Consider the following 144,179-nt stretch of genomic DNA (forward strand, 5'->3'; position numbering starts at 1 on the left):
GTCGTTCTGTGCCGCGTTTTTCATTGAACAAATTCGCCGCTATCAGCAATGGCACCGACTCTGCCTTTGTGGTACTCGCGATTGGCTTTGAAGCTCGGAAAGCTCGGTGCGTTGCATAATGCTATTTTCCGAAAGTCAGCTTCGCCTCAATAAAGAAATGTTACGCTGTGAAGCATACGCAAAAGTATTGCGGTGAAGCATAAGCGTGGGAAGGGACGATTGTCGCGCGACACAGTACGTATTCCTTAATTATACACGCGTGCACCCACCATCTCCTGTAACAGTAAGAGCACCGACATGCCTAATAAGTGTACTGGCAGTCCTTCGGAGCTCTTTCGTATGTGCCTGTGGGGACTTGAGCCCCTAAGGGCAATAAAATACATGCATTCATTTTTTTCGAACTGCCCGATTTTTCGGATGTTTTCGCGGCCCCTAGGGAGTCCAAAAAATGGGACGTTGACTGTACAAATGACCAAGAGGATGCTTCAAATTGTCCGTGGGGCAAACGCGCGGCGCAAGGAGGACGAGAACGGAAAGTACCTACGCATTGAGGAATGAGTAGGAAAGGAAGCATGCCACCGCTTCTTTGAAGGAGCTTGATTTACAAAAACAAAATGTTGATTGAAGCCGAGATCCAGGTGTCCCTCTATCAACACCAAAATAAATTCTTTAAAGCAGTGAAACGTAACACCGAGGCGTTGTTATTTGTTTGTTATGTTGTTGGGCTAAGGGTATATTAGGGCACATCATTCTCTTGGTGACCTTGCTACCTTGCTTCAGCATATGTCAGGACAGTTGAGGTTGACTTACCAGCTGTTGAGAGAGGATCTCACTTGTGACAAATTTTGCGCCTTATGCCAATGAGCTTGCTATTAGTTGTTAGAAATAGCCTATGTTCGAAAATATTTGCTTCTGTATGCATATCCATTTTATTCGTATTTGAGAATGTTCGACTTGATTTGCAATGGGTTTTACCATTTTTTTCCAATATATTTTATTATCTGTGTATTTTACTAACCCTTTCATTTCTTTTTGAATAAAATAAACGCTACTCCTTAATATCCAAACTGGATTAAGTCGCTTTTTTATTTTTTAACATGCTCACTAGAGAGTAAAAGCTTTGGGCGACATGGTGTCAGCCCGCCTTGACATAAAACAAAGTTCTACGTCACTGAGTGACCGACTGATATCTCCAGTGGACTTTCTCTTCTTTTCATCTTTCCGTCCCCCTTTCCCTTTCCCCAGTGTAGGGTACCCAACCGGGCTCAGTCCTGGTTAACCTCCCTGCCTTTCTTTTATCATTTTCTCTCTCTCTCTCTACGTCACTCAGGGAATTTTACAAAGGCACTCAGGGAAAACCTCGAAAACTCGGGGAATTGAGAAATGTCAGCTAGGTAGACACCCTGATATATCACTGACGTTAATGTAAATATTTGGTAGTGACATCTTACGACACTTTGTCCAACTACACCGCATTAGAAATGTTTTCGTTACATCCGTCTTCGCAGTCACGCAATCATTGCAGTCATTGTAATCACATTACAATCACGGACCATCGAACGTGTGTTGTATTCATCGGCTCCGTGTTGCAGGTACGGTATTCGACGATATTAAGTCAAGAACCTTGGTGAAGTGATACGAAACACATCATATTGACACTTGTAGTCCAGTATGACGGTGTGCAGCGCACCATAGTGCACAAACCGCACGTAAGGTGGCAAAGCCTTTTACGCGGGGTCGTGCGGAGGAACAGACGTGCGCCGGTGACTGGTATGGGTACTGCGTGTGGGCCTAGACCCAGCCGGCTCCAAAAGGGACCACGATATGCGAGGTGCGTTCACCTTGTTTACAGAGGTGAGTTTGCCTTTTTCATACTAAAGCAACATTTATCTCGAGTAACACCCCTATCGCTGAGATGCGTACGTACGCCTGGCATGAAGGGTTGTTCACTTGTACGATTTTTGGCGTACACGTGCAGCGCGACACAGACACGGGGCAAGTAATGAACTATACGTTTGTGTCGCGCTGCACATATACGCCAAGAATGTTAACTTACCAACTCGCCCGATTCGCTGTGTTGCTTGTACGATTGTTCTGACTATGCGACTCTAGAACAATGTGTTCAAAACAGAGTAAATACTAGCAGATACAATTTGTCCGCTGCACCCTGGTTTTCTTGCTCCTATGTTTTTTATTTTATTTTTTGTCGGCGTTCTGATTTTTCATGTAACATTGATTGATGTGTGAGCAATGACAATGAGTGTTCATTGTTTTGCAGTAAGCGAAAACTTCGCGTGTTTTCGCTTATGAGAGAGAGAGAGAGCTGTGATCGCTTCAGCATTTACCGCCCGCAACATGTTACTTGTTCGATCGGCCTTAATCGACGTGAGCAATGTAAAATTCTCCCTGTATGTTTAATAAGCGCTGTGTTATAGTAAACTGACCTGAGTAGTATGAAGAGATCAAGAAAAATGTCATATTACAGCCTGCAATGTGTGAATACTTACTTTGCAAGCTTGTCGTTTTGATGTGATTAGTGCAATAAAAATAACATGTTCTTATTCTTAATTGCTTGTTGCCTTCCCAGTTGCTTTGAATTCCGCCCCCCCCCCCAAGTCTCCACGAACCAGCACTCTTGCCCTGCTGCCAGCAGCCATCGGTCATCCATTCCCTTGTACGAAATAAATTTGATCTAGAAGCTCCTTCATCTTGAATCTTTGTATCAGCGCTGTGCCAGCTGGCCCTGCGGATTTCCAAGCTCTAGCTTCCACCCGGCAAAACGACCCCTAGCTGCGCCAATTGCGGGAACAAGGCTCGTCCAAAACCATATGCAGATCTGCTGCTACGAAGCGGCTGTTTAGTCCGTGGTATGAATGAATCGTAAAAATAAGTTTTGCATAAAATGTGCGCTTGTAAACTTTTGAAATGTCTTAAATCCACGTGTCCGCACTGCAGATATCGAGATCGTGCAGCTGTTGTGAGCGACGGTTAGTAATGAATGACGCTCTGTTAACTATCACATACACGATAGCTCTCTTGGCGACAATCATTAATCGGCTGGTTTTGACACCCACAATGCGCTCACACAATTGTACACCTTACGTGCGTGAAGTTTTCCTTAAACGCCTTTTAAAACATTTCTTGGCTTCTAGCCTCGGCGAGAAAACTTCATATGCATGCTGCACCGCTTTTTGTTGCAAAGTATAGCGCGTTCGCACTCGAACTTTTGAACTGTTCGAGCCGTGAGGGTAATCAGGATTTTATTTCGTGGAACCGAGGTGCTGTATGTACGTTCGTGCGTGTGTTTCCATGTGTACGTGCATACATGTACATACACACTAAAAAATTTGAGGAGTTGGAACCCTACCCCCCCTCCGGCTACGCTAATGGTTCGAGCGTAGCCTGCATTAAAAAATGTCATCTGGCTCAGCGCTTGCGAACAATTGCCGTAGGTAGGTCGCGACCAGCAGACAAAAAAAAAAAAATATAGAACACCGCGCGGCGTTTGCCTCCTGCGCACGCGACAAGTGGCTTCACTGCATAATTGGAACATAATGACGAACATGGATGGATGGATGCATGGATGGATGGATGGATGGATGCTTGGATGGATGTTATGAACGTCCATTTTGGAACGGGGCGCTGGGTTGCACCACCAAGCTCTTGCTATTATACTGCTTAATGTCCTAACTGTTTTTTTTTAGGAAAAAAAACCCTATGAACTCCCACAACGAAATTTTCTGACCCCCTATTGCGAACTTTGCTTTTGTACGTCTCCGTTTTTTTTTTTCGTTTCCCTACTTTTCTTCCACCAATCTTCCAATCGCCTCTTACTTATCTCTATTGCGGAGGTTTTCTTTTCCCCTGCTCTCACTGAACCCAAGGGTTTCAAAGAGGCCATCCACACTCCGAGATGCCAGTGCCACCTATTGGTGAAGTCGTGAGATAGGCGCGACGATGGTATATCGCCTCCGTGATTGCAAGATTTCGGAGGCTACGATAGACAGCTTGTACTACTGTTTCGCCGCAGATAGGCCGCACATGGAAAGTACTAAGTAGAGTTACTGTATATACCTGTGGTAGCGAATACAGTAACTCTAGTACTAAGACAACGTGCTCTGAGGGGCTTTACGCGCCTCTGGCCTCCATTGCCCTGCCTCTCGCGCTTTCCAGACGCACACACAGAGAGACTTGCTTAGGTGCGATATGTATGCGAAATTCAAAGCGTAATGGAATAGCGTCCCGCACGTCTTGTCTCCGGTGGGGTGGTTAAATTTGCTTAGAAACTCATCAATAATTTTAAATAACCAATAAACGAGGCACCAAATCTGAAACGGGTAGCTGCTTTGTGTGACCTCAGGATGGGTCGATTGCGTCACATCCCACACTACCGTAATGTAAACATGCATAACGCGTGCTGAAGACGCAGTACACGTGGCGCTAAAGCCAAAAACGTGAAGCTGATGATGTCTCCTGACGACACGGGGAGATTTTCCAGCTCTTTCGAACTAGACAGCGCGGCGATATCAGCGACAATTTCAGCGAAAGTTATATTTATTTATTTATTGTATTTTATTGTACCCTAAAGACCGAAGTATTACAGAGGGGAGTGGGTAAAAAAACATACACAAGTAAATAACAAAGCAGCAAAGAATGGTTGGTTATTACAGCAAAATTGATTAGTTGCATCCGGGGGTGATGATGTCTGATAAGGCCGAACGAAACTTTCAGTTGTCCTTGACTGCGACAACTGCGCCGGGAAGGTGGTTCCATTCCTGAGCTAGGAATAAATGATTCGTTACAGGTTATGTACTGTACATCTGAGCGCTGAAGGATCACCGCTTTTGAGCAGCTGGCGAGCCTAAGCTCAACGCATTATGCTGCGTCAAGACGAAGAGAAGCACCGGTTATCACGTCTGTCAAAACGATGATTGTCAACCGTCGTCTTGTAGAAAAAGGAGCCAGCTTCGTCGTCTCTGGGCGAAGTGGTGGCCAACGTTTTTAGATTAGGTCCTAATCTAAAAAACGTTGGTGGCGGTGTAGTCTCTGACGTCACAAACACAGGGTGGCCAGTAAATAGTCATACATTCGTGGGCCTGAGTCCGGAACGCGCAACCAATCTCTAAAATTAATTTTCAGGAAAACTAAACGACTTGCAGCCATATAATTTGGCGCTGATAATGAGAGTGCAAAAGAGAACGTATGTTCAGACGTTTATTAAGGTCAGTGGACATCGAAAAATCGCCGGAGTTGCCTGCAGTAACCCGGTATTTCGCAATGAAGCTTTATAGCGACAGCTGAATTCGAAACACAGCTAAACATGCAAATTACCCGCCTATGATCCGCCTTCTCTATCCCTTTGGCCATTTTGCTTTCCAAAGACTGCCATAGACGCTTCATTGTGGCTTCGGCTTTTTGTGCTTAAGGTTCGATGGATACGTGATGATAAATCTCACGTTTCGGCATATTTCACGTACCAAACCACGATCTGATTATGAGGCACGCCGTAGTGGTTGAATCCGGATTAATTCGACCGCCTGGCCGGGATTCTTTAACATGCACCCAACGCACGGTACACGGGCGTTCTTGCACTTCGCCCCGTCGAAGTGCGGCCGCCGCGGCAAGGATTTTATCCTGCGACTTCGTGTTTAGCAGCGCAACGCGAAAACCATTGATGGCCGTTTCGCTATTGCAAGAGCACAATTTACTAATACAGCGCAATGTATTATCTCTTTGGCCTTTACTGAAGTCACTGAAGAGCAACACAGTATCTGTTTTGACTGGTAAACTATTAAGACTCATTTTCCATGCGTTTCGCGACAATGGGCCGACTACTCGCAGAAAAAATTTAAAAAAGAACAAGTTTCGTTCTTTTTTTTTAATTTCGCGTTCTAAAGGCAATGCCGGCGTATCGTTGTGACATTACAGGTCTCAGAGTAATTTTGCATGTTTCAGCCACTTTGGTGCACAAATAGTTATCAGAAATCGCTATTAGGCTGAGCCTTGATTTTTTTTAGAAAAGTATCTACTCCTTGTTTGTTGATAAGCAATTAATTCCAAAGCGCTCGACATAGAATAATGGTCATGCGATCTGCTGTCTGATACTAAATCGGCCACCCGCATTATCACAACAGATACCCCGACTGAGCGCATGGACAGCAGACTCGCCCACCTTATTGAGGCGAAATCATTCATCCTCTCAAGATGAAGGGACAACGGCTCAATGGAAGACTAAGACGGAAAGTCGCACTTCTCAACAAGGAAATTGAAGCACACTGCCGCGTTCTAAGTCACCAGCAATGGACAGAGCTCTGTCACTCTCTAGACGGGCAACTCCACCACCCCCGCTCGTGGAAAATCCTCAAGCATTTGATTGATAGCACCACCATCCGCTCATATCAACAAGATCGCCTCACCAAACTTTTATTCACAGAAAGCAATACCCGTGGCCAGGACCACGTTAAGAATATCTTATGTCAAAAGTACGTCCCATCTGGGCCCACTCAACCTCACGGGACATACACAGAGACCTCCAACCCTGCCCTTGATGAACATTTCAGCTTGGCAGAGATTAATGCTGCCCTGCACAAGCTGAACAGCCGTTCGACGCCAGGCCCAGATGGTGTTACGAATAAAACACTAAGAAATCTACATGACCCCTCGGTGCAACAACTCACCGAATACATCAACAACTGCTGGCGCCAAGGATCCATTCCTCCGACATGGAAAAACGGCCAAAGTAATTGTCATCCCCAAACCCAGTAAGCCATCTAGCCTCGCCTATCTGCGGCCCATCTCGCTAACTTCATGTGTAGGCAAGCTCATGGAGCACGCACTCCTAACGCATGTAAACACTCCCCTCGAAGACACATCTGCTTACCCCCACTCGACAGTTGGCTTCAGACAGCATCTTTCCACCCAAGACGCTATGCTCCAACTTCAGCATCAAATCCTAGATGGCAAATCCCGTCACACGAAGGCGATCTTGGGCCTCGACCTCGAGCGCGCCTTCGATAACATCAGGCACTCCACCATCCTCGAATGCATCTCCTTGCTTAAACCTTGGAAAACGCACTTATAGCTACGTAAGAGACTTTCTATCCAATCGGAAGGCCTTCCTGTCGGTCGGAGACATTCGATCGGAGGAACTCTCCCTCGGCAGCACGGGCACACCGCAAGGCTCTGTCATTTCCCCAATACTGTTTAATCTGGTTATACTCGGATTAGCACAAGAACTATAAAAACTCGACGGCATTGAACACACCATATACGCCGACGACATTACAATCTGGGCTGCAAAGGGCAATGACGGCCAAATCGAAACTGCCCTACAAGACGTCATTGACGTCGTAGAAAATTATCTTGAAGGCACGGAACTCCGCTGTTTCCCTGAAAAGTCGGAGCTTCTGCTATACCGCCCCACACTCCGTGGACGCCCCCCACGGGGCTCCACGAATAAATGCCAATACGAGGAAATCGAACTCCACTTGAGGGATGGCAGACCCATACCCGTGGTCCCAAGCATACGCGTTCTTGGTATGACCATAGAAGCCAACGGAGCTAACTCTACGGCTATCTCTAAGATCCTTCGACAGACCGCTAATACATCCAGACTGCTGAAACGAGTGACCAACCGACGAGGGGATATGAAGGAAGAAAGCCTCATCCGCCTTGTCCAATCTTTTATCATCTGTCATATTACCTACGTTGCGCCCATTCTCCACTGGTACAAAGCTGAAAAGACTAAACTGGACATCATCATCAGAGGAGCCTATAAGCCGGCCTTAGGACTACCCAACCACACCAGCACGAAACTTCTACTACGAGTAGGTATCCACAACACGCTATACGAGTTAATCGAGGCGCAACTTCGATCCCAACTAGAGCGGCTTACCCTCACGGAAACGGGCCGCAGAATTCTAACCAAGCTTGATATCACTATACCCCCGCCAACATGGAGGCAAACACACAATACCACGCGACATTCAGCAATGGATACACGCCGACCCTATTCCCAAAAACATGCAACCAGACCACAACAAAGAACGCAGGAAGGCACGAGCTGCCTCCCTCATCAAAGCTTATGCCAACACCGCGGGCGTCACCTTCGTCGACGCAGCTGAGTACCAAGATGGACGGCGCTTTGCGGCGGTAACCACGGCAGGCGGCTTACTCCGACATGCTGCCAGCATCGTTACCCAAAATGCCGAGCCGGCCGAGAAAGTGGCCATCGCCCTGGCCACTCTTGACCCAGCCTGTCACACCATGCTGAGCGATTTTCGCGCAGCAATCAACAACTACATCAAGGGTCGTATTTCTCAGCAATCACTCCGTATCTCACAACAAGCCCCGCATTCGTCTGAAAATCAAATCACCCTCGTCTGGATCCCAGCACACGCTGGCGTTGTCCATCCGCACCTCACCAACCTCAACGAGGTTACACACTCCGTAGCACGAGGACTAGCCAACCGTGCCGGAGACGGTGCAGGTGCACCCGCAGGACGCGACCGCCTTACAAGATACAACGACCTTGTAAAGTCATTTTACCTCGCAAGAAAAACCTTCCCCATCCCTCACCGCAAGTTAAACAGAGAACAGACAACCACCCTTAGCCTGTTACAGACCAATACATACCCCTCCCTCACACGCTATCACACCATATACCCCGACATCTACCATAGCCAGACGTGCAAGGTATGTAAAACTCAATCAGCAGCACTCCCGCACATGCTATGGGAGGGCAAACATGAATACCCAGACCTTAATCCCGTGACCCTCTCGTCGAGATGGCACGCCGCCCTGCGCAGCTCCCATCTCGACGACCAACTCTGGGCGACCCAGCAGGCCTACAAAGCAGCGAAGAGGCAAGACCTCGACGTCCCAACGTGGGAGGCCAAGGCCCAGCTGAATAAACTGCTGGTGCTCATTAAAGTTCACTCTCTTTCTCTCTCTCGCCAACAAGTTTCATGGCGTCATGGGGAGCTAATCTCAATGTTGGCAGAAAGCAGCCAGCACACAACCAGTGGTACAAGTTGTCTCCATTACTATGTGCGAAGTCGTAAGACGATATCTTTCCCACGTCTTGTTGTCGCTCGAATGTAGGTGACCTCGAGACACGGTGTGCGCTGATGTCCAGGTGCCCCGGATGTTCTCCTCACGTACCACCTGGCTCTAGCGCGGGAAGCGTGCGGATGCGAAGCTTCGTAGTCGTCGGCCTTGAGATGACGGCTGGCAGTAGGGCTGAGCCGGAGAATGCACAAGCGATCCCTAGGTGCGCTGTTGCCCCTAAGGTCGAAACAAAGGGGCCTTGGATGCCCCGTATGTTCTCCTCGGGTGCCACCTGGCTCGAGCGCAGTGAGCATGCGGAAGTAACATTTTCTTCCTCAGTCTGCCGGTGCCGGCTCAAGATAACTATATCCTGCGAGGACGACGAATGCAAAACTCCAGGGAAGAGGCAAATAAAGATTTCCTTTAAGTAGACGCCGCAATTACCCCTCATTGAAGTGACGGATGACTCGGACCGCGGGGCTTCTTGGCATGACCTCCGATATTACGCACTGCCCGCGGCGCGTTGAAAAATCTTGAAGGCGGCGTACTGGGACTTTTGTCATATGGGAGACAATGGGAGTCTTCGGCTCAAGGTCAAATCGAAGATAAGTGTCCTAGTGACTAATTATATGCTTTCACGTGTGGTGCCTACATGTCATATTGTTTTAAAAAATAAATTATGGGGTTTTACGTGCCAAAATCACGTTCTGGTTACACGGCACGCCGTAGTGGGAGGCTCCGGAAATTTGGACCACCTGGGGTTCTTTAACGTGCACCTAAATCTAAGTACACGGGTGTTTTCGCATTTTGCCCCCATCGAAATGTGGCCTCCGTGGCCGGGATTCGATCTCGCGACCTCGTACTAAGCTGCCATATTGTTTCTAATAGTATAGAAGCCTGTAACAGTGAATACACAAAGACGGGTACGTATCGGTTTAGGGAGCACCACATGACAAAAGTGCGATAGCTTTTGAATGCGCTTAATTTCTAAATTTACTAAAGCTCTCAATAATTTCTACAGCTATCGGTTGCTGCCACTTTTCCTTTTCAAAGTGTGTAAGAGTTGGGGTCGGGCATGAAATAAACGGTAGCTGGCCTATGCCGTCGTCCGACTCATCCACGCTGAGGACGTTGTTGAAGGGAGGGACTTGTTCTCATCGAGAACGAGGAATATGGGATTTATTTACAATATCTACATGAAAGGTGGCGAACGTTACATTTCGTCAGTCTAGCACGACTGAAAGAAAAAGCACACCAAGCAGCCTGTTTATCGGAAAGCTGCGCGAAAGCAGCGATTCGCGCATATGCAGTCAAACACATCACAAGGTCAGTTATACAGGTCCAAAAGCGCTAACGATAAAAACCTTGATATCAGATGTGTCTAAAGACCATAAATTCGACAGTTCAGAAAACCTACCGTATTTACTCGCATAATGAACGCACTTCTTTCCCCGAAATATATACGCAAAGTTGGGGGTGCGTTCATTATGTGAAGTAAAATTTTGAGCGATTTTGTTTCCGCGGCCACCTCAAAAAAGGTCCGTTTCGCCCGATATGCTAGCCATCGATTGCGATAGCAAATGTGTAAACAGTTACAAGAACTAAGGATAGTAATCTTATCGACCGTATACCCTTGCAAACATTCGCTTCAACGCAAACTGAGCGGCGAGAACGCAGCACGCACAAATGTATGAGCCGCCATCGATTCAGCCCCCGACGCAGATCGCTTTGAAGATAGGGCGCGCCGAGGCCGCGCAATGCGCATTTGCTTCCGGAGTAAAACGCCGCGCTACCCCGAAACCCGAACCCCTGCCTCCCCTCCCCCCGGCGCCATGCGTGCGACGGAAGACGGCGTGTTTCCTTCCCGCTTTCCTCCCTTGTATGCGGGAGATTGAGCCGCGATCGTCGGCGCCCCTCGAGCACTGTTGTGCAATACGCTGTCGCTGCCAAAGTACAACGCCGCCGTTCCTCCCGCTCCCCCCCCCCCCTCCCCCGAGGGGGAAGGTCCTTTCGCGCGACGAAAGACGGCGCGCGAGATTGAGCTGCGATAAGCTGTGATCGTCGGCTTCCCTCGCGAGCTTTCACATAAGGTTATATTTAACAAGATCAGTTACATTCACAGCTGCTTTGCGCTAATGCTACAAGGTGAAAATGTTATTAGGCGAATAGCTCGATTCTGAATGACTTGCGACAAAGTTAGGTGACTGTTATAGTGTTTCCCCATGATTCAATGTTATAATTAATATGAGAATGAACAAAAAAATAATAAAGTGACTTAAGAGTAGAAAATGAGAAATATGGTCGTGCTTTGATAAAAACGAGTATTCCATATGCCATTTTCTTTTTTACATTAGCTATGTGAAGGTGAAATTTAAGGTGGTAATCAAATTCCACATCTAAATAGATGCAATGATCAATGCAGTGATTAGGTGATTGTTTATTGAAATAGACTGAAGGAGCTCAGGCAATCGCTGATGCAAGGCAAAGACGACAAAATTGGTCTTATTATGGTTAACCTGCAGTTTATTAAGTTCACACCATGTGGAAATTTTCACGATTTTCGTTTAGCTTACTTGTTAGCATTGGTACACAATTGTTAGAAATATATATAGTAGTGTCATCAGTGTACAGAATGCACTTTGATGAGGAGAGGTAATAGGCAGATCATTAATACAAATTAGAAAAAATAGGAGACCTAATATGGACCCCTGTGGTAAACCAATGTTAGTGGTAGTTTCTTTAGTGTAGTACCCAGAAACGTTGACTTGTTTTAAATTCTATCTTGTAAGTAACTGCGGATTAGAAATAGAGGCGGACCAGTTATTCGAATAGCTTAGCAATAGTTATTCCAAAGTTTAGCACAAATAATTGTGTGATTAGATCTGTTGAAGGCCTTGGATAGGTCTATGAATATTGAGACTGCAAATTTACCTTCATCAATCGCTTTTTTGAGATAATCAGTGAGAGATATAAGTGCTAGAGTAGTCGAAAAGTCAGAACAAAAGCCAAACTGATGAGGGTAAAGAATACTAAATTTATCTAAATATTTTGTTAGACAGTTTTTGATAAGTTTTTCAGTATCTTTATTAAAATATGGAAGAATGCAAATGGGTCTATAATTCTGTGTAGGCGTATGATCACCTTTTTTGAAAACAGGAATGACTCGACCGTGTTTGAGTTCACATGGGAAAACATCGGTTTTAAAAGTAAGGTTAATTATAGCTGGGAGGACATTAGCAATATGTTGTGCAATCATTTTAATATGATAAGCGTTAATATTATCTAGGCCAGCACTAGTGGCTTTAAGGGTTCTAATTATTAGAATTACTTCATCAGGCGTTGTTGGAAAAGGAAAAAATGAGTGAGGTAAGCGGTTAAAGGACATGTTACAGCATGAAGTGGAATCAGAAGTGTTTTTGAAGAAAGCACCACAAAAGGAATTTGCAATATCAAGCAGATTAATGTATACCGTGTCATTGTGAATGATTCTCGAAATGAAGTTCTGAGACTTACGGTTTAAAAAGGTGTTAACTATTTCCCACTTTTTCCTAGTGTTATTACCACATTCTATAATTTTTTGTTTGTTATAATTCCTCTTTGCACTCCTCAGCTGTGCAGAAAGTGAGTTAGAACATTTTTTGTAACAGGCAAGTAGTTTAGTATTGAAAGGTTGCTTCTTAGTATTGTTATACTAATTTTCACGAGACCGCATCGCTTCTCGAAGGCTCTCTGTAAGCCATGGATTTAGTTCTTATTAATTAATCAACCTCTCAAATATTATATTCAGAGCAAGAGCGTCAATCAAAATTCTAGGCCATCCTGAAAAATTTCTACTTCAGTTTTGTGTAGCTCAATATGTCCTATTAAAGGTTCTTTTCCAAGCCTGAAAGAAAGCCTGCAAAATACGAAAGAATGATGGGGCACTTTATTCCAAGTCGGTATCCACGTTGGCCACTAAACCCAACCGCGTGCCATTATCTTGCTTTCGTTAACGTCGGGGTGTCCTTTGTGCATTAGTGCCAGGACGGTTGGCCTTGATGCCTGTGGTATTACAACTCTGATCTTCCATAGCAAACACCCCTGATCAATACAGAGCACATGCTGATGTGAGAAGTATGCACAGTACTTTTGGTTTGTTTCCTTCAGTTAGTCTCGCCGCCTCAGGTCAATTACTGCTTTAAGTAGTTCATCTTTTTATGTTTCTTGTATAATATCTTTTGCAGTGAAAGGCGCTTTTATCAACAGCGAGAAAAAAATTGATTTGTTGCACTAATGGAAGGCATGATAAGACATCCGCATGCTTGACACTTCGCCCTTTCTTCTATTAGGGTGTGTACCGATAAGAAGCAAACAAGTTTTTTCATCATTCCACTTGTGCTGCTGCCATTTGGAGAATGCCTTCTCGGATTGAACTGAGTCAATGGTTGATGGTCAGCATTTTATTATCTCTAACTCTTGCTGACCAATTATAATTCTAAATTGGAAGAAAAAGTCACAAAGAACAGTATGTGGTGCAAACTGGTGGTGAAACCTTGGTTCTAGAGATGGATGCAATCAGATTACCATTTGTAAGTCGGTTGTTATGGGGCACAGCATACCTATTGCTTAAAATCGTTGTCCTTATAATATTACATAGGTGAATGTGTATTACAAGGTAATAAAGTTGAGCACAAATCATCGACGATGATTCTCAATAAGACCTGTTGCATGGCAAGTTGGTTCGTACTGTGACAAAGAATAAAGCTAGTTGAAAGGTAGTGTTTGTTCATGTACCTTACTATATTCTTGTGTTGAAATTCGTGCAGTAAATTTATTTCCTCGCAGTATTCCTCAATGTAAATGAATAGCCCAAATGAACACTTAAGCAAACAAAAGAGCAAGAGAAAGCAAAAGGATGTTTTCCTTACCAAGTCCGACCGCCGTCCACCGATGTACCTACAACTGACCTACCATAAATATTACTGAAAGAGCCCGAAAAAGCTATTTACTTTAAGAAGTCCATGCTAACAACTGGTGCAGCCTTCACCGCAATGCGTGCAATGGCAGAGCTGTGGCATCTTTCATTGCACGATTGTGCATCATGAGCGCTTTTGTATGCACATAAGTTTGCGAGTGAGTGTTCTGCACTCTCCCTGTGAGATGCAAAACGCCACTGACTTATTGTGCCATAAATAGGTATCATCACTATACATGAATGGCACTAGTGGCATATCCTACCTCTTCCCACCAATGTCAGTGTAGATTCATGATCACGCTCATCTATCACTGTTTCCAAAATGTTTCAATTGTACGACCTAATGATCCCTATCACCACTGCTGATTGAAAAATCCTGATAAAGAATGTTTCATGGCATTTTCCACATTACCACTGCTGGATTGGACTGTGACCAGTTGCACTAAAGAATAGGCTACCACAAGAATTGATTGTCCCCTTTAACTAACCTGAGGAAAACTTTCAGCTTGGTTACCAAGGTGGATGCCAGAGCTTGGGCTATGGCCTCAACTCTTTCTTTTGCCGGACAAATGCCTGCTTCATCATTATGGCGGCCAAGATAGTGCACCCTACTTTGTAGAAACTGACATTTCTTGGTGTTAATGTGCAAGCCGTGCTTGTGTAACCTTTCCAGAACCTGTTCCGTTCATTGCTGGCATTTCTGTTCTGTTCTACCTGAAATTAGAACATCGCGTAGACAACAAACTGTGCTTTCTATTCTATTTAAGGCTCTCCATTACAGACTGAAATATTTCTAGAGCACTAGGAATTCCAGAAGGCAAACTGGTAAATTGAACAGCCTAAGATTAGTATTTATAGTAAGCACCTTTTATGACTTCCCATCCCCTTTTAGCTGCATGTATGCATTCGACAAATCCAAGACTGCGAACTTCTTTCGGCCAGCCAAGGACGCAAAGACATCCTCTTGCAAAGGTGTCAGGTAATGCACCACAGTGAGACAGGGGTTCAAAGCTACATGACAATCTCCGCAAAACCTGACAGTTGCACCATCACTCTTGGGAACAATTACAAGAGGTGTCACTTATTCACTTTCTCCTGCACTAGGTATAACACTACTTTGGCTTCAAAGTCATCCAAGCTGTTCGCTCTCCGTCAGCCAGTGCCACAATCAACGATAGCCTAAAATAAGCACCATCACACCATAGAATAACTGTCATGCTGCCTTTCCCTGTGACATTTGTGCCTTTGTAAGTATGCAACCAGAAATTAACTGGCTCTAGCTGCATCCTAGCAAAATGCCTGATCAGTTCATTTTCTGGAATAATACATATGGTCGACCCAAAGTCTATTTCCATTGAAATCCACTTTCTGTTCACATTCAAATGAACCCTGTATGAGAGAGAGAGAAAATGAAGAGGGGAAAGGCAGGGATGTTAACCGGACGTATGTTACTACCTTACACCGGAGAACGGGGATATAGGAACACAAAGAGAGAGAAGTGAGAGAGAAAGAGCACTAGTTGCACGCACACTTTGAAGGTGCTGTATGCGGACAATTTCGCTTATGGGCCAAATATGTACAATCGAACACTCGACACTTCGTCTTATTCAACAAAACTGTTCCATTTAGTTTTGCACATGCTAGCCAAGTGCCTTATCTTAGAGCAATTAAAGTGTCTCGATGACAGCATTGGGGTCCATGCCCTCACCAACATCTGAAGCACAGTGGTCCAGTGTGTAGTCCAGCTGTCCCTTTTCGAGACAACGTAGTTTTCTCACGAAGTTTGTTTCCCTGTTGCCAGTTGGTGTCCAGAAGAGAGTGGGTCGAGGCAGGCCCTGCCTCAGCGTGTTTTTCAAATGCAATGCGACATACACATTGCTATGAGCGGTCCATCATAACCAGTTGTTGTTGAAACTGCCCCGATAGCATCAATTTTGCATGTTCTTCGGCAGCTTCCATAGATGTGACATGGTGCGACCCTTTGGCCATGTTAAGTTATTGCTGTCTTCAGTAGCCAGCAGCTTGCATCGGATGTCCTCGCTGTGCACTCTGACAACCAGTTCGTCCCACAGTGCTTCATTCCAAAAATATGCCTACCTCACAGTTCATTGCCAGCTTCTTCAGTTGTACAATAATGTTGTCTGCCAACTATTGTGTGCATTGATGGAAGCAAAACTGCTCTTCTGCAACAAAAAACAAACCTCTTTGGTGGGTAATACTTTAGAAGCAACTGCTTCAGCTGCTCATATGTTTTCTTTCCAGGGGTCTCAGGAAACGCCAAATTGTGTAGGGTAGCGTAGGCACTTTTCTTCATCACTGTGATAAACATATCAGAGTGAAGCTGTTAACACTAGCAAATGCTTTGAAGCATTCAATGTAGGCTTTCAGGTTACCTGTTGCTGGACAGAACTTCAGCAGGTGTTTCATGAGCACCTAGCTGGCTTCTGTACTTTCTTTTGTGTCTGGCAAGATGCCTGAATTTTCTGCACATCCAAGACTGCCGTGGGTTATTTAGCCATCCTTATAATCACTGTTAGAGGCCAGACATACACCAGGCAGAACACACATTTATTCGGCAGTGGCTTGCCACACCAACATGAATACAATAAGACACACAGCCCAATCCAGCTGTGGTTTATAATACATAAATAGCTGTCACTGCTTATGCACTGATACTGATGACCCCCTGCTAGCTAGATACACAACACACACAAGAATAAGTTATGTGCACATATAGCAAGAAAAATGTAAACAAAAAGGCTTAAATGGGAACACTTAAGTATTAGAATGAGAGTATTCAAGAAACATTCTCATGTGACAATTTATGCTGCAGAAAGCAGAACATCCTTCATATGCAAAAGCAACTTTAGCACTAAGCAAGCTGCTGAACTTAATCATCATAAAAGCAAGCCTCTACTCTTACCTCTATTAAGTAGAATTTATTGATGACATTGGATCTGAAACCCTTATTAACTTGAATTACCTATGAGTCATGTGCTGTTGAATGCAAAGGTAATTCATCTCTCCTGAGTCTGCTGTCACTTGGGTGGTGCACCTTCTTAAGTAATACAAAGAAGATGATTGACATTGAACAAAATACAGTGAGAACAATGTACCACATGAAAGACAAGAGCAGATACATTGCACTTGCACAAGTCTAACATACCACACTGTGTATGTTATGCAAAAGTAATGCTCATGTTCACTAACGTTTTGAGATGTAACATATACAGATGTGTTACTCACTTACATTCAGTCATGTCGGCCATGACAACTTGTACAGAAGTATCAGAAGACAGCAACTTACACCTGAAACGTGGCGAAGCACCTCACACGCACGTTTCTGCAGGTTACACACAAAACACCACATCAATTTACTATGTTATCCATCAGCCAACTGAAATGGCTATTCATTATTTGTCCGCCGACGTTTGTCACAAGGTACACGGTCAAACATCCAGTCATCATCATTCAGGCCAAGTTCATCATCATTGACAATTCCTAAAGTGTGTGTTGCAGTCACTTCCTGCGTTGATGGTTTACTTTTGTTAAGAAATGACAGTGTGTTGTAGACACAACTGCTTGCACTTTCAGATGGACTTGTGGTGTTTGTTGAAGAGCTACTTGTTAATACAGCCCCATTTGCCACAGCTTTCAAAGTGGTGCTATGTGGCGATGTCTGACATGTCTTCACCAGTGCAAACCTTTTTAACTTCTCTTGTGCACTACTGAACGAAGCAGTTGGTCTCTGCTTTGATGCTTTCTCTGATGAGGCACAATCTTTTACTTGCTCCTTCAAAGCACTGACATCGCCTGAGGTCTCTTGTAGTGCGCAGTCAGTGATACTTTGCTGGGAAGACTGAATGCGATTTTCATGGCTGGGTGTCAATTTATCACCTTCACTTGAGTCCCCTGATGACGTCGCAGGATGCTCTGCCACTTGCTCTGAGGAATGTACCACTCTGTGCGAGTTATCTTCAGCATGAGAGTTCGCCCCCAAGAAAGGCCTCCTCTCATGTGCTGAGGCCTGATTTTTCGGCTTCCGAACAAAAGTTTTAAGTAGCTTTGCAATGTCAACACTTTGATGAACATCAGATTTGGGGTAGACATTACTTGTCTTTCTTGCAAATGGCGCACACTCCTCTGATGCTTCCTCAGCCTGATGTGCCTCCGAAGTACGCCTCTTCGTTTTCAGTGCAATACAATGTTCATGAAGTGAATTGTGGCAACTAGTGCTACATTCACTGTTAAGACCTTCCAACAGATCTTCATCTGCACTAACTACACTGTGCCGTGTTTTCTTTGAACCGCTTTGATGCTTTTCTTTCGCACTTTTTGATCCTTTTCGACTATTGTGGGATTCTGCACATGCAGCCAGTCTAGATGTGCCAAGATTCCGAGCCCTCTTAGTTGCTTCATCATGGTGCGACTTCAGCTGCCCTGTGTTACTCTTCTGTGATGTGTCACTGATACAACCACCCGTATTACCACACTGATCTTGAAAATCATCATTAGAAGACAAGTCCAGTTTTGGGGCAGCACGTATGTGCTCATCACAGCTCCTGTCTTGTGGTAATAATTGGGAGTGATCACCTCTCTTGTGGAATGGGTAACTCTTCCTACTGCAGTGGCTTAGTTCCTGGTCAAGGATGTCAAGAAGGCCAAGACGGGTCAGAATAACTTTTGCTGGAAGAACAAGAAAGATGCAGCAATGCAAGCACAATGTAACTTTGCAGAGAGCTTTGCAATATCATCAGACCTGTAAATATGTACGCAAGATGTCCCAGCTAACTTTAGCCAGAGCTTAAAAATATATTAATGCCATGTAGCTGGACCGAACCAAGGTAATGTTGTTTGCCATCACTTGGAGATACTCAAACTATTTTCTTCATTTTGCCTAATTAGATAATTAGTCTTAATTATGTAACTTCTCAAATATTATGATTAGATGAAAGGTGTCAATGAAAAATTGTAGAGCGACATCAAAAACTCCCAATACAGCTTTCTGTTGCTCAATACAGGCTATATAAAAGTGTTTTTCCAAGCTTGAAAAAAGCCTACAAAAGCACACAAAATTGTCGCGCGACTGGCCACTCGAGGCACTTTGCGTGTATTCGCGGGCTTCTTTCACGTTTGGAAAAACACTTTTATGAAGCCCGTATTGGGCAACAGAAAGCTGTATCTGGAGTTTTTCATGTTACTCTACAATTTTCGGACCAATCCTTTTAATCTAATTAAAATATTTGAGAAAATGATTAATTAATTAGGACTAATTATGTTTTTAGGTAGAATGAAAAAAAAAATTATAGCCCCTCCCCTACCAGGAACAGGGGTGCATGCGAAGCAACCCTAGGGGAGCAGTCGGTTAGTTTTTTTGAGCGTTTGAGACACATTGTGCCACTACTGTGAAGAGTGGTGCAAGTGAAGCTCGGGATCTGCGGCTCTTCATTGTCATAACACCTCAGCTTCATGCTCCCTCACGGCGAGGTCGGCACATCGATGATGAGCCCTTTTTCAAGCGAGTTCTTGGCGGCGTTCATCCAACGCTGCATGTTCTTCAGCCAAATGCACGACGCACGGCCCGCTCCCATTCTTTCAACACAGCCTGCTCTTCGGCAGAACAAACCAAATGCGGCGGCCTCCCCATCTGACTGCCGGGCCTGAACTGGCGGGAAACTGCAGGTGTGAGATGAGCGAACACGCTATCACATCCTTTCCCTCTTCCGGAGAGAGGGGACGGGATGCCTGTGATTGGCTCGCACCTTGCGCTGTGTATACTTCTTCAGGCATAAAAAACCCCACTTTAAAGTCCACGTATGATGAACTGACAGTGGCTCAATCGGTTAGCGTGGTGGTTTTGCAACCCGGAGGTTGGTGGTTGGTTCAAATCTGCAGCCCGACAAGCAATTTTTATTTTTGCGCAGCTTGAGTTTTTTCGTACAGCATTACTGATGCCAACTCGAGGGAGGCAATACAAGCTTTTCTTGAAAAATAATTTGAGTATCTACAAGTGAAGACAAACATTACCTTGTTTCTGTCCAGCTACGTGGCATTCACATATTCTTAAACTCTGGCTGAAGTTAGTTGGGACACGCTGTATATATTAATAGATATAGGATGTCCAAACTATCATGCACCATGATACAAAAATATGCAAATGCCATGTAGCTGGACAGAACCAATGTAATGCTGTTTGCCATCACTTGGAAATATACTCAGATTATTTTTTTGCATTCCATCTGATTCATAATTATTCCTAATAATTTAACCAACTTCTCAAATATTATAGTTAGATGAAAAGTGTCAATGAGAAAATTGTATAACAACATGAAAAGCGCCCACTACAGCTTTCTCTTGCTCAATACGAGCTACATAAAAGTCTTTTCCCGAGCGTGAAAGAAGGCCACAAAAATTTAGAGGATGCTTAAGCTTCACCTTTAAGAGTGGAACGCGATAGATTTCGAAGATCCCCGACTGCTTGTCACGGTTCCCGGCAACCGCAGCTCTCATGCGGAGGTGAGCGTGATGGTGTTATTACAAGGAACCGAGAGGGCTATGCCGCTTGGAAAAGGGGTTTGTGTTGGAACTTTCGTGTAACAGAATTATATTTTCTGCAATATTAAAATTAAACTCCAACGCTATCATGTCTCTAGATTGTGTTTAGGTTGTACTTTATGATTTCTTGATGTATTTTACTTTGAGAAATTCAATTATTTCAGTAACGCCTCTGCACCACATGGAGGGCCTGCATTGTTGTGGTTCAGAATTTTTCACCAAGCAGTGTCCAATGCCGATATTGGATCTTTTTGCGATATGGGGGCCCTTGATGCTATCGCATTAATACATGCAAAATTACTGTGCGTCTGGTCACTCAAAGCACTTTGAGTGTTTTCGCTGGCTTTTTTCATGCTCAAAAAAACCCTTTTATGTAACACGTATTGGGCAACAGAAAGCTGTATCGCAAGTTTTTCATGTTGCTCTACAATATTCTGATTGACACTTTGAATCTAATTATAATACTTGAGAAGTTGATTAATTATTTAAGACTAATTATGTAATTAGGTAGAATGCAAGAAATGATCTGAGTACCTCCGAGCAACGGCAAACAACATTACCTTGGCTCTGTCTAGCTAGTGGCATTTGCATATTTCTAAATCTTGTTACATGATAGCTGGGACATCCTGTATACCTGTATGTATATGGTGAGCAAAACGAGACGAAGGTAAAAGCTGGAGCCAACGTTTCGACAAGTGGATTTGTTGAAATGTTGGCTCCTGCATTTACTATGTTCTCATTTCGCTTATCATCTAGAATTTCCATCTCCCGCCTTCCCTCTGTTTTCTCTATATGTACATGTGTATCACACATAATATTAGCATTAGGAGTTTGCTACAGGACATAGAATCTACGAGAGGGCTACAATTCGCCTAACTGTGGGCTCGCAGCTAGATACAGATTAATGTTTTCACCCTAGAGTGAAATATGTGGTTCACATATTGGTGTCCCCTTGGACAGTCTAAAGGAAGAAACTACAGGAAAATTTAGTCTTCACATGGAACTTGCACCTCATAAACTTTTAATGCCAACTGTACATAAGTAAAATATCAAATGATGCTAGTGAGAAAGTTTCTTTCAGAAGCCACATGCCACTTTGCAAAGCCAGCCCAAATGCCAAGTATATCTGCCTTTGAAAGAGGCCAATGTTCAAATGTACATTAGACAGAGCACTAGAGTGTTTCTCATTATTCCCAATGCTGCTGTTGAGGTGCAATAAAGGCAGAGAAACTGCATATCTGAACACTGCCTTGGAGCATTTCACAGGCACATGGGATTTCGAATGAGTGCGTTTCTAAAACTAAAAGTGGCTGCAGTAAAAAGCAAAGATATTGCACTACAATACAGTTTACCTTGATTTCGATACTCCTTCTCTGGGTCTGTTGCAAATCCAGTGTGCAATGCGTCAACATTTTCCACAAGGGCTGAACTTTGCATGGACACTTCCATAAGTGCCACGGCGACCACTGCATCTTGGACACCAACTTCCTCTCGAAACATGAGCCTTGCATGGCCTGTTGACAGATTATAATGTGTAATTAAATGGGAAAGGCTTGAATGCAGACATTCAGATTCAACTCAATGTTCCACTACAGGCAAAGGCATGTTTTTTATTACAGCATCTGCATTGGCTGCCTTACATTGCCCTTATTCCGCATGCTATGGGTGACATGGATGATGTTTGATCGTACGTGAGTTCACTCTCATCGCTACCGTGACAGTTATTTCACAACCTCAAACCAGAGATTAATGTTACCAAAATGTGACGGGGGAATAAAATATATGTATTTACAATATACACAGTTATGAAGTTGTAGGTCAGTAGTCAGGGTACCGCTGTCTACCGATCGTCGAGACACTTCAACCTCCTCTTCACCTCACAACGTCCTTTCGTCCACAGCAGCACAAACTCGTTAGTGACAATACAGTGAACTCTCACTTGAGTGAACTTCAAGGGACCGAAGGAAATAGTTCACTTAACTGAAAGTTCACTAAACTGAATATTCACTAGACCAACATAAGACATGGCATACAGAGTCAGAAGTTTGAAGTGCAATTCATGGAACAAAAGACATGACAGCAATAGTGTTAGAAATGTGTGAAATGGAATTTGTATATATCAATGAAAAACACGCCATGTGCGCCACCGACGAGACTGGAAAGAAAGAGACGACGACCATGCCGCGACTAGCTGGACGAAAAAAAACACACGCCACGTGGTTTGTGGTGTGACAGATCGCCGCTTTACTCTGGCGGCGTTGCAAGCACCAGCGATCTTACTTTGTTCATGGCCTCCGAAATTACATGCGTGCTCGTTTCGTGCGGGTGATCTCGGAGGCCATGCCTCGTTGCCATTCGTTTTCTGCGCCGCAGCTTTGCCCCAAGGGCGCTATAGCACCAGTGACTTTACATTGCCACTGGAGTGGCGGTTTGATGAGGGCGGGCATCGGTTGCGCCTGCAGTGCAGTGCAGTGCAAGCTTTGGTACTCTGAGCGAGTTCTTTAAACTTAAATATTGACTGTTCCAAAATTCGTTTAGGTGAAACAGTTTTGCATAGAATCTATAAGAAAACTGCCGGGGATTTTTAAAAAGTTTGCTATTCTGAAATATTCGATAAACCGACGTTCGCACAACTGAGAGTATACTGTATATTACATCATCCATAAGCTTTCATATTAAGTCAGGCCAACATTGTCTGCCGCCCTGGCGTACAATGTTGGCCTGTGAGGCTGACGATGGTTATAAGCAAAATACATTGCAGCTCACCCTTTAACTTAGAGTGAGGTTTTACTGTATATATCCAAGTTAGCCTGCAATACTCAGAAGCAGCAGACAGGGCAAGCTGTTTTTTTTTGTTGTTGTTATTTTAATTTTAGTAGTTTTCTATGAGCCCACACGTATGTGTATTATGAAGTATATGCAAGTTGGCCTTAAATTTCTTTCTGCTGAGAAAGCTGCAGCTGCACTTTAACTAAACATTTAAATACATTTGAGCAGGCAAAGCTTACACAACAGTAACAGACTTCCTTGGTGACACCACAATCAGCCATTCAAGAGTAACACATCAATCCAAAAACAAAATAAACATATCTCGCCACTTTTCCACCTGTTACTTTTGCAGTCATTGGCCATTACAAAAGTGGACCTTAGCTGCACCTCTAAGCACTAGCTTGAGGAGTTTATTGATTACTGACACTAAAGACGCCCGGTGACCATACTGTATCTGCATGACATAAGCCTAAAACTTGTACTAGGCACAAACACTTTATGTGACACAAAGTATAAGTTATAATACTTAAGTAATGGTCCACAAATATTACTTCAAATGACGCAGGGGTAGCAAGTACACTAGCTAAAAATATTTTTTTAGTTTGTTGCAATTGGAGCATGGGACAAAAATGCACTCTAGGATTTCACAGCCATTATTTGTGCATATCATGCTTTCAATATCTAATTTGTAAACATTTCATTGGAAGACTAGAAACAGTGCACAAAGGACAGCAAAAACACAACCCGGGTGCAGACTCGCAACTGAATATTTATTGGGAAAGCATCTAGCATTGCGAGTCGCCGGCTGTGTTCTGTTTTCACTGTGCTTAGTCCTTTGTGTGCTGTTTCTAGTCTTCCAGAATGTACCGACTTGCCCAGCTCTCGATTCTTCCACATGGATTGAATTGTTTCAAGATAAGCAAGTTCACTTTTAAAAGGGTCATTATTTTAAAGTGGTAAGCTTTCTCTGGTTTTTTCGTTTGTTTTCGTGGTTGGTGGCTGGCAGTCAGAGGTTGACACTGTTGAAGCTTGGGCAAGTTGGTGTGACATTCTTTTTCAACAGCGCAAAGGACAAGGTCACTCGTGTTGTCCTTTTGCACTCATCTTGTCCTTGCACTTTACGCGTTTGAAAAAGAAAGTCAAAGGTTGTTGGACAAAGGTTAATGGCAGCAGGTTGGAAAAAAAACACCTACGCAAAGGGCACGCACTCCTCATGTTGCAGGGTGCATTGATTGCCGAACGCCAACAGTAATAGCTCTCTGAAGTCCGCATGCTGTCCACCTATTCTACTGCTAGGGATATGCTGGTTAACAGCTCTGTACTCTGTAGAATCATGCAATGAAGCAACAAACATTACCTAAGTGTTCTCACTGCAACAAATATATGTCATCAAGTACACCATTCTTTTAATAAAACGAACAGTAGCTTTCTTTAAGCACTCATCTACTTCGCTTACATTGGCAATCATCGTCGATGGTTTTTGCTAAAATTTTAATTGTGGCACCATATTTATATTTATGCTCACTTAATATTTCTTACACAATAAGGGACATGCAAAATACTGAAACATGGCTTTTCTGCACTATATTACGTTGCCCTACACGATATGGCCGACCTCACTCTCATAGCACTACTGAACTAGGGGTAGGCTTGTAAACAGCAAGGATGTAGTGAGGAAAAGATGGCTGCTAGGGTAGCGGCACCAGCTCGTGTACTCCCGCTTTACTCCCACTTATAGGGTGATGTATGCCGTCTTGTGAAGGGTCAAGCAAGATGTGTGAGGAAATGTACTAGCAGAATTTCACATATTCAATAAATTTTGCACATTTCCAAACATTTCATATGTAGATGGTACAAAGAAATAATCTGAGGGCTTCATACCCTGTGACAGTCGAACTAGACTCTCCAAAAGTCGCAGTGTTGTCCTGGCAGCATCACGCTGAGCTACACTCCTCTGACATCTGTAGTACTCCTGCAGAACTCTATAACAGCAGCCAATACACCATGAATTAGCATTGGTAACAGACATATAACACTTGAGATGGGCATGTTGCGATCATTTTCTGAAGCAAATAACTATATTCTTGCTGAATAACTGACACCACAAGAAGCTAGCTGTGCTCAGGTAAAGTAACAGCTGTTGCAGCAGTTCCCGAGCCATCGCACTTACAGCCAACTGACAAAAGCAGCTAGACTAACTACACTACACAAGGCACACAGCACTGAATCTTTTTTTAGTTAACGGGGTCCTTGCAGTTACACATAGTACTTGGCTCTTATACCTGGAACATTAACAAAAGCTAGTACTAATTCAAGGTAGACTGTCAGGATTGCATTATTTCTGCATTTGTTCAGAGCAAAAAGGTGGTTTTTAAGGAATGAAACAAAGGATAAAATAAGAAGCTTGTAAAGAAGCAGCAGTTGTGAACCAGTAAAGTATGGGTGAGTGACAATAGCTCACATAGCATGCACATTTACTGCAAATGTTGAAGTGCTATTTGCTGCGGGTTGAGGAAATCAAAGCTATTGAATTCTTCATTTTTTCCATAAACTTATCAACTATTGGAATTATGTCGCTTCAGTTTGACATTAATTACATTTCAATTTGAATTTCATCTGGGCAAAACAACTGACAGGCACCCAAGCCTACAAGCTACAGTGATGTGACAAGCCTTCACATGTTTGATAGTTTGCTGATAGTTTGCTTTCAGCAAATCAAGGCCATCACAGATGGAAATGAAAATAACTGCTCCAAAAATAAGTATAAGAATATTGTAACGACAATTTTTAGTGCAGCAACCAAGAACCTGAGAAGGAAAGTACTGTATTTAGTACTGAGCTCTTGCTCCTAGCCACCAAGTAAGTTCAATGAAAATCTGAACTCCTCACTACCAAAAATAGAAACAAACTGCTACCTTTGAGCATCTTCAGTCAACCTGGGAGTGAGAGTTTTGATTGTCAAAAAGTAGGAGCGCATTCGGCTTATGGACCAAAATCCAGTGTCCTCTCGTTCTTCTGGAAAATGCAAAGCATATGACAGTTTTGATGATCCATCTGGTAATTTTTAACATGTGAAGCACCAAAGAGTATTGCAGCATGTTTGAAAGATAGTTCTGGACAACTTCAAGAAGTGCAGAGAAATCAAAATCAAGAGAAGGAGAAATCAATGCCATTAGATGACCTTATGGCATTGATTTTACCGGAACCTTGCATAACATGCCAGTGTTTCCTAAATTCCCCTACCCTGCAACCAAATAACAAGTCCAATCAAACCTCATTATAATGAAGTTGTATTTGGACACGAAAGTAGCTTCACTATATCTGGTATTCATTATAAGCATACATGCAGATATCAGCAGTAAAAAAAATTGTGATCACATCTGTGTAAAGGAAACGCAAGCAAGGTGCCTCCAATAGGCCAGAAAAATGTCATCTTTAGATTTTGATGGCTTGTTGACACCTTGCCACGGTGACGCAACGCAGAGGAATGACAATAAATTACATACATGCACTCTGCACTGCTGCGGATATGCAAGCATGCAAAAGGTGTTGTTACACGGGTAGGCGCATTGGCTTGCTGACTGCAGTCCAACCAAGCCATGCCATTGCTGACGTCATCAGACTTCTCTGACATGGAGGGTACCACACGTGGATACTCTGCTACTACATCGATCAGTCATGCCCATGCACATGATCTCACACTCTATTGCTAAGGTCTGAGAGTGCAAATGCATTAACGGCGAGCTTCCCACGATGGCTTGTCGCCAGCTACTCTGCCAGCAGCGCTGCTTAAGGTTCTAACTCAAACCTGGTTATAACCAGAGCTGTTTCCGTCAATAGTCAACCGGTAAACTTCCAATTTAGTGCCTGGTAGACATGGCAGCAAATGGCCACTACGTTTGCAACATTGTGTGTGTGTGGTACATGTTCAAAACATTGTGTGGTGTCCGAAATGTCGGCTATTGCCATCATACATTGGTGCTAGGGGTGGGCAGCGATGCCGCAGAAGTTGTGCTGGTCCGAAAATTTAGGCATCCACAAATTGGTTGGAGACAGTAATTGACATTTTTGCCACCAGAAGGTATATGATTGGCCATGTGCAAATAAAGAATTGCTTCACTATAAATGATACTCTGTGTGGTCCTGCATTTTCAGCTTCGCTATGACAGAAAACCCTATTAAAATAAAGTACGGTCAACCAAATTTTGGATGTACTTTTTCATATCCAATAACTTGTTATATCTGTGGTCATTATATCAAAGTTTTACTATTTTATCCTTCTCCTTGTGTCGAAAGAGTGTCATCACAGCTTGAACGACACAAAAAAGTCTAGAAAAGTTTTCAAGTGCCATGAGCGTGTGCCACTGCCAGTGGCTGTGGGACAAGGAGGGTTGAATGATGCATCTGAGTAACGCTATTCTATGGGCGAATTCATCCACACTGTGGCATCAAAATTTCTATCTCACTCCCGCAAGTTTTATATACATTATGCCTAGCAGCATACTGATTACATGTGATTGCAAGAGCGCAAGTTGTCATGATGCTTAGCACATGCAGCTAAAAGCCATCTCTCTACTTGCAACGGGGATGGAATGCAAGAAAACATGTGCACACTTAGTAGCATGCCAAATGAGTTTGAGGTGTCACTGTAGGACAAGATGAAGGTACACCAACTTGCCCAACTGTCGGCTCCTGTTACACATTTCAGCGCGTGACTCCGGTCAGAAAAAAATTTGTTTTAGGACCCCTTTAACTGCTTTCACTGTAACTAATATTATCAGGCTTAATGTTCAAGTATGATGAGCACTTCGTTACTACGGATAAAGTAGCAGTGCTAACTCAAAAAGGTAGAGGTGCCACCACTAACCATTCTCGAAACGTTTAAAACCACTTCAGCAAATCTAGCACAATGATCTCACCCCTTTTCCGATATTGAGGAGCACATGCTCCATATGGAAATCATAAAACATACTCTACGAAGAAAAAATAAGCTGACATAGTAAAAAAGAGGTGAGGTATCAATAACAGACTACAAACTACAACACTGCCGCATACCTTCACAATTGTTAACAATTATAAGGGCTAAAAGCAACCTACCAGTAAGAGGCATATTAAGTACAGAAGTTTCCGTCATGTGTTTAGTTATTTTTATAATAAACCATCCTTTCTATAAAATTTCGTGTCAATTTATTTCACATATTTCAATCTTTCCATCAGTCTGAACAAATCTCAGTGGTCTCAAAGAGTATGAATATGATTGCGACTGGAATGTACATATATTTGATGCAGATATTGGCTTTACATAATTTTTTTTTACTCACCAAGTGGGTTTTGTCCTCGAAGAATAAATTTGGAGACCAGTCGATCCCAGTCTTGATTATGAGAATCCTTCAAGACAAGAACTAAGTCAAATCGACTAAGCAAAGGACTGGCAATGCCAGTGTTCACGTCCAGGTCCTGCAAAAGTATATGTTGTTAGTGTAGTGAGTTTTATCCAGTTTTGCTTTCAGTATCCAAATTATGTAGCGCCTCTATCAGCCAACCACTTTACGCCCTGTGACATCTTGTCACATCATTGTATGTAACCAACCATCCCCTGATCATAAACTCATTTTTTCTCCATTCTCTGATTGTGTCTGCTTGCCTCCATGTCGCCCAGCTGGCGGCGTTCTTTGTTCAGCCATTTATGCCTCCCCGCTGGCTGCCTCAGCAATTGCCACATTGGGTGCCTCCATTTTATTTTATCCATTTACACATGTCCCTACATTTATTTTTGTATCCTTTCTATGCTATATCCAATAGGCTTCTATTATCCAGAGGAAGCTCTTACTGGTGGGTGCAATGTGGACATTGCCTATATGAAGGGGTGCATGGTGTAGGAGATTGATTAATCTTCTATCTGACGTTTTATTAGCCCTTTTGCTACCGAGTATTCTCTGCAAGAACAATCCAAATATACCAAATGCATTTATTTGTTCAAAGAAACATATACACAATGAAACAGCCAGAAATACATACTATTGAATATCTTTGTTTCAGAACAGGGTTTTAAGAGATACATTTTGAAAAAACTAAACTGAGAGTTTGTTTAACTTTAGTACTAACAATTTTGCTGCAGGGATTTGAAACTAGAAGGTTAGCTGGGAAAAGTGTACTCTTTGCATTAAAATAAAGTGGTACTATCACTTTGATGAACACCTATATAACTTATGTGCAAACTTACACAATGTGGTGAAGTCAAACCTGTGCGTGTAGGTTTTCGTATAGATGAGCTCAACTTGTTGTCAGGGGGAATGGTACAAATTTTGACAACTAGCCTGGCTCGTCCTTGGTATGAATGCCCTTCTGTCACATGCAAGCTAGTGTATTCAGCTTTCTTACCCCATCTGCTGAGCACGAGCCCTTTGGATTTGTGGCTGCCAGCACAGAACATCTCGTACTCAGCTTGGTCACCAAGCCTGCCTGGAACATAAACGGTTGAGGCAGGATGAGATGCGACCACGAAAGAAAGAAAGACAGAAGAACATGTGAGCAAGAAAAAAAAATGAATGACCACTTAAAGGATGAGTGCTGGATCTTCAAGGGTAACTGAAGCTGGACATCCATGCACATTTTGGCCAATGGATTGGCTTGGCTGACCTGCAGCTGGCAAGCCAACATGCTGGTCCCCTATGGTCATGTATATTGCACAGCTGCATATTGATGATGGTTCGAAGCACATTTGTACCTTAGCACTGTTCATGTGCCATGTATCAACATGATGAGCAAAACGAGAACAAGGTGAAAGCAGGAGCCAACGTTTCGACAAGTGGACTTGTCGTCTTCAAGGCAACATATGCTTTCCTCGCCACAGTATATATAGGTGGGGTTCTTCTAAAGAGGAGAAGTCGTAAGGCGGGTGCTTGCGGCAACGAGTGAAGGTGTGTTAGCGGTGAGGGTAATGAACTGAGAATAAAGGAGTGCTGTGCACAAGGCCAGGGACAGGGCCGTCTGTCAATCACGTGTCAACGCTCGTGTGTCAGCCGGCATGTAAATGGCATGCACAGCAGCCCTCTATTATGGTCGTGGGCTATAGTGTCTCTGAAAGAGATAATAGAAGGAGCGGCAGAAACCAGTGCCTGTGAAAAAAAAAAAAAAGAAAAGAAAAATACTAAAATGATATAAATAAATAAAAGGAAAAACATGGAAAGGGGAAGAAAAAAAAAGGAGAAAACAAATGCTAAGAAACCAAACTAAGCTAGATTTGACTTCATGTGCATAACTATTTGCAGTGCTTTTAATTTTAATGTCACTTTGAAGGTGCCTGTAGGTTTTGCACCTGGAGCAACAACATGCTTTAATTATGGGGGAATGCAAGACGCCATGGCAAGCCACTAAAAATCCATCAAAATCAACAGGAAACTCTCTGCTGGCCTATCAGAGGCATTACATTTGCACTTCTCTCACAGAGACCGAATAGCAAAACTTTTTCTCACTAATACCAGCATGTACGCTTACAGTAAAGTTTAACTGTCCAAGTACAGGAATGAGGAACTGCTTAACTTGCAGGTCTAGCCACTGAAAAACTGGCTATGTTCACCTAAAACCATGCACCTGACCTTTAGCTGCTCAGTCTGTGGCCTGAGACCACAGACTGAGCACTACTAAGGGCCACAGATGCTGGTTTGAATAACCTTAAAATTAGATTACTGGAAAATTAATATACTGATTAAACATATACACAGGTATGTACACACACAGAGCATACGCTTCCTTCAAAAGCACCCAATAAAATCACATTACACACATATAGTGCTAGAGAAAATATTGTCACCTGAGTCACTATGTGTTTCAGAATATTTCTGTATAGGTGACTGTTGTGTCAGCCCGTGATTTTGGAAGAGAATTTTGCATAGGAGCCATATCACGATTATCTACTGCTCTATGAGCATGTGCTGTCACTATGTGACTCATTTTTCGCTAAGAGGAGTCACCTAATTTTAAAGGTATTTGCTTGGGGAAAAAAGTTTGAATCAACTAAAACCTGCTTGAATTAAATTACTTTATTTAAATACCCCGGAGACACACATGGCCAACCAAAAGTTTTTAATGTTTGCTTAATTAATCAAAATTAAGAACTATTTCAGAATAAATGATCATGACTTGGCAGATTTGGTGATTTCCAAAATGACTATTAAATTGCTGTCATCTGACTTTCTTTAGATTACTTACAAAAGATATCTGTAGTCTGGTCGGAAATGTTTGTTGTTCATTTAGAAAATGTGCATCCTTTAGGCATATCTTTTACTCGCTAAGTCACTGTGCTGTTTTGCAAGTTCAAGTGGACAGCGTTCAGCAAGAACAAACCGAAGTAGCACACCTTCGCCACACTGATTGTCTGCTGCTCCATGGCCTCATGAATGCTACCACGGTCATGCTCTCGAATGCTGTTGAACTCATCGATGCAACAGACACCTCCATCTGCCAGGACCAAAGCTCCAGCCTCCAGCTGCCATTCCCCACCATCCTGCATGGTTGACGCACAAGCTGTGTCATCATGACTCTTCAACACAAGCATGCTAAAGTGAAACGCAGTGGCTCATACTAGCAAACAAGATACACTTGCCATGTGAACTGATTCTGCTGCTGATAGGAGATATAAATAAATAAGACTTTGTCAAAATTTGAATCCATTTAAGGAAAATAACATGTACCCTTGGTTCCCATTTATGAACTTTATTTATGAACAAATAGTACTTTGTTGATGGATGAAACTGGTATTTGCAAACTGTATGTAGTTATCTTGATCAACTCAGAATATTATCTTGCAGTCCATCTGTTCCCCCAATATTCTAGAAGATTGAAAAATGCATTCAGAAGTACCTAATGCAGTTGTTCTTATAAGGTTACCTATTACATTATCCCTTTTTCTAGATTCTTAAGAGCGAGTAATGAGAGCCAAATGAAGCTCTTTTGTCCAGTCCCTTTTAAATCAACATATGGGCTTTATTGTTTCTAAATATTGAGTAAAAGCCTTTTAGGTTTGCTTCAAGCTATGTGAAACACCCAGAATAGCCATCTAGGAAGTACATGTGCTACTTCTTTCATTACACATTGTTTTTCTTTAGTACCATTGTAGAACTATCACAAACAAGGTGGCATAGCTGGCACCTGGGGATACTCGTTGTGGACTGTTGATCCCCAAGACCCAACTGTCAATAAAAGCTGCTGCAGCTGTTGGAATCAGCTCTGTCGCAAGTTATGCAACAAGTGGTGCATACAAAAACCAAAGATATGATACTGGCTGCAGCTTATGGTGCAATATGCTACATCAGAAAGAAATTAAACATTTCATCAAGATGGATAAGCAGGGTAGAGTTGTGACTTTGGGGTGGAGGACGAAAGACGGACTCTTTCTGCAGACGAGGAAGATACGAAAAATTTTATACAATATTTACAGATAGTGGATGATAGCGTACATGTAGCTGTAAGAGCACATCAGACCGACTGGGCGGCTGGAGGCAACTCTCTCTTCACAATGGGCCTGGTCTCCCTTAAATCCCTTTGGCGACTCCTCGTTGGCAGGAACCAGGTAGGGGGGATGATATCACCCACGTCGAATTCTTGATTCGTCACGGAGATGGCTGGGTGCTTCTTGGAGTCCCCTCCCGTGTCAAATTCTTGATTCATCGTGGAGAAGTGGCAGCTCTCGTCGCCTCGATGATAGGCACGTAGTATGGCAGCTCCCGTCACTTCGATGATAGGCATGTGGTATGGCACTACAGTAGTTGGCTGACATTCATCATGAGTATTTTTCTAGTATGAACCCCATGGGAGCAATCTTGTGCACAACAGCAACAAGCGACGTGATGGAGATGGGAGGGCAGGTGAGCACGAGGTAACGGGATCAAGTGCGCACTGGGGGCTCGTTCCTGCTCCTTCTAAACCAGATAAAAAAGTAGGGTGCGCGCAGCTATGCTTGCTCCGATTCAGGCTTGGCTCCCCGCACATCTTTCCTCGTCACTTTGATGGCATGTGACATAATGGTAGCTAGCAACACATTGAGTATTCGCTTCGGGTTTGGGTTTGTACGAAAGGTGGTTCATGGGAGTGAGAAATCTTGTTCGAAATAACCGTTCCATGGTTCTGGAGTTCGAATTCACAGGAGTTTTTCTCTATTCAAGTACATAAGACTTAGCCGGGTCCAACAAAGACGTTCAAATTATCAATTAATTTGAATTAAGACATTTTAAATTATCAGTATTTCACTGTAATTACTTTTGAAGACTATTTGCATTTCATTAAAGTGGACATAGGACCCTTAGGATGGGAACACTCACTGCAAATAGCACCCGCACCTGCAATGCCACGCGAGTTGCAATGTGCTAGGTGATTTTTGGGATACCAGATGGTCCCTTAGGCATACAATGATGCAATAGCCAGATTAGCCCACATAAACCTTGCCACAGCTTGAAGAAATTATATACTATACAAAGCCTAAAATATATTTCACAAACTTTTTGCTATGTTTAATCGGACATTGGAAGCCTTTCTTCGAAGATGGGAGCAAATACATTGAAGTTTATTCTTAGCTGAAAACAGGACGTCAGCTGTATATCTGTCACCAACGTGTTCCAATTTATGACCTGTCCTGTATAGATAAGAAGTCACTTCTAATCTGTATTTATGATCCTCTCTATTACTTCACACATTTCACATTTTTCTGATGCTTAACTTCATTCAAGAATGGAAATGTGTCAAGCGAAACCTGATATTTGGTGACATAATCTAATATTTTGGCTGATTCTGTCTATCAACTGTATTTCTACATCTATAAAATAATACTCACATTGTTGTTGCTACAAGTTTCCTTTGATTGTCAGAAATAGTAACAGCCAGAAGCACTCTCTTCAAATGACAACTACAAACAACTGTGCCCTTCAGCAAGTGCTTGTACTGCTTTCATAAGTGCACAAACAGATGCATACAAATAATGCAACAAGCAGTTACATTGCATTTTGAAGAAACAGAACATTACTGGCTGTTGGATTTATAATAGCAGACACATGATAACCAGTGCCAGTATTCAGTTGTAATGGCAGACAATTTAACACTTGCCTCCAGTCACACACAATACAAGTAACAAGAATCGGGTAACAACTAGAAAATATTTGTATGTACAAGAATAGTAAACCAGGCAAGTTGGTCTTGTTGCATCATAGGGAACGAGTGCACAGACAACACAGACAGTTGCGAGTCCAGTGAAATGTTGTGTCTTCTTTCTCAGTCTGCATTGCGTATGAATTGGTTCCATACAATGGAACAAATTGCTGCCAACTCACCTTGATTGCAGCTGCAGTAAGGCCAGCACTAGTGCTGCCAATTCCTGTTGTCAAGACTGAACGAGCACTCATCTTTGCTGCATATTTCAGGAACTGAGACTTGGCTGTACCTGTTCACGTAAATAAATATGCTTCCATAAGAGCAGGCAAAAAGCAAAGCTATACGTAATTAAACTCAGAGAGAAATTGTGCAGATGTCTTTAACACTGGGCCAAGGTGCACAGATTTGTCACGTCTGGACGTAGCTAAGTTAAGAAAACATGGTAGCTGACCCACCACATTCCCAACTCATTCCACTGTTGTACTCAAGCATGAGCAAAACCTATCACACTGAAGCACACATAGAACTTTCTGTTAATAAGGAATGACCAACATTCAAAACTTCAACATTTTTTCACAGTGACTGCACAGAATTTATAGGTGCGAAAGGCACTGGAGCATGCAAATGTACAGTGTCGTTGGATACATAAACCTTAGCAACGATAGACAGCATTGTCCAGTCAGAGGGACTTGGCAGAACACAAAATAAGCAATTGTCACTCAAGGTCAGAAATATAAGATTAGATCCCTTTTATGCACTTTTTGATGTGACGGATGCTTACCATTTGCATTCAGCAAGGTGACAAAGTAGTACTGATGGTAAGGAGTGATTGGTCATAATGTCTAAAGAAGCTTTATCAATATATATCATGCTTCATGCATTATTATAGTAAGCACAAATGGTGACAGAGACTTCGAATAGTTGCAGGAAATGGTAGGTAATTTTGCAAGCTAAAATTGTGGGCTCTCTGCAGGTTTATGAGAACCCTGTTTAACGACGGGGAAGGTTTATTTACTGGTATGTCAGAAGCCACATGCCGACTGAACAACAGATAAAATAACATGTTTATTTATCATTTTAGTTTTTTATACCTTTCTCCTCTGAAGCCACTGATAATGACACGCATGAAAGTCGGGGATGCAACACAGCATTCACCACATTAAAAAAATTGCAGCAGAACCCATCTCACAATGACTGTCAAAAGTAATGCATTAGTATTGAATCAATATAGCAACGTATTGTATTGCCACCGTCAAAACGAGTTATGTAAGAGGCACGTACTGCAGTAGGACTCCTCTTTCATGCTTCCCTACATATACTCAGCGCCATCTAGTGCTGCCACCACAAAACCTGCATGTGGCCTCCAAAATGCAGGGCACACCGATGTGTACGAATTATGAAAAATGTGCCATGTGGCAACCGCGCTCCTCTGTTACGCTTCCTTTTGGACACACTGCACCATTTAGCGGCCTCTGACATGAGAAGCATGGTGCGCCAGTGCCTGCAGACACTGAGAATTGCACTCTCACTTGTCACACACTCAGTGGCACATCCTCAGTGACCCAACTTAGCGAGAGGTTCACAGAAGAGCGGCACATTCATGGTGCATTCATGGTGCATTCATGGCACAGCTCACTAAAGCGTTGTCATGAAGGGCATTCATTGAAAAGTGGCACATACAACCAGTGCATTTTGTGGCGCAGCCTGCTTATGTTTCAGGTTGCTGTTCCTGAGGAACCCTTGTGACGTGGGTTCAATTCCGCTCAGCATCGAAGAAATACAAGGGATCTTTTTCAAGATTGCAGAGCGGCACATTCCCAGTGGCACAAACCCAGTCACCCAAGTTCCAATCAAAGAGGTCCACTGGAGACCGGCACTGACCTAGTGAAGCATACCCAGAGCTGCAAGTTGGCATCAAAGAGTTTCTTCAAACAGCAGTACCTACCCAGTCCTGCGTCTACAGTATTACAAGTTGGTGTCAAAGAGTTTCTTCGAACATGGTACCGACCCACTCCCACATCTGCAGTGACCCATGTTGGCATGAAAGAGGTTAGTTGAAGAGTGGAACATATGTACGCATTGCTACATATTCACTGACCCAAGCTGCTTCAATGGTTGGCTTCGAACCCCAATACTTCAGCACAGCAACTCAATGTGCTACCCATTCAACGACAAACTACCCAGTGACTCAAGTAGGTGGGAAAATGATTAGATACAAATAAACATACCTAGACACAAAGATAGAAACATACATACATAGCCCGCGAAAAGTGCCTGAGGTATTTGAACCTAATGCATTAAAAAGCAATGCAGGGTCCTTTTCAGGTGCACAACAAAAATGGTAACCTAGGGCTTGGTAGTTGTACATATTAGTTGCAAAACTCACCTGGATCTCCGACAAGGAGCAAATGGGATTCACCACGAATTCGAGTGCCACTTGTATCGCAATGCTGGAAGTTAAAATAGTTTCCAAGCTTTAAAGGTACAACATAGAAATAACATGAGCAATTGGCAAGAATTTTTCACCACTTAAAGATTTAGGAAGAATAAATGCCAATAAATATTTTGGTAGAACTGCGATTCAAACACGGAATCCTTCCTGTTTTCTAATTACATCTGATTTTGAATAGCATCTGGCTTGGGATTACAGGATACCAAGCCATGTAGTATAACCATTCGGCTATCATCACACACTAGCACCAGCATGAATTCACATTGATCACTGCTGTTTGTGAAAGGGCATGTGTTTGTTGTCAGATGAAAGAAGAGGCATGTATAAGTCTTGAAGGAAAAGTTAAAGAAAAGTGTTGATATTATTTACAAAAAAGAAGAGGTTGCAATTCCAGTAGCTGTGTGATTGTAATTAGTTTCTTGTTGTGAAAAATTTGCGATGTCCACTGTGCAAGCTTCTACTGGTCCGGTTGAAGAAAAATATGTGCGCAAGTGTTTTGTCTGTGGACAGCTAGGAATTACGGCATTCCACAAGTACAACGTCAAATGGCAATTTTTCCTAACACGAGGCCAGATTCCTCCATGCCCACTTTGAGTGTAGCTATTACTGCAACAATTAGTAAGAGGCACTGTTTTCACACATACCTTGTGAAGATTCATGATCACATTCACAGTCACTTTCACATGAGTCTTTCACACATTTCAACTCTGCCTGTGTGTGTGACTTTTCACTATAACTGTGCAGGAATAATCTTTAGGGCCCAACAGACTTTCTGAGGTGATATGCCCAATAACCACTGGTGTCCTGTGTTGCTCGCCAGTTCCTTATATCTGATAGCCATGCCCTGTGCTGAGCAGATGTTGTCCTTATATGTCAAACATCTATTTTTATCTAGCAAGTCATTCATCACATATTTGAGGCTTTAGGCCCAGACATTAAGGGGCTCTGAAACACACTTTAAGCATTTTAGATAAACATCTTAGTCACTGGACAATGAAGTCATTATCATCTAGGCCTAATAGTACTTCTGTACTCATAGCCTACCTGCAGTAGCAACAACTTGATTTACACGAGTTCATTCATTTTGAATATATATATACAAGCAGCGTGATTGGAGGAGGATGAAAACATACACAGCAGCACTAATCCTGTTGTGTATGTTTTTGTCCTCGTCCCCTCATGCTGCGTTATATCTTCAACCACCTTCTCTTTCATTTCACCTCCTACAATCCCCTGCCACTTTTTGTGTTCATTCAGATACACCTTTATGATAGGCATCAGCTGGCTTTCTATACATGTCACAACTAAGCAGTGCCTCTGGCAGAAGCAAAAGAGGAGAAGTATCATAACTGATGGAGCAGTCGTGCTATCTGGTGGTGAAGTATACTGCTGTGCCAGTGCTATGGCCTTCAGGATCTATGCTTCTGCTAGAAGCACTGCTTTAGTGTGACTTTTACCTCCAGTGGCCATTGCGTTTGTGAGTATGCAAAAATATATCAATGAAACTTGGTGGGCAATTCAGGAAGCTAAAACAAAGAGCAGATGGTCTTTTGAACAAAGCTTTAAGCTCCTTGCTGCAAGCTGATGAATAAGGTTAGTCTCAAATGCTCATGACAGAATTATGTAGCGACTAACCTAGTTTATTTACTGTGTATTGTATTGTATTTGTTTTGTAGCTTTGTATGTAAGTTTGAAATAGGAGAATAGGAGAAAAACTTGGGCAGGTTGTATGTCAGGGACGCAGTCACAGTGGGGTACCTGAAACATTTCGAGGGTGTGTAGACACTAGGGTACAGAAATGACATAACCAAATAAATTTTACGTTTATTGAAGCATTAGAAAGCTTACATGCTTAACTTATGTTATAGCTAGCGGGGGTCTTATGGTCAAATTTTTCAGTCGTGCTCACTCCCTATTTATAGTGGGCTCATTTGTTTTTCAGAGGTTGTTTGGGCACTAGGGTATATAAATGACCCCCTTACTGATGGCACACGCAACTTCCCTGTAGATGGTTGGGGCTCCTCCATTTGCCTTAATCTCCTGCACCCGCACTCTCTAAAGAGATGGACAAGTTCCATCGTAGACAAAGGGGGTTGGATATCCACCTGCCTTGCTGCCCGAGTCCCTTCACGCCACTTCTGGACTCTACACATCGGATGCAGGGGGGCCCTACCTGAGCAATCATTAAATTTCTGCAAACAAATTGCACACTTGTAGGCCTTGTAACGCCTGATAAGCACCAGTTCGAAATTGATAGATTATACCTACTAACGCACAGTGAGCTCTCTCAAACGCGACCATTCCTGCTTGGATGGACAAATGTACTGTCAAGATTTGCCTCTCTGATTGCCGTATGCAAGGCTAAATATAGGTCCAACTGTGTCATGGGTGGCACGACAACGGTGATATCTGCGCACACGACCCATGCATGACTTAGTAATGGCTTCTTTCCTTTGGTAAATGATACCAAAGCAAGGCGTGTGTGTAATACTGTTGCAAAGGTATAAGTGATAACAATAACACGTTTTTGTTACATGCGGTTTTAGCAAGCGACCACCCCTGATCGATTTAACAGATGTTTCACATCAAAATCTTACAGCATGATTTGGAATGAAATGCAAGATGCCTTCTCTGGCTGGTAACTACATAATAATAATAATAATAATAATAATAATAATAATAATAATAATAATAATAATAATAATAATAATAATAATAACAACAACAACAACAACAACAACAACAACAACAACAACAACAATAATAATAATAATAATAATAATAATAATAATAATAATCAGCCTAGTTACGCCCACTGCAGGGCAAAGGCCTCTCCCATAGTTCTCCAACTACCCCGGTCATGTACTAAATGTGGCCATGTTGTCCCTGTAAACTTTTTATTACGTGTCCTCCTCATTACATGTCCTGTCCATGCCCATTTCTTTTTCTTGATTTCAACTAAGATGTCATTAACTCGCGTTTGTTCCCTCACCCAATCTGCTCTTTTCTTATCCCTTAACGTTACACCTATCATTCTTCTTTCCATAGCTCATTGCGCCGTCCTCAATTTGAGTAGAACCCTTTTCGTAAGCCTCCAGGTTTCTGCCCCGTAGGTGAGTACTGGTAAGACACAGCTATTATATACTTTTCTCTTGAGGGATAATGGCAACCTGCTGTTCATGATCTGAGAATGCCTGCCAAATGCTCCCCAGCCCATTCTTATTCTTCTGATTATTTCCTTCTCATGATCCGGATCCACCGTCACTACCTGCCCTAAGTAGATGTATTCCCTTACGACTTCCAGTGCCTCGCTGCCTATTGTAAATTGCTGTTCTCTACCGAGACTGTTAAGCATTACTTTAGTTTTCTGCAGATTAATTTTTAGACCTACTCTTCTGCTTTGCCTCTCCAGGTCAGTGAGCATGCATTGCAATTGGTCCCCTGAGTTACTAAGCAAGGCAATATCATCGGCGAATCGCAAGTTACTAAGGTATTCTCCATTAACTTTTATCCCCAATTCTTCCCAATCCAGGTCTCTGAATACCTCCTGTAAGCACGCTGTAAATAGCATTGGAGATATCGTATCTCCCTGCCTGACGCCTTTCTTCATTGGGATTTTGTTGCTTGCTTTATGGAGGACTACGGTGGCTGTGGAGCCGCTATAGATATCTTTCAGTATTTTTACATACGGCTCGTCTACACCCTAATTCCGTAATGCCTCCATGACTGCTGAGGTTTCGACAGAATCGAACGCTTTCTCGTAATCAATGAAAGCTATATATAAGGGTTGGTTATATTCTGCACATTTCTCTATCACCTGATTGATAGTGTGAATATGATCTATTGTTGAGTAGCCTTTACGGAATCCTGCCTGGTCCTTTGCTTGACAGAAGTCTAAGGTGCTCCTGATTCTATTTGCGATTACCTTAGTAAATAGTTTGTAGGCAACGGACAGTAAGCTGATCGGTCTATAATTTTTCAAGTCTTTGGCGTCTTGAAAAATTATAGACCGATCCAGTTAAATAAATTGTTAAATAACTTGTCCAGTTAAATAAATTAAATTCTGGGCTCTTACGTGACAAAACCACAACATGGTTATGACGCACGCTGTACTGGGGGACTCCAGATTAATTTTGACCACCTGACCACGTGCACCTAATGCATGGTGCACAGGTGTTTTTACATATCGCCCCCATCAAAATGTGGCCTCCAGGGCCGGAATTTGATCCCATGCCTTTGGACTTAGCAGTGCAACACCAAAGCCACTATGCCACCATGGTGGGTATCTTATCCAGTTCCCCATAGTGAGTGAGCACAATTATTTGAGGAAGAAGCAGGCAAACAAAAATAAGATGGTAGTGTTTATAGTGGGAGAATGCTGCTGTCGCAGCAAATGAGCTCAGAGTTAAAGTAATCCCTGCAGTTCGCTTCTTTTTAGTGACCAATTAGGAAGGGCAGCTAATTATATGAATGCAGTCACTATGCGAATAGACATGGTATGCGCATACACAGTATGTATTTCTTGAAGCACCACTTCAAGCATGCAGAGCAACCAAGAGCTGAAAACAATGTTTCGTCTAGATTACAGTTCTATTTAAGAGTGATGTATCCTGGCAACACCAACTGGTCAACATAGGGATCATGAAGCTTAGGCTAGAAATAGAGTTTTTTTTTTTCTTTGCTCTTTCCAAAACTGGCTTTTCCTTAATGTATTTTTTACAGATTTGTTTATATGGGGCATAAAATGAGAAAATGCTAGAGTTCTGTACATTTTCTGATGTGCTTAGTTCTAGCATAGTAGCTGCAAACATTTTTATTTGAGACATTTCTATAGGAACACCTAAATCAAATTGAATTAAGCTTGAACAGACCTCAGGAAAGCATTTACTCCAGTGAGAGTTAAAAAGAAAACGTTTGTTAAGGTATCAAGCAGATGATAACTACAAGTATGCAAAACAGTGGGCGTAAAATTTGAATACTGACCAAACTTCAAAAATTGAAAAGTGCATTGGAAATGAAAATCCGTGTAAAAAACAAAAGCCCCTTTCATCTCCTGATACATGCCTCATCTATGAGGCCTTAGTTCTTCACGAAAGTGAATTGAAATATGTATTAGGTGATGACTACAACAAGAAAAGGCAGGCACTTCGCCAAGCACAGTATTGACACGTGTACTTATCTTTATCAGGCGACCACGTTTGGCCGCCTAACAAATGTTATCGTGCAGCGCAGGACGCGCCTGCATGTAAAAGAAGTTTCTGGAAAGTTATCGATGCTTCTACACGGCTGTCTGTTGTCGCCGAACCTTGTGTTATCTGATTTCATCGCGTAACGCGAATGGTGTAGAACTTTGTAGAAGGCACGCGGGTCCGAACGATTAGTCTGGAACATTCGACGACTGCTCTATAAAAGCCGACGCGTTTGACCCGCTGATCAGATTTTCGACGATCGCCGAGCGTGTTCGCCGCTATCGTTGTGCTATAAGTGTAGCCTGTTTTGTGGGTACAGGTTCGCCCAATAAAAGTTAGTTTTCTTGTTCACAGTATTGCTACTGTGTTATTCAACGTCACCACCACGTGACAGTATGTTGAGCCACGGGGACTTCATTACCAGTACTTCTTTACAAGATTCAAGTTAATAATTTATGTCGAAATTTTTACACTGATGATAACCTGGCATAATCCTGAAAACCAAAACTCTGAAATTAAACCTTTTTCATAAGAATGCAACATTTCTTACTAATATTTCTTCCCAACAGTTCTTTGTTTATGTACCTGCATGGTCACAATAATGTAATAAATTTGCAATTTTTTTTGCTTCCGACAAACAAGACTGGCAGATTGGGTTAGCCAGTATTCCATTATGTTCAGGATTTCTAGCTCGAAGCAGTGGCAACAGTACAACATTGGGCAGGCCCGAGCCCACAAAGCCAAAGCGGTTGAAGAAATAATAAGTGACATCACATGCTGAAACAAAAAAGTGTTTGCAAAATGTGTTCCAAAATCGAGACATAAAATGTTACCCACACGAACGCCTCCAGCCAGAACCAGTGCCACAGCCAGCTTGACAAGGTACAGGCCATACACTTGAGGACACACACTGGCTAGGATGAGGTCTCTTCCAATGAGCGGACAATCCCTGTGCTCGTCCCAGAATTCTTTGAACTCTTTCTTCTGCACAAAACAGAACAGCATGCTACGTAGCATAGCCCTCTTATAACAAGCCTGGCTTTAGGTGGAACCTGTTCACCAAATCAAAGTTTCTACAAAAGAATTATCAGTTGATTCATGAGAATTCATGGAGAGACTTTACCAGAAGAAGAGACTGAAGCATCACATCAGCTCACCCCTTTGTGTGAGCTCTGTCGAGTGGCACTTACCACTTCTGCAGTGACGTCCTGTGAAGCGTACTGTTCTTCGGCAACTTCCACATTGTGCGCATGAAAGACAAAGTTGACATCAGGGCGCTGCCCACGGATGAACTTGTGCTGGCGTGCAGAGAGAATGCCACTGCGCAAATGAGATTCACTGAAGTTGTGACACCTTCAGGTTCAGAATAGTTTATCTGTAGAAAATTCAGCATATGCATGTTTTTTGTATCTTAAACATCCTTAAGTATGAACGTACAGCAGCATACCTGACTAACAATTACAGTTTTTGAGCATGCTTCGTCACGTGCAGAGATGTGGGCTCCAGATTTCAACTCTCAGAAATGCATAAAACGCATTTGACTATTTTGATTGTGATGTACTTGGAAAATACCTTGCCACTTAAGGAATTGGCCTAATATTGTGAATTGTCTCCACAAAGCAAAATAAAAAGAACTTTGCAAGTCATCAGGCTTGTGAGAGGCAGATTCACCTAAATGCGTTTTCAATTGCCATGTTAGACATGAAAACAGACACTTGTTTGTCATTATTCCTGGCTGGATCCTTTTCTCAACAGATGCAGATCGTTACTCTTAAAAAAAATAAACAGACAGACAGAACTCTCTATATGACCAGGCACTGGTATAGTGAATTAACAGACATTCATGTAACAACTATTCTCTCTAGCATACTCTACACATACTATAATCGATTATGCAGATTCAGTCAGAAGTGTGTTAAGACATATGCGCAACACATTATAACTCTTTCCTCCCTGGGCCAAGAAATATTGATAATTTTGATTGACAGATTTTCGACACACTGTCAAATGTTGCCGTCGAAATGCCCCCACGAGCAACTCCATGTACCATGTGAAATGAAGGCTGCACTTCTGAACTTATGGCTACATTTGGCCATTTTCAGTACATTGGGAAGTTTTGAAAAATAAAACTTCAACAGGAGGTATTGTTGAAGCTGGCCTCCACTACAGTCGACTCTCGTTACAATGGACCCTGATAATCTAACAAAAAAGTCTGTTTTATCCAAAGTCCGTAATATCCGAAATGCCTCACTTCTAAAACTTTCGTCGCAATGTCTAACAGCTTTATTGCAAAGAGTGAGTTACGAAGATCCAAAGTAAAAAAAAAAATTGCAATGTTGCACAAAAGGCAAAGCATCGATTGCGATTAAAGGGACCCTGAAACGATTTTGATGATTTTGTACAAACGTACTGAATCATTAGAGTAGGTCCTTTTGATCATTAATTGACGTGTCTAAGCACTCTGCATCGGAGCGGAGTGACTGCAGCGCATCGGACTGTCGCTATCCGATCGGCACCAGGATCTGCATGTTTGCGGCCGTCATTTTACACCACAAGAATACTACCACAACAGCGTTTTGCAAGTCCAGTATTCGGGTAAAGACAAGCGCAAGGGGACCAGGCCTTACCATTTGACCGTGCCATCTCATGGGGTGAGCAGAAACACAAACGTGAATGGTCTGCACGGTGCAGCCACCTGCTGGCACAGAGCTCAACTAAACATAGTAGCAGTAACGAAGTGTATTCTTTGCTGTTGGTGTAAATTTTTCACAGGAGTGTAATCGTTAGCACATTGTTTTTGTAAATGTTTAAAATGTATTACACTTGTTTAGAGCAATATTAGCTCTTTGATAGGGGGGTTAAGTTCTGTGCCAACAGGTGGCTGGACCGTGCACACCGATCAGGCCGCTCACGTACGTCTATGCTAAATTTCATCAGCTTGGGTTTATGCCTCCACCGATCCATCGAAACGCCCAGCTCGCTTGTGGTTGCCAGAATACCATACACGTTCGGCACTGTGACAGAATGCTCGCAACACACACTGCTTTGATAGATCTCGCTTGTGGCCAACTGCCAAGCAGCTGGCGGAGAGGTTGCAAAGGATTTTTGCACGCATGCTCCTCGAGAAGCGGAAGTAGATGACACGACGTGCTATCATGATGCAGAGCCAGTGAAGGTGGAGCTTAGCCCCAATCATTCGGTGAACGAGTTGAGAACAAAATGCATGGCTATGGAGGAGGGTAACTCGTAATCGTCAATAGCTCTCTTAATATAAGACACTTGACACAAATTGTGGTGTGAATGATTTGACTGTAGCTGTACGCTACTTTTCTACAAAATTTGTCCAAACCGTTTCAGGATCCCTTTAAGCAAGATAAGCGTGGCAGCAGCAGCAAGCAACTTGACCTTTGTGCTATCTCTCGCTCCAACGTGAACTAAACATCGAAAGCACAGCACATACGAAGCTATGAGCACTGGGTGTGCTTTGTCCACATCACAGATCGCTTTCAAGATACGACACCCACGTGGGCATGCACTCAGTCCACATTGCAGATTGCTTTCAAGATACAGCACCTGCGTGGCCATGCTGTTAACCGCAGCCACCCGAGTAGAACCCCCTCCCCCCTCATTCCCTCATTTCCTCACCTGCCCTTCGTGCCTCGCATGCAAAAGACTGTGTGCTTCTGCCCCGCTTTCCTGCCTCCCTTGTGTGCAAGATATTGAGCTGCGATCATCGCCTGACCCTAGCAAGTCACTTGCCAACCCATACCAACACGCAAAAGTTCGTTTTATGCGCCCAATTTTGACAAAAATTGCCGTTAATTTTGTCCGCTGTAGCTGATAGTCCGTTGTAATGTGGTTTATTAAAAGCGAACTTAGTTGCATTAACAAAATAGGTAGGACAAACTACTGGGCCAAAATAGGGTTCGTTACATCCGAAAATCTGTTGTATTTGGGTCTGTTGTAATGAACGTAGACTGTAATAATATGTCCAACGACAACTTTCTGTGGCAGCGCAGTCAAAGCTACGCACATGCACTCTCACATGCGGAGCTTCTGCTCTTATGTTACTACCCCAAGTGGTGCCGAAGTTTTGCTGGCAGTTTATAGGATAAGGAAAACCAGATGTGGACACCAGAAAGCCAGAAAACAAGGAACAGCAAGAAACGGAAATCCTTTCCTTAAGAAATATTTTTATTTGCCATGAAATAAATCCTGAACAAGAAAATAAACATAATTAGTGCTATAGTTTCTTTAACGGAACATAGCTGACGGTTGTTTATATTCGCTTACTGCATGCAGATGTGCAGTAAAACAATGTCTGCTTCAGCTCCGTAGCTTTCGCTGCGCTGTCACAGAAAGTTGTTGCCGGGTGTAGCACTTCCGCAATCAAACAATGCAAAATTTGCAAACAATGCACTTTGGCCGACTCAGGTGCATATCTTTTAAACGACAGTAGCAGTGAAAATGTGGGAGCTTCTTTTAAGATGTCTGATTTCTCGCTCTGATGTTCATGCTGCTTTAAAAATGCTTCAAATATCAGCACGTGTTCAGAACAGCATGTTGTTTTGCTTTATTGTGCTTGAATAATATTATGCGCAACTTTATTTTTTCTTGCAATAAGTCGTTTTTATCCATTAGCTTTTGGACAGCATATGTAACACATATTATGAGAAATCCTCCCTGCTGTGTACAGTCGACTTCGGACCAGCCTTTCACAGAATCTTGAATAGCAGTCTGATCCTTTCTTTTTGGAACATATCCTGTGCAAACACCTTTATTTATTAATGTGCAATACTGTGCAACACTGCAAATTACTGTGCAACAAATTATAAATTCAGTCGGACGACTTTATAAATAAGTGCTTAGGGCCTCCGAAATAACTAGTTATACAGGTCGCTTTGTTGTAAAGGTTATTTCTTTGTAGAGGCATTCATTGTAGAGACACTCAACTGTACTGCACAAAGCATGAGAAGTCTTCAGCTACAGTACAAGGTGCACAACAGCCGGCTTTCTTACAGAGAGAAACTAACCGAGCGATAATCGAGTACAAGGAGACTTGTGGATCTCCCCAACATGACAATCATGGCTTCAAGAACCTAAAGAATGCTGAAAAATAAAGATACTACATGCTTGCTGCAAGGAGCCAAAACAAGCATTTCCTCTACAATAGGTGCATACATATTGAAATTTGTAAATCCATGGCTTCCTTGCATAGCAGGGACATCACTATGGCATATATTCATGCCAGCAAATATGCACAATATTTCTTTCACCTTGTCCAACTTGGAGAAGTTAGAAACCAGAAGTACGGCAAATATTTTGTATACTCAAGACTTTATTTGCACCCAGTGCTATTAGTGACACTTGAAAATTATACTTTTTATTTATGGTTTGTTGCATCACTCTTTGAAATTTCACATAAGAATTCTCAAAAACTCCCTGAGCAATTATTTCTGCCTTTTATTTCTCCATTTGCAATTTTCTCTGATACTAAGCCCTTTATTGGACTGAAACAAGCACCACGAGGTTTCTGGAATGATATTTTGATAGTCCATGCTGACATAATATTGTGGGCATTTAGAGCCCCTTAATGCCCACAGCTAAGAGCAAACTAATTAATTTGGGTTTATTTGTGGATTCTTGCAAATCCTACTTACATTGTGTCTTTTTTTTTCCAGGACTACATGAACAATAACATCCATGCGTGTGCGTACAATAACATTTTTATTGCAGAGTGGAAATTCACTGCTACTATTTTAAAAAAAAACAATTAATTGTATTGTATTGTATTGGGTTTTATGGCGCATAAGCAACTCAGGCTATCATGCGACAAACACATGGTATAATTTATTTCAAAAATTGGGTATTCTCAGCGAAAGTCCATGTCCGGACAAGGACTCTGAGGAGCCCAACAAATAAAATGGAGACCTCAGCCTTCTTCTCAGGACTGAGAAAATGGGTGAGGTGCATCATAAGATGCGTGAAAAAACTGGGTAAGAATTTTTAGAATGAGTAGTTCAGTGATATATTATATTGGGCTGGTTGGTATACATTCCTTGTTTTATTTTGAGAGGATCTGAGATCTAAGGGGATCAGAGAAGACGCAATCTGAGAGGATCTGTTGATTTTATTCCCCACTTTGCCAACAGACGCATAGCATAGTTGTGTTCATTTAAATATATGACCTGGTCTGACAATAAACCAGTTGGCAGTTTGCACTTTTTCGCGTCAGTTTGTCTTCGTTCCTACTCAGTGTTCCTCTTGTCTCCATTAATGTGTGCCATACACAAAGCAAGAACAATGAAATTCCACTGTGTTACTTAATGCAGGCGCATATGAGCCACTCCTTCTGGTTAGCTTACTTTTTTGTCTTGTTGACATTTACATTTTCCTAGACGTAATATGTTTATGTGCTTGTGATATACATGTGCGTGTTATATGGGCAATGGAGTATCCTCAGTTTTTAAACTGTGCCCTGGGGTAGCAGCTGGCTCTAACATAATATTACCGCCTGTCCGCAGTTATTAGACGACAAACAAATAAGAGTTAAAGTTGCATTACAGCTCTTTAGTTACAATTATAACCATCCCATTTTTTCTATTGGTAAAAAAATTACTATCCCTCACATCATATTTGTGCAAATACAGTACTTCTAATGTGATGTCCAGAGATATGGTCCAGTCCATGGCATAACTGCTTGTGATGGCAGGACTAACCTGACCACCACTTCCTGTCCAGGCTTGCAGCATCCAACCAAGTCATCTTCAAGGACAACCCACATGCTTCCAGGAACATTGCGAAGAACAAGGTTGTTGGCTTTCTCCTGAATCAGTACTTCCTGGTAGTCACCGCACTTGGACAAGTCTGTTTCTGTGTGAGAGAAGCAGAAAGAACATGAAAAAGAGAAGTCAACCACACAAAAACCGTGTTTCTAACATGAAAGGCTAAAGGAGTTGTTGGGCTCATTGGTATTTGCTCACCGACATAATGTAGCACGAAGGCACAATTACAAAGAAGAGACACAGAACATGTCACAGGCGCCTGTGATATGTTCTGTGTCTCTTCTCTGTAATTGTGCCTTTACGCTACATTATGGTGCTGCATTATGAATAAACATTGGAAGCAGCTGTCCTGGCTCTTTTATGCAAGTCTGATGTAATAGTTCTGCAGAAACCCACAAGGTGTAGAGAAGTAATTAATAAGGGGAAAATGAGACATCCACCCAAATGTAGCTAAGTGCTACAAAGGAAACCCATACAGGTTCCCCGAAAGAAAAGCTTCGCAGTTGAAAACTTCGTCCTGGTCTGGGTCTCAAACTCAGGACCACCACCTTTCCTAGGCAGCTGCTCTACCATCTGAGCTAACCAGGTGGCTAGCAGATGGCAGGCGAAGTCGAATTTATCAACAACTCAGAAGCAAAGGCAAGAGTTTTTGTAGCACTTAGCTACATTTGGGTGGATGTCTCATTTTCCTTTTATTTATGCAAGTCTTCTGATTAAAACAACATTTTTTGCAACAGTGCTGCAACATTGTTCCAGAGGTGTTGCTGTCGTGCTTAATGGATGGAAGTAAAGTTAACAACAATAGACTGCTCTGCTCCTGCAAGCACTTGCAACCCGACTTGTACAGAACGCTAGAAAAATGTAGTAAAATTAACTTACTTTGTTCCAAACAATTTAGGAAAGTAAATAGAGTATAAATTACCAAACTCTGGAAAGTATTTGAGTAATATACTGAATAACACACACATAATTCATTATCTGACATATACATACTTCCAAGATGCAAATAACCTTATAAGGTTACAAAAACATTGCCAAGTTCCAACAACAAAACCCAAAAATTGCAAGGAAATACTTAGCAATATGTGTGACTCTGTAGGAATCACACATCACATACTGTGTCAGCAAATGATAGTTACGGCATGAACACCCAATTAGAGTGTTGCTTATTTTGTTGAAAATGTTTTGCTGCATTCTGTGCCTATCACGGGCAAAGCTTCTGCATCAGCTCTACAATTTTCGCTTTTCACCACCATGGTTGCCTGCCTCCTTTCAGCCTCCTTTCAGCCTCCTCGTTGCTACAACCTCCAATGACATCATGCATTCTACCACCATGTTGCACCATTGCCTCAAACACCTGCAAGCTTTTCTATTCTGAACTGCTGTTGTCACTTTCATGCACAGCTCTCACCACAGCGTCTTACAGAGCATATCTTGCTAAGACTTCTACTTTTACGTAATTATGTTTAATTGCATGAGGCGCTCATCAAGACTATGCATGAAAATGAATGAAAGGAGTCCACTGTGTCTATGCTAACTTGCAGCTCATTAACCCAGTTCCTTAGTCTGCAGCAATTGTTTACAAATTGCATACACTTGTGCCTTGTAGATAAGCTTGCTAGGAAATTATGTGTTTCAGTAATTATACCTATGTTTGTCACAATCACCCAGCTCAATTCTGAAAGCTCTAAGTCTGTTAATATCCTACACTATATCTGAGCCAAGTTTCAGCTTGCTACTCAGCTCCTTTGCTTGAAGCAACTGTTTGAAACCTCATAGCAAGTTTTGGACACTATGTACAGGCCAGACGCATGCTGACACGAAAAATATGATGTGAAATTTACTGTAACTGCCAATCAGAAAATCACTTATTGGTTCACACGACTGGCTGTTTCTCAAAATATGTATCTGACCTTCAGACAGTTTCGTATTTCAAAATATGCTGTGACTATATTGAAAAATGGGTACAAGACACCAGGGAAAGTACATTTAAGTTAAAGTAATTTATACTAACCTTTCATATCATTACCCTACTACACTGTTTTATTTTTTGCTGGAGTTTGTTTCTATTAGATTAACACTGTCATCAAATTGTCACCCAGCAAAACGTGCACCTACAGTACCCAAAGTTTCCTCAACGTTGTCGCCAATTCTATAGCAAATGTGTCTGGTCAGATTGTATGTACATCACAAATGGTGTTATACATTCTCGAATTATATGCAAGTGCCAGTGATTATTCTGCAATCGACAGAGAGACATGTATAAATAGCTGTTGAACTCAACCTGTGGGATTAGCTTCAAACCTGTGGATTAAATTAGTAAACAAATAATTATTTGCTTTAAAATTGTAGGCATGCATATTTCCTGTCAGCACTCTTCTCAGTTAGTATTACTGTAGAGTACACTGACAAATGCACAACAGATGCTATGTGACAAGGAGTGCCCTTTGTTACAGTGAGGTACCACAGTGGACATTAGTACCAATCACAAAAAAGTAAGGATTACTGATTGTTATTGCAGCTACTGAGAACATAACATGGCCAAGGAAACAATGAATTAGTGTATTGGAGATGGGCAAGGTACAATAAAAGAGGCAACTACTGCTAGAGTCACTACTATTGGTGGGTTTTCTCAAGTATGCCTCATCACCTACTTATTTCTCAGTCTCTTAGCTTAAAAACCATATTGTGCAGTGCCTTGCCCCTACTTCATTTTTCATCCATCTTATTTTGTCTTTTAACCAACATCAATGTAGCCTCACAGCTTATAAAGTCAAACTTCGCTATACAAAGTTGCATCCAACCCAAAATTACCCTCATTATATGATAGTATTTCCCATAAGCATATATTCAACACACACTGATGTCATGGGAGACATACTTTATATTTACTTCGTTATATTTAATAATTTGTTATATCTATTTTCCTTGTATGAATGTTCAACTGCATATAAAATGAGACTGCTAGAAATTCCCTATTCAGGTAAGCACCCAAACATTTATATTTTTAACATCCTTCATCTTTTCAACTGCAGTACTCAAATTTATAACAGCAAGAATTAGTGAAGGCAGGAGAAGCAGTCTAGCTTGTCTGACCCAAGCAATTAGTGCTGTTTAGTCTTTCTTCACCTTCCCCAGGTAAGTGCAAGAAGCCCAGCTTTCAAATCACATAACAAATAGATTGGACACCTTGAACCAGCTTCCTTGCACTGTAAATAATCCTTCTACAGCCACCGGGACAGAGAAAATTAGGTGCAACACTTGGAATTATTTTGGCCATGCGGCACATGCACATATATAATCATCACGTGTACTTCTCCACCTCAAGGTTATGTTGGCAAGCTAGTTTGTTTTCCTTGTACTCTCCTATAGGAGAGTAAGGAAAACAAACTAGCAGACTCTTGTGCTCTGCATTGGTGAAGGATTTTGGCTGTGCAAAGAAGCTACCTTAGAGGTTCAGCAAAAGTTACATGGTTTAGTACACACAATTACCCCATGCTAGTACTCAGGTGCAAAGCTTCCGTGATGAGCCAGAAAGCTGTTCTAGTTGGTTGGTTGCCTTGTGCGTTTTATCTACGCATTAAAGATGAAGTAACATGATATACAAGGACCAGTGAGACAGTTGAGCACTCGCCCTGCAAATATTGTCACACAAGTTCTCACGATACAGTACAAGTTCTGAAGGAATCTTCCGTGTGGCATTTACAATGCTAAAATGCAAGCAACCAAAGTTGGTGAGTCCAATTAGCTAGCAAATCAAGATGGTTCATACCTTTTGAGGAAGGCATAAACTTGGAGCCACGACAACCAATTGGATTTGGACATGTGGTAGGCTTGGTCAGCATGCAGAACATGACCAAGTCAGCCCTGATGGTGAAAGAGTAGCCACACGTAGCACACAGGTAGTCCCTCGAACGTTCCAATACCTTCATTCCTTTTATTCTCAAAACTGTTCCTGTGAGAAAGCAAATGAGGAATAATATATAGCATAAACAATGGCTGCTGTTAATGCTTCTTATTACTGAACTCTCTAGGAGCAAATGCCTATAACACTCTTATATACCTCAGAGAATAAAAGGAAGGTCATTGTGCACAAAAAGGGAGTAACAGGTTAACTGTTGCAAAGAAGAAAGACTGGTGGACAAACGACTATAACGGGGGGAGTTATACATACACAAAAGCCACTATATCTCAAGTGACAATGAACATATATCTGCCAAGTGTGTCATGTTATGATATCAAAAACAGGCACCATAGCATGTTGCTGCCCCAAGCCATCTTAAATATCACACTACAAATTGCATGCAATGTCTGTCTCCTATAACAAAAACAAAATTCCACATACTATACTAGCTCAGCTTTTCAGTTAAAAGTAAATATAAACACTCAGGCATATCAAATTTTCTGACAGTCCAGTCCATGATTAACTTAAAACAAGCTATGCACAGCCCTAACATGTGAGCACAGGAGCATATGCGTGCATGACATTACCAGTTATGGCCTGAAATCTTGAGACTTGCTTGCATTTTGGCAGGGTGGCTGTTTGAATGAACTGAGGGAGGTTTACAAGTCGAAGATGGACTTTCTCTTTCAAATTCTGAAAAAGCAGCAAAATATAGCCTATGAGGCAATGAGAGAGAGCGAGATTGGCTCTTTATTAGAAAAACAGAATATATGTGCTTAAATTGTTGCAGCTGCTGAGCAAATTCCTGCAAGACTAGAAAGAAAAAAAAGAGTTTTATCAAGCCATATCTCAAAGGGAGAATTAACGTTACAGAATAATGTAAAACAACTCTACTGCTGGTTTGATAGTCAACTGCACAGCTTGAAGCAGGCAAGCAAGCTGCTTCCTCACCGTTATAATATACAGCTTCACAGTTTATACAGCAGCTACATGCAATTAGGGCAAGCCGCTTCAACATGATGTATGGATGAAATACTGATGGCACATCGGAAATAATGAGAATTAGTTACACTCACTGTAGTTCCATGAACAAAAAATTTCAGCAAAACCCATCTCACAACATTAATGTGATTAGCTTTAAAGAGTCCTGAAAGAGTCCCTTGGGCTTGATGAAATAACATAGTCCACGGTTAGCATACGCTGCTGTGAACATCTCAGCCAAGTTTTGCTGTTGTATATGGTGAGAGGAGCTTGGAAGTGGATCGCAAAGTAATCTTTCTCTTAAGCGCTCTCTTTCCAACAGAAGGCCCTGTCTTCACTCTCTTCCAGATGCTCTATTTCACCATTGGATAATTTATTTCCTCATTCCCATTAGACAGCTGCTATTGGCCGATAGCTGACATCAAGCTGCAGTCGGCTACATGGCGTAGACACACCGCGGCTGCCGCAGGGTGCTGCCACGAGTCCACTGGTGAAGCACACTGTGGCTGGCTGAAGACAACCGTGTTAAGCTCATGTTTAGCGCGTCGTGGGCAGCAAAGGCAGAAATCTATGTTAACATCCAAAATGAAATTTGAACTGCACGCCATGGTGAAACATAGAAGGTGGAGCATTGTGCGCATGCCCCACTGCGCCATAGCCTTCACAGTGCAAGGCATTGAAGAAGGAACAGGATTACAGCGGAAGCCGTGTTTGCCAATAACTCTGGTTCTGCTGAACGAATTGAGGTACTTTTTGTGGCAAAGTATTTCTGAAATAGCCTATTTTCACTTCAACTGCCTTTCTACACTTCAATCAAAAGTGGTTCAGGGCCCCTTTAAAGCAATTAGTGACGCACTGTATTGCCGCCGCAAGTACGCATGATCTATGAGGTGTGTACGCAACCAGGTTCCTCTACCGTGCTTCCCAATGAACACGCTGTGCCATCTCATGGCGCTGTGCAACGTTTGCGTGTGGCACATACGTATATATATTCAGACAAGATTGCCAGAGAATAAATGACGTGGGTTCAATTCTACTCAGCAGCAGAAAAATATTTAATGATTTTTTTGTAATTGGAGAGCAGCTCATACCCAGTGACCCAAGCTCGACGGTTGGCTTTGAACCCTGTTTTTTCAGAACAGCAACTCAATGCTGTACCCGTTAAACCACAGACTACCCAGTGACTCAAGTTGGCAGGAAAACAGATAGAAAGATAGTTCCCTGAAAATGTGTGAAGTTCCCAAGAATGCTAATTCAATCAATAATTTGTTACATGTACATGAATGTGTCACATGTACATGAATGTGCCACTCTGTCGTGTTAATTCTGCCGCCTTCATTTATTAATTTGTTATTTCAAGAAGATGTTCACTAATATTTAATGAATATGATGTTTACCTATGCACTGTAGTCTTTTTTTATTACTATTGTTCTGTCCATGTTCTGTTGCTGCCGGTTTTTATGTACGGGGGTGCGCCCCTCTGTCAAGCCAGTCATAGGCGTTTTGGGTGCACCCCTAACATCCCTGATGTTGAAATAAAGGTATTTGTATTTGTATTTTTAATGCAATTAGCATCCTTTGGTAACTTGACCCACTTTTCAGTTTGGATGTAACCCCTTTCACCCAGTGACCAAAGTTGCCTTCTAGCTCGGGCCACTAGGTGTGTGCTGGCTGCTGTCTTGCCGAGGTACCTGGGTATGTGGCCGAATAGAGAACTCACTGCTGGCTAGCCTAGTAGACAACTTGGGTCAATCGGTATGCACCACTAGGTACATGCCCAAAGAGACAACTTCAGCACTGTGTGTGTGACATTGGTATGTGCCCATTCTTGACCAATCTCCTAGAATGGATGTGCCAAGGTGACGCAAGGGGTGTGCAGCCTTAAATACATTAAAGCGATAAAGCCCCATCCACAATAGACAGAACACAGCCGCTGAATGATCATGATGATGACCTTAATGGAGAGTCATTGTAATGAAGTTGCAGCGAGGATACTAGCGATACTATAGAGCTCCATCTATTGTGCAGTGCATGATTAAAACAAGATATACTGTGTCATGGTATCATTTAGCATTGTTGTTGGCAGCTGCAACAAATTTGTGTCTCTGCTGTGGCAATACGGTTTGTCGCTACGTTGCTTTAATGCTAATCGCACATTCATCTTCAGATGGGCTCTGCCGGAATTCTTTTTAGAATGCATATTTACTGTATAAGGAACATAAGGAGGCCAAAGGAAAAAGGCTGCATAAGCAGCCAAGCCAATCAGCTTCTTTTTACATTAAGGTAGTGGAAATAATGTATGCAGTAGGGGCAAAGTCACAGCATAATGGCCATAAAATGGAAATGAGGATACTGAGGAGTTTTGCATGACAGTATGGAAAAATTAAGCACATTCTTACAATGACAAAAATTGACTAAGCCACATGGCAATGCACCACTCTGCCAAGCCATATTGTATTCATTTATGTTTCAGGTGCATGTTTGGTTGGCCACTCTCAAGCAACTCATCCATGCTGCCTTGGGTCATTTGTCCTTAAAATAGTATTCCCGATGAAGTCGTTTCCACATATCTGAGCCTTCAGGTAACTAACCTTTTATGAAGTGTTGCCACATAATAACGTCTGTATCATTTTTTGTTATCTATGCCAGCTGGTTGTACATTTTCTTTTTTTCTTTTTTTTTGCTGTATCCTGCATATTTCATATAATTTTTATTTTATTTTACAAATACCTCACAGGCTCCATGTAGGAGTATTATGTGAGGTGTACTAGACAATAATTTTTAACAAGAAGACGAAAACAAACAAAAGAAATTCAAGAACCAGGTATTATACAATGGTAAAATGTAGTAGATATTGTGTAACGTTGTAATAATAGAATACTTAGTAAGTCTTATACAAAACTGAGTGGGCCTACACGATATCCCTATAATATCTATAAACATGATTTCAAGTGATCATGTGGTTAGCAAAAACAGTCATAGATGGTTAGCATTTTATTTCTAAATGCCATATGGTCATGAATACAGACTACATCATCAGGGAGGTCATTCCATTGACCAATTACACATGGAAGCGTAGATGTGTTAAAGGCTTGGGTACGGTCGAAAATACGAGTAAAACTATGTTGATTATGAAGCCTGCGAGATATGTGATGTGGTTTTGATAGTGGTAAGGTATTTTTGTGCGCGCTGTAGACTATTTTATGCAATAAACAGAGAGTGGCTATTTTCCTACATGATTCCAAGAATGATAGTAATAATGAAGTTTTCATGTTAGGCACGCTGGAGTGTCGCTTATAGTCTCGAGCGATGAAACATGCAGCGCGGTTTTGCACAGATTCCAGTAAGTTGATTAGATAGACTTGGTCAAGTGACCAGACAGATTATGCATATTTGAGTTGTGTATGAACAACTCTCTGGTATGCTACTAGTTCCGTGCTATGGAAGGTGCCACATGAAGATTACAATCCAAGTATCCTAGTGCACGCGATGTCATGGGAATAATTTTTTCTACGTGTGTTGACCAAGAAAGATTAGACGTGAAGTTAATACCAAGGTACCTGTAGTTGGGCGTTACCAATATAGAATTATTGTTAAGAGTGTATGTGTAAGTAGAGTTTGATTGCTTTTGGCTGAACGTCATTAGTTTGCATTTGTCAGCTTTAACTGTAATTTGCCACTGCGAGCACCAAAGAGTGATTTTGTCAAGATCCTGTTGTAGTACCAGATGATCTGCGTGAGTTATAATTTTACAGTATATTATGCAATCGTCAGCAAACAAACGGATGCTAGATGTTATATGAGATGGAAGATCATTAATGTAGATAAGAAATAATGAAGGACCCAGGACGCTGCCTTGAGGAACACCATAAGTAACGTCAGATAACATAAATGAGGTGTTATTAACCCAAGTAAACCGCTTGCGTAGGCATCAAAAGTTATGGAGCCATGATATAGTTAAAGAACCAAGGTTAAGGGACGACAGTTTAGTAATTAAACGGCAATGTGCTACACGATCGAAAGCTTTTGAAAAATCGACATAAATGCAGTCTGTCTGTGTGTTACTTTCCGTATTAGAAAATAGGTCATGGGCGAATTCTATTAGCTGGGTTTCACATGACAAGCCTTTTATGAAACCATGTTGTTGGTGAAAAAAGAAATGGTTGCTTTCTAGATGTTACGCAATGTTAGATGCAATTATGCGTTCAAATATTTTGGAAGAGATGCTAGTCAGGGATATGGGGCGACAGTTATTTACATTACTTTTGTTTTCACATTTGAATATGCATATCACCTTGCCAATTTTCTAATCGTGTGGAAGCGTACCATGGAGTGGATAATGACTGAGTGAAGATATGGTAAAGGATTAAACTGCAAGGGATTATTGTTAGCTCGAGGATTTTAGTGTTGATTTCATGAATACCAGAGCTTGTGGATACTTGAAGTTTCGTTATTACGGCAGCGATCCTTTTTACGGTTAACTCTATGCAATTCATATACCTATAATGATGTCAGCAATACTAGGAATATTTGAGCAGTTTTTCTTCGTAAATACGGATGTAAAGTGCTTGTTTAAAACATCGGCACATTTTTCTTCTTGAATCGAATTACTGGTTTCATCCTGTAGTGTTAAGTTAGTCGGAGAGGAAGCTGGGGAAATGGTACACCAGAATTTTTTGGGATTGTTAGCCATTAGGAACTGTAGGTCATGCAAAAAAAAGAACTTATGCTTAGCTTTACGAACAGCATGACAATATGCGGTTTCGCATTATGTTTGGTTTAACCAAGATGCAGGAGTGTTTAGTCGTTTATCTATTTTGAACAAGCGTTTCTTTTTATTTTGTAGAGTTCGCAGAGATCTATGATACCACAGTTTTTATATGTTAAGTCAGAATGAAATTAAAGGTGTATGTGTATGCATTAGTGTTAATAACTTGTGTTTGAAAATCGTCCAGTTTTTGTCGACAGTATGGGATATGCTTTCTTTAATCTGCTTTTTGCTTTTCTTGTCTTCTTGCAAGCAATGTTTCTCTTTGTTTATGCTCTATTTTCTTTACATTATTTAACCCCACCGCTACCCCTTACTGTATGGTCCTTCTAGAGCTTGTAAAGTTTGCGTAAGTAAGTAAATAAACAAACAAAAGAATGGCACCCAAGTGAAAGTTTTTATTCGGTCCGATCGAGTGGACTATACTTGCTCGAACACCAGCTAAAACCATCAGACACTAAAAGGAAACCGGCTGAAGAGCTGAGAATTGGATAATAAGCCACTTCGAATGGTCAGTAATTATACCTAGTAAAGGCAAAAGACAACACGCGAACAGACGTGTAGGCAATAAGCACATGTGCAATAAATGTGAAGAAATTTAAATAGCAACCCAAACCATGATTATAGAGTGTGATTGCGTATGTAATTAAAGAGAAAGGGAGAGCGATATCAAAGCCAGCCTCACGTATTTGTCTCCAACTGTGCAATCATCCAGAGCATCTCTCAATGCCAAAGCCACGGATGTGTTCATGGAATCAAGGGTTTTCAGAGGGTAGTAGAGGAGAGATTCCCCGAACTCCACGCTGGCATCAAAGAGTGTAGTACCGCTAAAAGAAAATAAGCATCATTGTACACATAGAACATGGTGCCATATCCGAACACAATGCTAAATATAATGTCACACGCCAACGCGCAGGACCCGGTTCATTCTTGCACCGGCCAACAGCAGTACAGCAATTAATGCAGGTAGTACTGATATGGAAGAACAGGAACGATGGTGGAAGAACTAATATACCAATATTGTCTTACTTGACTCGTAGGCAATAATGTCGCCTGTCATCGTCAGATGCCAGAATAGCCTCAAGATCATGCTTATGATTTTCCAGCAGAAACGTCTTCAAGAAACCTGCATAAAAGATTGGCGATTATTCGTTCAACTCAGGGATGACAACAACATCCCACCTTCGATGCGGTTCATGTACGACGACGTTTAGGTCGGCGATTGAAATTAAACACTCGGCGAACTGAATGTGTGCCGTCTGCTAGACTAGTACAGACAACGCACGCGCGCGCATTTGTTGGGAAGTGTAGCTCGAGTCGTAGCTGCTACGAGCCGTTCTAGCAGTTTCGGTTCCGGTTCTGCTGAACTATTAGTTTCGGTTTTGTTGGTGAAGCGAACCTTTCTACTACTAGAGACTGAGGAAAAGAACCGCGACTTAAGACCGCGTAAGACGAAGGAGTGGACAGGACGAGTGGTAACTAGCAACTGAGGTTTATTACGTGTTATTACCATAAAACTCATAGCAGCAAAAGGTCGCGTCTGCGCGCAGCGTACGTGCCTCGACATACTAGAACATAGAACATACATAGAACAAGATGAAACACACGTGGCAGAAAGCATCCTAAATAACTATGGCAAGTGCCAAGGTTAATCAAAAAGCGAATTTCTTTATCTAGGAGAGCCACTGAACGCTAACTTACACACGTATTTAAGCAAAGTCTGCGCATGTGTGCCGCTTCCGTAATTTCTCGCTCAAGTCTAGAGTCTCCCATCCTACAATGATGACTTTATTGAATTTGGGGTAGCAACCTTTGCATTCCCTGTGGTGTCTGGGGAGATTGGCGCCGCTATATCACCCTTCAAGGAGAGGAAATGCTGCCGCAGTCTATCATTAATACATTGGCCAGTTTGGCCAACGTAAACACTGCCGTATCACAGCGGAAACTGGTACACCACGTTGGTGGCACAGTGCACGTGTATACTGGTACTTAGTAGTACAGGCGACCTTGCGCGGACCATCCGCCACGCGCCTACATAGTTGGGATAGCTTGCAGGGGGTTGAGAACACGAGTCTAATGTTCTGTCTAACCGCCACGTTCGTCAGGCTGTGTGCCATGTTGCGCACAAAGGGCCTGACTTCGAGGAGACCTCTGTTGAGGGGGGTCGCCTAGCTGCTCCTGCTCACGCGCCTTGTGCCGCGGCTTCTACAACAGCGATTCACCCATCGCCTGAAGAAGGGCTGAAGGAAAGCCTGCATATTTCAACTTATCTACTTGGGTCTGAAAACTTTCAGCTGTCTTGTGCTGACATGACTTCAAAAGGGCTGACCTCCAACAGGTGATAGCTACGCCTCTCTTAATTAGTTTCTCGAGTGTGAAGAGGAGAACGGTAAAATGGTCTCCTTGGAACGCGGCATATAGGCCCACACATGATCAAGCATCTCGAAGGAAATTTGTAAGTCTAAGAACTAGCTGAATACTATGACTGGCTGGCGCAGTAACGTACGCAACCCCGCAACCCGCGAGAGTCTATCGTTGTCGGCATAGAGTTTCTCAATGTTGTCGATGCGGTGGGTGGGCAAGTGTACTCACCATGGTTGTACCAGAATTATTAAATGATTCAGGCTTTGTCCAAAGGCCATAGGAATAAAAAAGGAGTGAAGAATAAAAACCTACAGGAAAATATGGTTCTTATCACTCACAAAATGTTAATTATTGCACTGATATGTGTGTTCTGCCGTTCTGTGTAAACTTTAGAAACATGCTTTTTCAAACTTTCAAAGCTATAATACAAGAATGTAATTCATATGAGAAACCTTCCCACTTTTTTTCTGTGAGATAGGTAAACTCGCAGAAACGTTAAAACAATGGCCGGCGTTTGGTTTTAACTATACGCACGTCAGTGCTCGAGAGAGTGTGTGCATAATTGCTCAGAGGCACCGAAATCACGTACCACGGGCGCTCGATTAAATGCACCTTGTGCGTTTTGATCAAGCTGCTGTCCCCTGTACGCCTGTACTGCCAGCACCGGTACCACTGTAGTAGTTCAAGCCTCAGCCAGTGCTTCCTCCCAGCAGTCGACCACCGTGATCAGCGTTGTCATCGCTCCATCTGGCAACATGGTCAGACAACCGCCAACCAATCAGAACCAACAACCAGAACCTGACGTATGTACGCCAGCGCGCCAGCCAGCCCTTTCTAAAATGGCGCAACAATCACTGTTTTGACAGTATCTCGAACAAGTTTTTTGCGCGCAAGTATAATAGCGTGTCGGTTCTGCTGTGCTGTCCATGTGTTTAGTGCCAACGTTGCTGGCATAGTGTGCTCGCATCAAGTGGCAAGTGTACTAAGCTCTATCCTTTTATCTGAGCCTGCTGCGCGGCGTTTGTATTCCTTGCTCGAATGTTTTTTAAAAGAAAAAGAAAAAAAAGCATTCGGAGGTTTTACTTGCCAAGTCCAGGATATAATTATGTGGCACGCCGTAGTGGGGGATCGGGATAAATTTTGACCATCTGAGGTTAATCTAACGTGCACCCAATGCACGGTGCACGGGCGTTTTTGTATTTCGCCATCATATAAATGCGGCCGCCACGGTCGAGATCCGATCACGCGCCACTCAAATGTTCAATCTCATTTCTCTGTTCATAGTTTTTACCACGCATTGCAACATTTTAACTGAGGAGAGTGCTGTTTTTGTGATTGATAGCAATAGCCATAATGTTATCTCCGCCCGCGCGGTATTTCATTTTATAGTAGTTGTTCTCGTTTGCCAATGTCGTTCTGGACGTTCCTGGTACATGATTATGCTGGCCGTGGTAAGTGTTTTAGCACGAGTCATGGTCACGTGACAACCATTATTGGTGTGATTGTGCTAGCAATAATCGGCTTCTTTTGTTGCTGTTCTTACTATGGAAAACATTGCGGGGAAACAACACCATTTATTTACGCACATATTCAAGAGGGCAAAGACAAATTGACAAAATAAAAAGGATTAAATTAGTTCAATTATCCCTCTTATTGAGTTTAAAGCTTTTGAAAGTTCAATCAGATTATTAAGGTATTGTTAAGCTTATATTGCTGCGTGCACAAGTGACTGCATTTGATGAGCTTGTCGTGGAAGAAATGCTGATTTGGGTTACTGGATAGACATTGCAAACATGGAGAAACAGCGCAAGGGTTGTATGAATGAAATTGACATTCGAGATAAGGAGGAGAGCCCTAAAGCTGACTTGAGATTTGTGCAGCTGCTTGCACTGAGCTTGCAGGAATGCAGTTGAATGTTGCAGACGAACCTGGTGGTCAAAATTAATGCAGTTACCGCTATTATGGCGTGCCTCACAATTGCATCGTTGTTTTGGCAATTTTAATTTGACGCTGGGGTCAGGAGGGAATTAATGGCTGCGAGTAAACATGGTAACCAGTTGCTGGTACATGTTGGATAGGTGTCTAAGCTGACAAAACACCTTAAAGTGTATTGAGCCTGACGTGCAGGAGGAGGTGAACATTATGAGGGTGTGTGAAGGTAACATCACATTAAGCCGGTTTGTACTGATTGCTTTGTGAATTGTTTCACGATTTCTCAACCCAACAGCTAGTGGAACAGTATGAAACTTACTCAAATCCGAATCACTGAGAAGAAAGGGAACCGACAAGCCCAATTTTTATTAATCATATCACAAGAAGCCAACAAACAAAGACACCAAGGACAACATAGGGGAAATTACTTGTACTTACTGCTTGAATTTAAAAAGAAATAAATTAATGGAAGTGAAAGTGGATGAAAAAACAACTGGCTGCTGGTGGGATACGAACACATCTTCGCATTATGCGTGCAATGCTTTTACCAGTTGAGCTACCACAGTGCCGTTTTCCCATCCACTTTCTGGGTTAATTTAGAGCATTAAGTAGTAAAGAACAGGTTACAGAGGCTCCTTCAGCGTTTGTCCTGTGTGCATTCTTTCTGTGTCCTGTCCTAAATATGCGCTGTTATAACCATATTCCGTCAAGTCAGCAACCAACTATCCCATTTAAGTCTGTTAATCGCTGTCCTTCTATAACTAGTGATCAAGTTAGAAATGCCTTACAAGACATGAAACGAGGAAAAGCGGCAGGAGAAGTTGGAATAACAGTCAGTTTAATTGAATATGGAGGAGACATCATGCTTAAAAAGCTTGTGGCCCTTTGTACGAAATGGCTCATAACTTCAAGAGTCCCAGAGAACTGGAAGAATGCTAACATTAATCTAATCCGCAAAAGGCAGATGTTAAAGAATTGAAAAATTATAGGCCCATTAGCACACTTCCAGTATTGTATAAAATATTCACCAAGATAATTTCATATAGAATAAGGGCAACACTTCAGTCAACCAAAAGAGCAGGCTGGCTTCAGGAAGGGATACTGTACAATTGAGCTCATCCATGTAATCAGTCAGGTAATCGAGAACTATGCCGAGTACAATTAAACTCTCTATGTAGTTTTCATAGATTATGAAAAGGCATTTGATTCAGTAGAGATATCAGCAGTCATAGAGGCATTGCGTAATCCAGGAGTACAGGAGACATACGTGACTATCTTGGAAAATATCTCCAAATATTCCACAGCTGCTGTGATTCTCCACAAGAAAAATAGAACGTTACCTCTGAAGAAAGGGTTCAGGCAAGGAGACAATCTCTCCCATGTTATTCACTGCATGTTTGGAAGAAGTATTCAAGCTATTAAACTAGGAAGGCTTAGGAGTGAGGGCCAACCGTAAATATCTCGGCAACCTTCGGTTAATTTGCAGATGACATTGTTTTGTTCAGCAACACTGGGGATGAGTTACAGCAAATGATTGAGGACCTAAACAGAGAGAGTGTAAGAGTGGGGTTGAAGATTAATATGCAGAAAACAAAGGTAATGGTCAGTAGCCTGGCAAAGGAATAAAAGTTTAGGATTGCCAGTCAGCCTTTAGAGTCTGTGTAGAAATATGTTTACCTAGGTCATTTACTCACAGGGAATCTTTATCATGAGAAGGAAATTTACAGAAAAATAAATATGGGATGGAGCGCATACGGCAGACATTGTCAGATGCTGACTGGAAGCTTACGATTATCATTAAAAGGAAGGTGTACAATCAGTGCATTTTACCGGTGCTAACATAAGGTGCAGAAACTTGGAGACTGACAAAGAAGCTCCAGAACAACTTAAAGACTGCGCAAGGAGCGATGGAATGAAGAATGTTAGGCATAACGTTAAGAGACAGGAAGAGAGCAGTGTGGATCAGAGAGCAAACTAGGATAGCTGATATTCTAATTGACATCAAGAGAAAGAAATGGAGCTGGGCAGGTTATCTAATGTGTAGGTTAGGTAAACGGGGCATAATTAGTGTTACAGAATGGGTGCCAAGAGAACGGAAGCGCAGTCGAGGACGACAGAAGACTAGGTGGGCTGATGAAATTAAGGAATTCGCAGGTGCTAGTTGGAATCAGTTGGTGCAGGACAGGGGTAATTGGAGTTCCCATGGAGAGGCCTTCGTCCTGCAGTGGACATAAAGTAGGCCAGTGATGATGATATGTTTTACTACTAGAACTAACCCTTAGAGTGTTAGCCAGTGCCACCGCTCGCAAACCTTGGTGGCGCATGTGGAACATCCTTTCTTCAACAGGAGTCATGAGTACATATCTTTTTGGGTGCCAGTTACTGGTCAATAAACCCAGACATGCCACCTGACGGCATTAATGTTGCAGGATTCGAGACCCTCCTAATATAATGAACAAGAAGAAAGGGAACCAAGGGGCCCGATATTTATTAATCGTATCATAAGAAGCCAACAAACAATGAGACTAAGGACAACATAGGAGAAATTACTTGTGCTTAATAACTGAATTAAACAAATGATAAATTAATGCTAATGAAAGTGGATGAAAGAACGACTGGCCACAGGTGGGATACGAACCCACGTCATCGCATTATGCGTGCAGTGCTCTGTGCGTTGTTTTTCCATCCACTTTCATTTGCAGTAATTTATCATTTCTTTAATTTAGTTATTAAGTACAAGTGATTTCCCCTATGTTGTCCTTAGTCTCATTGTTTGTCAGCTTCTTATGATACGATTAATATAAATGGGGACCCTCAGTTCCTTTTCTTTTCGTTCATATATTTATACAGGTACACACACACACAGGGCGATCATTTTAAAGTTTTTTGAGGAATTTTTAGAAATCACCTGTGGCAGATAGCATAATTCTAGTCCTTGAGGTGTGTTATTCGAAAAGGGGGATATTATTAATACAAGAAATTGAAACATTGAAACACATGTTCAGATAATTAACTAAAATGCACTAATTAACTTCCTAATTAGGCACAATATGGCATATATTGCAGTTTTCACATTGTAGCCAGTAAGTTTGCAAGACGCATCCACTTAAATTTAATCTACAGGGGGGGTATTCTGTAGGAGTCCACCTAGGAGACTGACCATTTTAGCCGCTGCTGATTGGATGCAGCTGTATGAGTGAGGAGGAACCGAGAGGCCCCAGCCAATCAGCAGTGGCTGAAATGGACAGTCCACTAGGTGGACTCCTAGAGAATACCTCCCCAGGATGACACCAGTTTCGAAATCATCATCATCCTTAGCCTTTATGTATGTCCACTGCAGCCCGAAGGCTTCTTCCAGCAAACTCCAATTACCCCTGCCTGGGGCTTGCTGATTCCAACTTGCAGCTGCAAATTTACTCATTTCATCACCCCACCTAATTTTCTGCCATCCTCGGCTGCACTTCCCTTCCCTTGGCACCTATCCTTTAATACTAGTGGTCCACCGGCTATCTACCCCACAGGTGCCGACTACGGGGGGCTCTGGGGCACAAGCCCCCTCGGGAGTTTTCTGGTTGGGGTAGAGCCCCCCCGCTACCTAAAGTGTCATTACCATAGTTTTGTCACCCACCACATCTGAGGTTTCTTTTGAGTTACCTCAACCTTTTCACTTAAAATTTTATTGTAGCTGATAGCTTACTGCTTCATTGTTGGCATGGCATGCACAGCTTTTAATTCATACTTTCGCATTATTTCTGCAAATCCTGACAATAGGAGGACAGGCGCATTAGAAGCATCAGCATCAGTGGCGGCTGCCTCATCTATATCTTTTTCCACTGTAAACACCATACTCATATACAATATGTTTAATTATATGCACTGGATAAAGCTTATTATATTTTTGAAAGAGAAGGAGGTAGCCAATTAACAATTATATCTAAAGGTATGGATAGCCTATCTCTAGAGAATGAATATGTTGCTGTATGTTCACCTCACTTCAAATTGCTTTGCATGCTTTTTTGACCCTGAAAAAAGCCTGTAGGCTTCAGTGACCCCTTCAGCAGAGTCTTTTGTCAACAGCGTGTGAAATGCATGTGAATGATATGTGTCTTAGTATTGCTTTTCTTTTCAGTAAGCAATGCTAATGACTCATGAAAAAAAAAAAAACTTTTAGTAATTTGCAACATTTATTAGGGATGGAAATGTCACTTGCTGCAGAGGTCATAAATATATACAGGGTGTCCCAATTAACTATCATGCACCAAGATTAAAAAAAAAAGAGCAGTGCATTACTCGAAGAAAGCGTAATGTATATTTTCCCAGTACAGTAGAGCAGCTGCCACTAATTATTTCGTTACTGAGATTTATTACGTAACTGTAAATATCTAACTCAGAACGTACTGTTCTAATTGTCGCAGTGTCAATGAGGCATTTGTAGGCTCAACCAAGAGGCATCTAACTGCAGTGTTATATAGTGACCTACAAATTTTCCTGAATGATAAATAAACCTTGCAAAACATGGAAAATACCTCGTGACTGCGCTCCTACCGGCATCATAAAGCAGCGCCCTCGAACAGGCTCCCTCCGAGTTAGCCAAAACGAAATAAAGGAAATAAAGAAAAATATTGTGATCGAGCTAGTTCCTTATCTGCCGCGTTCGGCTGAAGTAACACGACACGTTTGGTGTTAGTTGGAAACAAGCTGTGATAGCTGTTGTCTTAGCGTAGATAAAGTGCATGGATGTTATTTTTCTTTCTTTCTTTTTGCCGCAGAACCTATCACCACAAAAGCGAATTGACAATGTCAGTGAAAAGGTTTAAAGGTGGTTTTTGTTTCATCCCAGTTGCGATGGCCCTCTAATGAACAGAAGGTAAACATGAGCGTTGCCTTGGGAGCTGCAAATGGCAACAAGAGGAAGATCGCAAATATATATATCAGTTATGGAAGTGTAATGGTGCACCATATGCATCAACTATCATCAGAAATTATGAAAACCTGAGACAAACTGGCAGCTTCAAGAAATAGCGGCAAAGGACTCCATCTTTGATTCCTAGCCTACGCACACATGTTCTAGCATTTATGGCCGCACACCCTCATGCTATCGTGTGGGACCCAGCTAAGTTTGCATAATACACACTATTAAAAGTGACCCTAATCCACACTGGGTAATGCGCAATCGGCATCAGTATCAGTGGTCATTCAATGTGTGGCGCAGAATTTACGCCGGTGCTGTAATTAGTCCCATCTTCTTCGATCACACACTGACTCGAGAGCATTACTTTCACGAAATCCTTCAAGGAGTGGTAGATGAATTTCTCAGCAAAGTCACGCTGTCACATCTTCCACTTCTGTGGTATCAGAAAGGTGGGGCACCAGCACACAGCAGCAGCTGTGCACCAAACTGGCTGGATGTGACTTTTCATGCGCAACAAATTGGAAGGCACGGGCCTGTAAATTGGCCGGCTAGGTCACCTGACCTCTCTCCACTCTATTTCTTTCTTTGGGGTTACATGAAAGATCATGCTTACATTATTGAGATGGACGTCTCATTAGCTGAAGGCAAAGATAACGAATCTCTGCCATAGAATTCTAGTGTTGGTCATCAAGAAAGCCACTGAAGATGCGATAAAGTGGACTCAGTACTGTGTAGCTTCAGAAGGAGACCTACTCAAACACGTCCTCTAGGCATCAACGGGTTAACATTCCGGCTGGTAAAGAAAGGATGACCAAGGTGCGCCTTGGCTAACGTCTACAGTCCACCCAGACACCAAAAAGCCGACTTCTCACCATTACTGAACCACGTATCCACCCTACTTGGTGCGACATGATAGGCTATTTCTCCTTGGAGACTTCAGCGCCTGGCATTCAGAGTGGGGATACAAGAGAGACATGGCGAAGGACTCCAACCTTCTCAGGACGACACATACATTCTAACTCTTGCTGATCACGCTGCTAGGTGTCCCCACCAGGGTAGGCAACAGCGTGAATTGTGATACTACACCTGACCTAACTTTTGCAGTGACGACAGAGGAGTTGCTTGGAGCAGCCTGGACGAGATGCTAGGCAGTGACCATATTATAAATGTAACCTGCGACACGGCAAAAGAACGGCAATCTCTCGTTACGACCAAACTCACTGATTGAAAAAATTACAGAGAGAAACAGCAGACAGCCCATTCAACACCAACCTATACAGGAGAATGGAGCACTTTTCTTAAAGAAATATACAATGCCACCACCAAAGATCAGACCATGCCGGAAACATTGGCAACTTTGCCACCTGGAACACCTTTGCCACCTGGCACACCTTTGCCACCTGGCACACCTTTGCCACCTGGCACACCTTTGCCACCTGGCACACCTTTGGGAGGCCTGCAGAAGTCTATCAAAGCGCTGGAAGCAACAAAGACGCAACTGTAAACTCTAATGCCGGATATACCAACAGGCAGAAGAAGCCAACACCTACGCCAGAGCAAAAGCTCAATAGCAACAAGTGGCGATGTTTTTGCTACTCCCTACAAGACACCTTGAGCACCAAGAAAACCTGGGCTATCCTCCGTTGCATGCTGGACCCATCCATGAGGAAACTCATTGGAGAATACCCAGGAACGGAAGATGAGCTCCTTCAACTACTAAAGGACACTTATACCAGAGAAGCACAGACACCATCACCTAGCTCCAGAAACTATCGCAGCCAAGGTAACGAAGATGTGGACGCCCCTATCAGCTTCACAGAACTCTACGCCGCCACTCAAACATTTAAGAACACAGCACCTGGTCCCAATCGAATTACCAGTGCAATACTGAAAAACCTGAGCGACTCGGCCATCCAGCAGCTAACCGATTTCTTTAATGGCATGGTATGGAAACCCCACGGCCAACTACCCTTGGAGTGGAAAACGGGAAACATTATTAGAATGCCAAACCTGGGGAAACCACGCGAACTAGGCCAACTACGACTCGTCTTGCTCACTTGCTGTCTGGGCAAGCTTTTTGAATGAGTCGTCCTCACCAGACTCGAGAGACACATAGAGTGAAACGACTTGTTTTCGGCTACAATGTTTGGCTTCAAGAGAGGGGCATCAGTCCAAGACCCCGTCCTACTGCTGAAAGACAAAGTCCTGAATGCCCCATCAGGAAGTCCAGACAGGGTCTTGCTCACACTCGAAATTCAAAAAACATTTGACACCATCTCGCACTCCACGATTCTTGAGGGGCTCAAGGACATAAGATGGGGTGATAGAATATATTGCTACGTGCAAGACTTCTTGAACAACAGCACTGCCCATATTGGGATAGGTACGATATGCTCACTCCCATATGACCTGCCACGATGAGGCTCAGCTCAAGTCTCTATACTATCACCGCTCCTATTCAACATTGGCCTACGCAAACTGGCACTACAACTGGAGGAGCACCAAGACCTCAGATGTGATACATATGCGGATGACATCACACTATGGGCCACTTAAGGCTTGTATGGCGACTGGCAAGGCATTCTCCAAAGAACCATTGACACGGTCCATACCTTCACAAAACAAGCAGGTATGAAATGTGCCCCAGCCAAGGAGGCATACCCACACATTAGATCCAAGAATACACAAGCGAAAAGGGGCCCTGTAACGTAAAACTATTCCAGTATATTTTTATTCCAATCTCCTGATGTCAGATTTGCGTAACCGCCAACACAAGCATCTGGCGGTGACTCGCAGGGTTGTCTGAATGGACCAATCAAACGCTCTCCTCGTTTATAAAGGGTCACTTTTGTTTGCTTTAAAAACGAATAACATTGCCTACAGTGAGCGGCTTCTCTTATATAATTGGCTGACAAGATGCGACGAGCAAGCTCAAGTAGAGAGGGATTTGATGGGGCTGAGCCAGTGCACTGAAAATCGATAACCGGATGAAGAGCATGGTGCGGGCGTCTGTGATCGGTCCGCTTTCCCTTACTTGGCTTGAGATGGCTGGTCTGAAGTTGCGGCGGCATGCAGCGGAAGATTAAAAATGCCACTAAAACGGAACCTCAGCAAAGAAGAGTTGGCGGGGCGAGGTCATAAATGTGCTGAAAGTGCTCGAAAATGTTACGTAACCACGCAAAAAGCTTTATTGTACAAAACCCAAGCTCTCCGGCAGCTGGGATTAGCCAGTGCCTGAGCGATCGGCAGCAGCCATCTTTTATTCATTTTGGAACGGAGCAGCCTGCAGTTGTTAAGAATGGGATGGAAAAACTTTATTTCTCTATATCTCAGAGAGATTGGCGGTGGGCCGGTATCTTCATGTTTTGAGTCCTGGCTGCTTCACAAGGTCGGCGCCCCTATTCCAGGGCACCGCTGAGTCTTGCTGCTTCGAAGGCGTGCTGCACGATTGCCCGTTGGGTTGCGAGCTCGCTGCTGGTGAGCAGACCCTCCCATTGTTCCGCACTTGGGTTATTTATTTTATGGAATGCGAAATTACGCTTGCATTCCCACGTGATGTGGTATAACGTGGGGGTTGTTCCACACCACGGACATGTATCCCTATACTGGGTAGGGAACATTTTGTGTAATGTGTGCAGGTTGAAGAACGTACCTGCTTGCAGTCTTCGCCAGCTTACTGCCTCATGTTGCGTGAGCGATGTGTGGGGTGGGGGCCATTTAAGTCTCCTTCCTCTGTAGTGGTTAAGTATTTCTGCATACGTCGGCTCCACCGTTAAGGGGGCCTCTAGGGTTTCCAACTGCCCTGCTCGGTGCCTGAGTTCGCGAACTAGGCGGTCCACCCTTGAGTTGCCTTCTATCCCGGTGTGTGCCGGTATAGTTGTTCAGAAGAAAATTCAGTTTTGTTCGGCATATGAATGCATCTTCAACACGTACACCTGACTTTGACATGGTGAGTTTTCGCGGTTTTGTGACGTCGCGTGACAGGCAGGTGAAATAGGTGCAGCCTGAAAATTTTTGACCAATAGCCGAGGGCTAATGGTGAAAAGGCGTCGAACCAGGAATAACTATTGTTCTTTTGTACAGTCCAATCATGCATAATCGGTGTGTACGCGTCATATCAGATGGGAAGCTATTGCGGTTTTTTTACTTTAATGAACTTTCCTGCAACTTGCGTGCTTTTGCAGAACTGATTTGCTGGAACCTAACAGTGCTGTGCAAAGTCAAATAAAAAACACCTTTTCTTGATTAGCCAGCATTTCACTCATGTTGCCTAGCATGTTCCTAAATGAGTAGCTTCTGCTCCATAACTGACAATTCCTGCTGTAAACCTGCTCAAAGTGCCCAATTTGCTGCTTTCAGAGCTGCTTCAAAGCTCTTTGCCATTTCTTTGCCCTGTGAGGATGACAGTGGTGGTAGGGGAACTAAGGTGCTCAACGATTACAGTGACTTTTAGATCTAGTGACGTGCGGCAGGAAGTAGTGCTGGAGGTCCAAGGCCAACTATATTCGCATACAGTGCAGGTTGCTATACCAATAAGGCCTCAGAACATAGAAGTGCTCTGAAAGTGCTCTCACAATGGCTAATACCAGCCATGGTGACACTACCTGAGGCCTGCCTCAGCCGCATTGAGGGCATGCCTAGAGTAGTTCTCAGTGCTCCTATTCAGGTCAGGCAAAAAATTTTTGAACGCAGCTCTTAGGCACCTGTTCCTGCATTGAGCGTTGGCGCAACCGAGCAAATGAGCATAGCAAAGGATGAAAAAGCAAATGCAGGCCACATCGGAGGAGGCAGGTGCAGCGGAGAAGGAGGGTATGGTGAAAACGTGTGAAGAAAAGCGTAGTGCTACGCGAGACGTGTTTTGCAGCAATGATCGCAAGAGATGGCACCAGATTAGCACACTTCACCTGTTCACCGATGACACCACCGATAAGGCATGCAGCAAGAGTGTTCGCTAGTACCATATATGGAAACAAAGCATTGCATTGCGTGAGTAAAGGTCTGTTGGCGGCAGCTGCTGTGAATCATGCCCACACGTCATTCACAGACTGCCTCTCGTGATCTCCCGATTAATGAGGCAGTCGCACCACACTTCTCTTCATTTGCAACATGCCGCACGAGAAGAATGTCCGCACAGGCCAATATATCGCGAAGTGAAAACAAGTGCAGAGCTGCGCTCAGATTTTGTATTAGGGTGTATCATGACCGTCGGCATATATTTTTCTCTACAGTATTACTCATATTTAAGACATTGTGATGCCAACTACCTGTTTGTTTGAGAGTTAAAGGAGCACCGACAATGTTTTCGACTCTTTCTTTTTTTCATTATCCAAAGGGCTTATAACTCTAAACCCTAGAAGAAATACTGGCAAGCCTTGAAGTGCCCGTAATAATTCAATATAAGAACTTTTCTACAGCCAGTTTTTGTTTCATTTCCCAGGAGATTACCGGGTCGTGATCTCATGATGGGGATGGTGGTCATGTTGGAGCAGGACATGGCGGCATTTTGACGCTCGCTCTGTCCCGCTCGGTTGCCTCCTATGCTACTACTCATGACAACTGATGTAGTAGCATAGTAGATGACCGAGCGATACGGAGCGAGTGTCAAAAGGTTGCAATAACCTGCTCCCACGTGACCACTTTCTGCACCATGACGTCACAACACAGTAGAAATGGAACTGAAACTGGCTGTCAGAAAGCTGTTCATCATTATCGTCATAATCATCAGCCTATTTTATGTTCACTGCAGGACAAAGGTCTCCCTGTAATCTCCAATTACCCCTGTCCTGCGCCAACCGATGCCTGCAAATTTCTTAATGTCATCACCCCACCTAGTCTTCTGCCGTCCTCGACTACACTTCCTTTCTCTTGGCACCCATTCCGTAACCTTAATGGTCCACCGGTTGTCTAACCTACGCATTGCATGACCTGCCCAGCTCCATTTCTTTATCTTTATGTAAATTAGAATATCGGCTATCCCTGTTTGCTCTCTGATCCACACCACTCTTTTCCTGTCTCTTAATGTTATGCCTAACATTCATCATTCCATCACTCTTTGTGCGGTCCTTAACTTGTTTTCGAGCTTCTTTGTCAGTCTCCAAGTTTCTGCCCCATATGTCAGCACCAGTAGAATGCATTGATTCTACACCTTTCTTTTTAATGATGGTAAGCTTCCAGTCAGGCTCTGACAATGTCTGCCGAATGCGCCCCAACCCATTTTTATTCTTCATAAGTTTTCTTCTCATGATCAGGGTCCCCTGTGAGTAATTGAGCTAGGTAAACATACTCCTTCACGGACTCTAGAGGCTGACTGGTGATCCTGAACGCTTGTTCCCTTGCCCGGTTATTCATCATTATCTTTGTCTTATGCATATTAATCTTAAACCCCACTCTTATACTCTCTCTATTAAGGACCTGAATCATTTGTTGTAACTCATCCTCACTGCTACTGAACAGGACAATGTCATCTGGAAATCGAAGGTAGCAAAGATATTTGCTGTTGATCCTTACTGCTAAGCCTTCCCAGTTTAAAAGCTTGAATACTTCCAAGTGTACAGTGAATAGCATTGGAGAGATTGTGTCACCTTGTCTGACCCTTTTCTTTATAAGGATCTGCTTTACTTGCTGAGAATTAAAATAGCTGTGGAATCTCTGTAGATACTTTCCAAGATATTTACCTAAGCGTCCTGTACTCCTTGCTTACGTAATGCCTTTATGACTGCTGGTATCTCGACTGAATCAAATGCCTTTTCGTAATCTATGAAAGCCATATAGAGAGGCTGATTATACTCTGCGGATTTCTCGGATTATACTCTGTGGATCTCGATTACGATTGATGACATGGATATGATTAATTGTAGAGTATCCCTTCCTGAAACCTGCCTGTTCTCTTGGTTGACTAAAGTCCAGTGTTGCTCTTATTCTATTGGAGATTATCTTGGTGAATATTTTATATAATATTGGAAGTAAGCTAATGGGCCTATAATTTTTCAATTCTTTAACGTCTCCTTTTTGTGAATTATAATGGTGGCATTCTTCCAGTTCTTTGGGACCCTTGAAGTTGATAGACAGTTTGTATAAAGGGCTGCTAGTTTTTCAAGCATTATGTCTCCACCATCTTTGATTAAATAGACTGGTAGTCCATCTTCTGCCATTTTCCCCCGTTTCAGCTGTTATATTAAATGAGTCGAAGATATTATGTCAGTAGGACTTTATAGGATAAAAAGGAAAACATGTACCAAATCTATTTAAAATAGTATTTAAAATTTGAGGACACCTAAACACCTTTTATGAGTTGTGAATTCAAAAGCATTAATGTCCAATTGGTGCTCCTTTGAGTTAGAAACTCCTCGTGGGCAAGCGAGCAGGTTGAGACGCTTGGTGCCTTTTGCTTTTCCCTTACTGAGGTACAGTTAGAACCTAGGTGAGAGGTTGCATGTGCAAGGAAAGCGTGGATAACACAGGCTTCCGAGAGAGAGAGCGATGCTGACACAGCATCATGGTGATGCCCTCTACCCCCATGCAACACCTGGCGCACTTGGCACACCTGGCGCACAACTGCAGTAGCAGTTGTTCCCTTTTGCCTGCACTGCTCCATCAAGGCATGCTTATGCTGTGGAATCGCAGCCAATGGGAATTTACTTGCTGTTTCGCTGTTACAGACAACAGACGCTTGCTTTTTCGCTCAGTGGGCCATTTGATGCTTTTGCATCAATAAAATATCTGCTATCCAACCCTTTTTTGTGTCAGGTTCATGGGAATATTACAAATTTTAATGTTCACAGATTTTAGGTATGATATTTTAGTGTGCCATGCCCTGTGGTTCTTGAGAAGATATGCCTTCAAAGTAGTTTGTAAAATGGAGTGAGTTGTGGGCCCTATCTCCTTTTCTTAAACATTAATTTGAGATTCCAAATTGGCTGCCGGTGTGCTGTACCTTTACCTCTTCTTGGTTCAAATAATGCTTTACGGAGGCAGTAAAAGCATTCTCACTCATAGTGCTCATTGGCCATTGTGATCAGGGCTGGTTGGGGTCAAGTCAAGCATCTAGGGCCATCTTAAAGCAAGGATTGTGATTGCCCACTTTTGGTCTCATGTGATTATGCACTCTTTCTGGTAGTGTATATGGGTTGCTTCTCAAGAAAATTTTGGAGGAAAGAAAGAAACATAATTCGCATGCAACTGTTGTGTTGTTTTACCCTGGAGTAGCTAAGGCAAGTGTATGAAATAACATGGGCTTTGCAAACAGAGAGAGAATTTATTTAGGAAACATAGAGATTGATCTGAGGTAATATCCTTTAACCTGCTACTTTGCTCAGAGGGGAGGGGAACTGAAGCTTCTAAGTGTATTGATGTCTTGCAGCCATCTCTATTTTGTGAGATGCAACCTATTAGCTTGTTGTGTTTTGTTGTTTCTATGCAGTTTAGTCTAGCATGAAGTTATGGAAGCTCACCCAAATTTGTTTCTATATTTATATGTTGTTACCAGAACAATGTCTGTGCCATCTAAGTTGTACATGATATTAGGAATAATTTTGATAAGCCTACTAAGTCCCAGAACGCTCATGTGCACCTTTACTACAAATGTTTGCTGCAACTGTAACAATACTTTCAAGCACCGCTTGTTATATCAAGTGATTGGCTAGCTAGGCTATTGTGTTACTGTGTATGAGGATTTTTTTTCAACACTGTCATGCTTATGTTTCATGCACTAGAAAGGCACAGAAACACACAGCTGCCTTTTAAAGGAGATCCAGGCACTTAAGCAAGTTAGGAGCCTTATTCCATCATTATATTGTGCAACATAATATACAGTGGTTTCTTTGACTCAATGCACTTTAATGTTAAGCCAGTAAATAAAGCTTATAGTGTGCATTCTTTTTTTTTCCCTACAGCAGCACTTGCAACATGGAAGCAGCTGCAGTGACTGTAGACGTGGAGAAAGAAGTTGCCATTGCATCTAGGCCTGAGAATCCTTTTCACATTAAAGCTAGAAAAGAGATTGAAGAGGAAAAGCAGAATAAAAATAGGAATTTGGACTGTAATGTCGCCATTGCATCAAGGCTTGAGAATCCTTCTCACATTAATGCTAGCAAGGAGACCAAAGAGGAAAGGCAGAATCAAAATAACTTGGACTGTGAAGGCAAAGTTTGGCCAAAGGTAGAAGCTGATGGCAACCATGCATCAAGGCCATGCGACAATAGCATCGTCAGTTCGCCTAGTTTAGAGGCATGTTGTGGTGGTACTGCTGAAGACAGCTGTGAGATCAGAGAAAGGCCTGGGTACCCTTCCAGCATGCAAACTAATGAAGATACAGCAAAACAGTTAAATAAAGAGAAAGTAAAAGTTGAAGATGAAGACTTTAAATATTTAGTTCAGCCAAATGCAGAAGGAAATGGTAACTATGCTTCTACACCATGCGACAACATTCCGGATTCAACTTGCTCTGAGCTGGGTTGTCCTGTTCAAGTCAGCTATGTGACTTCGAAAGAGCCCCAGTACTGTTCTGACAATAAAACTAACCAAAAAGTACAACAGTCAGAGGAACAGAAGAATTTAGAAGAAGATGATGTTAAAGGAGAAGTTTGGTCCAAGGCAGAAGAAGACAATAGGCTTGCATGCAAGTCTTCCGACAGTAATGCTGCAGATTCTACCTGTTCTGAGCCAAGTTGCAGTGGTGGTATGAAAGGCAACTATGGGACTTTAGCAGAGCCTGAGAATGTTTCTGACAATAAAATAAAGAGTACTGCAGAACAGTCAGAAAAAAAAAATAGTGCAAGTGAGGATGAATATTGCATTTGCCAAGTTCTGCCAAAGCTGGGTAAAGATGACAGCCTTGCACCTAAGCTATGTGGCATTAGTCTTATGGAACCAACTTGTCCTGAGACAAGCTGTAGCAGTGCCACTGATGAGACAACTGTTTGCTCAGACAATCCACATGGCTCTTCCTCATTTGGATCTAGAGAAAACAAAGGAAAACAAGATGAAAACGACAGTGAAGGACATGGCTCTTCCTCCATTGAATCTAGAAAAAATGAAGCAGGAAAAGAAGGGCAAAATGATAGTGAAGGACATGGCTCTTCCTCCATTGAATCTAGAAAAAATGAAGCAGGAAAAGAAGGGCAAAATGATAGTGAAGGACATGGTGCTTCCTCCATTGAACCTAGAAAAAATGAAGCAGGAAAAGAAGAGGAAAATGACAGTGAAGGACATGGCTCTTCCTCCATTGAATCTAGAAAAAATGAAGCAGGAAAAGAAGGGCAAAATGATAGTGAAGGACATGGCTCTTCTTCCATTGAATCTAGAAAAAATGAAGCAGGAAAAGAAGAGCAAAATGATAGTGAAGGACATGGTGCTTCCTACGTTGAACCTAGAAAAAATGAAGCAGGAAAAGAAGAGGAAAATGACAGTGAAGGACATGGCTCTTCCTCCATTGAATCTAGAAAAAATGAAGCAGGAAAAGAAGGGCAAAATGATAGTGAAGGACATGGTGCTTCCTACGTTGAACCTAGAAAAAATGAAGCAGGAAAAGAAGAGGAAAATGACAGTGAAGGACATGGCTCTTCCTCCATTGAATCTAGAAAAAATGAAGCAGGAAAAGAAGGGCAAAATGATAGTGAAGGACATGGTGCTTCCTCCATTGAACCTAGAAAAAATGAAGCAGGAAAAGAAGAGGAAAATGATAATGAAGGACATGGCCCTTCCTCCATTGAACGTAGCAAGAACGAAGCAGGGAAAAAAGATGAAAAGGACAGCGAAGGACATTACTCTTCCTCTAGAAAATCTAGAAAAAATGAAGCAGGAAACGAGGAAAATGATAGCAAGGGACATCGCTCTTCCTCCAATGAATCAAGAAGAAATAAATCTGGAAAGGAGGAAAATGATAAGGAAGCACACGGCCCTTCCTCCATTGAAACTAGCAATAATGAAGCAGGGAAAGAAGAGGAGAAGGACAGTGAAAGATGTTACTCTTCCTCCAGTGAATCTAGAAAAAATGAAGCAGGAAACAAAGAGGAAAATGATAGTAAAGAACATCGCTCTTCATCCAATGAATCAGGAAAAAATAAAACTGGCAAAGAAGAGGAAAATGATAGTGAAGGACTTGGCTCTTTCTTCATTGAACCTAGAATAAGTGAAACAGGGAAAGAAGGGCAAAATCGTAGCGAAGGACATGGCTATTCTTCCATTGAACCTAGAAAGAACGAAGCAGGAAAAGAAAAGGAAAATGATAGTGATCGACATGGCTATTCCTCCATTGAACCTAGGAAACACAAAGGAGGAAAAGAAGATAATGGTAGTGAAAGTGAACATGGGGATCGCAAAGATAAACATCAGGCATCGGTGGAAAAACCTGCTAGCAGTTCATCTGAGCTATGTGACAGCCAAACATGCTTCAAAGCATCAAGTAGTTTTGAGCCATGTGGTCATGCTGTAGATGACTATGTGCCTTCAAAGGAGCATGAGAACTCTTCTTGCACTGAAACAAATAAAGAAGTAACAGAACAAGAAGAACAAAGTGAAGATGAAGAGGACCAGGGAGGGAAATGTCATCCTAATGTGTCAAAGTTTCTTCATCGCTACATAAAAATTGGCAGGTACATGCCAGCATCTATTTCGAAGGCTGGTGACTTTCGCATGAAAGAGTCTGACACCGTGCTTGAAGCTCCTTCGTTGGTGACACCCTTACTCGTAAAAAAACCAGACTCCTTTTTGACAGAAAACAAAAACTGCGAGGGAAAACAAAAACAGAAAGGAGTGTTGCCTTTGGGTAAAGTGGGCAGCTCCACTGATGACTTCTTTGGAAGCACAGTTGGTGAATTCTTCATTGGTATTGGCTTGAGCAGAGCACGGGAAGTGTACAACCGAGAGCAATTAAAGCTAAAGAAACATGAGATAAAGAAAGCAGGTGGCTGTGCGCAAGAGATGATCGATGACTGTCGAAGGCTGGCTGAAGTGTACCAAAAATCTAGAATTGCAAATGCTCCTTACAATCTTAAAGTTAGGTCATGCAGGTTATGCGATTTTAAGACTGAATCAAGCCTTGTTCTAGAAGGCCACCTACTGACACCACACTTGACACCACGACGGGAGCTTCAGTGCAGCTTTTGCGACTTTACAACTCGTGATAGGCAAGCCTTTGTATTCCATGTGGAAGCTATGCACAACCGACAGGCAACTGTAGAGCCCCCACTGCTCCTTCATCAGTGCCCTTTTTGTACCTTTGAGACCAATCTGAAAACGAAGGCTGCATCCCATGTCAGTCGTTGTGAAAAACTTTTCAGTATTGCTGTCAACCAGCATCTCTCTTATGACTTTCAGCCTCCAGGAGTCACAGCTAAGCCCATTACGTTAGATGATGTCAGGAGTTACGAAAAAATATTGTTGACATTAGGCTGTGGTGCTAAAGGTCCACAGAAGGGCTTTTGTGCTGCACGTAGTCAAAGTGGAGCTCCTGCGCTGTTAGCGCCTCGGGGAAGAGTGCCACTGCCACCCAAAATGCCAAGGGCAGCTCCCACGCTGAACCGTTATCATGGACAAGCACGTTCCAGGCTAGCCTTGACGCAGCCAGATTATTTATCGAACCAAGTGTTCCAGCTTGTAGGAAAGGGTTCAGAACTTATCCCACTGCACAACAGAAGCACCAGGCAGACTCTGGCTCTTGGTCAGGCTCCTTTCAACATGCCAAATCTGCATACTCGTGCCCCAGCTCCTGTGCAAGCCCAGCAGCAGACACAACCACAAGCACCGAAGTCCTTGGAGGCCACTAGCCCAAGTGTCTCTGTTGTCGTTTGTGAGATCTGTGATGGCTACATCAAAGACTTGGGGCACCTGCGCTTGCACATGCACCGGATACACCACATGGTGATCCATCGTGCCACGCTTTCCTGTCGCCCGCCACTCAACTGTCAGAAGTGTGAGAGGCGTTTTTTCACTGACCAGGGGCTGGAACGCCATTTGCTAGGCTCTCATGGCATGATCACACCCAACATGCAGTCCTTGGCCAAACGTAGTAAGGATGCCGGCCGTTGCCCAATATGTGGCCGCATTTATGCTGCCAAGCTGGTTTCTCACATGAGTGAGGTAAGAAGTTTGCTATTTGCCACCTATGGGGATGCTTTACCTTTGTAGTTTCTTTCTATATACACTGGAAAAGAAAAACATGTTTTATTAGGTATCCGCAGAAGTATTTTTAATGACGTCTGCTCGTTTAAAGGCTAACTGCAACGAAATATTGTATTGCTTAAAAAGGCTATTTTTTCCTTAAAAAGGCTTAAAATTTCCTATTTGAAATACAAGCGGAAACATGATGAACAGCTAGCAAAAATAGCCAGTTTTGGCACCAGAACTCAAGTAAACATCATCACTTCTCGCCAGAAATGACGCATGACCTAAAATGTGCGACTCCTCAGCATGCCTTCTAGATAAAGTGGCACAGTAGTATGCTGAAAAATCTTGGAAGTGTACTGCTGGGTCTTAACTCGTAGTGACAAGGACCAGGTGCTTACGTTGTCTGCTTAGATGCTGTGTAAAATGCATAATCTTAAAAATGTATATATACAATTACAAGCCTTGCGGCTTTGCCAAGATTGCTTCAGTGGTATATATGCTATTTTATGCAATGTGAAATTTTGTTGTAGTTGCCCTTTAAAGGGCGTTGACATGTACTGAGTAAAGCAGGTTTTCATGTAGACCTTGAAATTTTTTACAAAAATTTGCAAGAAGTCATGCTAGTAAGATTATATTGGTGTTTAAATCTAGCTCAGTGTTTAACTTATTCTGTGCCAAGGACAAGGATTTCCTTTCTTATAGTGAGTGTCACAGATCAAGTGGCAGTCACTTTATCATTTTTGTCTGAATGCATTTGTTCTTTGCACCACGAAGTTGATCTTTAAATGGTATTTGTGACTGAGCAACCATGTAACGACCGTTTCAGAAAATGCTAGGTTTGCATTGCCATTATCGCCAATCCTTCTAAAAAATATTGTAGCCCTAACCTTTTGTATTTTTGTTATAACCTGTAACAGTTGTTTGCATTGAATCAATATTGTAAACCTGCACTAAATGTATTGCATTTTGATTTTTCTGCAGGTTCATAAAATTGCATTAAAGTTGGCCACCCTGTCCTACAAATGCACAATCTGTGCTGCAGTGTTTGGCCTCTTTGAGCATTTTGAAAACCATGTACGCAAAGTACATGCTAATACCACAAACAAGTCATCTGCAGCAGCCCCAAAGGATCTCCCTGCAAAGAGGGCGTTCTCGGCTCAAGCCTCTACTCCCACAATTGCTCAGCACAATTCCTCAAAGCGACAATGCTTGGCTGCAGCCTCTAGTCCCACAACATGCCAGCCTAATTCTGCGAAGCGGCTATTCTCGGCTCTAACTTCTAGTCTTGCATCTTCTGACACCAATTCTGCAAAGCGGCCATTCTTGGCTTCAACCTCTAGTCCTGCAAGTGCAAATTCCAATTCTGCAAAACGGCCATTTTTGGCTACAGCCTCTACTTCTGCAACTGCCAATCCCAATTCTGCTAAGCAACCATTCTTGGCTGCAGCCTCTACTCCTGGAAGTGCTGATCTCAATTCTGTAAAGCGGCCATTGTTAGCTGCAGCCTCTACTTTTGTGAGTGGCGATTCAAGTTCTGCAAAGCAGCAATTTTTGGGTGCACCATCTACTTCTGTGGTGGCTAAGAAACTAACCATTCCTGCAACTGGTGTGCCTAGCTCTGAGATGAAGCAAATTGCCTGTTTGTCTACAAAGCAGCCACTCTCGGCTCTGGCCACTGCGGCTGCAGCAGTCACTAAGGCGACAAGTATTCCAACTGTTGTATCAAATTCTAAGCTGAAAGAAAGCTCAAGCATGTTGGCAAACCCTGTCTGTAAGCCTACAGTGCCTGAAATAAAAGTGGAGGAGGCAGTTCATATGAAACCTGCCCCCTCTGTTCCACTGGAGATAGGTGAGCCTGCGCTTGGTTGGTGTGTTGCTTGTAAGAAGGGTGTGGAGGACTTGGCTGAACATCTGAAGGACAAACACATGCGGCAGTGTCGTGTTCGTGTGTGCCATATTGAGAAGTGTGACTGGTGCCTGTCATCATTTACTGGCCTGATAGTGGTAAGCACATCAGACGTCGAGGATGAGGACAGTTCAGAGGAGGACGAGGAGGATTATGATAGTGAGAAGGACGATGCTGCAGGTATGGAAACAGTGGACCTGGATGGAAGAGGCTCACTGCCCAAAGAGTAGCCCGGCAAGGCTGTGTGTTGAGGAAGGACCTTGTCCAAGAACATAGTAGTACATCTTGCAGTTCTTGCACAGTTCTTGAACCCTCACTGTTGAAGCAGTTCCCAGACTGTTTAGTTTTTACTGTATCTCTAGGGCTTTCACAAAGTGTTGAGGCATGCACATAGGGTACTATGAACTGAATGTTCTTGCCTACCAAGATATTCCTAAGTGTGGAAAAGATTAAAAGTTTGGTAAATATCCATACCTGATGAGTCACATTGTTACCCAGACTATTAAGTAAAAATGCATCCATACTTGGTCAGTCAAGTGGCAGATGAAAATTTGCAATCAAATCAAATGAGCATCATTAGCAAGTGAATAATGCTTACATTACAGCAGTGATAAAGGTGGAGGATAGTGGCACGTCCATTTAGCGCATTCGACTCTAAAAGTGTTCTGGAAAGCTTTAGAACTTTACGGAGATCACTATCGGAAGCTCTGACTTAGAAGCCTATAAAGAATCATTCGTCTGCTTACCTTGTAAGGTAACGTGGAAGAGCCAGGTTGAGTTTTTCTGTTGCACATATTGCCTTGAATTATTTGCTGATGTCCTGTTGCTGTGTTCACAAGCTTTGACTGATGTCGTCCTTTGGTAAAGTAGAAAGGATTGCTGTTGCATAAATTGTAGGCTATCACGCCTACCCTGTGTTGAACAATGTGTAGTTAGTGGCAGCAGAGCATTCATCCACTTTGCTTGCTGTTGTGCACGTTGTCCAATTTCTCTGTGATGTGCTTGTTAATACGACTCAACTTGCAATTTAGCATTTTCAATACTGTTGTTTGTGTTATTTAAAAATTCTACTGTGTTAGTACTTTGTACTTTTATCAATTGTGTGGCGTAGTGGAGGAGGCTTCCAACTCTGCCCTCATAGTTTTCTTCCATCCCATCTATAGTTTGTCATGTGAACACACAGATGTGAACTATGCAACTTATCATGTTCTCACAATGGTTAATAAAATAAGCAGCAAGCACTGCCAGAAAATGGCCGAATTTTTTCTTACTCTGCATGGTGAAAAACGAAACTATGTATATAAGGTTCCATAGAGTAACTCTTGCACCTGGCACATGTTCGTGCAGGTTCCAGTCTGCACATAAGTGGTGTCCCTAAGTGCATTAGTGCTTTGTCATCACAAAGAATTTGTCCAACGGTGTTGTCTAGCCTTTAGAAAAGAGCAACAATAATTGGTTGAAATTGGTAGGATAAGGTCGACGTAACGGCTGGTGCATCTGGCATGAAGTAGCACTTTTGCACAGATGAAATTTTTCATCTGGCATTCACAAGCTGGTTTTCTTAACTGTGGCCCTTTTGCGCATTTTCAATTGTTTTGCTTTTTAAGTGGTCTTTGCACACTGTCGCTGTGTTAAAATTTACATTTTATTAGGGTACAGCCACGTTCCATAGAGCCAGACCGTAACGATGCTCAAAATTTCGTACATTTTGTGAGGTTTCGCCTGCACTTGTTCGATGCTATCTGCTCGCAGGATTATGTACGTGATAATCCAGCCACATAAACATAAGCGCACTTGCCCGCAGAAGTCTTGATAATTTAGGAACTATAGGCTTTTATTTTGTGATCTCATTGCCTGGTACAGGTGTACTGCATAGGCCCAATTAAAAAAAAAATTTTTTGCATTACATGAATGCTAGAAAAAACTTACACAAGTCTAGCTCAGAACATTGCGAATAATTTATTATAGTTGCTTTTCTACACAGTTTCGGGATTGTTTCCCAGGACGATACTGTGTTTTCATGACAATGTGTGGTCATGTGGGAGCGACAGTGAGACTAACACAAGTGTTGGCAATTTAGGAATTTTTTAGCTGAATCTAGCTACTTTTGGGCTCAACTTGCTACCAAAGATTTAATTTAGTCTGAGTAGCTGTTTTAGCGCCTTTTTTTTTCTCGTCAAAATCTAGCTCCTAATCTAGCTACTTTAGCGAAGGTAGCTTTAGTCTAGCGACATGTCGGAATTCTGGCGTGAAAAAATGCACACATCTAAATGAGAGAAGAAGGGGAACTGAGGGGCTCGATTTTGTTAATCATGACCAAGGAAAGCATCGGGCAGATTAATTGTGCTTTAAGTTGGAATGCCGAAAAGGGAAATGAAAGTGGACGAAAAGATAACATGTCGTCGGTGGGAGCTGAACCCACAACCTAGCATTACGCGTACGTTGCACAGTTGTGCTACGGCGTTTGCTATCGATTCGTCCTCTTAACTTGGGTGTTTAGTTATAAGACGTTGGATGAGTTGGCTTGTACTGCGAGGAAATAAATGCACTGCGCAAAATTCAACACACAGACGAAGTAAGGGGCACGGACAAGTGGTAATTTTCAACTACCTTTATTCTTCGTCACTCGTCAATATATGTTCTCAGTTGCACATGTGCAAAGCATGTAATGACATTGTTACAACCACAGATTCGGGTAAGCAGTGCAAAAAACGCTTCTCATTTAATAGATGCTAATGGGCTAGTTGGTGAGCCATGATATTGAAGCAGTGCACTTAAATCTGACGCGTCCACACACACGCACCCAAATAGGACACACATAGGCGCCGTATATGTCCTTATGTGTGCGTGAATGTGTCAAATTTAAGTGTCCTGATTCAATATCAATATCACTTCTCACTATCCATTAAAAAAACATGTCACTTACGCAAGCCTTCCCTCTAAGAGGTATATAGAAAGCTTCCATCAGCTCTTGGGCAGGAGTATCTTGGCTTTTACCCAAGATCTTTACTTTCTGGAAATCGTGATCACATGCAAGCTTGACAATGCACAGGCAAATGCACATTCCCTTTTAATTAAAAGTTCATGTTCGCTTGCACAATCATTAAGTAGCACACGTTGTGGGGCTAGTTGGTTCATAGTTTTCAAAAGATGAAGCGCCAACAGAGACAGCATGCTAATTAAGAAAGAACAATGACAGGACAAGGCACCTTGTCCTATCACTGTTCTTTCTTCCTTAGTGTGCTGTCTCTGTTGGCACTTCATCTTTAGAAAACGATCGTTAACACAAGGTCCGGTTTGCCCTACATATGACTTTCCACAAGGTAGCTTAATCTCGTAGACAATGCCAACTGCGCATTTCACATACCCCCGAACGTACCTAATAGGTTCTGGGGCTGGGGCGAAGCCCCAGAATTAGTGTACTAAACAATGGTAGAGTGGGCCGAACGGCGCTCTCCCACTGAAGCGCCAAGTGGAAAAATTTTGTGAAGGTGCTGTGAGCGAACTGAATTGGGGTGAAGACTTGCTTCGCAGCATATTAAACTTACTTATGCTGTGAGCGCTGAGACCGATTATGCAAGTAGGCTCTTATAATGGTGCTTTATTCTAACTGCAAATTTATATTGACACTTTTTCGCTACGTATACTTATTTGTGACTTGTTATACAACATGACGTCTCCAATTTTGCTGTCGTCGAGTGCGTCCTCTGCTAGCGAGCGCGCGTTCATTGCATTGACGCTGGCGCATGCTCAGTTTTTCTCGCAGAAAGTCTGTGCAGTAAATTTTTGTTTCATTTGCTTTGGTGTGCCTGTGACTTGTTGGCCAGTACAACTGTAGCTTTATGCAGGTTAACTGCTATTTTTAATATTGTTTTCTAATTCTATAAGTAACACGTATTTTTTGCCACAGAAGCCACCTATCTGCAACATGAAGCTACGTAAGAAAATTTTATTGATATCGTGTTATTTTATGAGCACTGCTTCTTGGTGGAATATTGATCAGGGGCAATGATCTCGGAAAGCAATATTATAGTGAAATAAACTAGGTTTATTAACTGCGTGGCACAAAGAGATGGAGATGACCAATGCACTTCTAGGTAAATCTAGGGGTACTTAGACATATATATGCACGACATATATGCAAGAGATAAATTATCAACTATTATAAATGCGCAGATCGAAAAAGTGTAAGCTCCCGACAGGAATAGGCGTGTTTCTGTTCAATGCTGCAGTATTGGCCTCGAGCTTCACCACTGGAAAAGCTGGCGCTACCGTCGGCGTGACGTGGCATGAGGGATCACGTGGACACAGCGGCCGCGTCGGCTGCTTCGGAAGCGTCGAAGCGAGCTGAAAACGAAAGTTTAAAGTAGCGCCTGCGCCGCGGTTCTGATTAAGTGGTGCGGCTTTACCGGGTTTGGTGTCTGCTTTACAACATCTGAAACTACTATAATAGGTAGTGGCTGCCTTTGGAGGCGTGCAGCATGGTAGGCTACTGCTCGGTGCCGCAGTGCCGGACGCACGCAACGGAGGCCGGTGTCGGCCTTATTCACACGTCGCCACAGAGCAAGGAGCTGCGTGAAGCTTGGCTGGTGAAACTTGGAACCGGCAGACAGCCATAGGCTACGAGTCGGGTATGCAGCAAGCACAGACACGAGGAACATTCCTGCTACGGCGCCGGGACTGCGCGATGTTCGGTGAGTAGCAGAAAACGCGCGCCGAGACGCTCGCCCGCGCCCGCTGCCCGGCTATGTCATGACGGTTTGATCTGTGAACTTGCTGATTCTAGATACTGGCAAGTTCACTGGAACGGAAAGGAAGCGGTAAGACGCACATTAAAAAAAGACACGGCATATGGTCATGTTTGTGTTATGGATTAATGCACTGGATTACGAAAATGAAGCAGAGGGAAAACGCACGCTGAGAAGACCTATAAAGATACAGTGCGACGCAACTTGAGAAATAATATTGAAATGTCCTAGAAAGTAGAAGACAAAAAAAAAAGATTGAATCGTCGCGACGGCACATCACAGTCGCCGTAGGCGTCGAAGTCTCTATAACGAAATTATTTTTGGGCAGTTCTGATAGCGTCCACGCAACAATGGTTGCTAGTTTACTGGGAAATGCTCATATGCTGCCGCCTAAAGCTCACGGCACGGTGCGAAAATGCGTTCACAGCGAAAGCAAAACATTGTGCGTGGACATGCTGTTAGATACGGGACCTTTTCCTGAGCTTACTTTGAGTTCACCAGACCACATCGAAACGCGTCACACCTAATTTAGGGCCCAACCACACGCGGTGAATCGTGCGCGCCTGGCCGCGCGTCACGCGTCTGCGAGGCCGTACGCGCCTGACCTACGCGTCTAGAGAGGGCAGACGCGCAGGAAACGCGCGCGTCAAGGAGGTCTTGATCTTGGGCGTAAGGAGCGCAGAAGCACGCATACCACGTTCCCGATGCGCAGCATGCCCAAACAAGTTGGCGTCCCCATCTCGTGTGCCTTTATGTGGAGCTATTCACTGCTTGACTCTTCCCGGAAGTGTAGCAGGAGCCTGGCACAGTTCCAGGTAACGTAGGTCCCGAGCAAAGCTGCTTTGCGGCTTGCAAGCCGCGAGGCAACGACGGCCGTAATGCTCCGTGAAGCCCTGGGAGCAATCCCCCCCGTCCGTCTTTGTGATGTCAGTTGCAGACTAGGAAGGCAATGCCGCAGAGACGTACTCCCACGGACAGGTGGAGACAATGGAGCGGCCCTCTGCGCCGGGGTTTACTTACATTTGCACGGGCGCCTACCATTGGCCGAAAATGACGCCACCTGAGCAGGCTCGCCGATTGGCCGAAAATGACGACACCTGAGCGGGCTCGACGATCATCCGAACGGGACGTGGCTTCGAGGCACTGAAGGGGTTAAGAGCCAGAGACCGGGAGCAAAAGAGAGCATTCCTTCATCTCTTTCGAGCTTCTTGCCACGGGCCGCAGCGTCCGAGTTGCTGCCGGCCCGTAGTGACTCTATGACTGTTAATTTCTTTGTACTCTCACTGTAAATAATGTAAATAAACCTCCAGTTTTCATCTCAAAGTCCTCCTCAACCTCGGCCAACTCCCTCACCCAACGGCAAGGTCCAAAAATCTGGGGGACAGCAATTGGGATTGTCCTCCAGATCCAACAACTGGTTGACAGCGGTCAAATACAACAATGCATGCAGATACGTAGTCGGTCGCCGCGAACCCATGCGATGGCTTCACGCATTCAGGCTTCGTTCTGTTATGCGCCATTTGGTTATACAGACCACCCACTATAAGAACATATTTCACATAGTTTGCGCTCAGCGAGTGCCGACCTTTCACGCAAGATGCCGGTTCGGGAGACTCCATCGCGGCGACTGCGCGTAGTGGCGTTCACTGTACATATTCGGTAAAGAGATTGCGTCTGTAAACGTTTCTGTGCTTTCAGTTTGCCCAAGATTATTGTATCGACAGTAAAAAAACTTCCCTCGTTTTGAAAGCACCTACATAAATGTCCAGGATGGCTGCCGCCTGGTGTTTTTATTGAGCGCCGTAAGCGAAACCTACGGGGAGCGCGCCGCGCGATCCCTCATACTACGCAAGGAAGGCGCTTACGACAGATGGCGACTCCGTAACTCCTCGCCGCCAATAGCCCTAGGTGAACCAATCGACTTTCCGAGAAAAGGAATCAGGGCAATTACTGGACGTTAATATGAACAACAGTGTTAGGGAAACGACATTGACCATGTACTCGGGCTAAATCGGGGAGGCAGGGAAGTCTTTACCAACGTAATCTCCGTGGCTTGTCTGGTGATCTCCTTCAACGTGCCAGTAGACGAAATGAACTAGAAACATGAAGTCTAATCGAGTGGTATTTGCTATTTCGGTCGTATTCGACTTCAGAAGTCACTATTAAAACTATCGAACAGCCGTTTTCGTTCGAATTTACCGGATAACAGCACTTTTGAAGTCTCGAAAGTTAGGGGCCGATGCAAGTGAGGACTCCTTACGAATGATAGTGCTGCTGGAAAGCCGAGGCTGTTGCGCAGAGGCGCACTACTTCCCGAGAGAATTAACGTACGGGTGCTGATCAGTTCTGCTGAACAAGTTCTTAGTCGTCATTCAATATAAACGCCCCATTTTGTGGCATCCTGTAAATCTGCTAACTTTATTCAGGCAACGAAAACATTTTTTTGACAGTCTCGCCATGTTAATCCATTAAAACTGGGTGCCAAATGTGGTACCACATTTACCTTCTTCACCGGACACAGCAGATCTACAAATATCTCTACGTGTATGTGAGGCATGCTGTTCTTTTAATTGCTTCATTATTGTCCTTGTGATAGTGCATCAGATTTCAAATGAAAGCAGCCGTATTTAATGCAGAAGCTGTTTAGTTGAACGGACGTATTTTTGGGAATGGCCGGCATTACATTTAGGTATGAAATGTGAGATAAGCGTAACATGTTTTCTCAGAAATCAGAATCGAGAATAATTTCTCTCGTTTACACCCCTAGAAAAACGTCGAAGGACGCAGCTACCGTCTTTTTCATTAATTAAAAAAAATTCGGGCGTGTTAGGTCTGGCGTTATGGTTATGATTGTAATTCTCACCACCTGGGGTTCTTAACGTGCTCCTGAACATAAGTACACGAGTTTTTCCATTTCGTTCGCATCAAATTCCGCGACCTGGTTTGAACCCGTGACCTAGAGTTTAGCAGTGCATGCGCCATATCCACTATGTAGCCAAATTAGGCGACCGCCCCGCTTTCTTTCTTTCCTTTTTTCTTTTTTTCTTTTTGTTGAGCATGGACTGGACAAAAAATTTTACGCAGCTTACGGGACGAGGATTACTATATTTAATGGCTTTCTAAAGCTGTTTCCTAAAACTGAGTGGCTCTGAAAAAAAAAAATTTGAATAAATGTCTATGCCTTCGAGTTACCCGTCAAGACAGAAGCATACTTTCGTTTGCATTTGATAAGAATGTGAAATTCCTTCGTTTCAATAGCACGAAAACTATAAGGGAAAGGCGAACAAATTTGCTGCGCTTTAAGAGCGATAATTAAACACTAACTGTGCCCAAATTCGCGCCGTTCGCACAAGCAGGCACAGCAAGTCACGCGCAACTATGCAAACGTTCATCCTCTAAACACCAGCGTTCATGGCCTTCAGGCTTCTCTACTTTCATTAGCGATTGAGGTCAATCCGAATCAAACGTTTAGATCATACTTTGGATAAGGACGGACAAAGTTAATTGGGATTGAAAATGACTGTAGCAGCGCTCGGTCCGAATTTAGTTCTATCTGGATCGAGGTAGTCCGCGATCGAAAGTGTCCCCTTGACAGCGGCGTGAATCACCACCGATTTGTGCACTCGCCCGACTTTCTTCGTGATGGAATAACCGCGAATTGCACGTTGGCAGCAGCCAGTGATCGTTCTAGCTGTTAATAAACAGACCGATCGCACGTGGAGCAACGCGAACGATCCTGCGCGCGAGGATGCGCCCGGTTAACACCGGTTAACATTCGTCGCAAGCCAAGCAAACGAAAAAATAAAAAAGAAGAAGGAAGCTTCCGTGCACGTGACATGTGTCGTCGCTGAAGGTGGCGGGGCGCGGGAGCCCCTCGTTAGGCAGACGGGCGAATTGTGAAAACATCTCCCCAATATCCACGCTGTAGTGGACTAGAATATATTCTAGTTCACTAGGCAGCCGAGCGCTGGAGTGACCGTGTGCCACAGAGGTAGGTGAGCTCATCTTCTAAGAAGGTAAAATTATCTTACCCATTTCTGTTTCAGACTGGGCGCTGTATTATATGCATAGAGGGGTTGTCATCGGGCGTTGCGCTGCCCATTCGCGATGCACGTGTGTAGCTGCAGGTTGTCTAAATTTGTTGCTGAAAGGAAACACATAGGCGTTCAGTGCTCAGGCAAGGGAATGTATACGCATCTGGTGGATGCGAAGTCGGGTTAAGCGCAACGTTATAGGCGCTTTCAGTCTACTGATGCCGAAAACGACGCGCAGCCTGCTATGATTGGCCACAGTTCAGTCAGTCAAATACTGCATGCGACGTCGTAGCCTCTACCCCCAGTACACTCGTCTGCACCAGCCTGGTTAAAAGAAAGGACACTATTTTCTCTGGCGCTAGGCCACCCGCATGCACGCACGAATGTTCGAGGTACGCCGGGCAGGCCAGGAGCAGGTGTCCCAGTTGAGAAGAGATTTATTAGCGGCTCCTTATGCAAAGGGCACAGCGACCGGGAACGGCGAGGCACCGTCCAAAAAAAAAAAAAAATTACCGACGATTACGTTACTTCCTAATGCGAAATTTGAGCGCAGCAAATGCGAGCCTTTGTTTGCGTTTGGCCTCGGCCTCGGCCGCGCGAACGGTAGAGTCTTCTCTGCGACGGCGATGAGCTTCTGCTTCAGCCTCGCTTACTGCTGGTTGCTCTCGACGGCGGCGATGAGCCTCCGCTTCGGCGGCGCGAACTGCAGGGTCTTCTCGGCGGCGGCGATGAGCTTCTGCTTCAGCCTCGCTTACTGCTGGTTGCTCTCGACGGCGGCGATGAGCCTCCGCTTCGGCGGCGCGAACGGCAGGGTCTTCTCGGCGGCGGCGCTTAGCCTCTGCTTCGGCGACGCGTACTCCTGGATCATCTCGACGGCGGCGACGGTAAGCTTCTGCTTCGGCGGCACGCACCTCTGGATTCTGACGGCGACGGCGCTGGGCCTCTGCTCTGGCAGCTCGTTTAGCAGCAGCAGCAGCAGCAGCAGCAGACGGAGGACTTCCATCGGTCGTCACGCTCATGGCTCAGAAAGAACTGGCAGATAATTTCGCAGTGGCGAACGGCAGCGGCAATTTCGGCTCGGGCGGTGCACATATACAGATCCGCCGCCACCGATCTGGCTCTCTGATTGCCACCGCACAGGGCGAACGGCAGCGGCAATTTCGGCTCGGGCGGTGCACATATACAGATCCGCCGCCACCGATCTGGCTCTCTGATTGCCACCGCACAGGGGTTGCATTGGAGGAGGAGCGAAGAAAGGAATTAAGTTCGAGCCGGCGCTTTGACAACCGGAGACTCGCAGGAAGAGGGGGGAGGGGGGCGGCGTGTACACCCAGCGGCAAACGATGGGGGCAAAAGCGCGCGCAGCAAGCGGACAACACGATAAAGGGAGGAGGGAAGAGATAGCAGCGACTGACTGATGCCGCTGACGCCGATAGTGAGTCAACCCCAGCTGCGGAGTTGGTTTCAGGGACAACGCCGCCGATGCCGACACAAACAATATGATACCCTCGCTTCCGCAGCGCTAAGAACCAGGTCTAGCCGTGGGAAGGTGGTCACGTATTCGTCGACGTGCCGGGGCCTACGTGAAATAACCGGCGCGTCGGCAACTGAAGAGCACCCTATCCGCCACACAAGAACAGGGGGGGGGGGGACCCTTTCCTCCTCTTTCTGCGTGGCGGCGACGGTGTTCTATGCAGTCACGTTATCTTGACTCTCTAGCGGCGTCAGCGGCATCCAGCGGTATCAGTCGGTCGCTGCTAGCGCTGGGGGGATGAAAGGGGGGCGGAGCTGGTTACGAGGCCGACGACAACGCCGACGACGACGCGAAACCCAGGAACGGACGCCAAAGAGCTGCGCTCTAGAAGACGCCAGCAACCAGCAGCGCGCGCAGAGCCGAGCCGCCCGTTGGCGATGCGGCTGTACAGCGAGACGCGTATTTTTCACAATCTTCTTCACAGAGTGTTTAGGCTCCCCACAGGAGCCGTAGGCCGGTGAAGCGGCGAGCCCAAGCCGGTAGCGATATGCCCCTGCCCAGCAGCAGCCGACACTCGAGCGCAGCAAGAGCGAAGTATTCCTGCGAGCAAGGCCACGCTGCGGCAGTGGCCGCGGAGGGCGGCCCAGGTACATCCGCTTGTCCGGGTGGCAAACCGGTAGATGTCGTCGCAGCCTGTGCCGTGTAAAGTCTGCAGCTGTCACTGCAAAGCTGAGAAAGACCGCGGAGTGGTGGACACTCCTTGCAAGGGCATCGCCCTCCTCGTTGCCTGTGATCCCCACGTGGGCTGGAAGCCAGCGCAAGGACAACGAGCAGCCCGCCTCTAGGAGGGCCGCTAGCCTGGTCGAGAGTAAAAAATTATGAGGTTTTACGTGCCAAAACCACTTTCTGAGTATGAGGTTCGCCGTAGTGGAGGACTCCGGAAATTTCGACCACCTGGGGTTCTTTAACGTGCACCTAAATCTAAGTGCATGGGTGTTTTCGCATTTCGGCCCCATCGAAATGCGGCCGCCGTGGCTGGGATTCGATCCCGCGACCTTGTGCTCAGTAGCCTCACACCATAGCCACTGAGCAACCAAGGCGGGTCTGGTCGAGAGTAGGGCGATCCCCAGGCTGGGCCTATCGGGCATCTGCAGGCTGAGAACACCCGCCTTGGAGTCGCAGAAGATGGCGGCGGGGTTGCTGGCATCTCTTCCGCGAGTAGGTTGACGGCAAGGTGGAAGCCTGCTACCTCCGATGCTGTTGAGCTCCCGTGTACCGGGAGGAGACACAGCTTGCTCATCTGCAGAGCGGGTGCTTGCAGGCTGCCATTGATGAGCCTGTGTCTATAGTACCACCGAGCCGTCGGCAAAAATGTGGAGGTGGTCCCCGTGCCTCTCGTGGAGGAGAAAGTCTAGCGTCTGCTGGAGGGAAGTGGTTGGGGAGCGTCTCTTCGAGACGCCCAGTGGAAGGTGCAACCAGTGGAAGGGCGTAACGCAGGTGTGGTGTGGCAGCGGCGTCATAGAGTCACAGGGCCCACCTGGGTGTATAGCTGTGTCCCCTGGGCAAGAAGGTGAGATACTGCCTTGCGAACCCGAGTGGTGTGGACAAGCAGCTCCTTTGTAGCGGGGAACCACGTCAGCGGGTAGACTATCCGTAGATCAAGGTCAAGAAATCCGGTCAAGAAAGTTGGCAACCAAGTACAGGGTGATAGAAAGTGTAAATAGACACCCAGAATTAATCAAAAAGAAAGTGGGAGAAACAGAGTAAATTGGATGCAAATAATGGATACAAAACAGACCATGGAGATTTGCAAGAATGGCAAGAAAAAAATTAGAAGGGAAAATCTGTACAGTAACACAAACGGCAATGCCTTGCTGGTTGATGTTCGATCTGGTTGCCTAAGGACAAAAGCATATCGGAGCAAATATTTACGACAGTATGAGGCGTGTTTCTGCTGCAGCAAAATTCGGGAGACCACTCAGTACATCCTAATGAAATGCTAAGGTATTGACTCAGCGAAACCCGTAGGTAACGTACACCTTCCAAAAGCGCTTCGTTTTAAAGTGGATGTCATCAACCGGTCAACAGTCGAGATAAGCAAGGTGCGTTTAGAATATTGGTGGAGGAAAAGCAGGGAAGCGATACGACCGGGCCCGTTACAGGCATAGGTAATGGTACAACGTAGGTATAAAATTTTTGAGGAACAAAGCGAGGTTAAAGAGATGTATTGTAAACGCTAGAATGAAAAGCCTGTACAGCATACTTGATTAACTCAAGCAGGCCAGTCACTGCCCGTTGCAAAGGGTATTCCGATAAATCGCCATCATTATCATCGAGGGCTGTCTCCGCTCGGGGAAGCGGCGGACGTTTACTTACTACCCAGGGGCGTAGCCAGGGGGGGGGGCTTATGGGGCTTCAGCCCCCCCCGAAATTTTTTCGTGCTGTCCATGCACCGCCGACCAAAGCGACCCCCGGCGCCGGAAATCACTCTGGATTTTGTCTAGAATGTCTTTTTGGCGCTCGAAAAGACATTTAACCGCGAAGATTGCGAACTCGGGCTGGATTTCGTCGCAACGCCCATACACCGGCAGTCACATAACGCCAACCAGTCCCATCCGAGCACAATGTTTCAAGGGCGCTTTGATGGTGAGCGGGCTCGCCGCGGCATCTCACTGAGGCCACGGAATCTATGGAGCGCATGGATATCAATTGCGAAACTTTATGGGTATAAATCTCATAAGCTCTTGATGTGAAACGTGCATTGACATTTCCAAAGTTGTGCTTTAAATTTTCAATTGCGGAACTTTGTGGGTTTAATGTTATAAATATTTGACGCCAAAGGTCCATTGACTCTTCTAAAGTTTTACATCGGAACATACAACGAGACAAGCCAAATCAACACACAAGCAGACGAGTTGACAAAGCACGCAGCGAGGTCCAATGAGACGATGCGTTGGGGTGGTTCATTTGTGCCGTCATGTCGCATAAAAAAATATCAACACTTTTATAACCTACGCCAGAACAACCATGTCAAGACACTAAAGCCAGCCAAAGTAACTACGTTCCTATTTATTTTTTCTACTTTGACTTTTATTCGCCGAGAACACATTGAGCCTTTTCAATTTTTTTGTTCTTGCTACCCTACCCACGGGCTGCCAGAGCGAGCCAGAGCGCATATGTTTTTCTCGTATGGCCCCGACCACCGCGCGGTGCACTTCGGTGGGCGTTCGGTTTGCTCTGGCCGAGTGGATTTTCACCTGACAGAGTTTTGGAAGTTTTCTGGCTAGCAGACGAGAAAAAAAAAGGTCGCTCGCCGCCATCACTGTGGGGACTCGAAGGATTGCACCGCGTTCCTTGAGCGGAACCTTTCCGGAAAGTCTTGTTTCGCCGGCGTAGGATACTGAGCAATATGCGTGTGGTTCTCAGTGGGCCAATCGTCTCATGTTTTCTTCGGTATTAATTATGTAGCCCCATTAGGTGCCCGATGTAGGCATTCGATTCTGGCCAACATACTTTCCTATGCGTTTTTTTTTTGCATTTCGGTGCCTCCGCCCCACAGAAAAAAAATTCATTGTTGCGGCGCAACGAATTGTCGCATGGTGAAAGTTCGATTTTGATACTTCTTTTGCGGAAAGTAATGGGCGACGGGACGCTTGAGTTGCCGGATACGTTTATTGTATTATTGCGAAAGCAATTATATGGACTCTCCAGGCGCGTTCCTGCCGTCGCCGTCGCCCTCATGTTTCGTATAACGTCCAAGGGTGATAAAATCGTGACCACGCGCTGCATGCTGTATGTGCGAGTGAAAGCGTAGGGGGGGAGGTGGAATGGGTGAGCCGACGATGGTGGCTCAGTCTTGTGTGCGCAAAGGAGAAAAGCGGGGAGCAAGCGCGCCGCCTTCCGTCGCGCGCAATACATCGGGGGGAGTCGATGGAATGGGGGCGGAATCTAGGATTCTGTGAATCTATGATTGTGCAACATGTTTATTTGCCTTGTTTGACGCATTACATACAGTTACTTTTTCTTACATACATAGACTCATTGGAGACTTTTACGTATACTTAAATATCTTGTTGCGATGTTTTGTGTATACATGCAGTGAACTATGTTTCCAGTGACACTTTTTTGTCCTTTATCAAGCCGTATTTTCACATTTGTATATACCATTGTATCTTTGCATTTCTAATGTACGAGGGCGAGTCAAATGAAAGTGCGCCTACCCTAACCGCGCAATAATGATTCGGTTCATTATCTGCGAGGCATGCGCGTAGGAGAACGGCATGTCTCATTTACAGAAGTGACACGCAGGTGTGAAGATAAATGTTCTTTAATGCTCTCATACACTGGGTTGAATATGGTTGCGTCACATAATGGACACTTCAAAAGTTGAACAGCTCGGTGTCGCGAAGTTTTTGACAGCTAAAGGTGTTTCCGAAACAGAAATTAATCGCCGTATGGCTGCCGTTTACGTTGAACACGGCATTTCATTGACAACTGTAAAGCCTTGGAGCAAACGGTTTAAAGGACGTTGTAAAGACATTCCAAGACCGGGCCAAAACCATCGTACAATCACCCCCCACACAATTTCAAAGGTTCATGAGCTGATGAAACAAGAACGGAGGATAAGCATCGATGAACTGGCAGACCGTCTGAACATCAGTCACGGTTCGGTTCACGCCTTAATTCATGAGCTTCTCGGTTATCGGCTCTTTGGTGCGCTATGGATCCCCAAGATCATAGCGAGAAGACGGAGAAGTTTCGCGCTGCCTTGACTCATCTGATCGGGTATCACAATGAGGATGACGACTTCAAGTTTGCAATTGTTATCGGGGACGAATTTTGGTGCCACTACTACGAGCCTGAAACACGACGGCAAAGCTTACAGTGGAAACATTCGAATTTACCACGCCCAAAGAACGCAAAGGCCATCATTTCCGCTGGAAAGGTGTTGTTGACTTTTCTTTCGGTCGTCAGGGTCCATTACTGATAGAATTTGCTAAATCTTGAGAGGCTATCAATTGTTTCCGATATTGTGAAACGCCAGAACGGCAGTGTGTCGCAATCAAGAACGAACAACGTGGAAAATTGACGAATGGGGTCATCTTGTTCCACGACAATGCCTGTCCCCACGTCGCTTATGAGGTTAATACAAAACTGGCAAAGTTCAAGTGAGAAACGCTGCAGCATCCGCCATACAGCTCAGACCTGTCACCTTGCGACTTCTACATTTTGAGGCAACCGAAAAAACAGCTCAAGGGAACCAGATACAGACTTTTTGAAGCAGCAACCCAAGGAGTTTTATAAGACGGGAATCACGCGACTCGTTAGTCAATGGGACAAATGTCTAAATTCTCATGAAGACTACTTTTAAAAGAAGTGCCCCATTGTTGGCTCACATTCATTTGACTTGCCCTCGTATATCTTGCAGAATTCCTGCTTTTTATACGTGCCCTCTATTGCGACTGATTTCGGTGCAATTACAATACACGACCGGTGACAGCTGCTTCTGCGTAATACATTAAAACAAATTACAGCGTCATTGAGATTTTTCACTGGCCATTGCATATATACAAGAATGTAAGCACGGTTCTTGAATGACAAAGTTTCATTAACACATTTGTCCTCAACTTGTTCAGTTCGTTGCCTTTTAATTTTTCATATCAGTGGCATGCACTGCTTTCCTGGTTTCGAACTGATATATTTCTAAAGTTCGTGTGATATTTTCTTTACTTAAATAGACAAAAATATGGAAGCATTGATATCAGTTATTTTGGGCAATATTTTTGGCACATACGAGTATATTCTTTTATGAAAAAATACATATTTTATTGTTTTGTCTGCGCGTAGCGTTCAAGAATTCGTTTGCAGCATCTTTGGCAATGACAATGCAGTTATTATTCATGGATTTGATCCCTTGACAAATTGTTTAAGAGGAAGCTTTAGCTCGGGCCCAATCCGACGCGGCCTATTCAAATACTTGTAAAACGCAGAAACCCTTTTCTTAGATAATCCTGCTAATCGCTTTTATTAAAATTCGTTGCATTTGAGAGAGAAAGTTAAATCCTAGTTCTGTTGGAAACACAACTTCGATTTAGGGCCTGAATGTTGTTTAAAATATTTTGAAAAATTCGAAAGTTTGAAAATATAGAAGCATGACGTTTACAAACTAATAGCTATGCATGAATTACAGACATTGTGGTTCTGTAAACGGCATCTATTATAACAGTCAAAGCGGACAAGTTTGCTATGTCAATTTGTATCTTACGTGAATTGGTTACGTTGTGTACAAGGGTTCTGCACAAGCCGTATTTCCACAATACTAAATTTTTTTTTGAGATTCATGTGTAACATATCCATTTTGTCCGCTGTAGATGTACTATTAGATGCAATTCACAGAATTGTGATATCATTTTTCATTGTTGAGTCACGGAGTTTTAAACTTGATAGTTTCGTTTTCTGAAAATTTTCGATTTGGCCAATTTTTAATAAATAATTGACCACCTAAATAAAAAAATTTGAAACCAGTAGTCACTAGAATTAAACTTTTTCTTTTAAATGCAACAACAAAATTTCTGGCTACGCCACTGGCCCGCCATATATATATATATATATATATATATTTGTATACACACACACACACACACACACACACACACACACACACACACATGGGGCCAGTGGCGCAGCCCCCCCCGAACAAAATTTCTGGCTACGCCACTGTTACTACCCGCTTGGTTTCTTAGAGCGCAGCTCTTAGGCACCCGTTCCTCCGTTCAGCGTCGGCGTGTCTCGTCTTCGTTCGTCGGCGTAACCGAGCGAACGAGCAGAGCGACAGATCAAAGCGAACGCGGAGCGCAGCGGGCGATGAAAGAAGAGAGCGCGAGGAGGAAAGTGGAGGAGGAGGCTACAGTGAAGGCACTAGGCGGAAAGTAGAGGAGGAGAGTATGGCGTAAGGTTAAGGAGGAAACCAGAGTGCCGGACGAGACTACGAGATGGCGCCATGCGCCCGCTGCTGCTAAAACACCGCTATTCTGGAAAGTAGCGCCACTCTTACATCTTCGCCACCACACCCTCACCCGCGCCGCTTTCCTCCTGTTTTTTCTACTCGCTGTCGCCGCGCAGGCGCTTGCTGCGTGCTGACTGGCTGCGGCACGCGAAACCGCCCTATCAGCTGACCCTGTCGTCAAGGGGACGTCATGAAACTTGTTTTAGCTATTTTTTACTTCCTTCCGGTCGCTATTCGTGGGCAACATGGGGATCGTGCTGCTACGGCGCACGTGCGTTTTGCAAGTATTGCAAGTTAGGTGAGCTTCGTTTGCCGGAAGAATGCCTGGTTGCTGCACTTTTCAATGCAGCAGCAGTCAGGAAAAAAGGACTAGCATTGTTTGCAATCCCCGGAGGTAAACGAGACGTCGTGTGGTAAGAACAATGGCTCCTCAACATCGGAAAAAAAGACTTTGCACATTTGAAACACGCCATTTTTTGCGAGGCAAGTGCTGTACTTCTCCAAATACTTGTAGGCAAAGTAACACGAAGATCTTTATAATTTTTGCAAGTGTTAAATTCATCACGGTGCAGAACTGCACATTCAACGCGTGTAAAACATAGATTTTTTTTTCGAACATTTTGCGTCATGGTACAGTGTTTTCTTTTTTCGCGTTCACACTATTTTAAGCCAGATATCCTTCATAATGTTGTGCCTGTGACTCAGCGTTCGGTTTAATAATTATGTGCCACGTTTTCATTCATAACTTATGTGTATAGCACTTGAGAAGCCATGGAAGCATGATACGTTTTGCTCTTTGTATGTTTAAGTGCCTCTCTGTGCGGCAAAAATAATTTTTTTTTCTACAAGCATTTTTTAAAGGTGCAAGGCATGTATTATCTTATGAGGTTACTCAGAAGATCACTAACGTTTTCGACATATATACAAGAAAAACTGCTCCATACGTCCGTCGTTTTCATGGGACGATGTAATTAAATAGAAATGCGCGGAGTGTTTCTTTATCTCATAGAATTATTTTCGCCAGTAAGAAAACAAAAAACTCCTTCAGGTCACAATAACTACTTCGAGGCTAATGCCGGAAAGCATTTCTTTTTCTTTTTGCGAATCGCCTACCAGTCGCGAACGCATAATCACGCCTGCAAATCTCTGAACCACTTTTTTCATTCCTTAATTAGTACTCGCGTCCCTATAAGCTCGACAGTTCGGTAGGGTTATGTCTCGGAAATTCTGGAACACCGGCAGTGAATGGCTTGAAGAAAAAACGATTGCCCTTAAAAATAGTTTCCTGTCAAACCAAATAGCGTTAGTTTTTATGCATGCTTTGGAGAATGCGGCATGATTTTGCGTACGCATGTTGTAGGTGCCCAGCCTTCAGCTTGTGATGTTCAGAATGAAAAAAAAAATATCGCTCCACCGCAGCTAAAAGTCATGTCGACATCCGCTGTACAGTAAGCAGCCAGCAACACGAAAGAAAATCGCATAATTTACGGGCTTCATTCGCGGCTTCTCACAGAATACGAGCTATGTGCATTGCATTTGGCCCTTTAGTTCTGGTACAATGTACACGTTGCATCTTGGTTTATTATGAAGCGACGTATGCGAAGTTCAAGTGCGCGCATTATTTCCTTTATTGACTCTACCGCAAGCCCAGAATATGTCTAGCACAGTGGCATTGGCTAAAGTGCTTTCGGTGCCCTCGATAAAGTTAGATTTACTATATAAAAAAAGAACATCATGCATATTTTTGATTATTTTACAGCGAAGCTGCATGTGGCTAGCCGACCGTTCGTCCGTCGCTTTTACGCCGAAAACTCCTCCGGCGCAACTGCATGCGCATGCGAGGGAAAAAATAAAAGAAAAGAAAGAGAGGTGCGCGCTATTAGCGGCGCCAGTAGTGACGTTGTCACCCTCCGTCGCAGCCATGTGACAACCAAGCGCGCGTGCAGCAGTTTGCAGGTTTGGCGATTTCTCGCCAAATTGTCTACTTTTAGAGGCTCCTGGTGACCGAAAATCGTGCTTGACAAATTGGCAACTTTTGGAGGTGGTAATATGTATAAGCACTGTCCGAATCATACTCCCCCCTACGGCCCCCTCGAAGTAACAGCCCCAAACGACAGATCTTGAAGGCAATGCTTTTGTGTCTTCCAAGCTCCTGAAGCAAATTCAGGAGCTGGAAGATACCGCGTCGGGGGGAGTTCACAGCGTGTGCATACATGACAGGAGCGAGAGGAAAGGCAACGCTAGAAACTCGTTTTCCCTCCACAGCGTCGTATGTGCACATTGCCCTCTGGAGCTCCCTGGCCGTCGCCACATTAGCCTGTTGACAGCTGTAATTATCGGTGACTTTCCTCAGAAGCATCGCAGAAACTGCAGCGATTCCCTTTCTACTAAGATGCGAGTCCAGAGGGGACGCAGATAGAACTGTAGTGAGGAGGGAGGGGAAGAGGCAGTTTCCATACAAGGGAGGAAGGGGGAGGTGACGTGAGAAGTCAGGCAAACCCTGCTACTATACGAGGGCGCTTGCGGGTACGGTACGGTACGTTGCTGCTATTTCTGAAAAGTAAACACCATGCAAATATTTCAAGCGGACAAACTACGCAGGGCGTGCAGAGGCAGAGCTGCATTAATTAAAGCGCACTGCAGGGTCCAGGCGACACTACGGAAGCTGTCGACCGTCAAATCAACATTTTTGTGCCCGCCGCGGTAGCTTTGCGGCTATGGCATTGCTAGAGGCAGTGGATTTAGTTCCAACCGCGGCAGCCGCATTTAGATGGGTGTGAAATAGAAAACGCACGTGCACCTAACTTTTGAGACACGTTAAAGGACATCACGGTGTCAAATTTAATCCGGAATCCGACACTACGTCCAGCCCCGTAACTCAATTCGAGTTTAATACTTCTGACACAATGCGATGTGTCATGTGAGGCAAAGACTATGCTCAAACCTCTCAGAGGCTATCAAATGTCGGGCACAAGAACGCCTCAAGCAAGCACCTCTCCCTGTGTGTTCCGTGTACTGTGCAAACAGCAGTGGTGCCCGCAATGTAACGTTTAACATCAACTCACCAATCTCGTATTAGACTAAGCGTTGAAGAAATTAAGCTTTAGCCGTCAACATCACCGCTAATTATCGTCAGTCAAAGCATACAGCACGGAATGCTTCGCTTACATCGATTCCCACAGTACGTGGGATCTGCATAATTTTTTTTGAGTAGATATCAGTCTAAACTGCAGGTGATAGAGCAAAACGCTATTACTTAGATTTTTCCTGCTGGTGGTGTAAGCTGCGAATTTTTGGCTCTTCTGGATTGTTCAATGTTCTTGACATTGAAAAAATAATTGTGTTGAAAAAGTCAGTGCCCTTCCACTCAGTCAGTAAAAATGAACAGCGAGGCTATGTATGTGAGCCCCTCAATGGCGAACTGCTTAACGCCTGCTTCACCTCCACCACGGGTCGGCCCGGTATTGCACTATCCCCGCGATCGGCCCACGCATGAGGAGGGCTTAACGCTTGCTTCACCTCCGTCGCGGGTCAGCCCGGCATTGCACAATCTTCGGGTCAGCACACGTAGGTAAGCGCTTAATGCCTGCGTCACCTCCGCCACGGGTCGGCATTGTTTGCACTATCCTTGGGATTTTTTTGTACACGCAGACACAATAGTGGGGAAACAAGCCCTCAACAGCTTCGCTGTAAAACACACTTGCTGTCTTCTGATATTTGTTTTACTCATTAAATTTTCGCTGCGAAAGTAATAGAAAACCTGTCATAGTCAAGGATTAGTGTTTAAGGCACGTTTAATGCAAATTTGTGTTTAACATGCATGTAAGCATATTGGTACATTTTCTTTCAGAGTGTCATGTATTTATGTGCTAGTCCTCATGGCTGTCACAACCAGTGGCATGCCTTCATTGGAAATGATATAGTGGTATATCCATGTCTAGAATATGTGTTCTTGTGGTGCAGCATTGAGCCGACATATCCTTCGACCAAACAGTGACTGCACAAGCACACACATTCACCAGATGCATCAACAAAAACAAAGCAGACATCCTCATTTTCACTAACAAGTGACACGGACGCATACAAGCTGAAATGTTTATTTTCTTATTTTTTCAGTGTCTTCAAATGGCAGATGCGCAACCTGCTTACACAATACCTTTCACTGCGGGAAACCTGCACACGGCGCTGATGGCTGCCTTAATGTCACTGGCTTCATATGCATCGCATGCGTTCACAAGAACCCGCAGTTGGCCCAGTGCGTATGGACTGGCGGGAAGATCGAAGCACTTTCTGCGGAAACTATCGACCGCTTTCTCGTAGCACTGAAAGTCTGATATGCTTTTCTTTGCAGTAAGCAAGTGATTCGCTTGTTCTGCGTTTCCGTAGGTAAGCAGGTGGGCGATCTCACGCACCTTTTCTTTAACAAAGGACCTATTAGCCAAAATGTTCTCCAACTTACTCTCAAGGGCTTGCTTTGAACGTTGATCAGTAGCTGCTTCTATCTTCCTTCTCAGAATGGCTACTGGTACGTCGCGACTGTCAACCGCATCCAATGGCACGATCGGTAAAACGACAGGCTCTGCCATTTTTCCACCTTGAAATTGGCTAACAGTCATGGCGCCAATGCGAAGATCTCCGTACTCCTCTACATGGCTTGTGTTCGTCTCCCTCCTGACAATATTGAACTGACCTATCAAGGTCTCCTTCCTCAAGTTTTCTCTGTCCGAGTCTTCCATCCATTTTACGCTGTATACGTCTCCCAGGTATGTTTCACGGATTGGGTCCCAATAGCAGGCGTACGAAGACTCGTCAGGGTTGGCCGCTGTCGTGGCATAGACGCTGACGTTGTTCGCAAGCATGCCGTCGGCAAACATGGAGCCCGATTCACATGCTTCGACGTAGATCACCATACTGCCAAACTGACCCTTATTGTGCATCGACCTGATGGCTTCACTCAGGTTCTTAGCGTATAAGACGTCGTTTGGGAACGCGATCAAGCCCGGAGCGCCGTGATCAGTGAAGTATACGAATATGTGGTCTTGTGGCCCGCTAGCAATCACCTTTCCCGTGCCTCCGCCGCGTGGTCTCCGGCCCTGTAGAACGTCTAGAAAGTTAGCCGGGGTAACCAAATCGCCTGTGTAGTCCTTCACCATTCCCGGATACAGGTTGGAACCGTTGATGTGATTCACGACGACGCCAGGCGTCGGGTTTTCCTCGGCGTAGGCTATGTCGTCATACATCATCACCACGATACGGTTGTCTGGGATGCCATGGTTTCGCAGCAGGTGGTAAGCGTGGCACACATCGGCCTGGTGCCTGTAATTGTAGTAACCACTGGAACCGGCCACCAAAAGCGCCCACAGCTTGACGCTACCTTCATTGTGGTGATTTCCAGTGGGAGCTTCGCCTTGGTATGCTTGACCCATACACCGCAGCGCACAAATGCAGGTAATGCAAGCAAAAATGACAGATGGTGACTGCACCATGATCGTGTTAGGTTCTCCAACGCTTGAGTGGCCTATCGTGGGCGCGCGCTGGAGTCGGAAAGTGCATGCAGTCTTGCTCCTTTCGCTTGCACCCTTCTTGCTGTCCACAATCTGCTCGAGCGTGTATCAAGTGACGGTGTTGACGGCGCCGGCGAGATAGAGGAGGGTGTTCCTATAGGCTGAAGCTGACACCGCTGTCACCCTAGGAATGGCGCCGCAGATGTGCGATTTCGCGCGTGTCATGCGTGTTCGTTTTAACTGCAGACTTCTCTGGAAACAACAAACCCGAGGCGTGCACAAACATTCCTTGTCTCAGTTAACCTCCTCTATATCTTCAGTCTCAGACGGCTTAGATACGCGCAGGTGTTTTGGATGATTGCACTCTTTTCGGCAGCACAAAGTGAATGCCACTCGCCCACTCATGCGATCTTTTATTGTGTGTGGTACTGAATCACAGAACCAGTATAGAACAAAACATGAAATCTGATTAGTTGGCCCTAGCGGCGACGTGTTTTCTTTCTGTCTCTCCTTGCGCCCCACACACGCCTTGCTTTTAGTTGCCTTTAATGTAATACTAGTTCTTACAGTTAATGCGCTAACATTGATACTATCATTGTTTTGCTTAAAAACTGCGGCAGTATGGCAAGTTTGACTACTGAAGAACTTGGTCTTCCGAAATTTTAGCTGAACACGCACAGAAATACACACTACACGAGATAACAACGTAAATGTAAGAAAAAGAAACAAAAGTTTTCACTACTGCTTACCGCGAAGGAAACACTCTACGTGCACGCACCCTATAAATACACAAATAACTTGATATCAGGTTGTAAATCTATGCAAATCATGTGTAATGCAGACTCAACGTACGACCCTTGAAAAACATGAGCATATGAGGATATTTTCTACAGCAGCTTCCGGGGTGCCACTATATACGCTGTCTGAAGATGGTCTTTTCCGTATACGGCACAGAAAACGGGGAATAGGGGAGGGGGGGGGGGGCGAGGTGTACACAACTTCGAGACGCAGACGATGAAAGAATGTGTCTAAGGCCTGTCCTATCTGGTGCTTAGGGAAGAAGTTTAGCGAAGGGTCCATGTTACACTCTAACGATTAAAGAACCGCTCACCAGGCCGCCCACAAGGGAGCTAATTATAGGGCCACGCTGCAACTTTTTTGAGCCTAAGAAACATCACATAAACAAAGAACGAATGCATAAACGGAACTAAACGTTTACTTACTGCACTGCATCGTTCGTAACAACCTCAAAGTCACGTTTTATGTGCGTAGGACAGCTTTTGATCCTTCAAACTTAAATTATGGGGTTTTACGTGCCAAAACCACTTTCTGATTATGAGGCACGCCGTAGTGGAGGACTCCGGAAATTTCGACCACCTGGGGTTCTTTAACGTGCACCTAAATCTAAGTACACGGGTGTTTTCGCATTTCGCCCCAATCGAAATGCGGCCGCCGTGGCCGGGATTCGATCCCGCGACCTCGTGCTCAGTAGCCTAACACCATAGCAACTGAGCAACCACGGCGGGTGATCCTTCAAACTCATTGATCGAGGATAAAATTAAAACCTGCCGCTTACATCGCCTCCGCTTCGCTGTCTACATCAACGTCATCATCATCATATATTTATGTTTACTGCAGGACTAAGGCATCTATCTCCCTGCGATCGCCAATTACCCCTTTCTTGCGCTAGCTGATTCTAACTTGCACCTGCAAGTTTCCTAATTTCATCACGCCCAGCTAGTTTTCTACCGTCTGTGACTGCACTTCCCTTCCCTTGGCACCCATTCTCTAACTCTTATGGTCCGCTGGTTATCTACCCTACCCATTAAATGGCCTGTCCAGCTCCATTTCCCCCTCTTAATGTCAACTAGAACATTGGTTTTCCCAGTTTGCTCTCAGATTCAGACCGCTCTCTTCCTATCTCTTAATAAATCCCATTAAAGCCCAGCGTGACCATATGGTCACGTTAGTTTGCACAGTGGATTTCAATTTATTAAGATTAACAAAACGGCACCAAAATCGCCTTTGACGTGCCGTTTGATAGATTAGAGTTCCCTTTATGGATACCAAGTGGCAGCAGCTGTCAGTCGTTTTGTGGGAGCCCCTCGCAAAGGCAGGAATAAGTAGAATAATATAGCAAGAAAATAAAGAAACCGGTCCCTAATGGGTTGCATTCTTCGTTCCATCGCTCTTTGCGCAGCCCTTAACTTGTTCTGGAGCTTCTTTGTCAGTCTACAAGTTGCCGCTCCACATGTTAGCACCGGTAGAGTGCACTGATTGTACACCTTTCTTTTCAATAATTATGGTAAGCTTCCATTCAGGATCTGACAATGTCTGCCGTATGCACTCCAACTTATTTTTATTCTTCTGTAAATTCCCTTCTCATGATCAGGGTCGCCTGTGAGTAATTGACCCAGGTAAACGTACTTCTGCACAGACTTCTGCACAGAGGTTAACTGGCGATCTTGAACTCTTGTTGGCTTGTTAGGCTATTGATCATTATCTTTGTTTTCTGCATATGAATCTTCAGACCCACTCTTACAATCTCTCTGTCATCATCATCATTGGAAATTTGAATACTTTTCCTGGAGATGTTCGTTCATTGCCATTCATTGATTTCTTGTCTACAAATAATATGTAACGTTATCCACAATGCTGCAATAGCCCCAACTGTACTGCAGTATGTAAACACAAACAAACAAACAAACAAACAAACAAACAAACAAACAAACAAACAAGCAAGCAAGCAAGCAAGCAAGCAAGCAAACAAACAAACAAACAAACAAACAAACAAATCGACGTTATATCGCGAGACAACAATAATAATAATGATAATAATAATAATACCTCAATCATTTGCTGCAACTCGTCCCCAGTGTTGCTGAACAGGACGATGTCATCTACAAATTAACCGAAGGTTGTTGAGAAATTTGCGGTTGACCCTCACTCCTAAACCTTCCTAGTTTAATAGCTTGAATACTTCTTTCTAGCATGCAGTGAATAATACTGGAGAGATTGTCTCCTTTCCTGAACCCTTTCTTTATAGGTAACTTTCTACTTTTCTTGCGGAGAATCAAGGTAACTGTGGAATCTTTGGAGACAGTTTCCAAGATATTCACGTATGTTTCCTGTACTCTTTGATTACGCAAAGCCTCTATGACTGCTGGTATATCTACTGAATGAAATGCATTTTCATTATCTATGAAAACCACATAGAGATTTTAATTGTACTCGGATTATTCCTCGATTACCTCGTTGATTACGTGCATGATGTCCATTGTACAGTATCCCTTCCTGAAGCCAGCCTGTTTTCTTGTTTGACTGAAGTGTTGCCATTATTCTGTTGGAAATCATTTTGGAGAATATTTTATACAATAACGGAAGTGAGCTATTGGGCCTATAATTTTCAATTCTTTAACGTCTTTATTCGTGTGGATTAGTATAATGTTGGCATTCTTGCAGCTTTCTGGTACAAGTCGTGAGGCTTTGCGTATAAAGGGCAGCGAACTTTTCAGGCATGATATCTCCTCCAGCTTTTATTTAGTTGATGGTTATTCCATCTTCTCTTGCCGCTATTCTCCGGGTCATGCCTTGCATGGCCCGCTCATCTTCATCGCTAATTATAGAAGGTATCGTATCGTGTTCATCACTACTTCGAATGAAGGTAGCGTGGCTGCTCTTACATAAGTACATTAGTACATAATTATACTGCTGCTTTTACTGTATCATTGAAAATGCTTATGACATTACCCTGCTTATCTTTCATTGCGTACTTTATGTGCTGTCCTATGGCACGTTTTCTTCTCACTGATTTCATGCTGCGGCCATCTTTTACTGCTTCTTCAATATTTCCCGCGTTATGATTTCGAATATCCCTGATTTTCTTCTTAAAAAAATTCTGGTGTTTTACGTGCCAAAACCACTCTCTGATTATGAGGCACGCCGTAGTGGAGGACTCCGGAAATTTCGACCACCTGGGGTTCTTTAACGTGCACCTAAATCTAAGTACACGGGTGTTTTCGCATTTCACCCCCATCGAAATGCGGCCGCCGTGGCCGGGATTCGATCCCGCGACCTCGTACTCAGCAGCCCAACACCACAGCCACTGAGCAACCCCGGCGGGTGATTTTCTTCTTGTTGATCAGTTCTGACAGTTCAGGGAATTCTATCTGATCTCTTGAGTTAATACTTTCATGCTTTGCTCTTACTTTATTAGGTCACTTTTTATTTGGGAGAGCTTAAATGCTGGTTGCCTTGATGCCTTACCTCCCAACTCAATTGCTGCTTCTGGAATTAGCCTAGTAAGTGTTTCATTCATTGCCTCTAGCTTTATCTTCTCATTCCTGTTCTAAAGCTGCACATTTATTTGCGAGCACCAGCCTCGATTTGTCAGCTTTTGCCCTTACTGCGTCTAGGCTGACCTGTTTGTTCATGACTTTTACTCTTCCTCTATTCAAATTTAGAGAAATCCTAGACCTCATTAACCTATGGTCACTGCACTTACCCTACCTGACACTTCTATACATCCTGCACTATGCTGGGATCGGCAGAGAGTCTGACATCTATAAATATTTCCTTTCTTGTTTTCCATTAGGATTTTTCCAGATCAAATTAGTGCGCTTACTGATGAAGAGATTCATTATTCGGAGCCTATTTGTTTCCACGAATTCTACCAACATCTCTCTTTTAGTGTTCTTAAAATCGATGCCGTAGTTGCCGATTGCCTGTCCCTCAGCCTGCTTTTTGCCCTGTCCACATCACAGTACTGCCTTACGCGCTGCGATCCCATTCTGCCGCCATTTAAATCAGCGCCTCACGCTTCCGCGTAGAAAGCAAACTATGATGAATTACGAAAGTGAGACGGGCAGAATAAACAAGAAAAGAAAAAGAAGATAAAGGCACAGCTAACGCGCCACGTCTGTCATCAGCTGCTAACAAGCTCTCTGCTAGAAAGATGGTGCGTTTAATTTTACCGCGGACTCGCCTGCGATCGATACGAAATGGCAGCTATACATGAAGCAGCTATAGGGTTGAGTAACTCTAGCAACAGCGACACCACGCAGGCTCGAAGCCAGCGCTGTTGTCTGCAGTTTGCCATCGCAGACCAGCTTACTGCGCCGTTACGAGGATTGTTTCAATGTCCCAGAGCGCTGTATATAGCCATGGATCACCAGAAGGGCCAGAAGTAGGAGCTATAGCTGGTGAGAAGAAAAAAAAAACAAAACACCAAGAGTCAGGCGAATCAGGAGCAAGTGCAGGCGTCCTAAAAAAAAAAAAGGGAAGCTGTAATGTAGATAATCGAAACTGGCTGCAGTTTTCGAGAGTCGTTAGAGTTGAAGCGGCCGCTTTGGGCGTCGCTAGACAACGTGCTGGGCTGCTTTATGTTCAAGAAACACACCCCCGGCATCTTGTTCCTCATCTCTCAATCGCTAACAAGAAAAAGCGGCCCCTTTCTGCAGCACGCTCGGCAGTACTGGCGGCCAAAGCGACGCCTCTCACCATCCTTGCCCATTACTCAACGTTAATGTCGCTGGCGGAACACGCCTCCGAGCTGGTTGCGAGCCCGCCACGGTGGGGTTCTCTTGTCTTCAGCAGCTCGGAGACCAAATGCGGCGCCAACGCGAAGAGCCGTGCAGTAGTGCGATTACGAACGGGAGAGAGCGTTCGCTGCCCACCACGCAAACTATTCACGCTATATACCGCGGAACGGCAAAAATTTCCCGTTTATGTTCTGCCGGCTGTATCGTCGGCGACGCTTGGTAAGGGGCGGCATGTAACGACTACTTTTATAGAAGGGGGTGGGTGAGGGAGCGTAAAAGTGTAAATGGAAGAACTTGACGTAAGCGCCCCGCGGCGTCCCTTCTGGTGGCAAGTACTAATTTTTACCGTAACTCTTTTGGGTCTGGAATACCGCTATTCTTTCGTTTCGACATTTCTGATCGCTATTAGAGGTTCTGTGCGACACTTTCCGGCCCTATTTTTTATTACGTCATATTGCGCTATCATACACTGACTGACGTACTACGCCTATAGGGTGCACTTACCTTGCATGAACATTTTTGTAGACATTGGAAACGTTTGGTAGACGTAAACCGGAATATCACGTAGCTGCTGATTAAAACATATGTATGTTAGAATACACATAACATTCAAAAATGAAAGTCAGCCCCCCCTCCCCACACACACTCACACTCACACACCGTCTACTAATGTTCGTCATAATCCGTGTGTAATAGCTCAAGCTCTCAACTGCAATAACGGGTATGAAAGCAGACGCAGCCTTGTAGGACGTTGTTGCTACTAATCGATCGTCGCGGCTTGTGCAGAGAGAGAGAGAGAGGGAAAAGGGAGGAAGGAAAGGCAGGGAGGTTAACCAGACTTAGTCCAGCTTGCTACCCTATACGTGGGAAAGGGGATGGGGGAACGAAAAAAAGAGAGAGAAGATTTGTCCTGAACGCACTTTCAGATAGACTAAGCTAGATGCAGCATGTCTACAGCCGGGCATCAAGTCTGTCGCCTTCAGGTACTGAAGAAGCGCTCGAATGGCTTTGTAGGTTGACGAAATGTGAGGCCAGGCTCTCAAGACCTTTACTTCTGTAAATGGTCTATTGTCCAGTCTATTCAAGACACACTGGAGAGTCTGGCGTTGATTATCAAAGGGAGAACAGTGGCACAAAAGATGATTGATGGTATCTTCACACTTGTACTTAGCGCGCATGGGTGAGTCTGCCATTTCAATACGATAGTTGTAGAAGTTAGTGAGTAGTACACACGGTAACTTATGGAGTCGTGGTGAACTTCAATAGAATAAGTCAACGTTGAACGACTGCATGTGATATCTAGACAAGGAATAAGTACACAAGGGGATGCAGACTTTAAGTGCTCAACGATGGTTGAACAAGGGATGTCTGTGGAGCCATCGTTCGATAAGGGGCTCGTCTTCGTCACGGTAACAACCGACGAAGGGCTGTTCGTTTTTTCTCCTGACGAAGACAGGGCCCCTTGTAGAAAGGTCGGCTACAGAGAACCCTTATTCGACCACCGTAGATTCGCGGAAAACGGCTTCATTCGTAGCATTTTGTTAGCGTTGCAGTGAACGTTTAGTTATACCGCTGAAGCCTAATTTCTGACATGTGGCGAGTTAGACAAAACGACAGTTCAGCGATGTAGAAAAGCTCGGACATGCATTAGGCAAAATTGCAAGGCACGTGCCACGTGGCAAGAAGGTCGTATATCGATTCCTTGGAAGTAGCTTCATTTGGCTTTGTGAAGTATGCATTAAAGCAATCTATCGTTGATAGAATGGCTATGAATGATGATGTCAACGTATGCGTACGGTGCGATTCAAAGCCATTAGGCGAATTCGTAGCTATTAGGCTGGCTGAAATCGACGACTGCTTAATTAAACATGTGCTGTGAAACACTAGTCAGACTGAGGGATTCAGATCAAACGCAGACGAACTCGCTTAAAAAATAATAAACAAAAAGAAAAGAAGGCGCGTGCTCCACTTAATAAAGGCAACACAGTCGTCCGCTCCCACAAGCGTCGGGGATGTCTGTCCGTGTTCTTGTTTTAAGATTAGCTCTTAATATATGGCCCCCGTGTCGTCTCTTTCTGAAGGTCACTTTCCGCGGCACAAATCGTTGACGCGGCTTTCATGACGATCACATTTTGAGCTATAACAAAGTAAGTACTCTGAACAGGTCCTGACTACGAATACGGGCGGCTAATAGCGCAATAAAAAACATAGAAGAGGAGGACAGAACAAGCAGGACAATTTGTCCTGCTTGTTTTGACTTTGTTAAGAAATGAGAACGAAAATTGGCATTCGATTTGATATTCAAAGGCCACTTTTTTTTTCGAATATTCATATTCGATTACATTCGGAAGCTTCACTATTCGAACACAAATTACAATTACGGTAACTTACAAGAGCATGAATACTCGCTACATGTAAGGTTTGTAAGTATTTCTTTAGAGTCGCTTCGCTCATAGCCCCGCAAAGCCCGATTCACTTCGGAGTGAGAATGATCGACCAAAGTGAGTCTTTGGACGAGCACAATGCGAAGCGGTGAGCCGGCACTTATTCAATGTGCTGTTATTAAAACAAAGTAATAGTATCTGAAAATTGGTGCATGTAAAGTGAATGGTAGAATGTATAACTGCCGGAGTCAAAGCCATTCTCACCTTTTTAAGAAATCTGTTCACACTGTATTTTTCATCGTGTAATGCTTCTTGTATGACTGATAGAACCACGGGCCTGACGTCCATAAGCAGGTATAATATCTGTGTACTGCACAAATTATGTTTGGTGGAAGGTGATACGGAAGCCGTGCCATGGCGGCATGAAATAGGGTTAGGTTAAAACACGATACCGTGTCTTAATTCTCAGTTGACAACGCGTTCTCACGTAGGGACGGCGCGAAAATTCCCCTGTTCTTCAGGAAGTCCTAATTCCCCAAAAGAGCATCATTCATTTAAATCTCTGGATGGGCAGACCCAGAGACGTGGCGGTGACTCACAGTGCCGCATGCTCATTTCACGGGAAATAATTTAGCGACATTACGGTTCATTCGTGCTTTTGGTCCACTGGCGATAACATCCATAGCGCAGTTCACAGTAAACCATCCCCTTCTGAAGCCGCCTACGCTTGCAATGATAACAAATTATTCCTTTCTTGCAACCATAAGATTCTTTGATCATTTTCTTACCATTATTTATGAAACACAAACGACCAAGGTGACCCACTGAAAAGACTTTAAACGTATCGAGCTCTTGCCTGGTTTGACCACTGGTACAACCTTGAATCCACATTCCGAAATTCTTGGACCTTTCTTTCTGCCGCAACGCGAGTTGTAAATCTCTAGCAAGGATGACCTCTCCTTTTCTCCCAAATTGGGGATCCTACCGCGTAAGTCGCTCCGTCATGAACTAATGCAGTGTTTCTCTTCAAAGACAGAGTGCAATGACGCTTTTCTGATGTGAAGTTGTCATCCAGAGTATAGTATAAAGACGACACAGATGACTACGCGGCGACCAGTGAAACCGATAGCTTTGAGGTTTTGTATTCGTCTATTCTAAGCGGTAGCATGAAGCGTTTTTAATTGAACCACCGATAGCCGAAGGGTGCGTACCACGTTCCACAAATACGATGCCAAGGTATGCGAAAAAAGCGGCGTGTAGAATTCTTTCCAACTCTTTTTTTTTGCGAGAACTTTTGCAGCTGTTTCCTTAATAAGGACAACATTTCCAGGAAAACGTTGAAATTATCAAAACTGCCGTACGGCCGGTACCTTCTCTCAGCTCGGCTCGCAATGCCCGCTATTTGGCTACCGTATATGATACCACACGTTTTCACTGTTTTTTTTTCGAAAGTGTAGAAAGAGTCCACTGCACCCATAAAATTCTCTGACTTCCCGCTCAAATCACGCCATGTGCACAGAGTGATTCAGGCTTCAGCTGACAGGTGCAAAATAAAAGCGCATACGCACTGCTTGAAAGCCACTGATGATAGAACTAGTATGCGTTGTTCTATTGAGTAACTCCGACTGCATTTTTTGTGATGAGCCTGAATTTTCATTTTTCAAAATGCTAATTAGCTGTATTTTTTGTTTGACGACTTGGAAGGAAAAACTTTCAATGAGTTGAAAAATTCCCTGTTGATAAACATCCTAATGATTTCTTTACTGACAATATTTTCTGCGACATTAATTTTCCTGGGCTCAAAAGAAAGCGCGTGAAATCGCAAGCTTCTCGCTCTTGATTCGCCGGCACCGGAAGCGGTTGTGAGCACGGCGATGCGGAAGGCGCCGCCATCTACATTCGTGTATGGCGTCAGTCTGAAAACTGCCCGTTTCTCTGCCGACGAGTTCGCTCCCGCCGACGCGCTTCACCGACAAGGCCTTCAGCGATCCCTCTGCAGGCTGTCGGCGTCGGTGCAGTGTGACAGGGACGCAGACAGGACGGGAAACAGGGAAAAAGGCGGTCTCTAACAGTCGGCAGACCGAGGTCAGTGTCGTGTTGGCCTAGTGTGAATGAGCCTTAGCGCTGATGCGTGAGGACTTGAAGGCAATGATCTTGCCCCCAGTTCTGCAAACTTATCTGGTGGTATGATGGTGCCACAGGAGAGAGCAATAAAAAACCTATAGCAACTCTTGAGGACGTGTCAGCGTTTTTGCTACTAACAGACGGCGTAAAGGGCGTAGCGGCAGATGGTGATGCAGAAAATAAGACGGTGGTAGCCACGGAGCAAGTTTAGCACTTGCATCGTCTCAGGTATCTGACAGTGCCTTCGTTTCCCGTTCTGCTTGACGCGCCGAGTTTCCACTGTGCTTTTGCCTTTCGCTTCGCCTGCTTGCGTGTTCGCGGCTTTGCGGGCACTTCGCTTCCACCTATCCATAGACCTACCTATCCTCATGACGCTTACGCTCTCGGCGCAGTGTAATGCCTCGATGAAAACACAAAATGATGACGCCCGTCACAGCAGCTTTCGCTGTTTAGGAAAAGGAACTGCAAGAAATTACTCTGTGCGGGCCTTTCGAGCGTCGTCGGCTTCAACGTGAAAATTCGTGATTTTTGCCACGAAAGGCATGTGGCACTGAACTTTACCTGGCTCCGTGTGTCAATACGAGGAAAACAACAAACATAACATGCACTGACGCTAGCTATTTCACTTTGTCGCACGCAGCGACTGCAGAAAAGCGACTGTGTCCGCCTATAGTGCGGACACAAGTGCTCGCATTTCGCAGTAAGGCGACTATGACAGCGATGGGCACGTCACTCGGTAGACATGCCTATATCCGCTAACAATTGTGAACTGCCCATGCATGCGATATGCGATGGGTCTCCGCTTTGTTTTAGCTCTCTTTATGCTCTTTGAGCAGACAGTTACCCAATTTTCATGACGAGGACTCAATGTGTACTTACATCTTGGACGCGCTGCTGTCTTGAAGCTATAATACACGATTTATTGTAGCTGCAGTAGAGTGTACTAGAATCCAGCCTCAGGCTAAAAGCAGCTGTTTTGCCGTATGATAAACATACCGAGGAATCTTTCTACTGTAGTGCCATCTCATTTTAGGCACCTTTCTATCAGGACTGCCCTGGTACAAGCTCAAATGGAATACCAATTTTTATGCGATGTATTCTTTGCCTCAATCTTCTACTTTGTTGGTATAACTTATAGGGGTATTACTCAGGCTCGCGCGTGCGCACCTGACCCTTCTCTGGATCGCACAGCGCCGGCGGAGCGGCAGTCGCTCCCTAGCGCTTTCGCAGCAGCCCTAGCAGTCAGAGCTGTGACCCCTAACCCGCGGTTCGCAGTGAGTTGCGACCACGGCGGGTTCAGGCCAGTGGGGACAGGGTGAGTCTCGACCTAAGGTGTTTATTCACCTTAGAGTACAAATGTTCCAACAGACAACAACAGCCACAACACACACAAATACAACACAAAACAAAACCACAGCGGCGGAGCATTCCGCACGTCTGGGGTGAAACAAACGCACAATGTGGGAACCACAAAAGAGGCTGATAAGAGTTCAGCTCACCCAAAGTGGATCCGCGCTCGGGCCCTGGGGCGGTGAGTCGCACACAAAGGCCGGGCGCAACAGGGGTACGGCGTGCGGCGGTCTCAGCGGCTGAATTGAGATGCGGCCTTTCGCAAGCTCTTCCACCGTGAGACAACCGTGCATCGGGGGAATAGCGCTTCTCCCCGAGCGGCGGAGAGGAGTCTCCCCGATTCCAAGAAAGGGAAAGGAGGGAACGGGGTGCCTTGGCTGCAGCGTCGCGGCCAGGCGCGAAGAGCAGCGGGAGCGACGAAGGTGCCCTCTCCCCGCTACCCTCCGCGAGCGAGCACGTGATTATCGCGTGATAACCGCGTGGCCGCTCTGGGGATATCGGGACGCGCGTGCGATCCCCACAAACTGTGGACTATCTCTCCTTTTGAGGAGGAGTTCCTAATCCCTTTTAACACAGGGTAGGCGATTTAGGTGTCATAGGAAAAAGTGTAGTTTACGCGCACTCTGAGTTAATTGATTTAGCTTTGTTCATGCACTCTCACTTTAAAAATACACCTCATTTCACCAAGACGTGTCAAGCCAAGTTTCGTATCGTTGAGACCGTGGCTCGTACTGCATTATTCCGCGGCCTTCGGGTCCAGTGTGCTAACGCATTCGGTCACTGCCGCAGGTGTAGATTGAGTTATGCACGTTGCTCCAGTCCTGTGACATGCAAGGTCGGCGCCACATCCGCTCTCGATTGTGCTTATAGCCGTTGCCACGCCAACCGTGTTCAGGTGGTGACGTAGCTGGCATAGTGCCGATGTATGCAGGTGGCGAAGGAAATGTGTGGCATGCTTTTCCTGCAGATATGCTTTCGGCCCGTCTTCAAATCTGCTCCCACCGCAGGCCCTGCAATAGGCTCTTGGTTGATTGACCCGATCGGCATGTAATTCATGCGCTTGACCGGATAGGGATACAAAGCCAAGGGTTCAGTCAAACTTGGCGAGGTGTTCGGTTGGTCATGTACGTGAGCGACTGTTTCTTCTGGGCAGCGCACAATGAACGCCATGAAGCGTCTGAATTGAACAGTTCATGTCGTCGTTGTTGAAGTGCTTAGTGACCCTGAGCGAGTTTGGAAGAGCATACACGCTACGCTCGGCTTGCCCTTCAGTACTATTCCCTTCCACGTTCCAGTTTATGTTTGACAGCGTTTCCCAGCCTGTGTGATCCCCTCGTCGACTTCTTCGCACCATTCTCTCTCATTTTTGGTTTCTTGGAATTTGGCCAAATTTCATTTAATTATTATGCGAGTCCCTGCATCCCGAGAGCCTATATACCCCTGTATCGTAGATGTAAAGATGTAATTATATATGGCGGCTTTAGTGACTTGCTTCGCGCATTACTTTTAACCTGCCCATGTCCTAGACGTTTGCCCTCGCCTCTTGAATTAAAAAAAAAGTTTCCTCATAGCAGCCAGCGTTCTAGTTCGTTCTTAAGCTTTTCGTTTGCATCGCGCATGTGGGGACGTCGATTGAGTGCATCACTAGAGTGTACTAGAATACGGCAGTGGTCGAGCGGCTGCGGAGGCGCATGCTTTACAGTGAGACGCGTGACGACGAAGAATACTATAGGTTTGTTCGACTCAGAAAAAGGTTCAGGGGGTGCCAGTTATGGCGGTGCCGGGCTGCACCCACTCGCCGCAAGGTTCAAGGGTGCACTGCACCGCGGCGGCACCTTGCCTTGCACCCCGTTCAATCGAGCACGGCTGCACAGCTGCACCTCGGGGAATCGAGGGTCTAAGTGCAGTGCACCGTAAATAGGTGCAGAAGGTGCAGAGAAACTTGACTGAATCGAACAGACCTTGTGGCGGCGCTGCTATTGAAGTGGTTTGGGCCCATCAAGGTCGCGCCGTTGGAAACTGCTGGCAATATTTCTCGGAAGGGTCATTCGTACTACTTCGCGCGCTGGTATATGCGTTCAGGCCGCTCAAACGGTGTTTATAATCGGATATGACATGTATTTATGCCTTAGGAATAGATGCCTTTCTTTCTCTTCTTTATTTCATTTTGTATTTTTAATGCCGCTCGGTGATTGCACGTCCATTGCGGCCACAGTGTCGCCTTTCATTCTACTATGTTATTATATGGTTCCCATTGGAGAACAAATATTTTTCTTGTTCTTCAAGCAGCATCTAGCTCTCGTGTGTTTCTGCGCATATACTTTTCCATCAGTAAGTCTTGCGGAACGCAGACGGAAAAACATATGTAACCTTCCTGCTTGCCGCTTCAAACAATTAAATTATATATGCCCCCTAAGCGCCCAGCATGATTTACGGGATGTATTCTTATAGAAAAAAAAAAGCTGCAGTGCAACATTCTATTCGTGTTTCCGTCTTCGTCGCGCAATAGAATGCGGAGCGATTGGCACGGGTTCTTTTGTTGCGGTCGCACTTCGGGCTGCCTAAAACAATTTTAGGCAGCCATTATATAGGTTAATCATTGGTCAGCTTATACTTAACAAAATAAATAAATAAATAAATAAATAAATAAATAAATAAATAAATAAATAAATAAGCAGCGCGGTAGCCTAATTAGTGGCTACATAGTGAATATGGCGTTACGCTGCTAAACTCGAACTCAGGTGTTGAAACTAGATCGCGGAATTCGATGGGAACGAAATGGAAAAGCACTCGTGTACTTCTGTTCAAGTGCACGTTAATGAACACCAGGTGGTGAGAACTGAACAGGATTCCTCACGACCATATCGCCAGACGTAAAACTCCAGAATTTGCTCAATCAAAAAAAAAAAAAAATTAGAAGAACGGTAGCTGCCTTCTTCGGCTTTTTTTCTAGGGGCGGTTTAGACAAATGAAATTATTCTCGAGTCCGATTTCTGAGAAAAACATGTTGCGCTTATCTTACACTTCATACCTAAATGTAATGACGTACCAATTGTACGTCCGTTCGACTAAGCAGCTTCTGTGTTATAAACGGCTGCTTTCAGTTATCCGGTGCACTGTCATAAGGGCATTAATGAAGCAATTAAAGAAACGGCATGCCTCACATACAGGTAGATATATTTGCAGATCTGCTGTGTACGTTGAAAAAGATAAGTGTGGTGCCACATTGGACATTCAGCTTTAATGGGTTGCAGACATGGTGAGACTGCAAAAAAAAAAAAAAAAGGAATGTTTTCGTTGCCTGAATCAAGTTAGCAGATTTACAGGCTGCCCCAAAATGGGGCGTTTATATTGAATGACGACTAAGAACTTGTTCAGCAGAACTGATTGGCACCCGTACGTTGATTCTCTCGGGAACTAATGCGCCTCTGCGCAACAGCCTCGGCTTTCCAGCAGCACTATCATCCGTAAGGAGTCCTCACTTGCATCGGCCCCTAACTTTCGAGACTTCAAAAGTGCTGTTATCCGGTACATTCGAACGAAAACGGCTGTTCGATAGTTTTAATAGTGACTTCCGAAGTCGAATACGACCGAAATAGCATATACCATTCGATTAGACTTCATGTTTCTAGTTTATTTCGTCTACTGGCACGTTGAAGGAGATCGCCAGACAAGCCACGGAGATTACGTTGGTAAAGACTTCCCTGCCTCCCCGATTTAGCCTGAGTACATGGTCAATGTCGTTTCCCTAACACTGTTGTTGATATTAACGTCCAGCAATTGCCCTGATTCCTTTTCTCGGAAAGTCTATTGGTTCACCTGGGGCTATTAAAGAGTTTGAAAGAAACACGCCTATTCCGGTCGGGAATTTTCACTTTTTTAATCAGTGCACTTAGAATATTTATAATATTTCTCTTGCATATATGTCGTGCATATATATGTCTAAGTACCCCTAGATTTACCTAGAAGCGCATTGGTCATCTCCATCTCTTCGTGGCACGCAGTTAATAAACCTAGTTTATTTCACTCTAATTGCTTTCTGAGATCATTGTCCCTGATCAATACTCCACCAAGAAGAAGCGCATGTAAAATGACACGATATCAATAAATGTTTTATGTGGCTTCATGTTGCAGATAGATGGCTTCTGTGGCAAAAGCAAAGCTACGTGTTACTTATAGAAAACAGTGTTAAAAATAGCAGTTAACCTCCCTAAAGCTATAGCTGGACCGGCCGACAAGTCACGGGCGCACCAAAGCAAATAAAACCATAAAAAAATTTACTGCACAGACTTTCTGCGAGAAAAACTGAGCATGCGCCAGCGTCCACGCAACGAACGCGGGCTCGCTATAGCAGACGATGCCCTTGACAACGGCAGCAAAATTGAATCCGTCGTGTTGTATAACCCATGCCTCAAGTATGCAAAAAAGTGTGAGTATAAATTTGCAGTTTTAAAAAGAAGCACAATTATAAGAGCGTATGCGCGTAATCGGTCTCAGCGCCCGCAGCGACATTACGTTGAATCGGCCACGAAGCGCATCGCCGCCTCAATTCATGTTGCTCGCAGCGCCTCGCACAATTTTTCCACACGCGGCGCCTCAGCGGGAAAGCGCCGTTGGGTCCACTTGACGATAGTCTAGTACACTCTGATATAACTGCAGCAAGTGTGAGTGTTATCCACAGCGTGCGAGTATGGATAGTACAAGTCGTCGTATTCAGCCTTTTAGACGCTTTGATGTCATGACTAGCCAGTCAGCTTGTTTCCGGTATTTTAGTTCCAAGGTTTTTGTGAGTTGCTGCCGTATTTAAGAAGTTTCCTTGCAGTGAGAGCACTTTACTGCTAGATGGCGCAACGTGTCCGGAGAGCTGGCCAAATGGTGGGAGACGACGTGGAAATGAGGGATATTCCCGCGACTGCTTGGAGCGGTGCCGTTGTCGGTTGCTGACAAATAGTGGAAGATCAAATTTTCCGTCAGTTTCCTCCCTTTCTCTCTTTCTTTCTCTCTTTCCTTTGTCTTTTCTCTTCATTTATGTTTTTTAGATTTAGGCGCACGTTAAAGAACCCCAGGTGGTCCCATTTTTCGGAGCCCCTACTACGGCGTGCCTCATCATCAGATCGTGGTTTTGGCACGTAAAACCCCATAATTTAATTTTTACAGCGAAGCTGTTAAGGGCTACTTTCACCACTATCGTGTCCGCGTGTAGGAAAAAATGCGAATGCCGGGCCGACCCGTGGCGGAGGTGAAGCGGGCGTTAAGCACTCCCCATGCGTGGGCCGATCCCGAAGATAGTGCAATGCCGGGCCGACCCGCCGCGGAGGTGCAGTTCACCATTAAGGGGCCCACGTACAAAGCTTCACTGGTCATATCCTTCTTTACAGAGTGGAAGGGCACAGAGCTTTTAAGTTTGAATGGCTAAGTAGGGCATATACAAATGCCTGCCCGATGCAAAAAGCGTAGATAAATTTCATCATCATCGTCATCATCATCATCATCATCAACGACAACCACAACAACAACAGCAACAACAACCATTGCGCAGTGGTTGACTATGGCTGGCTACTGTGGCAGTTGCATGGCGTTACACACTACTCAGATCCGGCAGTGATCTTTGAAACACTTCGTTGCAGTAATGTGTTAACAATCACACGTATTTAGGTTTTTCAGTGATGACTTCTAATGACTAAAGATAGGGCACTCAAGACAGAGGGATAGTTTTTACTGGCTAATATTCACAGCAGGCGCTGACAAAAAATATATATATATATACAGTCTAAATAACTAAAAATTGATGATTAACTTTTTATTTTGAATGTCAGGCTGGCAATGTCGATTGGACGTCTATAGCTAATGGCTAGCTCCAAATCAGTTTATAAAGAAAGCCCTTATCTGAAGCTCGCGGGCACAAAGCATTCCTTCCATTTTGCCCGTGAAACGGAAACCGATCTCGTCAGGGGTGTGTCACGTGGCGACAATGTGACATATGCCATCATAACTGGCGGTCAGCCCTTGGCTACCCGAAAGAAAGAGCCGAGCAGTCACTCCTACTAGGAAACTCCAGGCTCCTATTGGTCGGCACTGGATTCCTCTCTTTGTCTTATTTGACTTTGTTTTGTGTCTTAACATACCGTATAATATGTTTGCTGTAACCATTCAGTTCGCGTTTGTTTCACCTGTGGGATTTCGCTCTTTACCAGCATGCAGATACAGAAACGAGTAAGTAGGAAATCAATTAATTTCTCGTTTGTTTTATTCAATGCGACAGGGAATACTTACAGCAAATCCCTACACCTTTGCGAGCATTAACCCTTTACGTCTCGAATTAATTTTGAAAAAGTAAATTCCAAATTACAGATTTGTTTTAGTGCTCTATGGGGGAATCGGCACATTAAATAAACACAGGAAATGCTTTCAAAACGATAGTTTCCGTTACTGAAGAACGCGCAGAAATTTTTTTTAAAGTATAGAATAATTTTCTCTTCTCCGCACGACACCGTTAAACTTGTTGGTAGTGTTAAAAACGTTTCTGCGAAGTTTTAATGGTACTATAGCGGCCATCTGTGCGTAAAAGAGAGAACTAGGCGCACATACCTGCACAGATCGTCTTTGGCGAGAGAAATTGGGACTCTTTGCACGCGACGGCCCCAGCTCGTCCTCGGTAGAGGCCGAGCAAAATGTGTGAACGTGCAGAGCTCGCCTGCGGGACTTAATGGGACAAAGAAAAAAAGAAGGATCTTTATAATTATTTCCCGACATCCACATTGACAAACACGCTTAACATAGACAAAACACGTGTCAAACAACAGTGTACTGGTTCGTGTCTGTCGACCTCCTTCTTATTTTTGCAACTCCAGACAGCCTTCAGTACTCTGTACAAAAACACAACTGGCATCCTCTTTGCGCCCTACCGATGTTACAATGCCGTAGCGCAGCAGGGTCTTCATGCCTGTGGTTTCTCAGTTTGTTCGTCGCGAATTTGTTCTGTACCTTTGGCAGCCTTGCACGGAGCTGGCCGGGTGGAGTGTGGGTGCTTACACAGCTTCTAAACGAAGACGAAGTCACGGAACAAAATATATAAAAGAGATGTAACATGATTTGCTTGTTGTTTAAGCTGGAGTTGTTTTGAGCGTATTGCTATTGCAACGATATAAAACACGGCACCCTAACATCTGCTGTGGTTCATGTAGCTTCACGGTTAACACGCACTAAAACCAGAAAAAAAAAGCATGACCACAATGTAGCTCCTTACAGTACACCATTCAGCTGCACCATGCAATCCAGTCACCTCCGTATACGAAAACGCATCTTGGACTGGTTATACTTCTGGTTTCGAATAAACTAGTTCGATGCTTCGCAGTTTATATCGCAACGCAGTACTAGTCGCAACGTTGTAACAAGCTCATGCGCAATAATTGACAACTCTACAACAGATGTCGTACCTTTCGTATTTTCTAATTCAAAATAACTTAGTGGCGTTTTGCATCACTGGACGGAGCCAAATGGTATGGCCCCTACTTGCTCTTATACGCTTGAGTACGTCCGAGGCACGCTGCGATTATACAAACTTTCCGACATTCTCCAGAAAAAAAAAAGAACAGTACTTTATACCACTTTTCATACTGCCTTGTCTTCTGGACAACATACTGACACAAACGCCGCCGCCGCCGTCTGCTGGACTATCTTGCTCTTCACGCAAAACGCTATGTCACGGCGAGAGCAGACGGCTCGGCGAAGATCGCCGCTTGCGACAATAGATGCTGCGTCATTGCAAAGCCGACAGAAGTAACGAAGATAACACGCCACAAAGGCATCAAGAGGGACAATTCGAATAAAACTTGTTGCTTTCATTTTCAGCCCCAAACGAATTTATCAAGCTTCGAACTTTCATTTTGCACAACTACGTTTTATCGGAAGCAGTAGTACGCCTCCAGCCGTTGGGACTGCGTCGAGCAGGCCTTGTGGTGATCTTTAAGCGTGGTTGGAAAGACACGAAAATTCAGAACATTACCGCATGACATTGTAGAGTTACGATCTAGAGGGATACTTTGAGTAACTGTTAACTGGGACGCCAATGTTTTAGTGGCACAATTTCAGGAACGATATTTCGGAAGTGCTGCCAGTGTTATGATTTCCACAAAGCACACATGACTGCTTCTTTACCGCTCCGCTTCAATTTGCCAATTGCAACGTGTGTTCTAATGTGAATAAACAAATAAATAATGAAACAGATAGTGAAACTTTTCATTCACTAGTTGGACATTGCGATTTGTCGATCAATTAAACTCCCTTTCTAATGCACCTGAACTGGCCAAACTGCGATATACGCCGGATATGAGATTTATGAGGAACGTGTCCCAACTAAAGAAAGAAAAATGAGCGCCTACCCTGCATACGCATATTATGCATCTGCTCTTATCCCTGGCAGAAGTCAAAACGAAGCTAAAAAAGAAAAAGTTGACTCGCCATCCCGGCCCTGCGAATGTTGATGTCATGCGAAGCTGTTGCACAACCACCACTACAACTGCTGAGGCGGGCCTGCAGTGCTTTGCTGATCGTTCAGATGCTCGTTTTTAGCTTGTTCTTTATTGAAACGTATGCTGTTCTGCGTGTTGTATGGACAATGTATGGAGAATGGACAATGTTTCAATGAATGTATGCATTGTTCGCTTCATTTTGCTGAGCGCTTGTAGCCGCTGCGCGCTAGTTCGCGCTGCGCGCGAAACGTCTCTTGTTTGCGACGGCACCTCTTCGGATGACCGGAAATTATTATTGTGTTGTTAACTGTCACGACAGCAATGTAAACATGAAAAGGTTGATGCCACCAGTGAAATTCTGCCGATTCACAAGAAAATGGTACGAAAGAAGCAGACGACAGACATGGATTACTGCGGTGCGCCGAGCGAAGTAAACATCTGGCAAACGAAGCGAGCTCGTTCATTGATCCCTCCTGAGTGTATGACGGTTTCTATATGTAACCCACGTGAAATTAATAATTACTCGGTACATAATCCTTTTATTCATATAAAAACTTTAAGTTAAACGAGCGCTTGTCCTGTCTTCTTTCTCGTGTTTCGTTTGTGTGTGCGCTGTCTAAGAATGGAAACCACGTCTGTTGTATGCGCTAGCAGTGGCCGAAGTTCACGCGTGCCGAGAAATTCAATATGTGCATGATGCATTGAACATGACCGGAGTTCATTCCCGCTTCACCACTGCACCGATCGATCGGGTTACTGGACGATACACACCCGCGTCTTGGTCGCGCCGGCATTGCTGAAGCAGGAATGATTAATAATACTTTCAACTTCCGTCTCTTGAGTACTGTTAAAAAATGACCAAGCTGTCTACATTGCTGCCTCTATTCCATATTGTAGGGGACGTACTAGTTAAAGTTGTGTGCGCATGTCGTACTTGTGCTATGCAGCGATATATCTTGTTTATTTCCGCACAGTGTCGATAGAAGTCCGTTGTCGCCATCAGAGACAACACGGATTTGTAGCAAACATAATGTGAGAAACTGCAAAAATGACTTTAGCTCGTTGGTGCTGTATGTATGTGCCGCATCGTATGTGCTGACGATTTTTCCGGCGGCACATACGATGTCGTTTCCAATTACCTGCTCAGCGTCCCTTACATGGTTAAGCAGACGCTGCCCTTTCGCCGCATTGCAGACATAAAAATAATCGTGAAGCGTACCGATCTTCTTAAAGGCAAATATAGCGTGTGCAGTTTGTTTCACACTAAGGGGAAAACTCGGAACGTATTGCGTCGCGATGCGCCAAGCAATGAGTCGTACGGCGGCAGCAGCTCGAGCAGGCGCACAGGCCTGAGGGGCAGTGTCGTGATCTGCGTCGTCTGCTACGGCGGCGCGCGCTGGCCGCATTTTCAGGAAGCGTGGTACTGTCAGGGGCAGTGCACCGATTTCATCGGTACTACAGGAACTGAGCTGATAGTCTTTACTAAACGTTGTGCGTCGCCCCACTCTGATCCTTCATTGGCGATAATGGAGTTCCACAAACTTCTTTCGACAACATGGTTCATTTGTTCTTTCGAAAGTCCGGAGTACTGAGCGTGTGCACGTATATTTCTTCACTGTGTGTGCTACCGTAATGAGCAGCGACAAAACGCACCAAGATGTGCGCGCAACGTGCTCAGTCTTTGTTTGACTCGAAAGGAAAACAAAGCACTCAACAATAGGAGTGGAACACGGTGAAACAAACGGACACGATTAAATGAACGTTTTAGGTTCAGACAATGAGCTGGAAGTGATTTTTCTCGACAATCATTCGCTACACCAGACAGACCCTGCCCGCCGGTGGGGAATTGGACACGTCACGCTCGGAACTTCAGTTAGTATCTCGTCATGTCCCCAGCGGCAGCGATGACAGCGCTCATCCTGGAAAGCAGTGAAGTGTAGAATGACTTGATCAGGGATGTGTTCATTCGCTGCACGTCTCAGTCGCTGACGACGGTGGATCGAAGCCTATCCTCGGGCGACTGATAGAGGGGATGTTGCGCCAGCGATACTTTCAACGAGCCCCAGACATTTTTAAATGATGTTGGCGCCCGGGGATTGAGGTGGCCGCTCCAAGAGAGTGACTGCGCGCTCTTCTAGCAGTTCTTGCACAGCACGAGCAGTGTGGATCGGCGTCCTATCGCGTTAGAATTTATATAGTCGCCTTCCAGAAACGGGCCGTCAAGAATGTGTGGAATCAGTACGTCGTCTATGACTGCCATGCAGCGATGAACTTACATTCGAGGCGTATCAGTGGGCGTCACGCAACGCTTAGCAAAGAATATCGGCTCCTTTCACGCAGTAACGATGTGATCAGCGCCCTGCACCTGACAGTAGAACGTTTCTCGACAATGCGGCCAGCGTGCGCCGCCGTAACAGACGACGCCGTTCAAGATCCCGCCCCTCGAGCATCTGCGCGAGCTGCTGCCGCCGCTTGACTCAAGCGCTCGCCGCATCGCGATGCAATGCGCTTCGAGTTTTCCCCTAAATGTGAGAGAGACTGTACACCGCCCTTCGAAAGAAATGTCCACGCGCGCACACCGCGCGCGGCGCGAAACGTGCCCAAACACGCGCAGTGCAGGAGGCAATCAAGGCGGCGCGAACGAGAGATGGGAGAGGGGTACCACCGGCTAATAGAATTTTGCTCCGCATGCGGCGCTCTCAACGCCGGCGCAGCAGCGCCGCTCTCGGTGCTGTTCTTGTCTATCGGCTATGCGCGATCTGAGGAACGAACGGCACACGCGCCACTGGCCTCGCGCGCGCCTCACTGCGTCGCGACAGCGACGAGGTGCCAGCTAATGGCGAGAGTGCTGCCTTCTGTTTCCCGTCGTTTAGACGTCGGAAGCAGCTACGCAGTTGGCGGTTTCTGCGGAGGTCGTGCGCCCTTCGCTCTGCACAGCGCAGATTGGCAAGACGAGTTTCATTGGCTCGTTCCGGTGGGAAGTCGTTCCGGTGGAAGTCGCTGGTGGGACTCAAGAAATGTGCGCCCGGAGCTTACGTGCTGCGTTCGACTGAACGCTGCGCTGCGAGCCGCACGCTAGAAATACTGCGAACGCGCGCACGTCGGCAGCGCGTACCGCACGCATCTAGAAAGACTCAAAGTGCGCCTCGCTGTTTCGCGAAAGCGGAATAACCGCTGCGGAAACGAACGATTAAAGGCGAAGAGCCTCGGGATTGGACGTGAGCGCCGGACGACCCTACAGTGCTAAGCGAGGAGCGTTTCTTTTCGGGGCCTGCTGGCGGAACCTTTGTGGAGCCGTGCTGCGCTTGTGTTGCGCAACTTGCGCGGATTTGTGTGCCGTTAAAGCGAAACTTCGAGCGACGCTCGGCCTGTCGGTCGCGAGCAATGAATGATGAAAAAGAAATGAAGTGATCGCGATACCTACTTGGCCTGCATTAGCGGAGACTAATCAAGTTAGCTTTACGGTGACTAATTATGTCTTGAGAACGCATTCTTAATAAAAACGATGATGATCGTGAGACATTTGCCGCAAAATTGACCGAAGCGCCTGAACATCTGTCACTGTGAAAATGGAATGCGCCACGACATGATCCGGTGCAGGATACAGATCTATTGGATACAGCTCAGGTACGAAGATGTGTATAAAGCGCATCCTCGCAAACTGAACTGGAGCCCAGCCGCACTCAAACTTCCCCTGATAAGTGATCGCCTGATTCCGAAAGGACAGCGCCCCATACCCCTCATCTTTCCACAGTTTAAATAGATGGTTTCATGCCAGCCTTAGCTTTCTCCTAGAGAAATATCTGACGAAGTATTTATATGCATATAAATATGCGCCTCAGTCGTAGTGCATATTACTGACAGCATCATCACTGCTTGAACAAGAGGTAACTTTAGATGAAGTGGTGAGTGCGGTCGATCTAGAGGGAAAATGACAAATAACTTTTGTGAAGAACTTTAAGAGAAACATGCTATGTTTCTCAGAAATGTGGCGCCGGTTGAAAGCTGCCTCGCTACAATATTGTTTGCTACGGAGTGGTGGTTGGTGATGCATCCTCTGTTACAATGTTACAGCGCGTACAGAGCGCAGGAAGAAATAAAGGATGACAGAGTCTGACTTTGAACTAACAGTCTTATTGACGGCAGCCGGTCAATTTATGCCAGTGACCCATCAGTATAGGGCAAAACGAGAGAAGACACTCGCGCGGCCACGGCATCGCCATCGTTGGCTAATAATTTCGTTTAATTATTAATAATAATTTCGTTAATTTAATAATAACGTTTAATTTCTTTACGTTACAATGGATGGTGCACTGACACACAAGGTACCACGTGCTGTATTTTCTTTGCGTCTGTGCGCTAACGTGTTCAGGCGTCGCTGAGCCTGAGCACAGTTCCCTGAGACGGTGCTCGAGACGAGCAGATGACTTGGGGGTGGCCGTGCTGCATGCACTCACATGTACACGGTCTTGGTTGGTCTGACTTCAACTGTAGCTTGTGAAACAGAGTCTAGGTTAAAAGAGACGTAGGGAGTTGAACGAGTGAGCGTACGGGGCCGAAGACCAAGCGCAGCGTTTTTACAGTGCGGTTAGCATTCTTTGAGAAGTTCACGCACTTTCAGGGTCCTGTTTCTGTCTGTCTACCTCTAGCTGTCTGTGCCGCCCGTCTGTGTCCGCCCGTTAGTCTGCCTGTCTGTTTAACCAACCGTATCGTATACTGCATCGTATAAACGCCGAAATCGGAGGGGTATACGAGGGAGAGAGCCCTCCAACGGTTTGTGATTGGACGGTTGCCATTCGACCAAGGAGTCTGGTGCAGCGCAACTGCACGGTACACGGACACGCACAGACTTTACTCTCTGTCCGTGTAGTTACCCTACACCAAACGCCATTGTGAAGACATTAACAATTCCAAATCACAACACTGATCGACGGCGTTCGACGGCCATAGCGAACTACACGAAAGCTCTGGCATTGGCTAATCGCGAATTGCATTTATGGGTGAGTAGTTTTGTAAAACAGAGTTACGCAGTTTGCCAATGTAATATACAGTGACACAGTGAACGAGTCGATAATGATATGATAGTAACAGCTCTGGCCAATCGCAAGTTTTTACACCATGCCAGCGTATAGTGGTTATTTGAGTGCGGTACTGCAGTAGTGCATATTGGTCACGAGAAATATTTGTCATTGATTAACTGCCTCTGATGATGATATGTATGCCTTCGCGATTGACTGGCGTTTGTTCTCCGCAATATACGTAGCGCAGTAATTGCTTTGTGATTACGCGGCCCTGATGAGTGAGACAACCGCTTATTGTTAGAGTGCTGCACGGTTTTGGGAAGACAGAGCGCACGCACGAAAAAGCAAGACTGCGATTCATTTCAGTAAACAAGCAACCACGCGCAGCGCCATGAAATGCCTCGCAGGAAAATGTAGCTGGGACAGGCGGGATGAAACGGCGCCGTTTCCGTGAAATGCGGCTCCCAGAGGCCTCCTGTAAAGTGCGCCCGCTACGAGCCGCGCTTCTCGTCTTCGCTCAATGAAGGGCCTTACCGATGATTGCGCACACCCGCTGGAGTCACGTGAGCGCGCAGAAGCTGCGCGGTCGTAACCGGCCGAAGCGACGGCGACAACCGTTATGGCTCCAGGAGTCGTTTCTTCCAACAAGGAAGGCTGGCAAATGAAAATATATCCTAACCGTGCCTCGCCTGGCCAGGGCCGTCTGATTTGTCGCCGCACATACATAACAGCATAAATTGTCTTAGAAGAACCATTAAACGATAACGTTCTCAGCGAGATACTGCCTAGTCATGATTAAATTAATTCTCAATTTACTTGTGACGAGATGGTATGATTCCGACATCATTCCAATTGATAATCACGGTCATTGCGTCATGACACTTCTCAAAAACAGGAAGAAAATAATGAGAAAGAAAAATCCGACGGCACGCAAGCACTTATGAGTTGTGAATGCGAAGGCATTATAGAGTATTTGAATGCCACTGAGCGGTCCTTCGAGTTATGAACTCCTTGCGGGCAAGCGAGCTCGTTGAGACGCTTGGCGCGTTTTGATTTGACTTTACCAAGGCGCATTTAAAACGCAGGTGAGAGCTCGCGCGGACACGGAACGCGCGGATGACCCAGGCTCCAGGCTTCCGAGAGCAAGAGTGGGGGTGACGTGGCGTCGCATCGATGCCCTCTCCCCGCACGCAACACCTGGCGCGCTAAGGCACCAGGCGTTCCCTTTCGTCCGCTCTTCGCTGTCGATGCACGCTCGTGATGTGGCGTCGCAGCGAATGGTAGAGCGAGTTCAGGTGCGCTTTTTCACTCAATGGGCCATTTGACGCTTTCACATCGAAACCTACGTTCATTATATATTTTTCTTTCTTTTTTTTTTGCACCCGCCTCGGCGGCCCCGTGGTATTTGCTGTTGAGCTCGAGCTTGTGGGTTCAATTTCAGCATCGGTGGCCATGTTTAGATGGCGGCGAAATGCAAAAAATGCTTGGGCACTTGACTTTAAAATTCACCGTCAATCCCTTCACCCTTCACCGTCAATGTCGGAACTTAAGGACCGCCACGAATAGACAATACGGACGCGTCAAAAGCTGAAGGAACCGTCAACAGCTGTGTCGCCCAATGCCAACTGTCTCTGTAATTACGGCACCGCATCCTTATCATCTGAGCAAGGACCAGCCGGCACAAATTACAGGCGCTGTGCCCTTCATACCCTCGTAAATAAGAGTGTCTTTTGCCTACGAATTATTGCGGATAATCGTTGCTTTACTATACTATACTATTGTATACTATTCTATACTATACTGTACTGTATATTAAGCGGCATGCTTCTTATGATTGACGTGAAGGAGCAATGGACGAGGAAATAACAATAATAATAATAAAAAAAAGAACAGCCGCATAATGGGCCCTGATTCCTTAGCAATGGCTTCAAGGTTAATCCAAACCCGCTGTGGTTGCTTAGCGTCTACGGTGTTGGGCTGCTAAGCACGACGTCGCGGGATCGAATCTCGGCCACAGCGGCCGCATTTTTTATTGGGGGAAAACGCCCGTGTACTTACATTTAGGCGCACGTTAAAGAACCCCAATGTGGTCTGAATTTCCGGAGTCCCCCACGACGGCGCGCTTCATAATGAGAACATGGTTTCGGCGAGTAAAACCAAGAATTTATATTATCTATAAGGTTAATCCAAGCACCAACCATACCTATACTCCTCGTAAGCTTTGTCTTAAGCGGTCAGATAAAAGGCGATCCGGATACACGTATGAAGACTAATTCTTACTGACTTCTAATTTCCAATTTATTTTTGAGATAGATTTGAGATTCGTCACCGAATCGGGCCAACGTTCGTGGGCACAAGGCGCTCGGGAGCTGCAGGCGTGAAGCGGCGCGATGCCGCTCCGTAGTGGTGGCCCAGTGAAGCCTTTGCTGCAAGAGGGTCGCCGGGAAGCCGGCATTTCTTCCGCACTTTGTTCACAACGGCTTCGAACATGATCGCCACCGTTTGTCAAATGGATTTCACCCTGTCCGTTGGCCACGGCAGGCGGCACCGCGGTCCTGCACACTGATCTATAGGAGCCAGCTTTTAGGTCCGGAGGAATGGCACTCTGCATCTTCCGCGAGTGCCCGCTGGCCGTTTCTCCTGTCGTATGTAAACGCCGACGTCCCTCCTTTCCCTCTTCTCGCGTGTGAACCCTGTGCGGGACTCCGGCCGTGCTTAGCGGCGTCGCCGAAGGCTCGCCCGTCGGAATGGGGCGTTAGCTTTCGTTCTTTGTCCGGAGGGTGAGAGTTGAAGGAGCCATCTTATGTAAACAGTGGCACCGCGCAAGCCGTTCTTGGTGGCTCTCTGGCTGTAGAGCTCTGAATTTCGGCAAAAATCTCCCGGACACCACTTACCGCTACGGAGTTACCCCAGCCGTCGTGAAATCTGGGCGCAACGCGGCCGCTCTTGCGATGCTCTTCTGCCACAACTTCGCTGAATTTGTGGAGCGCCGGCCTTGCGGTCGATATGGTAATAACGACGGCATACTATGATTTCTTATTTCGTTATTACACGTAGTAACTACTTTGCCGTTAATTATATTGTTATTAGTCGACATTAGTAACGACCTATCACGACCACGATCTGCCAGAACCACACACACAAAAAAAAAAGAAAACAACCTTTAAAGAGCCCCATGCTGCCGAAAAGGATAGTCTTTCGCTGCGCCGAATCTAAATCGCCGTGCATCTGGGGTACAATTGCAGTGACCCTATTCGTAACGTTTTAGCAGTTATCTCTAAAATAAATAAATAAATAAATAAATAAATAAATAAATAAATAAATAAATAAATAAATAAATAAATAAATTTTGGCAGCATGTTACACTCCTGTAACACGTGAAGGCGAAAGCCTGCTGCACACTCGGTAATGCATTAAGTTATCCAATCGGAGGGGTCAGACTTCTTGCAAGACACAACGAACCGCAGTGTGAAGTAAACGTGTAGCAAACCGTTGTCTGCGAGCTTCGGCCTCCTCTCTACGTCGCCGTCTCGCGTCGTCGCATTGCTGCTTTCGCAGTTCGGCTTCTTCGGCTCGTTTCCTTCGCTCAGCTGCGGCTTCGCGCACTCGTATAACGGGATCAGACGGCGCCAACGAGGTTTCTTTTTGACTTTACCTTGCATCCTCTGAGCAGGGAAAAGCAGCACGCCTTCGTTTCCGCCGCTGCGCAAGTCGCACCTTGTTTCTCGCTTGTCGAGCATACTCGACCGTAGCGTGCTTCGAAGTCGGGTACGCAATGTTTTATTGATAGTTCGGATGCTTGCTTTGAACTTGTTCTTTATTGAAACGTATGGCGTTTTGTGTGTTGTATGGGTGATTTCAAGGAATATATGCACTATTTTCTTCACTTTGCTGAGCGTTCGTAGCTTCTGCATTAAGAGGGTATGAGACATTGCATTTTTTGCTTGCTCACGGAAGTGTGAGCCATTGCTGATGATAATATTTTTTCTACCACTTGACTAGACGGCGCGTTTTTAGGTATGAGCCATTGCAACCAGCCGCCTAAGGCTTTCGTTTCAGCAAATAAATAAATAAATCTATTGGCTGCTTGGCTTGATCGAGTGATTGTTTGGTAAAGAGAGCGGAGTTGGCAACAAGGAATTGATTTCTTGCTGTGCTTGTCTGCATCGCAACCTGGGCCGTGATTTTGCAGCGATGTCCTCTGTTCGATTCAACGCCACTCTTATCATCCACCGTTCACGTCTGGCATGATAACGCGGAAGGAGTATCGCTCTGACCCCTAATGAAGCTCGAAAAGGAATAACATAAGAAAAGCCATTGCTACAAAACTTGCGGCCCGGGTTTAGGTTAACTGGTCCAGAACAATGAAGTGGTTCTTTTCGCCCGATTCTATCTTTTTATTATCATAAGCACTCACGACCGGTCGAGCGTGGTGGTGCTGTAGGCGGAGCGCGGCTTGAGCCACTGACGAATGACCAAAAGGAAAAGATTTCGAATAGAATTGCTGCGTTGTACCGACGTGAGGCTAGTTCATTGTTGTTTTATGGCGAGTATTATGCGACAGAGGTTTACCAGATAAGATAAAGAAAGGCTGAGTGGGTTTTCTGATACAAATGACGTATAAAAGAATATAGACATATTCTACCACAAAACGAAATATTATCATTCATTGTAATAAATCTAAATAGGACGTATAAATCATAGGAAGCCTACACTCTAAGTCAAGTCATGGTGATGCGAACTAGAACAGTTCTGTAAGGAGATTTAACTAACAAATATAAAAGATAAAATAAGCTGTATACTGCGGTCGTGGGCGACCTTATACGAAAGTCGGAAAGAGCTGGCTGGAGAACTGGCAGTTGATAACTATAGCATCGACTTTACAGATAGGTGAGGATGCATGTTGGCTGAGTTCCTGGAGAGGAACAGATTGCGAATAATATTGCGTATGCGTTCTTGTGTTGATTACCTGGTCACTGCGAAGTTTCGGGGAATCGCAGTGTGGATGACGCTGCCCGATCGGCTCACCATGGTGCCGATATTATACCAATACCACTATCGACAGCAGATGCATCCACAAGGTTTCGCTCCTTCGCACTCGAGCTTACGGAGACTCTGTGGAACACCAGTAAGTTCATCAACGCACGTCTCCACAGATTGGATACACGTCTGCAACTTCGTATGCCGCTAGGGTTACCGCGAGCGTAAGGACCACTTCTGTTACGCCTATGGCTCGGCATGGTATTCACAAACGCCTATTCCTTCCGCAATGGAATAGCCGACAGCCCTGCTTGCGACGCTTGTGGCTGCGAGGAGACAATCGAGCACCTCGTCTCTGGCTATCCCGTTACAATGTGTCAAGAAAAGTGATCGCGACCACGCTCGAAAAATAGGACAAGTGCCCCTTCACAGAGGAAGAAGTTCTAGGGCACTGGTCCTGACAGGCTTTGGCACTCAAGGCCTTAAGGGCTCTGCTCAAGTTTTTAAGGGCTTGCGAATCGTGCGACTTACTTTGAAAGTTGTAGCGTGTAGCATCGCGTTATTGTACGAATTTTCTCTTATTTTTTATAGTTTTTCTTTCCCCTTTTAGTCCCTTTAACCCTTTCCCCAGCACAGTGTAACCAGCCGGTACTTACACCCGCTAACCTCCCTGTCTTTCGTTCTCCTTTCTCTCTCTCTTTTGATGATGCAGTAATATGGAGTATAGTGTGGATCCAGAAAATCCCAGAAGCGGAAACAGGAAATGATATAGATTGCATGCACTGATGGGCCAGTCCCTGCACTGTGGAGGGCGTAGAGGTGTTACATGATGTGAAGGGCAGTGCCCACAAGCTAACGAGATCTAACATCGCCCTAAAATTGAAGGAAGAAATTGGGAAATTGGTAAGGAGCAGGCCGACCTGATAGCAGCCAGGGGCAAGACGGAGAAATTAAGCCCAGGTGAACAAATATGAGGCCTTTAAACGGCATAATGAGAGTAGCAAGAAAGTAATAAAAACTTAACAATAATAACACCAGAAGTGGTAACTGCAATGGCAGAAATGGCGCCCTCCATAATCAGTGTCTAATGACTTCAAATGGAGACGTGAAATACCAAACTAAGAAATATTACGTTGAAATTCATGTATTACAACTTAGTAAATCAGTTAAACATAATTAGGAATAATAATAATAATAATAATAATAATAATAATAATAATAATAATAATAATAATAATAATAATAATAATAATAATAATAATAATAATAATAATAATTCAAATGTAATAATTAAAGTACCCAGGAACAACCTCTACGGTCTTGGTACTGGCGCACTCGGCAAGACAATGCACAGGAAGAACAATGCAATTTCACAAACACTCATACACACGCGCGCACACATAAAAAATATTTTCGCGAATACAGATTTTCAAACAACATAATATTTGTACACGAAGAGAATACAAAACAATAGTGGAGAAACAGAAAAAAAATGGCTGTGGCTTAGGTAAGGTTAAGCCCAGGATGCGAAGCCTACTAGCCTTTATTTTAGTTGTTGAACCACTGTTTAGCCTGGTGAACTGCTGTTGCTTGGCTATACTTGGTTCGGCTAGACGAAGAAACAACTCATGCATTACTGCTTCGCCTTCAAGAGTGGAACGCGACAGCGTTCCCGTCGACCCGCCAAGGGGTGTAAGACAATGGGCTACAGGGCAGCGACTACGCGCCCCGCATTGGACGCGGTGAGCGTCGAGCAAAGCAGCGTTCGGCGCGGCAACGAAATGTGCGCCTGAGCAAGAGACGCACGCCTTAGAAACAGCTCATTTCTAAGGCAACACCGAATTCACTAGAGACGCTTTTGTACCGCTTTGAAGCTTCGTACTCGTGGCAAAGTGGTAGCGTCTCCGTCCCACACTCCGGAGACCCTGGTTCGATTCCCACCCAGCCCATCTTGCAAGAGTTGAGCCAAAGCCACTTCTCCTCTGTCGTGACGTCACGGTGTCACGTGGTTTCAAGGCGACACCGCCGCGCCTGAGGAGCTGGGTTGAGCTCTCGTAATATGCTTCGCATAAAAGATTACAGAATGACGGAACACACAACAGATATGAGAGCTTTTGTTCAGTTATTTAAATTCCTCTGCAACTTCTTTCAGGAAAATATTAAATTTAGGCGTGAGGATATCCAGGCACTCTGAATGGACGTTATGTGTCGTCTGCACTCTACATAACTAAGCTGTTCTTGGGCACTTTAAGAAAATAAATAAATAAATAAATAAATAAATAAATAAATAAATAAATAAATAAATAAATAAATAGAAGGTAACAAAAATCTGAAGGCTGAAAGGCGCGCTATTTCTTGTGCCTTTCTGCGGAATGTAAAAGCACACATTAGAAAGCAAGTGCGGGCAGCAGATTCTTCCATGTATTAATTTGTGAAGAAAAAACATAAGATTTGTTGCGTCTACAGGTGAGGGTGGGTAACGTGAGTGTCTGTGTTAGCTTTATGGAGATGGAAGGCTATTAACAAAATCGACGTTTAAACACGCATGTGAAATTGTTTTGCACATTTTCGAGAAGTACACGATTTGGCCTATAAGTGCCGCCCAAAACCACGGAAGCGTACTCAAGAACCGGAAGGCATACGCTCTTATATAAGGTTACAAATGGCCCAGGTTGTTTGAAGTCTCTCGTCACCCGACATACTGTGCCGAGAGTTCGAAGTGCGCGCTGCCTCGTCCGTTGAGCGTGGGGGCGAGAAACTCGGGGAGCTATCGAAGTGCATTCCAAGGACCTTTGTTCCCTGAGCTCTTGGCAGGATAACACCTTTAACGCTATAGGGAAATAAGGTCCTGTAAGTCTTCCGCGTATAGCTTACGACTTTCGTTTTTAATAATAATAATAATAATAATAATAATAATAATAATAATAATAATAATAATAATAATAATAATAATAATAATAATAATAATAATAATAATAATAATAATAATAATAATAATAATAATTGATTAAGAATTCATAAGAAATAAATAGTTGTATGCCCATGAGCTGGCATCTGTATTATACAAAATATTCACTTAGATAAATTCAAATCGAATGAGCACCACGCATGATTTCAATTACCGCAGGGAATTGATGTCATAGAAAAATATTTATTTATTTATTTATTTATTGAAATATTTTCAAGGCTCAAAGAACTTTCCAAAAGGGAGTTAGGCAAAATGCACATATAGTATAACAAGACAAACGGCAGTAATGCATTAGTTAAAGAAAAGAACAATTCAAAGTATACATACAAGTCAAGGTCAAAGTGAAGGAGAAAATGTAAGGAATATATTACAACATGTGATCATCCAGTGCTACTTTAATTGCATCAAGTTGGTTGATTGATACGATGGAGGTGGTCGATATATTCCACTCTTGACTTATCTGGGGAAACAAATTAATAATAATAAAAAGAAATGGTTAGACTTTCAAAAGAGAACGCCAACTTTATATTGATAATCAGCGCGGGACGAAGTGCAAAATGGTTTTGAAAGAAGTTCGCGTTTCGATTCCTGGTTCAGGTGATATACCTTAAAGAAAAAAAAAAGATAGGCATGAGGCTTTTCTACGAAGTGAAAGTCATGATAAGTTTAAGCTTTGTTTCATACTTGATAGGCTAGATGTGCGATGATAATTTGCTAAGATAAAGCAAGCACTACGATTCTGAACTGACTCAAGACAATCGATGGGGCAGCCATGATGTGGAGCACAGCTTGCATACTCTAGCTTTGAACGTACGAGCGTTTTATAAAGTAATAATTGTAGCGATGACGGAGCCTTACAGAAGTTTAGTTTTATGTAACCGAAGGTCCGATAAGCGTTGTTCACTCAGTAATTTATGCGCGTTTCCCAAGAAAGAGAGGCGAAGTCGAAAACTCTGAGATACTTATCAGTTTGTAGTTTTTCCAAAAGCGTCCCATCTATGCAGTATTGGTGAGTGTTGTAGAATTGCTTTACAATCAAGATTGGAACACGTCCACGGTATCTCTCATGTAATGGCGGCATACAACCACGGGCTTTACAGATTATGAGGAGGCGTTCCATTCATCAGAGATATGGGGTGTTGCCTAGCCAATGACTACAGAAAGCATACGTGGATATCATAGGAGATGTTTAAGATTATAGAGGTACGAGGCCTTAATTCTTCACATGAAAAGAGGAAATATGTAGATTAAGAATTGTATCAGGCAAGTAGACCGAATTTCTCGAATGCTTCTATCTATTGCATGCTTGGAAGAAATATTCAAAATATATTGGAAAATATGTGATGATCAACGGGGCGTATATCGGCCATCAGTGGTCCCTTGATGACATTCACCATTATTCATTGAAGAGTTCAGCTTAAGGTGAAGACGAACGATTGATGAACTTAGCCAGCAAATCTAAGGGTTCGTTTGGAGTCTAAAATGTAAAATACTAAGGCAATGGTTAATAGCAAAGCAAAGGAAGACGAGACCATGATTGATAGTCAGCCAAGAAAGCTATGCAAGTGTACAATAATCGAGAGAAGTGGTCGCAGGGGTCTCGCACCATGAGTGCAAACTTTGCAGACGAATATAAATTGGTGCAAGTATACATGGCAGTCAAGTCGGGACCGGAACCTTATTCTTGAAAAGCAAAATTCACAATCAGTTCATTCCACCAGCAATAAACGAAGGGAATAAAACATGAATAATAAAAAAAAAACATACTTAAGGAGAAACTAAGGAAAGGCAGAAAAGTTGCGATCTGGGTCAGTTGGTACATATTCTTGAGATTTAAACCAATCAGAAGGCGCCCACGTCTCCTCTGTTCTTCGTATTTTGACTGGTTTAAATTTGAACTAAAGGCGGCAGAGGAAGGCAAGCGATTAGACGGTGTGATGAAGATTAGGAATCATATGCAGGATAAGGGTGCAGTTGGCTGTATTTGGTGACCTTGTTTTGGTTACGAAATACATACTTCGCGTACGACTTTAAGCCGCGTGGACGACAAAACGTTGACTGAAGAAAATATATTGGGACCATTGGGATCGATAGTTCTCTGAATAGAAGATCACCAGAGTACCACTGCAATTTTTCAAGATGACCAGGCTCTGCGGTAGTCTTTGAGTGCACGGTGAATGGCTATCGTTTGTGAGTGCGCATAATCTCACGTCCCTTTCCTTTGGTTTTGTTTTTCTTTCTGCTTCCCTCTCCCACATTGTTGGGTAGCAGACCAGGTGCAACCTGGTTAACATCTTTCCCTTTTGTTTCTATCTCTCTGTTGGTGCAACGTTTGCCTCAGTGATGTGCACGCCGCTAAGCGGATGACAAATACAGCGCCCGGAGTCCTGCTAGATACAGCAGCGAACACCATACAGGGGGGGTGTGTACGTAGGTCGGTCATTTCTCCTTGTGGAGCTTCGCGTACTTCCCCTCCGAATCTGCAAGTGCTCATGTGCCTCAAGGTGGCGATGCCACCGCCGCACGCCTACCGGTCACAGCAGCGTACTTTGTTCTTGCGCGGCTGGACGGAAGCTGCTCGGCGACTGTCCAGGCGCGAGCTTGTTTATTGCGGAACCCGCCGTGATTTACGCTTCCGAGGCGCAAAGCGGGCGCCACCGTAGATCCCCGGAGGCGTATTTCCTCGCTGATGTTCCCCATCGGCTCGGATGCAGGAAAGATCAGGAGAGGATGGCCGGAGGGGCGGATAAAGCTGCCGTCCCTTCGCGTCTCGTTTCGCTCGCTTACTGTCCATGTAGAGAGAGACTTCTATGGATTAGTATTTCCTTCGCGTTCCGGCAGCCTTTCTGTCTCTTGCTGCTGCCTCCATATATATTTTTTCCGGCGCTGTTGGCCCAAAGCTGTCGATTCCTGGAGTGGCGGATTACCCATCATTAACGATTCCTTAGCGAGGGTGGCGAAGCTTAGTGAAAACGGGCTGCCAGTGGCTGTACACGCACGTGCCACCCCTGCCAAAAAATAAAATAAATAAAAATAAAAATAAATGTAGCCTACCGCGACCGTGGCAGGGTACACTATGACGCCACTGTGGCGCGGCTGCGGCCTTCGTTCGGAGTATGGGAACATCTAGGGTACGTGGGTGTTCCGATAGTGAAATAATCGTATAGAATGAAATGCGAATATTGAGTTAGGACTGGTTTCGTATACCGAATCGTCGACGGAATTGTCTCCCTCTAAAAAGAAAGAAGGAAAAGAGAACACAACAACGATTCAAGCATGGTGAGTCGCACCAGGAAAGTAAATTAAGATGATGCGAATTAACAGGTTGCAAGCACCCTAAGGGCGACGCATTATTGGTTAGGTAACGCAATGATATCCCTCCAAATAATAAAAGAAAAACGATGGGGCTGTTATTGCAGGAAACTTTAGGCCCATTGAAAATGCACTTCTTATACCTTCTTATACATGACAGCGTCCAGGCCACTTTGATTCGAATCCGCCCTTGCTACTCTACTTGGTCGTCGTGTGAAAGCAACTAGAGAGGGCAAGATCAGTCACATATCATTATCACGCTGAGGACAAAGTATTAGTCAAGTTGATTCGGTAAAATTAAGATCAGCTGTTCGTTTTGACGCCGCCAAGCCTACACAGACATCGATTTATTGTTTGATTGAAACCTTTATTTCAAATGATCGCCTGGGGATTAAGATGGGGGTAGGGGGTCAGCTGAAAGGAACGATGTCTGCCTCCTTAACGAAGGCGAGCAGTGCGTTAAGATTTCTTATGGCATCTCATTACGATCTTCCCTTACAAAAATGAGTTTAGACTGTCTATAGAAAGTCTTTACTTTTTATAGGCCATCTTTCCTTTCTATAGATTTGGTCTTTTGTTGGTACAGTCTACAGACTGTCAGTAGATGAAAGTCGATAAGGTTTCTATTTCTTTTGGTCTACTCGCGTTCTGTAGCCGGTCTATAGAAAAACATTCGATAAGATGTTTGTTTCTTTTAGTCTACTTCCCCTTTATAGACTACCTACAGACGAAAGTTCATACAGTCTCTATTTATTTTTGTCCATTCTTTGTCTATAGACTGTCTATAGACGATAGTCGATAATGTTTCCATTTCTTTTTGTCGACTGGCACTCTATAGACGGTCTATAGAAAAAAGTCGATAAGATGTTTGTTTCTTTTTGTCTACTTCCCCTCTATAGACTACCTATGGACGAGAGTCGATACAGCCTCTATTTATATTTGTCCATTATTTTTCTATAGGCTGTTTCTAGACGAGAGTCGATAAGGTTTCTATTGCTTCTTGTCTACTGGCACTCCGTAGATGGCCTACAGACAAAAGTCGATAAGCTATTTGCTTCTTTTTGTCTGTTTCCGCTCTATAGACTACCTACAGACAATTGTTCAGTCTCTATTTATTTTGGTGCATTCTTTGAATAAAGACTGTCTATAGTTGAGAGTCGATAAGATTTCTATTTCTTTTTGTCCACTCCTATCCAATACTCGGTCTATAGAAAAAAGTCGATATGACCCTTGTTTCTTTTTGTCTGCTTCACCCCTATCGATTACCTGTAGACAAAATTCATTACAGTCTCCAGTTATCCTGATTGATTCTTTGTCGATAGACTGTCTATAGATGAGAGTCGTTAAGGTGTTGATTATTTTTTATTCCCGGTTTATAAATTGTGTATAGACAAAAGTTGATAAAGTGCACATTTCGTTTTGTCTGTTCCCAGTCCACGCACACGCACACGCACGCGCACACACGCACATTGAGCAACAGAGTTTTATCGGGAATTTGTCGTGTTGCTCGACAATTTTTTCATTCAAATGAGACTTCTAATTTAATTTTGATAATTGAGAACTTGATTCATTAAGACTAATTATGTAATCAGGGGGAAGGCAAAAAGTAATCTGAGCATCTCCAAGCGACGGCAAACAACATTACCTTGGTTCTCTCCAGCTACGTAGCATTTGCATATATTAATGTTTGGCTCAAATTAAGTGAAGCACCTTGGATACTTCTTTGCCATCCGAATTATTCTGCATGGTTTCTTATATCAGCGCCGATGAAGGCCATAGGGTGGGACATCACCAAGGGTCATGTTAACTTGAGCGAGCAGCCCGTATACCGATTTTAGTAAGGCGTGAGATGAACTAGAAAACAGCCGATACTGTAAAAGTCGTATTGCTTCAGGGTTACATGCCCTCTATAAATTGACTATAAGCGAAAGCCGTTGATCTCGGCCCAACCCGCGTACTCTGCAACCTAGCGCAGGTGCCGGTGAATAATACAGAGCTACGTTAGATATAAGCCACTGAAGTTGTACACGGCTGAGATTGCTTTAGAGCCTATTTGAAGACTTTAGTATATACATAGTCTATACCTCCGCATTTGTTGACCACATAATATGATCTACGTAGTTGCTCTCGGCAATCCCAAGACAGTTTTCACAGTTGTCACAGCATGACTTTCGCGGCAGTAGAATAAAGAAAACAAAACGCCGATTCAATCATGATAATAGGTGTTATGAACGCTAAATTTACCTACAAGCGGATTCCAAACAGGCGTCTAGGTAACAGCACAGACACTCGTAATGTTTGTAGCTGACAACGCGGATTTTGTGAGTGCGCGATGAAACCATGTGGCGCATGTGGTGTGCGCGTTGTGTCTTCCGATCCTCAGATACTTTTCACGTCGTCCTCTTGTCTTGGCTGCGTAACTAACGTCAGGGTTTTTCGCTGGTATCCTGTACTGCAAACTCATCAGTTTGTCATTCACTTAAAATATGTGACAAATC

At 44.2% G+C, this 144,179-nt stretch overlaps 2 protein-coding genes and 1 pseudogene across 8 annotated transcripts; 1 reads left to right on the plus strand and 2 right to left on the minus strand.

Annotated features, from left to right (window-relative positions):
- Positions 1-16,549: 16,549 nt before the first annotated feature.
- Positions 16,550-59,871, minus strand: LOC135903926 (uncharacterized). Of its 2 annotated transcripts, XM_065434403.1 has the most exons (17): positions 59,730-59,871; positions 59,577-59,673; positions 59,233-59,374; positions 53,386-53,491; positions 52,667-52,849; positions 48,829-48,982; positions 43,300-43,429; positions 42,947-43,093; positions 36,855-36,918; positions 34,648-34,757; positions 31,686-31,832; positions 29,708-29,788; positions 28,648-28,783; positions 26,242-26,341; positions 25,208-25,308; positions 21,910-22,071; positions 16,550-18,688 (listed from the first exon to the last, which is right to left on the minus strand). In XM_065434403.1, exons 1-17 carry the CDS (start codon positions 59,743-59,745, stop codon positions 17,409-17,411), a joined length of 3,156 nt encoding a protein of 1,051 aa, XP_065290475.1. In that variant the 5' UTR covers positions 59,746-59,871; the 3' UTR covers positions 16,550-17,408. The 2 variants fall into 2 exon arrangements, with proteins under 2 accessions (XP_065290475.1, XP_065290481.1); XM_065434409.1 differs by lacking the exon at positions 59,730-59,871 and having other exon boundaries at positions 59,563-59,673.
- A 1,704-nt stretch (positions 59,872-61,575) lies between these two features.
- On the plus strand, positions 61,576-84,021 carry LOC135903905 (uncharacterized). 6 transcript variants are annotated; one of them, XM_065434384.2, is made up of 3 exons: positions 61,576-61,714; positions 76,647-80,832; positions 81,841-84,021. In XM_065434384.2, exons 2-3 carry the CDS (start codon positions 76,660-76,662, stop codon positions 82,993-82,995), a joined length of 5,328 nt encoding a protein of 1,775 aa, XP_065290456.1. In that variant the 5' UTR covers positions 61,576-61,714; positions 76,647-76,659; the 3' UTR covers positions 82,996-84,021. The 6 variants fall into 6 exon arrangements, with proteins under 6 accessions (XP_065290456.1, XP_065290446.1, XP_065290435.1 ...); XM_065434374.1 differs by lacking the exon at positions 61,576-61,714 and adding an exon at positions 61,721-61,890; XM_065434363.1 differs by lacking the exon at positions 61,576-61,714 and adding an exon at positions 61,721-61,884.
- Positions 84,022-104,106: 20,085 nt separating this feature from the next.
- On the minus strand, positions 104,107-105,627 carry LOC135903533 (legumain pseudogene; annotated as a pseudogene).
- Positions 105,628-144,179: the final 38,552 nt, after the last annotated feature.

The sequence above is a fragment of the Dermacentor albipictus genome, chromosome 1, assembly GCF_038994185.2.
Source record: "Dermacentor albipictus isolate Rhodes 1998 colony chromosome 1, USDA_Dalb.pri_finalv2, whole genome shotgun sequence".
Taxonomy (NCBI): Eukaryota; Metazoa; Arthropoda; class Arachnida; order Ixodida; family Ixodidae; genus Dermacentor; species Dermacentor albipictus.

Coding starts and splice junctions, on each gene's coding strand:
- LOC135903926 (XM_065434403.1), bottom strand. Junction 52,850..53,385: donor AAGATTTCAGGCCATAACTG/GTAATGTCATGC, acceptor GCTTTCTCACAG/GAACAGTTTTGAGAATAAAA. Junction 28,784..29,707: donor GCTCGTGCTCAGCAGATGGG/GTAAGAAAGCTG, acceptor ATACTTTTGCAG/GACCTGGACGTGAACACTGG.
- LOC135903905 (XM_065434384.2), top strand. CDS start 76,660: ATGGAAGCAGCTGCAGTGACTGTAGACGTGGAGAAAGAAGTTGCCATT. Junction 80,833..81,840: donor TGGTTTCTCACATGAGTGAG/GTAAGAAGTTTG, acceptor ATTTTTCTGCAG/GTTCATAAAATTGCATTAAA.